Source organism: Ixodes scapularis, unplaced genomic scaffold (genome assembly GCF_016920785.2).
Source record: "Ixodes scapularis isolate PalLabHiFi unplaced genomic scaffold, ASM1692078v2 PGA_scaffold0__279_contigs__length_252992795, whole genome shotgun sequence".
NCBI lineage: Eukaryota > Metazoa > Arthropoda > Arachnida > Ixodida > Ixodidae > Ixodes > Ixodes scapularis.
The window spans coordinates 3219032-3360768 of NW_024609835.1; the positions used below are offsets into that span (position 1 = coordinate 3219032).

At 46.4% G+C, this 141737-nt stretch overlaps 1 protein-coding gene and 1 long non-coding RNA gene across 2 annotated transcripts; one reads left to right on the forward strand and one right to left on the reverse strand.

Annotated features, from left to right (window-relative positions):
* Positions 1 to 224: 224 nt before the first annotated feature.
* LOC120848726 lies at positions 225 to 106323 on the forward strand. The gene is made up of 5 exons (XM_040220739.1): positions 225 to 359; positions 7783 to 7934; positions 19218 to 19294; positions 27259 to 27342; positions 106193 to 106323. Exons 1-5 carry the CDS (start codon positions 225 to 227, stop codon positions 106321 to 106323), a joined length of 579 nt encoding a protein of 192 aa, XP_040076673.1.
* Positions 74367 to 75304, reverse strand: LOC121838280. Its single transcript, XR_006078451.1, has 2 exons — positions 75113 to 75304; positions 74367 to 74593 (listed from the first exon to the last, which is right to left on the reverse strand). It is a non-coding gene; the product is annotated as an uncharacterized LOC121838280 (long non-coding RNA).
* Positions 106324 to 141737: the final 35414 nt, after the last annotated feature.

Below are 141737 nucleotides of genomic sequence, written 5' to 3' on the forward strand. Positions count from 1 at the left end.
AGCTAAGAGCAAGTCGTTTATTCCGGAAAATGTGTCGCCATCTATGAGGAAAATGCTACAAATAAATCGCGGGTCAGTCCCCCTCACACTCAACTTGGATGAGGCATTTCACATATTTTGTTTTTATGCGTTATGACGCAGTCAATGAAAATGTACAAGAAATGCCATATACTTTAAAACAGGTGCACCTTCCAGATTGAATTTACTGTCATTACTCCCTCACGATGAATACACTTCTTATGCTCATGGCAGTAGCGCTGTGCTCTGCCGCGAAAAGTACTGTGCCCTGCCAATGCCCGAATATTCAAGATATTATATTGAACGATCCTGATTTTGAGAAATTTCGAGATCCGTTCCCTGTAAGTTTAATTTCTTAATTTTTCATTCTTTCTTAATTTCAGAAAGTGAATTTGTTCCTTTTGAGCACTGTGTTTACTTTGACAAATAAATTTTAAATGAACACATTTTTATAGCTGGATATGGACGTACTATATTTGAATTTGGTTGCACATCTTAGTTGTTCAAGCTCCTTATGTTATTATTTACTTAAAAGGAATATCCTTAAAGTTAAAATATTATTATTAGCCATGAACATATAACGTTCAACAATATATTATAACTTGCAGCCAATTGATCGCCCAATTAGTTTTGATACAATATAATAAACTTTATTTCGAAGAGATTAAAAAAGAAGGTGTGAGTCAGACGAGTTCTGTTTTCACCAAATAGTTAACAGCCTCAGTGGACACTAAATGAGATAATAAGGGTCAAGACATTTTGACTAATTAAATTAATTTTAAATAACTTTTTCAATATTTGTTTAAGGAGTTTTGTGGAAACTGCAGTATTGAAGTCAAGTCTATAGAGGCTAGACCAGCTTAAATAATCGGGGAAAACGTAATTGTTATATATATATTAGTCAATCAATTTACGCGTTTCTTCTTCGCTTTAAGGGGCACAGACCGGTCAAAATCATATATATTTTTTTTATTATCCGACTCGATTGAAAACCATGCCCGGACATTGCCCTCAAAATTTGAAAGTTGGGAATTCAGTATTTGTGAAGTAAAAAAACAATTTCCAAATGCTAATTTTGTTTTCTTTATTTGTTTTGGGGATTTGTTTCCACAGAGGGGTCAGAGTTAAAGGCACAATGCCTGGCATAGCCTCTGCCTCTCCCCCCCCCCTTTTATCGTACAGTTCAACATAGGAGTAACAAAAGTTTCAACCAAACCAACAAAATAACCGCTGTAACGAAATAAAATACGCCATGAACAGAGAAGATAAATGATGGTGTTAGAAATAAACACGAAATGAAACGTATACAAAACAGGTCAAACAATTAATTGCAGACAAAAACATCTGCAATCTGAAGTTCCCGCGCGATCTGCGCCAGTGCAGTGACGTCAAATATTGATATAGGGGAGCAGCGCACGCGGAAAAATTGAGCCTCCTGCGAGTCGAGTTTCTCTGGTCCCTTTCAACCGCCGTTAAGTGTCGTGTTCGGTGACGTCCCGCGAACAACCGGCTGCGAGCAGACGACGCTTGACTGTCGAGTTCTAAGTTCATTTAGGGCCCTTTCAGCGATTTCAAATTCTTTGAAATGGTGTGAGGTGTAAAAAACGCAGTGGATTTTGTGGGCGACGTGTGGGGCCACGTCGCGTCGGCTCTGCGTGAAAGGCTGCCCCGCGGATTCACAACCGAAACTACGATACACAGACACCAGACCCAGTTGTTTTTATCGTTCGAGATTTCCTTTTCAAAGTCTGAGAGGTTGTCCGGCACCTAAAAAAGACCGCTTCGTCCGATTCCCCGACTCAACGATCATTGTCTGCTACATGCATCGAGCGCCGCCATGATTTCCGAGCGAGGGTAAAAAGCCAAGAGGCGACATCACCTGGGACTCCCATTTTCGGAATTTCAAAAAGAAGGGTCGTAGTGCGTTCGCAATAGCGTCAAAAAACATGTTTTATGAATGTCGTTATTAAATGTTATATAAATGTCGCTTACAAAGCTTCTAAATTTTATAATATTTGACGTCACAAATTAAAAGAAGCGAAGAGGTGACGGGCGGGAGAGAAAAGCGCCAAAAATAAAAAGGCGCGCGCGCACGTGGAGAAAATTGTTTTCGCGTTGCGGTATTTGTTTGCGTGTCGCTTGTCGTTGTTGTCCGTCCCTTGTCCTTTCCTCATATTTAGTACCCCTAACAACACGCTCGTCTTTTATGTATTCCTACAACATGCATCGTCTTAGACATCGTCTTAGACAAAAAAAAAAAATACTCCCTTTGTGGTATTAGGGCCCCGTTAAAATCTCCCTCAAAATGAACTTCGCAGGCCCTACCCATAACAGCCCTTGGAAGTGTGACGTATTCTTTTTAATCATGCCATCAGTATTTCGGCAGCGTGCCCTTTGTGGGTGCGTTGACCACACAAGTGACGACGGGACATAAAAGACTACGTCACGCTTCCAAACATCATTATGGGCAGAGCTTTACGCGCTCTTTCAGTGCACATTTTTTTAATTGGGCGCAAAAACGCGAAAAATGATTCATTAAAAATCTAAAACCCAATACCTTTTCGCAAATTCTTTCAAATGATCTGCCCACTGTTGGTAATTGTCGTCGGTACTGCAATTCGAACATGGGCTCTGAAAACGATGAATGTAAAATTAAATAATAAATCTTAGGTAATTAGTCCAATTGGCATGACGATTATTCCCTCATCTAATGTCCGCCCAGCCCGATAAAAATATGGTGAAGAAGGCACTCGATTACTCTCTTCCCTTAAAAGCCGACGATCAGACTCAAGATTCTGCAAGGCAGAAGATCCTTTTCACCATGGGGGAGGAGGAAACAGGCAACGGTGGACAGTTTAGATGGGGGAAAGGAGGAAGCCAGGGAAAAGCGGAAAGCACGAACTGGTCGTCGGTCTTTAAAGAAAAAGCTGTGGGAGTTCCAATCGAAAATCCTTTATGGTTAGGAAGCTTTGCATTCCGATTACAGGTTGATACAGTATAGTATGACGATTATTGATTTGATGTCATGTATTACTTACTTCACTAGACCTTTTGTGCATTGAATATCTGCATCAATTCAAAAATGCATCCGTATAAGTATAATGTATGCATTCTAACGCTTGTTGTTCAGTTAGATGTAAATTCTAACAAGAAAATCGTTTCCTTATGTGGTGCGCTCCTATTAATTTATCTATGAAAAAAAAAAGTTACCAAGGTTTGAGCCACTGAGGCGTTATTACTACAAACCCATGAGAGTGTGTGAACACGAACCGCATTGATTTCTATTTACATACCCAATTTTGTCATGAAGGAAGGCGATGATACAATAAATATTAAACTGAAAGTAAAGGTGGTTTAATCGGCGAACTTGTGCGAGAAAAAAAAAAGGAAGAACAAACGTCGAGTAAAGCAGCACCGAGCGTCGACGGCGGCGGCAGTGAGCGACTGTGAATTGGCGTGACAGCTGCCTTGTGCGAGAGTGAATGACCGTTTTCGTGGGGAGGATCTCAGTGAATAGGCGAAGTCGCGCTCGGAACATTATCTACCACACTCGGTTCTCAAAGATTTGCCTTAGAATGTTGAGAGTGAACGACAGCGAGACTTATTCGGCAAGGTCATCCTGGCCTCTTTATCTTTTACACTCGCGGTGAGCGTAAATTCAAGTTATCAAGATGAACGGACAGGCAATGATTCTCGGTGATGCGCGCATGGTCCTGATGCAAGCCTAACTGAATGAACACAAAGCTAAACCAAATAGCAGCCAACAGTAAACTGCGGGGTCGTCTGAACGCTATATACTCCTCAGTCAAATCCAGCATAGTACGGCTTGAGTCGAACGACGTTAACTATATCAGCCCTACAAGGTTATTCGCCAAGGCGGCGAATAACCTTGTAGGGCTATCCCACTGCGTCATCACTTTCCGAAGGTGGCGAAAGAACTTCCCGCTTCAAAGGAAATAGTCCGCGCAGGTGTCGTTGAGTGCCGTCGCTTCGTGGCCGTCGATTGTAACGCCGATATTATTCTGCACCGTCATAGAAGCGTCATCCCGATGCGTCTCGTCACAAGTGTGGGAGCCCTCCGACGTTTGCGGAGGATATTCGCGTCGTCCGTCCTCGGCAATACCACCTTCTGGTATTGACGCACTTAATTTTCCCGGCGAGGCTTTGGAGACAGGCTCTCCCGGCGGAACCTACGAAGAGTCGATGCAGGGTGTCGCGGTGAAGGCGAGAGAGTTCCACGGGACGAAACGGACGCCGGAGACTGTGGACGGCGATGATACTCGTCGATTTCTTCTGTGCGCTCACCGCACCGTGAGCGCGGGTCGCTCGGATGGAACCCGCGCAGCCCAAATTACCGGTAGGGGCATTGGCGATAAATGTGGTCCACTTCACAGTAGTGATCGCAAACCGGGCATCGGTTAGCCGCTCTCCAGACGTCCGTCTCCCTTGGCGCCAAGTGGTCTTGCCGGACGTAGAGGGGTCGTACCTCCTGGAGTCAAACGTACAGGAGTAGAGGCGTCTCGCGTCGAGAAGGCGCCATGTATTTGTGGGCAACCGGTGGTGGCCGTCGGGTCATGGCGGTGAAGGTCAACGTCGGCTCCTACTGGGCGCTTTCGTTGATGGGAGCCTGCGATTGGAAGGCGCGAGGACCTTCTTCTCGAACGACCTTGGCAATCGAGAGCGAGGCCGTGCGCTCGGCAGTAGGATGCAGCTGCTTGAGCTCCTCCCGCACGACGTCGCGAATAATCTCACATATGCCCGCGACGCTGGTGCCGACGTTCCAAACGGACGACGTCGGGCCAGCGACGCCGGGAAGTCGCTTGTAGTGACTGGTTTTTGCAAGGAGGTTGCTTTTGATGTTCGACGAATGTGTCACGAGAGCCTCGACGGTCGCCGGTAGGTTGTGCACATAGAACTCAAATATGTTCTTTTTTACCCCTCGCATGCGGATCCTCAGTTTCTTCGCTTTAGGAGCTTCGAGATCCGATCGGCTGCTGTGTCGGAGCACGCCCTCAAGGAATCTAACGATTCTGTCGTTCGGTACTTGAACCCTTGCCTCAAGCAGCCCCTCCGAGCATTCTCGTCACTGCTGGGTCGCAAACGCTCGGCGGAGCTCCACCTTGCATGCTTCTCAGGTGGTTATCGTCGCCTCGTGGTTTTCATACCAGTTAGGCGCCGTTCCCTCTAGGGCGAAGTAGGCGTTCTGCAGGCATTGCTCAGGTGTCCACATGTAGCAAGGTTTTTTAAGGGCGAAGTATAGACAATATACAATGTTCTTCGTTTTTCTTAAAACGTATTTACATGTATTTCCAAAAGAAACATGTACTTACAAATGAAATCACGAGTTCGTACGCTTATACTAAAAGAAAAAAAAAGAAAACTTAGTTAAAAAAAAAGAAGAAAGTGGAACGCAACAGTCACTATGCTTTAACAACCATGCGCAGCAGCGGATCTCGTGTCTGGAGGTGTCGTTGTCGGCCCACGGTTGTGGCTGGCATTCAGGAGCGGGAGCGGCTGGCTTCCATCGATGACTTAAGAGTCACCTCACCATGTGTTCCCGCAGTAGGAAGCCGGGCAGCGTAGGTTTCTATGCGCTGCCCTCGCCGGGACAAGGCTTCTGGTCAGACTGCAGGAGCGAGCCGCCGATTGCCCTGGTCGATGGTGTCGTTCGGTTTTAGCCTGTTCTCCCGGCCAGTCCTTCGCACGCTCTTCGTGCACGCACTCCCCATCTCTTCTCTTCTTCGTCTTCTTCCCTTGTCCCTCCGAGCCGATCCATGGGTTAACACACCCTTCTTCTTTTGCACACTAAGTTATATCATCACACCACCTATTGTACCGGGCCACTCTATCGTACTCGTTCATCCAATCCTCAATGTCTTCGTAGGCGTCGCCGTGGAAGGAAGCAGATGTCTGTGGTGAGACGCGCGTAACGACGAAAGATGAGGCGGTCGAAACCGGCAGCGCCATCATCTTGTGCGTCTTGGGCTTGTCCGGCAGAATTTCAAATTCCGTGAGTTGGTCTTTGGTGCCGTGGCTTGCCCTTGCTTTGGCATCTTCTGCGAAGGGTAGTCATCCGGGACTGAGCATCTCACTTGGCCGGCGTGTCTTCTGAGGGGTATGCTTGTATTGTTGTATTCCGCACTTCTACTAGAAATGTCACGGAGGAAGGCGAAGAGACGGTAAATAATGAACTGAAAATAAAGTTTTAATCGGCGAACTTGTGCCACAAGCAAAAGGAAGAACAAACGTCGAGCAAAGCAGCAGCGAGCGTCGACGGTGGCAGCATGCACTCTAAAAAAAAGCCTTTGCGTCTACTTTCCCGCACAAAACTCGGAGAACGAATCAACGCAACTTGCGGAAGCAGATTAGCGAATGACGATGCCGAAACGTATCTTTAGTCGAAAGAACGCAGTCTGAGTTGTGACATTAAGCAATGCAAGCGCGACGTTTTGCATTGCTCAATGTCTCAACTCAGACTGCCTTTTTTGGTCTAAACATATGTTTCGGCATTGTCATTCTCTGCGCTGCCTCCGTGAGTAGCGATGATTGGCTCTGCGAGAGCTGTGCGGGAAAGAAAACGCTAGGGCCTTTTTTAGAGCTAGCAACGTTACGTCGACGTGACTGCTGGCTAGCTCGAGAGTAAATGAATCTCGTCGTCTGGAGGATCTCAATTAATCTGTAAAAGGGCGCTCGATTCCTTTTCTACTACACTCGGCTTCTCGAAGATTCGGCTTAAAATGTTCGGGAGTGAACTACGGCGAGACTTATTCGGCAACGTCACTCTGGCCCTGTAATCTTTAATCTCGCGGAAATCGTGAACCCGAATCATCTAAAAGAACATTGAAGCGTTGCTTCTCAGTCATGCACATGGCAATATAAACGCCTTGTCAGCCTCTTTGTTTCATAAACTTCGCTGGAAATGTGTTTTGCTTACCCTTAATTTCTCTTGAAGTTCATCTTAGGTTGGAAATTGAAACGGGTTTGTCACTCAAATATGCATTTCTGACCCCTTATCTCGTTCGCAGCAAAGTAGTGAAACTACTTTGCTCATACAATCTACAAAATTAAACAGTGTGAACTTTTTTATTGGCCAAATATAAACCGAAGCCACTAAGAGTAAAATAGAAGAGATAAACAGAATTCATCCCCCAGACACCGGTCTTCCATGCTATGACTGCTAGGGAGCCTTCATGTTCGCTTTGCTAGGGTGATGCCACCCTTTGAAATACCACTCGCCGACAAACCAGCAGCCATTTTGTTCCTCGGCGATAATCCGTGGGGCTTATAACCCTCCCGGAAACAAGCACCTTATCTCAGAAATTCGGAACAGCGTTGTGGAACCCACGGAGGGAGGATTAGCATTTTCCCCCTCGGATGGGATTACCGATGGACACAAAGGCCACTTTCCGGAGCACGGGGAAACAATGAGAGAAACAAAATGGCGGTGGAAGAGGGTGTGGGAAAGGGAAACAGGCAGTTGGCACCACTCTATGCGAAGCGCCCATGAAGGCACTCTAATGACTGCACTATCCCCGTGTGTGTCATTCACGGGAGCTGAATTAGTTGTTCAACATTGACTGTGAACATTTCGTGAATAAAAAACGGTTCGTAAAGTAAAAAAAAAAAAATTTATATTTATTAATTATGATTTTTCGCACCCACTAAATTATTGCAAAAAAATGAATGTAACACATATTTTGCGATGGCCAGTACCTACAAATAAAACAGCACGATAGCGTAGCACCGCGAATATTTATCTTGCAGTTTCTCACAAGCAGGAGCCGTTTATACCTGGTGCCACTTGAAGATCAATTTGACGGCATTGAATGCGTAACAAGTGAACTTAAGGAAAAGCACGATGGTAATAGAAGAGTCGATAGAACTGTGTTTTGGAAAGAGTCTGGAAGCTCGAAAAGGTGAGCAATACCTTATTCATTAAATTTGAAAGAACATTCAGCGCGAGCTTAATTTATACAGATAGCATTCAAGAGCTTTCGTGTAAGGCTACGGTCGGCAGACGGTAGTTCGCGGATCTCCAAATCAAGGGACTTTGAGAGCATTCAGGAAAGGAGTGGGGAGGGGGGGGGGGGGGGGGGGGGGCTCTCCGCTGCCGCGCCCCAGACGAACATCAAATATCGAAAAGGCAAGCGACAAGTTTGTTAAGTCTTCCGAAGAGGAACCTCCAGAAATGCTGAGGACATAAATACAATTGAACCTGAAGTTGCCATGAGCACGAATAAGACCACCAGTTTTACGACTTTCTGCGAACACGAACAGGACACTGAATCCATGATGAGAAAAGCTGAACACGCATCTCGTACCGGTAGAATAGGATGCGACGAATTAGCTTTTTTTTAAGATATATTTTCCACGCGTTTTTCGGAATGTGTTCTTGCCGATTTCTGAGTGCAAACCAGGGTGTAAGATAGACAGGTGGGGAAACGGCCCATAGAAGCCTACCGCAGCGCCGTGACCGGATTGTGTACTCGTCTGCTTGCGGGTACCCCCGATTTGCGACAGATGGCGCTGCGGCGAGAGGAAAAAAAAATCGGAATCGGATTTGCGTGGAACTCTATGAAAGAGTGCGCAAAATAAACCGAGAGTACGACAGTCTTTCATTAAAAATCCACGAGAAACCATCTCCGTCAGTTTAGTCGGTCGCCACCGGTCGCCCACCCTGAGTGAGAGTTCGCGGTGCTCCACATAGATGCCGGTACAGAAAAAGAGAAAACCGAGGGGGACACAATGCGGTCACTCATTTGGCTCTTGTTTCCCCACCTGTCTATCTTACACCCTGGTGCAAACGCGCTCTGAACCCTCCCCTATCCGAAAAGGCGATCAAGCTCTTGCCGCCATTTGTGACGACCTTCCTATTTAAAGCTGCGTACTTCGCGTTTGTCCACATCAAATCAGACACAAAACAAGATTAGTCTTGCACCGCAGTGACGACTTTGACTTTAATCAGTTGATCCTGATGCCATCAACCTGGCGTTCTGTATAAAGCACCAGTTTCTGCATTGATTGTGAAATGCGAGTGCCAGGTCATAATAAACACATGAAACATAAAATTATCCGCTGTAAATATTGTACTTTTTTTGGCTATTCCTTAGCTTTGCTTTTTTGTACTTTTTTGCGTAATATTCTGATCTTACATGAATATGAGCGTGACACATCAAATCAATCTTCGACCAATCAGAGGTACTCAGAATCTCTCGATCACCTTCCCAACAGACAGAACTCACTAAGCTTTCCGTGCGTGCGTGATGCCACCATACATTTATTCCAATGCAGGTGGGAACTGAGGAAGTATGCGGGAGCGCCCGGGGACGTCAAAACACCGAATTCTCAGTGGAAGAATTAGTGGGTAGACACAATGCTGGCTGCTTTTGTCTCTACTCACTTATCGAACGCGTTCGAAGGCTGAGTAGAAACCAAGCTTTTGTTTTTGCAAGAAGAAATCTCGTATGCGTATCTTTATAGCATGTTGCGATAGGCCTTGGCGAAGGTCACGTCCTTCCTTCGCCTCCCCTTCTTGTCCACCCGGTGGGGTTCGGCCTTCGCATTTAGGATCGGCGACCGGCCGTCTGAGCCGTTGTTGACAGAACACGTCGCCCGGCGCCGCGTGGACGCCGCCACACCTGGGAGCGGAGCTGAGCCGGACTCTTCTCTCTGGCTGCGGGGGTGAGTCCATCCAGGAACCAGCTGCCCTGCCGAGAGAGGATTCCGGGGGACGACGCCGGCGGCGGGACTTCCGGCCGAGTACGTTCGGCTCAAGTTTTCGTCCGGCGCCACTTGCGGATTATCCCGCTAAACCTTTCCCGAGCCAGGACGCCGCATAATGAGGGGATCATCTCCATCACGGTCAACGTCTCACGAGCTGACAGCGGACCCTTCGTCACCGACTCCTGGCGCGGCTTATTGAGGTCAAGAATGCCCCGGCGCCGGATTGGGAAGCCCGTCCGACGCTGCAGTGTGTGCGTGTATGTGTGTGCGCACTCGAGAGGAGTGGGGGCGGGGCCTGAACGTGACGTCCGTTGGCAGTTCGGCCACCATTGGCTGCCAACCGCTGGAACATAAACAGCGACGATATAAAAAGAGCAGACGAGAGGCCGCGAGTGTGCAGGGGAGGAAGTGGCCGAGTGGGCTAACGCGTCTCAGCTCGGAGCGTTGAGCGAAAGCTTGCGCTGGGAACCTCCTGGGTTCGAGTCCCCGCCGCCCCTGCCCGTTTCGATCTGGATGAGTTTCGTACCGGCACGCGTTCGTGTGATCACTACTGCGTGATGCACGTTAAAAACCCCAGGTTAGCGGTTGTACCGCACTGGCCAAATTTCTCATCTACAGCTAAGAGACCGATTACCCGTTGAGGCGCATCTCTATCAAGGCTGTATAAACATAAAGAGCAAGCCAATTTTTTTCCGCGAGTGTGCTCTCCGACGAACAAGAAACTTCTGTACATATGTATTATAAACAGAGTTTATCGCGAGACACCCTCCCGTCTCCTGATGTCCCTGCCTGGAGTCGGCCCGCGGTTCCTGTCCTCGCCTGGCCCTGCCTGAGGCTGCCTGGGGAACTCCTCGGTCGCAACAACTGGTTGGCAGCGGCGGGATGACGTGCCTGCTCATGGTTCCTGGTACGGGTGAGTGCTTTGCAATTTTCCCTTGATTTGCCAGACCTTTTGCTCAGTGTTAGGTACGCGAGTAGAAGGCTGCCCTTTCGGCTCAGAAAACGCGAAGTTCAAGCTGACTGAGTTAGATAGGGGAGGGAGATTGCGACACTCGGGATCATGGAAGTCAGTAAGCTACGCATTCCTGAGTTGGTGGCGGTATGCGAGGAGCTTGGTATAAGCGTGGGGCAGGCAAAGCGAAGGAAGCCGATCATGGAGCTACTTCGCGAAAAGGAAGTGTCGGACGTAGAGCTTCAGGAGGCTTGGGAGCTGATTCGGGAGCGGGACGAAAGAGCGAAGGCTGAACGGGAGCGGGACGAAAGAGCGAAGGCTGAAAAGCAGGAGCGGGACGAAAAACGCGAACGTGAACGCGAGAAGCGGGCTCGTGAATTGGCGGAGAAAAGGCTCGAGATTGAAACGTTGATGCAGGAAGTTCGGTCTCAAAGAAGAACGGTAGTAGTAGAGGTCACAGACTCGAAGTACCTAGCAGCGACATTTCCTCACTGGTTCACGTACGAGGGTGATCCGAAGCCACGAGAAAAAGACCTTGTGTCCAGGAGGGAAAGAGCGGTTGCACCAAGCGGAGCTAGAACGCGTCAAGTAGCGGCAGAGACGGTGGGTCAGAAAGAAAAGGTTGAAGAGGAAGAGTTCAATTTAACCGACGACCAGGGTCTTTGTGCCGACGGGACTACCGACGCCGTTCCGCACAACGCCGACTCCAGACCTGAAGCGCTGGAAGTTGGAGGGGATTCCGCCAAAAGAAGAGAAGAGGCCTCTCAAGCATCTGACGTCTGCTTCCTGGGGGACGAAGACAAGGCCAGCATGGTGATGCCGCCGCGGAAGTCTATCCAACTCGAGGAAAGCAACGTGGAGAAGTCAGCGGATGGGGAGGCGGAGCAGGAAGTGGGTCGTCCTGGCCGTCCCCCGTGGAACTCCGAGACCAAGCCGGGGCTGGACGAGCGAGACCAGAGTCAGGGGTGCTCAGAAAAAGCGTCCTGTTCGAGCCGTCCTTCTGGAAAGAAGGAACAGAAGAGGAAGCAGCGCAGGGTCAGTGTTTTCCGTCCTGCTCCGAACGATTCTGATCAGCAACGTCAACAGAGGCGCGACGCGTCGAGCCAGAAGCAGAAGTCGTCCAGGCCGGAAAGGGGGAAGCGCGGAGGCACCCATCCCAAGGATCCATCAGCCGGCGGCGGCTGCAAGAGAAAGGGATCCAAGGGGGGCGCGGAGAGAACCAGGCTGGATGAGAAAAATCCGGAGCAGGGTCCCTCGAAAACCTCGTCTCCATCGCAGAACGACATCGGGTGTCCGTCCAGACGGAAAAGACATAGGAGGAAGACGCAACCCGAGATCAGCGTTCTCCGTCCTGGTGCGGACATTTCTGATGAAGGGCATTTTTGGAAATCTGGCGAAGGCGAGTCTCGCAGAAGGGAGCGGTCGTCGAGACTGGGACACAGAAATCCCGCGGATATTCATCCCAAGGAAGTATTGACGGACAGCGGCTGCGAAAGCAAGGGGCTTGGCTGCGACAAGGAAGAGTCAAGTCTGGGCAAGCGAGAAGACCCGCTTGGTAGAAGAGCGTGTTGGTTAAAGTCATGGATGAAGAAAGAATAAACAATTAAAACAGGGACAACACAACCACATCTTTCATGAAAGATGTGGTTGTGTTGTCCCTGTTTTAATTGTTTATTCTTTCTTCATCCATGAGAAGACCCGAAGCGCAGGCGGTCCGAGAGGTCATCCCGATCATGGCACGGCAAGTCTGATGGCGACAATTCAGGCGCCGACATGAGCGGGCCGTTCACTCAAAAGAGACCCAAGAAGAGGAGGCTGCGCAGGGTCGGTGCCCTCCAATCCGGCCCGGCCCCATCCAATCAACAACGTCACCAGAAGCTGAAGAGGAGCAACTCCAGAAAGAGAAAGCCGTCGTCTGGGCTGGGAGACAGAAATCGTGAAGATATCCACCTCAAGAAAGCACCAACCGACAGCGGCTGGAGGAGCAAGGAGCATAGCGGTGACGCTAGGAAGCCAAAGCTGAAAAAGCAAAAAGGTTCGAAGCAGCGGCGTTTTAAGAGGCTCAGTGCGCGCAACTCCAGAAAGTTCTCTTCGATGCCGGGAGAAAGCAAACGCCAGGACACCTATCCCAAGGAGCCATCGATCCAGACCAGAAGTGCGAGCAAAGGGCCTGGAGGCGACACCAGCAAATCTACACTAGATGCGGAAATGACGAGACAGAGCCGCTCGGACGAGAAGAGCGAAGGCTGCGAGGAGTCACGCAGCGTAAAAAAGCCGAGAGTCAAGCCGTCACATTCGTCTCATGCTTCCACGACGAGAAGAGAAGATGATCGAAAGAATGCAGGAACCTTGCTGGACAAATCCTCAATCTCGTCCAAGTACCTCGGGTCCTATGAGTGCGTGCTCGCCTCGCAGCTTGTTCTTCAGCGGAAGATTAAGTCAGATGCGGAAATCAAGTCAGAACTTTCCGACTGTGGCTTTGAGGAAACTTTCGAGTCTGGGGACCAGGGCTTTTCTGGTGAGAGTGGCACCGAGAACAGACTGGGTGTAGGTTAGAGCGCAAGTTTTCGCCAGTGAAAGCGGACGAGGCAGAGGCCGCCAGAAAAGGGGAAAGCTTAATTTGAATGTCTTTTCCTGAAGTCGGCTTGGCAAGTGGTATGAATAGCTTTTCTTTTTCGGGAGTCTGAGTTTTGCGTGTTGTTCGGCTTCAGTTCGTCGTGTCGGCGGTAGAGTTCTTTTAAAGCGGTTTTATCCTCGGTATAGTTTGCCTTATGGAGGACGCGCTTGAATTTAATAGGGATATATCCTATGTAAGTTACGTAACGGTACGTAATGTGTTCTTTTCACGGGAGTCCGTTTTCGCGTTTTGTTGAGCCGCAGTGCGATGTGTTAGCAAGCTCTAAAGTTTATCTCGCTTCACGGTAGTAAGCCTTCGAGGCGAGGTAAAAAGGGGCACAGCTAAAAGAGGAACACTGATTATCTAGGCCGGGGCTTCTAAGACGTGAACGAGCTCCATGATCGGATTGTACAAATTTGTAAAGTTTTTTGTTTGTTTCAAATCCTTGGAAAGGGTCATCTTGCTTTTGTGATTGTGTTTTTACGTCAAAGCACGCTACCATAACTTTTGTTTCTGTCTGCCTGGTTTGGGGTATGGTTTACTTTAAAGGGCTTAGTGACAGCCTGAGCTCGAGTGTCGAGTGAGGGAGATTTTAGGTAGTAGGTGGAGGGGGTTGTCTTTATTTTTTTTTTGGTCTGGCGGATCGGGGGAGGAATGCGAAGCACTTGTCGCTACTGGGATCGTGACTTGCTATGTTTGTCTCGCCCACGCCTTCCTCTTGTGACCTGAGTTGAGGTCCCCCACTCCAGAGATTTGTACCCGACCCTCGCCTACGTCTCAAGGCAGGAGATGATCACCGGACCCTCTCCCAAGAAAGCGAGGCACTCATCGAGTCAGCGCAGCAGTGTGGGACTGCTGCCCTCCTGATGAGCTCAGTGGCGGCGGAGGTGTTGTTGCGATAGGCCTTGGCGAAGGTCACGTCCTTCCTTCGCCTCCCCTTCTTGTCCACCCGGCGGGGTTCGGCCTTCGCTTTTAGGATCGGCGACCGGCCGTCTGAGCCGTTGTTGACAGAACACGTCGCCCGGCGCCGCGTGGACGCCGCCACACCTGGGAGCGGAGCTGAGCCGGACTCTTCTCTCTGGCTGCGGGGGTGAGTCCATCCAGGAACCAGCTGCCCTGCCGAGAGAGGATTCCGGGGGACGACGCCGGCGGCGGGACTTCCGGCCGAGTACGTTCGGCTCAAGTTTTCGTCCGGCGCCACTTGCGGATTATCCCGCTAAACCTTTCCCGAGCCAGGACGCCGCATAATGAGGGGATCATCTCCATCACGGTCAACGTCTCACGAGCTGACAGCGGACCCTTCGTCACCGACTCCTGGCGCGGCTTATTGAGGTCAAGAATGCCCCGGCGCCGGATTGGGAAGCCCGTCCGACGCTGCAGTGTGTGCGTGTATGTGTGTGCGCACTCGAGAGGAGTGGGGGCGGGGCCTGAACGTGACGTCCGTTGGCAGTTCGGCCACCATTGGCTGCCAACCGCTGGAACATAAACAGCGACGGTATAAAAAGAGCAGACGAGAGGCCGCGAGTGTGCTCTCCGACGAACAAGAAACTTCTGTACATATGTATTATAAACAGAGTTTATCGCGAGACACCCTCCCGTCTCCTGATGTCCCTGCCTGGAGTCGGCCCGCGGTTCCTGTCCTCGCCTGGCCCTGCCTGAGGCTGCCTGGGGAACTCCTCGGTCGCAACAAGCACAAGTATAAAACCGACCTTTATCTAAAGTAAAATCGCTCTATAGCTAGTGGCAGAGGCTGAACTCTATCGAGCGAATTATGCGATGAATAGCTAACGATCGTCGCCCGACGGCACGCTTCCTTAGCGCGCAAAGTAGCAGCCACTGTGCTGATGCTGCGAGCGGTGCGAAAGCCCGCCGTGCCAAACTCTTCGCTTTTTCGCAGCACAATCGTCCCTTGGAGTCCAGCTTTTAAAAAAATGGCAAATCCAGTCCAGCGCGTGCTCGATGCTGGACATTCAGACGTCTGGACGCCTCGCGCTTTTTACGGCGACAGGTGTTAGTTGGAAACTCCACGGGAGAGTGAACCGTTGTCCTTGGCGAAGACCAATGTTACTCGATCAGGTCCGTTCCGAAACTGCCCATAGGCGCAGCTTGCACGAGCGCAGAAGCTATTAAGCATTATCACACTAACATTAAACAACCAAACAACAAACTAATGAATATAATGTCCAGATTCCGCATCAGTACCTGTCTTCAAGTTCCTACTTCATCAACCACTAAAAGGCCGCCATAAGCATGGACGGAAACCATACACTTACATGAACAGTGAGAGAAGCGGCCATTAATATTTTGTAGTAGGTTTCGAAACAGGCAAAATATTGGTTTGAAGCTGTCACTGACGCTGTTGGAGCGGATGCCAACATCTGTTTGTTCATCACCTAAAAATTAAAAACAAAAGTTATTGCATGGCTACATGAAACAGAAGCAGCCTTCTGTTTTTAAAAATAAAACCCATGTCAGAGTAGGATCCATTTACAATGTGTAATAATTTTTTTAATAAAATATAACGTGACATTTTGTTTGAAGTAAAGCCTCTCCGCCTTCCCCTTTTACACGAGGCAGTTTATTTTGCTTGTAAGTATAAAAAGCCAGCCAAAACCAAGACATCCGCTAAAATGTCTATCAATGAAAATATGGCCCCGAAGTTTTCTGAACCTACCGAACTCAAGGTTTTTATAATATAAGCTGCAAAAACAGCCACCCACAAATATTACGGAAAATTACGGCGTGGGAACCAGAATTTTGCAGAAGAATCTGGAGTTGGGCAAGTTGGCACATCTTGTATTCGAAAAGCGCCAGAAAACAAGGACAACAGAAGGAATAGACGAAATGATGCGAAAAGCTCATCGTTTCGTCTATTCCTTCTGTTGTCCTTGTTTTTTGGCGCTTTTCGAATCCAGAATTTTGCTACGCTAGATTGCCGTATTTATTTAAACACAGACTCTGGTTATTTTTTACTTTTTTTGCACAGTTTTTTTTAAAGTTTTAGGTCAACCTAAACTTAAGAACAAAAAACGTCGACCAGTAATAGTACAGATAATAGTTTGCGTACCAGTCACGCTAAACTAAATGTTCCCCCATATCAACTGCCGCCCGTAGCATTCCGGTGCAAAGCAGAGAAGCTGGACGCGAACCCGTTAGTGTACGTCGGCGAGGGTTGATGCAGGCGTCGGCAGTTCCACAGTTCACTGTAGTCTGTAACCATGGCACGGAGGTATGTGGCAGGCATGACAATCAAGCGATTTCATTTGGAGTAGAAGACCCTGGTTGTTCCTTATCACACTATCCGGCATCCCACTATTTTGTTAATTTAATATGCGATAGCATTACTAGGCAGGTGTTTGTCGATCTTTTTGAAAGTTTACAAAGGCACGTGACGCAGGCATACCGGTAGCTAACATTCGCCAAGCCCTCAGCGAACCCCAGCTGACATTCCTAATGAAACCCGTAGGGTCCGGCGTGCTGTGGGTCTCCGCCACCACAGAGCATGTGCCGAAATTCGAATGGCCCTGGGGGGGGGGGGGGGGGTTCGTCATACTGTAACGACCTCCGCCACCAAAAGAAAAACAGATATGAAAGACACGCGCGGCCGACGGGAAGTCGAGGGGAAGTCCCAAACTGCGCGTCTGAAGCACGTCAGGCGCCGCCATCTTGGGTCTGTGCCGTCTGGGCGATCATTTGCAGCGTACGCACAATCATCACCATCGTCTACATATCGCCAAATAAAACCAAAGAGAACGTAAAACGCTTCTTTTTTGTGCACTTCGTCAGTTATGCGCCACTTATAAAATAGTTTAAATGCATGGAAGACACCGACTGTGACAAGACTCAAATTATTGTTGCCGAATATTTTTACCCGGACGTCACGAGCAACGCAATCCGTGGTTTACTGACTTCATGCGCGAATCTTTCGGATTACACCTCGCGAGCAGCGCCACAATCCCCAACACCCACTACGGCACCAGTGACACCACCATCGATTGCGTCTTCGCGCGAGGCGTTCCCGGATTACGTTGCATGGAGTTTGTAGTTTACTTCTCGGTACATAAACCATTGCTCTGTATAAATTTCAAACTTGAATACAGCCGCAAAATCGCCAAGAACAAGAAAAACAGCGACAACAACCTTTACAGTCATTGCAGTGCCACCAAGGATCGCCACACTGTTTGCATGGGGTGAAATTGTTTATATCGCTTCAAAACACTTTTTACCAAGAATATCCCTATAAAGCTACAGCATTTTAACGCGTCTGGCAAAATGACCAAACATGTAGCCATTTTTTACGCTAAGTGAATGGCAGAGACTGCCCCATTATACTTCGTCTCACCCTATGATGGACTAAAGGCAGAAGCTACGAACCGCCAGATCTAATCACGAGCCACTTAGACATTGTGTGCTATTTCGTTCGAAGCACGTATCGGTGCCCACGCCTGGGATCACCGATGGGAATGGGCCGACAGTGGTTCAGATCGAGCAATGAGCAAATCGACGATTTGACATTGCAAAGAAAGCCACGGCTGACTGGCTCTTTGCAGTGTCGAAGCTATAAAAATGACGCAGCGTTTTTGGATTTGGAGCAATATTCGTCCAAACCTAACCAACGCTAAGCGTGTCATAGTTTAGCGTGGAACGTGATTGGACCTGGTAGCCCGTGGCTTTGGCCTTTAGTCCATCGTAGGATGAGACGAAGTATAGGGCCTCTCATTTTTCTGGGATGCTGATTGCCGCGAGTGTTATTTGTTTTACATGCGTGGTATGGGGGGGGGGGGGGGGGTGTCCTTAGACGCGACGGTTTGTCTGTTCGAATGTGTCGGTGCTTGTGATCAGTGCATGACTTAGAATTGAATAATGTTTCATGTGTGTGACTCGTGTTAAGTATTTCTTTAAATGACTGTTTTTGTGTCTCGATCATCCTTTTTGAAACAAAACTACTGGTCAGTCCTATAAAGTCCTGGCGTAGTTTTGCCGGGGAGGTGTAAGGATGTTTAAGCCTTAGCGGTTTGGGGAGACGATAGTCGTGGTTCCACCGGCTGTTTCGGTTTTGTTTTGTCTTTCGGGTGAAAGGTCTTCCCTCGTGGATGACTCTTTGGTTATTACGGCCAGTGGTGTTGTGCGGATCAATGGTCAGTGATGTCTTCTTCGGTGCCTAGTTTTGTGGAGTGTGACGAATGCTTCGTGAAAATACAATGCAAAACTCTTTAACAATATACACAATTTCTTATGTCCCAAGCAGGAGGTTCCTTGCTGATCCGTTACGAGGGATTAAAACCCTATCTAAAAATCGCTCTCTCTTGCCCGGGAACAAACTTTTGAGGGCCCCAAACGTTTTGCCCTCCTGCAGGAGTCGGCCAATCCCTTCATATCTTTAAGAACACACGGGACGCACGCAATCTAATAGTTGTCACTGACGTTCGTCAAGCCCTCAACCGACCCCGGCCGACAGCCCCGACGAGAACCCGTGGGGTCCGGCACGGCGTCTTTGCTCAAAAACCGACCGGCTCTGGAGGGAGGCTCGCCAAGGCGTGACGACCCCACCGCTAGAAAAACAAAACAAAAGCAAGCAAACAGACACGACAGACACACGCGGCCGACAGATAACCAAGGCGGTCGGTGCAACCCCCCTCTCTGACAAACTACAAAGGCTGGACCATCCTTACACTGAATTTGGAAAGCGGTCTGTTGTACTTAAAATACTTATTTCTTTTCATAATTTAATACCATTGACAAATGTGTTTCAAATATATACCTGAATGCAAAATAGTGAAAAAATATTAGAAGTCATTCAATCACATATTTTAAATATTTGTGTGAAATAATGCCCAACCCTGATGACAGATATATAAAATAAATGCTTAACATATGTATGTATATGTATATGTTTATGTATATTAGAAAAAGCAAGGAGGTACCGATGTTTATGATGGATGTTCCTATTGGGCGCTCTCCACGATCTAACTTCACAACGTTTGGTAAGTACCAGAACCACTTTCTAATAGAAAAAAAAGGTTAAGTCGAAGGTGCCAGAAATGCGGAAGCTTTCATAATTGCGGAAGCCAATTCGAGGATCCACATATATTACATTTTCTTGGCAAAATAGCAATACCTGTCCCAATGGTATCTTCAAAAGGCTTTATGTGCGTTTAAACGTGTCGGCGCGTACTCTTTTTCACTGTAAGAATGAGTGTAGCAGAAGCTACAAGTGCAAGCTCTGCGTTTTCAGTGACCGTGGCTAGCATGCGTCTCGTGTAGTAAAGCAATGTTGAGTGCAACATACCCTGCTTGTAGCTTCGGCTTCTGTCGCAAAAAAGCTAAAAATACTATACAAGCATTTTTAAATTGCTTAAACATGTCACTTATCATAAGTAATACCCAATGAACTGTAGCACTTCCCTAATATTTTGAAGTTTTTTCTACACACAACTACGAGTTTTGTTTCAGACGGTTAGCATTTGTAAATAAAAGCAGCACATTTATACTGTTATGAGAGTGAATTAAAAAAAAGAAAAAAAAGATTGGTGTACGATAGTCTCAGAACGCTAAATGTCTTAGCAGTGCCTTGAACTTAACATCTGGTTTCAGAAGGGGAATAATAGAAACTTGCAACATCGCCTAGTCTAACCAGGTCCTATAGGCGATCAGTGCGCTGCAAGCATCGTTGGCCAGCTTGCGAGAAGAACTGAGCCAACGCAGACAGGAATACAGGGGACCTCTTGCAGAGCTCTGTCGCGAGGTTGCCGCGCAGTTCCAGCACCATCCTGGGACTGGGTCATCACCTCTGTTTACGGAACCAGGTTGCCCACTACAAGCTCCAGCACAGTCCGGTGAAAGCAGGCGGGCAACGGGTAACGTGGGCACTGCGAACGAGGCGTCATTGACCATGCAAGTTCCAGGAGCTGCGGAAAATGGGACAGGACATCGAATGCCTTCTTCAGAAGGGAATAATGTACGGCACCAACAACAAGCTTTAGCATCTGAAAAAAAAAAAAAAAAAAAAAACATTTGTGAAGTTTGAGAACTATCATGGGCGAAGCTGTTGGAGTGCCTTTCTTGTGCACTTCAATCTAGTCGCTGACCTGAATGGATGAACCCCCTCGTCACGAGGAGCTTTCTTGATATCCAGGCTCCAAGGGCCAGATTTAGATTTGCCTCAAAATGTTCTTACGCACAGCGAGAATACAAGGTTGTCGTGGGATCACTGGAAGGGCGCTTAGGCTAAAAAAACCTAGGTCGACTTTGCCATGCCGCACTCCGATCTACCATTCAGAGAAAGGACGAGTCGTTGTCAGAACTCACCACTGACAGTGAAAGGCTTCCGCTTCTCGCCTACGATGGCTTCACAACATTGGCACTGGAAACTGCGGCTGTGGGACACTTTCTGGGAGCCATTGAAAACTCTGAGGTACAGCAGTTCGTCCACCTATCTTCACCAGCATGCATGCGTGACGCTGTGGCACGAGCCATGGAAGTGGAGGAAAGGAGGAAAGCCGTGAGAGTCACTCGGCGGGTCACAACGCCAGCTGAGTTCCAGCCACGCCTGCCGTCGGCGTCATCGCCGGTTCAACTCCGTAATATAGATCGGCGAGTCTCCCTAGATTCAACAGGGATAGTTCAGCCACGCCTGAGGCCACCTCCTACATGCTGGCACTGCGGCCGAAGAGGTCACCTCCAGAGGTGTTGCAGCCGGCGTGATACTAGAGGAAGTGAGAATTCCCCACATGAACACTAACTCAGCCGAGCTCGCCGGCCAAAACTCTGCTGAAAAGGAAGAAAAAGAGACGGTTTCTGCGTTACAGTTACAGAAGTTACGTGTCGACAAAGATGGGCTTTTTGTGAGGCGTCTCATGTAGAATGCTGGTTGACACTTGTGCCAATGGTACCGTCATTAGGCCGCATGTCTATAAAAGATTAAAGCCTCCCGTGCCGCGTACCGTCAAGGAGAAACGGCACCACTCATGGCATCCTGCGAGCATATTTTTTTTGGCACTCAACCCTTCACGCAAGTCACTTATGTTGCCGATATATTTGAAGAATGTATTCTTAGACTTGATATTCTAAAAGCTAATGGTTTTTCGTCAGACTTCAAAGACCACACGTGGAATCTAAGTGACGAACATATTATTTTGAGAAACCAGCGGGAACTTTTGGACAGCAGAGCTGGATTTCTGTTATGCTCTAAATCCACTCTGGCTTCCCCACGGAGTGAGACTATCATCTGGAAAACTGATGGAATAACTGCTCGGACGGTATTGCTGTTGCTGAAGAAGATGTCACGAGCAATATTGTTACTGCAGTTATGATTGCCAGAACATTTGTACATTTCAACAACGAATGTGTCCCCATCCGTGTCGCCAATGTAACGGATGAAGCAATCCACTTCAGGAAAGGCTGTCGAATCGCCAGGTCATATCGTGCTGTCAGTCTCACTCCTCCATAGAAATATCTATCGCGCCTTGCATAAGAAGAGTTTCCCATCTCCCTGTTGGAACTAACAGACCACTCTAAAGATTACCTTGATCAAGCAAAACAAGCATCTCGACTCAGCTTGCTTAATAAAATCAGAGATTTGTTTGCTTCTTCTTCTGAGACCGGACGCACCAGTGCTGCTCATCCCCGTATTGATACGGGTGATGCTACTTCGATCAAGCAAAAAATTCCGGAGAGTTCCGTTAGCAAAACGAAGTGAAGTCGGTCAGATGATCCTGGAGATCGAGCCTTCGCCTAGTCCTTAGGTTTCGCTGGTCGTATTAGTGAAAAAATGGCACTTTAAGATCTTGCGTTGACTACCAGCGATTCAACGGTGTCACCAAAAATGACTCTTATTCTCTCCCTAGGATTGATGGCACTTCGACGCAGTAACTGGCTCTTCCTGGTTTTCTATGCTAGATCTCAAGAGCAGATACTGGCAAGTCGAGATAGATCGCAGAGAGCGCAAGAAGACAGCATTCTCTGCTGGAGATGGTCTGTGGTCTCTGCATGGTCTCTGCGATGCGCCGGAAACGTTTGAGCGCCTGATGGACCAAGTTTTTAGAGACTTGTCTCTCGAAGTTTTTTGGCTATATCTCGATGACATACTTGTGCACAGCAAAACGTTTGGAAGAGCACTTTATCACTTGTCATTTGTGTTGTGACCGTCTCAGGAGTGCGAGTTTAAAACTGAACGCCCTTCCGCTCCCCCCCTCTCCCCCTCCCTGAAAGAAGCATTATGTTTAAAAAGCGAGTGCTGTATCTCGTCCACATTTCCTCCAAAAATGTAAAATAGCGACAGATTTAAAGAAGACTGAGTGCGTCAAAAATTGACCTGAACCACAAAAATAGCGCGAAATAAAGAGCTTTCTTGGCCTATGCACATACTACTGACGATCTGTGAAAGGCTTCGCCATGATTGCCAGACAGCTTTATGGATTGACAAAGCTGAACATGATATTTGAATGAAATATGTACACGTCCAAAATGCTTTCCCTAGACTCAAGAATGCCCTTAGTATCCCTCCAGTTCTTAGATTTCCTCGACCAGGATGCAAATTCGTCCTTGAAATCAATGCGAGCAACGACAGCTTGAGTGCTGTTTAATTCCAATGCAAGATGGCTCTGAGAAGGTAATTGGTTACTACAGCCAAATGTTAAAGGAAGCGGAACAAACTACGGCGTCAGGAGGAGGGAACTATTGACGGTCGGGAAAGCCATGACCCATTTCCGTCATTACGTGCATGGCGCACAGTTCCTCCTGAGAACTACTCACGCATTCGAGAATTTCTCGAATCCAGAAGGACAGGTAGCCAGGTGGTTGGAAAGACTGCAACAATAAAAGTTCAAGACTTAACGCACAGCTGGCAAAGGACACGAAAACGAAGATGCACACTTGCGCAGCCCTTGTCTGCCTGGGAACTGACGCCCATGCATGAAGAGCGAGCAACGCCTCAAATCTGACTGTACGTCATTCTCACATTCTCTAATGATCGCGTGTCTTGTTGTGGTGGAACTCAAACATGACTTCGACCCGACCAACTGGAGTGTTGACGCTCTCCGTGTTATTCCAATAAAGGACAACCACTTACAAGCTATTCTACTGTGGAAACAGGCTGGTCAACTACCAGATTGGAACATGATTGCTCCATACAGCAGCGCAGTAAAGCCTACTGTGCTCAGTGGGATTCCATTGTTCCCTAAGTTGGACTGATGTATCGCGTATGGGAGAGCAAAGACGAAGGAGCAGCACGCTTTAGCTGATTTTACCCGAAATTCATGTCGATACTGTGCTCCGTGAAATTTACACCAGCCCTGCTGGTGGATATCATGGAATTTACAAGACTTGACGAAGAGTTTGGAGGAGATTTTATTGATTCGGTTTCACCCGTGACGTGCGTGAATGGTGCAAAAAGTGTTACGATTTTACGTCGCACAAAGAACCACCATCACAAACCGAGGGAACATGATAACGCACAACGTCGATTCGGCCTCTGAAAGAGTAGCAGCTGATGTTATAGGCCCACTACCCACTACGAAAAAAGGGAATTTGTGTATCATAGTCATTGCGGACTATTTCACTAAGTGACTCACTAAGTGACGAGAAGCCTTTCCAGTACAAACGTATGACGCAGACACTGTCACCAGAACCTTGGTGAAAAATATTGTTCCAAGATACGGAGTACCACTTGAAATTCATTCCGACCAGGTTAGGGCATTTGAGTCGCACTTGTGGAAGAGCATGTGCACGACACTCGGATTAATGAAGACGAGGACAACGCCTTTACATCCCCAGCTAAATGGTATAGTCGACAGCTCAACCACTCCCTCAAGCAATATCTTTATTTGTTCATCGACGAACACCAAGACAACCGGGACACTTTAACTTCGCTCTTCCTACTTGCCTACCGGTCAGCTGTCCGTTCTGCGACAGAGTTCACGCCATCGATGTTGTTAATGTGCAGAGAGTTGAGGTTGGCCACGGAGATCACTTTTGGAATGCCACTGCTTCCATCGCATGTAATAACGCCTAAATATCTCTACTCCGACTACTCCCACCATCTGCGCTCAAAACCTGACTGTGCGTGCATGACTTCGAACGAATAAACCTTCACCTGAGTAGTGACTGTGCAAGAACTAGATACAAGAGCAGTGCTAAGGGTCGTTGACTTCAGCCGGGAGATAAAATGTGGGCCACGTCGCTCCATAGGTCTTAACTCGAAGCTGCAACCGAATTGGTAGGGCCCCAACGAAATCGTCAAGCGACATTAAGACGTGGTTTACCGGATTCAGCATGCGCGGAGTCGTAAAGTTCAAATGGTGCATTTTGACCGCCTAGCCCCATGTATATCTGGAGAAACTTGGGGCGAGGTCTATGTGTTGCGAGCGGGTAATCTTATGAGAGTGAATTTAAAGAGGAAAAATATCGGTGTACGAAGATCTCAGATGGCTAGATGTTTTAGCAGTGCCCTGAACCTAACCATACTTTAAAGGTCGAAATAAAAAACAACAACAACAACAACAATACTTTAAAGGTCCCGATAGCAAACTTATCGGTCTGTCCTTTGGATAATATATTCTACTAGCCTTTCTGCAGCATTTTTGTAAAACGAGAAAATAAAAAAAACAAGTCGTGGGTAGCTTCAAAATGAAAACAAAAGATTTTTATTTGCAAACTTTTTTTTCGAGTGTTTTTTCTGTACAACATACACGGAGTGTATTTAAAAAAAAGTCCGTAATATGTTTAAGTTTTATCATTACCGTATGAATTAAATGAATTCCCCGTGTAAAAATTCGAAATATCTGTGGAACTGGCACTTTGCAGTTACGGGTTTTTAACCTGCCGCCAAAAAAGATCGAGGCGCGTGATATTCCAATAACGTTTTAAAACAGTACAGATAAAGAGCGCTACGGAGATATCCCTTATGCCGCGGGTTCAAATTGCTCGTACGTCCGAGCCGATCTCGCAGAGGTCGGATATATCTCTGGCTCCCGTGATCTCAGTAATGGTTGATTCACAAGCACATTTTAAGACGATACCTCATGACTTCTGAGGTAGTGGTCGAAACCGCATGACACGACAGTCCAAATTCAAGACCAATTACCACGACAGAGATGTTTTCTTAAAATTAAACCGGTATTGCCTAGTTTGACGACAGGTCAAAATATCTTTCGCCTAAAACGAGTCTTACTTAGCACGAAGGTCTAACTACTCAGCATATTATTGTTAATATATGGAGGGCTTGGGTCAAAACATTTCACGAAAAGTCAAAATATTAATCTGTGTAGATCATAGACTCTATTCTTAATAATGTCAAATGAAGCAACGTTTCTTTCCGGACATTTAGGTATTTGAGTGGACAAAATATAAAAAAGATACGAAAACAGAATGTTATTTTTTTCCCTTGTCCCTTCTGAAGGAAACTTTCCAGTGACCCGCAACAATGTATCCACAGGGGGCTGTTTGCGTGTCCTTTTTAAATGTTGATCATAGTTTGTTTTTCTTGCAATATCTTCACAAAATAAACGAACTGTCTACTTGCAGCTTTATAGAAAATATATGACTTATAGTGCTTGAAGCTAATATTAAAGCAACATGAAGAAAAAAGTAATAAGAATTTTCTTTTTATTAGACTTTAAAAAATTATCGATTGATAATTGCTTCTTTTTTGTTCTTCAAGTTCACGATGGGGCCGATAAAAAGTATCTGATATTTTTGTTTTCTTATGTTTAGAACGCTTTCTGATATTTTGTTTAGCTTACCCAGATCGTAATAGTTAAAGCGTACGTTGAAAGTAATGAGCTTAAAAAAGCTAGTAATGTATTTTACTGATCCTTAGAAAATTCTCCCTTCTGAACCATCCACAATATATAGCCTAATCTAACTCTGAGGCAATATACCCAGAAGAATTATGAATAAAAATAAAAATAGAAATGTAGGCGTTAAGCAACCAGAATTCTAAACGTGAAGATAACAATTTTTGTCACAAAAATATCCTGCCATTAAACGTCCGGCTACCTAAAAGGTTGTGATTTATTTCAAATATAAATAATTACAATTTTTTCGTGCTGAGCCAATAAAATGGACTGAAATAAATAAGCTTGCTTTGTTCTTTTTCGAATAAGATCGTTTAAGTTTATGAGTCTTTAGAAATAAAATCATAAGGTTATTTTAATATGCTAAATTGCTTAGGTTCACCAAAATAATCCGTTGTCGACATATTGTATCAGTAAGATTATTTAGTCATTTTGAACCAAGAATCATCAAATGACAACAATGTCATAATAACAAGAAAGTGAATGCAAGCCTGTTATTAGCATAAAATATTTCATAATATGCAAAACGTTCAACTCAAAAATGTCCACCAAAAATTTAGTGCAGTAGTTTGTGCATCTTGTGAAAACATTCGTCTATAATAGTGTTTTAGATCGTACAGTTTACACGCGAGAGAATGTTCGCAAAACATGTAGGTGATGGCATTCATTCTAGCTGTTGCGGGCTCTTTAACACTCCTTGGTTTATGCTTCTCTAAACTGTCTCCAAGTGTGCCTTATTTTTTTTTTTTTTTGCTAAGTGAAAGGTTTTTGCGACATTTTAATGTATAAGCGAGCTGTTGATAGAGAAAGGTGCTATGCAGTTTTGCGTGCAATATTAAGTCGACTCTTTTTCTGTATATCAGCAAAACAAGTGTCTGATTTGATAACTTTGAACTACTGGTTGCACTTGTGTTGGATCTATTTTTCTTTTATCGATAGGTATTATCACATTTGACCAACAACAATTATAAAATGAACGGTAGTCATGATTCACACCTGCTAAAGTTGTGTAGACGAAGAAATCACTGACCACTTTTGTTAGAGCTCAGGTATCCATAATGTTAATTGTGGGTGCATACATGCTTTAATTTTTTTTTGTGGATAAAACGAAACTTCGACAAACACTGAAGTAAGGCCCACCTACTTTTTTCTAGCCTTCACAAATATTGGTATAGTATTTGAAACAGTCTATACCGACAGAAGGTGTCTGATCTTCAGAACTATAGACGAAAATGATGGTATGTATACGTCGCTTTAAGCCAGCTACCAACACATATAATTTGTCTTTTAATGTGTGCTTAAATCATTTGTAGGATGTGTGTTTTGAATAAACCGGAGACAAATAGAGAACTATGCATCTACTCCGCGCGAAATTATTGTAGGGCGTGACTTCAACCGTCAATTTTGAACATTTTGTTGCACTAAAACAAGTTTATATATTTTTTGCGCAAATTATGGGTAATTAGTTCATTAATTTTGCAGCTCACTGCACTTGTTTAAAATTGAAAGGAATGCCTTCACTAGTAGATGTTCATCTGAAGCAAAATAGTGCCTAATTTACTGTCCACGTCGGTCTATGGAAGAATGTTAAAGGTATAGATGTATTTCAAAAGTACTCATTTCAGCAATAACATTTTATCATATCAGTCCTATAAATTCACGAGAGCGAATGAGTGAAAACGTGAATTTACCTTTACTGGATGAACGTATGTCCAGTAAATTTATGAGTAAGGGTCTTTAATGAACAAAACATACTCACAATTACATAAGGTGATAGAAAGTACGTAATTCGTGCGGAAACAAGCTCAAGTAATCATGCGCAGATGAAACACCAACTACTGAGTCAACTCCGCGTATCAACTTTGTTTTGTACCATCTCTTGAATACAGTGCTACGAAAATAACACGCGAACAGGAAACAAATCAAATTATTTCTAAAGTAGCAATTAAGAGCAGCCATTTTTTAAACACAGATGATTATTGTCTTTCTGACATCGTTTTGAAAAAAAGCAATTAAATTCAGTGTCTTTTTCCTTAGCATTTCTGCTAATGAGCGTGAAAGTGCCATAAGAGAAAATGGAGCTCATATACCCGACAGTGGTACGGTAGCCTACTACAAGAGAGTTATTTCTGTTTCTGAATATCATTGTAAGAAAATGTTAATTTCAGACAACATTTCAAATGAATTTTTCAGGCGCTACTGTCCGAGAGTCAGCGAGATGTTAGCACTTATTTTTCTCGTATCATTAATCCAGCGATAGTTATCCTGGGGCCGGTTGATAACTATATGCCTATATAGTTTACATATACGGCTTGCAAACACTTAGAATTTAATATTTCTAATAAACTCACTGAGTATACATTGAACAAAAACCACATTTTAAGGCGATTAGTTTTTTGAGGACTTCCAGGACACTCTAAGATATGTTTCTGGCCGTTTATTTCCCCCCCCCTAAATTTAGGGAAAAAATTGACGTCACTTGACGTCAACATTAATCCAGTTTCCCCGCTAAATTTAACGGGGAAAATGGCGTCACATAACTTTGTCACGTGAACTATATACAAATTTATTTCCGCTAAACATCCAGGAGAAAATGACGTCACATGATGGCACGTGACCTATCCAGAGATTAAGTCCCCCCCCCCCCCTAGATTTAGGGAAAAAATTGATGTCACATGATTTCAACACAAATTCAGTTTCCCCGCTACATTTAGCGGGACAAATTACGTCACATGACTTGATGCCAGCTTACCTAAACACTGATTCAATTTCGCCGCTTAATTTTGCGGGGAAAACGACGTCACATGGTGTGATGTCACTTGACCTACACACAAATTCTGTTACCCTTAAATTTAGGTAACAATGGGCATATCACCGGCCGCGACTTTTTATTTAGTTATTTCTGCAGCTAATCACTTAATTAGAAAACAGAATTGGTTCTACCAAATATTTTTATAGAAAGCAGCATGGGTTTAGAATGAAGTTCTCAACGGTCACCCAGATGTTTGAACTAACTCATCCTCTCGCGTCTGCACAAAAAGAGCCTGGTGACGTGGATCAGTGATAAAATACTCAAACAGCAGGCGAGCTGGACATTTTGTCTTTGAAAAACCTGGTGAATAAGGAAAACAGAAAAAATAGACACAACACACAGTCTCAAGCACAGCTATGGTTTATTTGCCAGAGACTCCTTAACAGCTTTCCCTCCTCGCCGCTCGTGTACACCCCTTCCTCCCGACTGAGGGGCGCCCAACGATCAACCTCACAAAATATGCCACAGATGCCTCACTTCACACATATTTCTGATAATCCCACGCTCGTGAACGCAGAGGCAATGCTGCCGCCTCCCGACCGCTGGAGCCGCTGAAACCGCTGACCCCCCCCCCCCCCCCCTTGCCAAACCCTTCTCTTAAAAAAAAAAACAACTTGCTGAGGTAACGTTTACGAGTACCCATACCAAAAACAAACAAGACACCGTAAAGCCGCATACCCTTGGATGGTGATGACTTTTAGCTCAATGTTGGCTACTCCAACGCCGTAGCCTTTGACCGCGTTGTTGGTTGCGCCTCAATTTAACCGCTAGGGTAAGAAAGGTTCGTCCTCTAGCCGCGTTCCAAAGTTTGTCGGACCGTTTAAGAAAAATTTAGAAATAACTAGGTCGTAATATGTGATGTGCGGTCTTCCTACGTTTTACCGAAGAGGACAGTGTCGTATTTTTGAAAACAAAAATGAAGCGGCGTTTCCCTTTAATGTGAGATTTTGCCACTTACTAAGGCTATCTCTACGAAAACTCCGGATATTAGTTTTTTCCGAGGTCGCAGATTGTAGCTAGACGCCTGCTGTTCATCGCCGGTGTTTTCTCACATTTTGTGTACATACTGCCGTGAGGATTGCGTTCGTTCGTCCCTCTCTTTTCCCCTTTTATTGTAGGGTTTGAGATCGAGGACATGCACCGACCCGCCGACCTTTCTTGAGTGTTTCTCAGTCAGCTTGAACACGAGTGGTGTAAATAGTTCATACACTCGGTACAGGCCCAGCAACTTTGGTGCCACTGAGGTAGAAAATCTTTTTCTGGCATCTCTGAGAACATGGTTTCGCCTCAGCACGAGATCGCCAACTTTGTAGCCGAGATCTCGACGAGAGTAGTCGTATCGGGCTTTTTGTTTAGCTCGTGCTACCCCGAGTTTGCAACGGGCATCCGAGAAAGCTTCAGTCATCCGGGCTTGTAGCGTGCGCGCATGTTCAGTTTGTGTCGACTATGCGGCGCTCACCGCGGTGTTTGCCCTAAGGACGGGGTTCATTAAATTCGCCGATTTTCTTTGAAATGTGAGGAAGGCGGTGGTAAAGCCTGTCGAACAGTTGAGAGTGGAACGCAGAGCGAACCCACTTTCGGGATGTAGGCGTCCCAGTTGCGGTGCTCTTCGGCAAATGCTGCCAGCATGGATTTTATGTTTCTCTTACATCGCTCCGTGATGTTCGCGTGTCTGTGTTAGGATGTGGTTCTTTTGTGCGTGATGCCCAGGGCTTTGCAAGCATTTACAAATACCTTCCCGACGACCCCTCCATGAGCTCTTCAGTGATTAGTGGGGCCGTCAGCTTTCGTAGTGGGAAAAGCTCATCGCATTTGCTGATGTGGTCAATGACAACCAACATATACTGGTGCCGTTCGGGGCTCCTTGGTAAAAAGCTGGCCACGTCACAAGCCGCCAAATACGATGGTTCTCAACTGCGGATCGGCTGCATTTGGCCCGGAGGTTTGCCGCCTCTTGGTTTGAATAGTTGGCGAGTGTGGCACGTGCGGGCGTAGCGGAATACGTCCCTTTTTATGCCCGGCCAGATTGAGGTGCGACATAACTTAATGTAAGTCTTAGAGCCCCTCGCGTGTCCGGCCAAGTGCGAGTCGTGATAGTAACGCATTACTGCGTACCTCAGACGTTTTGGCACTACCAACTTGAACACATTATCTGTGTCCTTCTGAGATGGAATATACTCCAACGGGAGCCCGTCGGCGTTCAGCAGAAATTGATCTAGCGCCCAGTATCAGTGCCAGATACATTTCGAAACTCGGCGTTTACTGCAATACCAGCAGGCGTACGCCCGCAGACGCACCGCCCGCTTCCAGGGATTCCGGCTCTCTCAAGATTCTGTCGATCACCTTTCGACAAAACAGATCATTCTGCTGAGCGTTCAGTATCTCTTCTTTGCTGAACACGGTCCCCACCACGCTCACCGCCTCTACGTGGCTCACGTTTTCGTCCAAGGAGGTTAGTGGTGCTGCTTTCCCTTAGGACTGATTTTTAGCTGCAAATGGCATGAAGTTTGCCGTTGGCTCGGGATGGGTCCTCGCGGAAAGTTTTGTGCAGTCTGCAAAGGCTCACGATAATGCGTCTACCACCACGTTTGGACTGCTTTTCCTGTACTGCGTGACGTAGTAGTATTTCTGCAGTAGTAAAGCCCATCTCGCTAACCGCCCGACGGGTTCGCGAAGTCTGGGCAGCCATATTAGGCTCTGGTGATCCGTTTCGATCGCGAATGTGGTCCCATCGACATAATTGGGAAATAGCTTCAACGCAAAAACAAGAACCAAGCACTCTTGCTCTCAGGTGCTGTGCTTCACCTCAGCCGGTGTCACCGAACGCCTAGCAAAAGTTACCGCACCAAGCACAACCTGGTGCTCTTGGAGCAGTACCACTTCCAGGCCCAGTTTGCTCGGGGTCTGTTTAGATCACGAAAGGCTTGTTCATGTCGTGCAGCTTTAGTTCAGCTTTGTCCACGTGCACTTTAGAGGTGCAGCGGAATGCCGCCTCCTGCTCGGGACCACAACCCCAATTCACGGGCTTTCGCTGTAACCGCGTCAGTCGCGCTTGGAGTGATGCGCAGTTTGGGATGAATTGGTAAAAGTTTGCCGTTCCCAGATAGCAACTAAGCGAGCTTACGTCCGTGGGCTCAGGAAACTCCCAAATATCTCTTAGCTTCTCGGGGTTTGGCGCGATGCTGCCGCAATCGACTGTGAACTCGAGCAAGTTGATGTGGGTTTCTTTTTTTTGGTTCAATGTTATCCCCACGATATTTAAACTGTCGTACATATTCAGATCTCGTAGATGATCTTCGAAGGTGTTGGAGTGGACGACAATGTCGTCGAGATAGGCCATTGCATGTTTCCATTTTGGTTCTCCTAGCACTTAGTCAATGAAGCGCTGGAACGTCATGGCACTCCGCACAGGCCAAAGGACATTCTTGTGATTTCCCAAAGCCCGCGGTGACACACAAATGCTGTTTTTGCCTCCTCACACGTCTCTATTGGAACTTGGAGGGAGCCTCGGCTGGCGTCCAGGGTAGTAAAATATTATGCGCTGCCGAGGTTGGAAAGGATCGAGCCAATGCTCGGTAGCGGATGTGCGTCTTTCCGCGTTACGTCGTTCAGACGGCGGTAGTCGACGCGGAGACGTGAGCTGCCGTAATTCTTTGGAACCAACACAACGGGGAACCCCCAGGGACTATTTGACCGCCGGACAAGTCCGGAGTAGATCATTTCGTCCAAAGTGACGCCGCTGCCTTTTCGTTTAGCCAGACTGACGGGTCCTGCGTTTTGCCTCCGAGGAAGCGGATCGCCCGTGTCTATCCGGTGTCGCACTTCATTTGTGCACCCGGGTCGCTCCGTAAACATTGCGCCATAGTATCGGAACAATGTCGACAAAAGGGTTTTTTCTTGCCCTGAATCGCTGCATGACTCACTCGGCAGGGGGAGAGGGAGGTTTCCTCCAACACTACGGCGTGTGTTTGCAACCACGTCGGGTTACGTGTCGAGGGGTGTTTTGCCAAATACCTGTGTTTTGCCAAATACTCGAAAAAAGTATTTAAGTCAAAATAATAAATAACCATTTGAAAATGTGTTCAGAGTAGTATTCAACTTACTTATACTACTGACTACCTTGAGGAGGGTACAAATACTTTGAAGAGGTAATTGAATTACATTTGAAGATACTCGGGCAACTAGGTTGCAAGCTAATACTATAAGAATACAAGAGTCAGAACGAGGTGCACTAATTCTGATGACTTCGGTTAAAATCACTGTCTTCTGTGATTTTTATTACCTTCAAGAAGCTACTTAACTGCCTCAGTCGAGGTTTACTTTAATATAATTCGGAATATGCCACATAATGGGTACCCAATATTTTAGGAACAAAGGGGGCTCACGTATATTAAGCACGGCAACTGGCGTGCTTTAGTTTGGCGGCAGGATTGGCTCCGCAATCAGTCCATAATATACCTGGCCGCGATTCGGCGGACTTGACACATAGTCCGGCTTTGTAAATCCCTTAAAGCCGAAGTAGGAGTTCATCAGGCAGCAAGACTTGATGATGAGCATGCGAGTGAATGACAAACATGCACTCTCAGGAAAAACATGGGCTAGAAGACAGCAGCCTTTGTCGCTATTCAACAGTCAAGAGCAATTATTTTGTCTCCATAGTCAAACTGCAATATATATATATATATATATATATATATATATATATATATATATATATATATATATATATATATATATATATATATATATATATATATATATATATATATATATATATATATATATATATATATATTGGGAGGATCAAGAGGGAAACACAACTAATACAAGAGAGTATCCGCGAAATCGCGTTCCATCCCAGGCTCCCTCTGGCGGAAAACTGTGCTGAAGGATCCTGAGAATGAAACAATGTACGCATTTGGAAGGAGATAAAAGAAACGCTTTTGAACGAGCTTTGGAGCAAACGTTAAGCCACAATATGAAAACAAGGGGCTTTAGAGAAGCCCGACTAGGTCACTGCAGCTCAATGGGCCAGCGAAACCTAGGTTCCTTGGTCGAAGGAGTGTTTGCGCTCACTCGAAAACATGCTCGGTCATTTTCATACCAGAAACACCTGAGCCGGCAAATTCCGAAAATTGTCCATTGTGACCGTACCGAGCGTTGCAGTCGGAATCTTCCGCTGACGAAACCACTCTAGCTTCAGACAAAAAAATTAATATTTGGATGACGTCTGCAGCACTTTGCTAGCTCTAAGAGTTTCGTGCCATTCAAAGACTACATAAAAAAAAAGGACAAGAGGACACATAAAGGCGAGAGTACTTGGTGCTATCCATTTGGGTTTTTGTTGGCATTCGGATAGTGCGTTTTTCTTGTCCTTGTTCCCTTTCTTAAGTTTGCTCGCTTGTCTCCAATCCTGCAATCGGTCCAGCTTTGCCCTGGATTTGGATGATTCCTAGTTCCGTAGATTGTTCCGTAAACAAATATTTTCTAAGATTGCAAAATGTATTTGAGATACTGAGTACAAGATAGTGAGAAATGTAATTAAGATAGAGTAACTCATACTCTATATGAAATATATTTGCACGATACCGAAATATTATCAAGAGTATTTTAAATACAGTATCCGGAGTAGAGTATTTAAGATAGGCACATGTCTGGACTAAATACCCGGCTTTTGGAATTCTGTTGCCTCGCCTCGGCGGCTGCTGCCTGCCCCATTAACCAGTGCTTTTTCTCGCGTTAGGGGTTCGCAGAAGGGTTTCGGAGGTGCGAAAGTGCCCTCTCGATGGCCACATCTACTCCCGTTGATCCCTATCCCTCTTTTGGCGAGAAAATCTCTATCCAGGATAATCAAAACGGAAAGACTCGGGAGAGGAACAAAGCGTTGCCGTCTTACTCGATTCTTCCATCTCGCAACCAACCGCACAGTACCGCCTGAATGGACGTTACCGCATGCGACTAGGAAGGCCGTGTTACCCTCCCTCACACGCACTAAGTTTTGCCGGAGGTGGATCAACACTTCGCCGCCGAAAAGCGAGGTGCAGTCTCCTGTCTCCAGCACTGCCCTGAACGCCCGACCGATAATCGTCAGGTCTATGAATGGCGCTGGCGTGGCGGTCTGAAAGCCTATTTTGTAGAATGACGATAAAAGACTGTCTTGCTCCATGCCGTTTTGAGCCACCAAGTTGGTTATAGGCGGCTTTGCTCGTTCCCCGCTTGTCGGAAACTTGGGTTCTGCCCTTCGGGGCATCGTCGAACTAGATGGTTGGCGCTGTTACAGCGAGAGCAACGTTGCTGCGGGCCCCTTCTTGTGACCTATCTCGCATTTTGATGCGCGCCGCGCCTCTCGTCTGGTACATATGAACTCTTTGGCCGCGTTTCCTTTCGTGCCGTCCGGAACTTTGCGTTCCGATCTCGCCTGTTGAACTGCGCCTCTGTTTCTCCTGCCCCCCGTTAATAGGAGCACGGGACGAGCGTACGAAATAAAATGACGTACATGTTTCGACTTCGCTCGTCTGCGTAATGGGCGGCTTCGTGTCTCCTATTTCGGGACGTCTAGTCTCCGTTCCACGCGCAGCGCGGCTCTAGTGCTCCTGACGCTGGCGGAGGGGGACGATATGCTCGTGCGGCCAGAATGTCTCCATGAATCCGTCGAGCCTCCGAGGTCAGTTCGTTCAAGTCGCAAAAGCGACTGCGTGGGAGATACGCCGCAAAAGTCGGGTGCGATTGTCGAATGACTCGCTCCACCCGCTCTGCATTGGGCGCTGAGGGTTCTGCAAGGTGCAGGAGCTCTTCCATTGCTCGTCTGCACTGTTAGAAAATTCCATCATTCTACGTGGAAAAACCGAATAGAACATGTCCCGTTTTCTGGAAATGCATACAATGTGCTGTTTGCTTTAAAAAACGGGAACTGTACCATATGCATTGAAATGTGCTATTTAGGCAATATGTATGAGCTTATCCGTATAAATAAAAAAAGTCTTACAAGACTACAGTTTATAGTCGGTTCAACTGGTATAAGCGAATTGAACGCGCCCAAAAGTGTCGGATATCCAGCAATTTTTATGGAACTCTATCAGACCGCGGAAGTACAGTGCCCATGAGCCGTGTTACGCCGCGCGCAGGAAGACATCTCTCACCCGCGCATGCGCAAGCCGCTGCCGGCCGGCGTGGGCCCGCGAGCTGCGGAGTGCTGCTGCCCGTTCGGAAGGCGATTTCGACGTTGTTATCGCGTCGTCAGAGGCGTTCAGCGGTGCGTAGACGGCTTTGTTTTCCAAGGTACGTATACGTTAAGTTGTTCCTAACGCAGTGTTATTTTACTATCTCTAAGGGTGTCGTATATTCCAAGTTCGGGATGCCCAGCGTGTAGCGTCTCGTCTTCCCAGCTGCATAAAGCTAGGCCTTTTATAGTTCCTGATTCGGGGCGGCATACTGCCCGACCCTACTTAGTATTGATGGTATGCTGCGCTGCGTAGTTACGCGGAAAAAAACTGGAGAAATGAAGTTAATGCAGAAGGACAGACAAAACCATGCATGAATTGGCGCAGACTAACAACTGTTTAATTTCCTTCTCTTTTTCCTCCCCCGACCCGTATTTCCTAAATTGCGGCTAAGAAAACGAATGGTTGATGTCTTCAATTTGTTGGCTTCTGAACTTGGTGGTGTTTGCTATAGCTGCCTCTTTGATATATGGACTGGATGGTGTGTTTTTGTAGCGTTTACCTGGGGCCTGATGTTTGCTCCGACAAATTTGGTATCTTATTGAGTAGATCTATTTCTTCTTGTCGCAAAGCTAGTGATGGCTCACTGACGCACGCTCCGTGTCTACCCGAGGCCATGTGAAAAGCCTCGATTATTTCACGCTTTGTTCTGTCCTTTGATCTGGCCAAGATGGAAGTAGTGTCAAGGAGAGCTTTGCAGTTGCATTTTGAACAATGCGCTGCAAGGTTGCCAGGTGCTTGTAGTAGTCCGCATGTGTGGTTGTGCTCCCTTAGTCTCTCGTTAAGGCACCTCCCGGTCTGCCCGACGTAGGATCTTCCACACGACAGTGGTATTTTGTATACCACACCTTCGACACATTCAACAAATTTGCTCCTGTGTTTCATTTGACACAGTGCCTTGCCGTTAGTCTCGTCCACTTCATTGTTGACCTTCCTGCATAATCCTTTGAGCCTGAAAGGGGCAGATAGTGACACTCTGACTTCGTACCTTGCGGCGATGTTTTTTATCCTGTGTGAAAAATTGTGTATATATGGCAGTACCACCATTGGTCTTTTGTCCAAGATCTTCTCCTTGGTTTTGCACTTTCCTGTGAGTGTGGAAATACATCTCTCTGCGACAGCTACCAGTATGGGTTCAGGATAATCGCTTGCGTGTAGTCTGCTTGTCTGCCTCTGTAAACTTTCTGAGACTTTGTGGTGACACGATTTTTGAATTGCTCGCCACATGCATCCTGAGGCAATACTCCTCTTTACTAACTTTGTGTGTCCAGAGTCATACGGCAGAATTCGTTTTTTTCCTCTAGTTTTGTACATCCAGCATGTGTGTCTGTAATCAAAAGTCATGTGGATGTCCGAGAACTGAAGGCTGCTTTTCTCAGGTAACTCAAAAGTAAAATCCAGTCCTCTGTGCGCTTCTCGAAACTTCTCCATGATCTTTGAACGTACCTTGTCTGTTAGTTTATGTATTGGAAAACACACCAAAAAATCGTCTACATATCTAAAGCACTTGCTGACTCCATTTTTCTGGAAAAAACCCTGTAGTTCTTTATTTCCTTTTGCCATGTACAGGTGGTACTGCCATATATACACAATTTTTCACACAGGATAAAAAACATCGCCGCAAGGTACGAAGTCACAGTGTCACTATCTGCCCCTTTCAGGCTCAAAGGATTATGCAGGAAGGTTAACAATGAAGTGGACGAGACTGACAGCAAGGCACTGTGTCAAGTGAAACACAGGAGCAAATTTGTTGAATGTGTCGAAGGTGTGGTATACAAAATACCACTGTCGTGTGGAAGATCCTACGTCGGGCAGACTGGGAGATGCCTTAACGAGAGACTGAGGAAGCACAACCACGCATGCGGACTACTACAAGCACCTGGCAACCTTGCAGCGCATTGTTCAAAATGCAACTGCAAAGCTCTCCTTGACACTACTTCCATCTTGGCCAGATCAAAGGACAGAACAAAGCGTGAAATAATCGAGGCTTTTCACATGGCCTCGGGTAGACACGGAGCCTTACCTTGCTTGGGCCCCCAACATGCCATTAGGTATATGTTATGTGTAGAGGTGCGCACTGAGAATCGTACAATGACGCGTCCTTCCCTTCCTCTAAGCAAACGAAAAAAAAAAGCGATGAACATTTAATTTGGAAGCTTTGTTTGAACAGAAATAGCATATATATTAGCAGTGGTTCTCAACCATTGATGTTTCGCGGACCCCTTGTAGAAAGGCGGAGATGATGGAGGACCTCGCTCGGGGTGAGGGGAATAGAAAGGTATATACTGTAAGACCCTTATGTTCGCGAGCCCTCAATTTTCGCGAATTTCGCGAATTCAAGAATTCGCGAAATTTAAGGGCGCGCGAAAATTTCGGTCCTTAAGATTTTCAACGCAGGCGTCTGGAATTCGCGAAATTTAATGGTCGCGATTATGTCATCTGTGACCGATTCGCGAAAAATAGGGGCCGCGAAAATAAAGGGTTTTACTGTATGTTATCATGATAATGATTTAATAAATGGATATATCTAATTGCTAGTGTGAAGTAGACTTATCTCATTGACACACGCACGAGAGTACTCACCCAAAATTGGAACGTTTCTTAACGACGTGAAGAAAGACAACTAATATTGTCGTGCTTCACTGATAAGACATGGCTTCGCGGACCCCTATAGATGCCTTCGCGACCCCCATTTGAGAAACACTGCAATATAGAAGTGGTGGCATTGTCCCAGGTCGAGAGACCCCAAAAAATGTGACATTTCGGAATATGATCTGGCTGCGATAAATACTTGGTCTGTTTTATTGTCAGCTAGTAGCTTTTCACGAGGATCTCGACGCACTGCTAAAATCCTTGGCAGAGAGAGTATGCCTGTAGCGTGGCACACACACACACGCACGCACAAAATATATCAATGTACTTATTAATATAACCCCCCCCCCCCCCCAAAAAAAAAAAAAACGATTTTCGTATAGAACGAGTCAAGTGCAGCGGGTCAAAGCGAGATATTTTTGAGAATTGCTGTTTTGAAAAGGGCTACGTGAAAAGGGCGAAACGAGAACGGACTCAAATGAGGAGGGTTGAAATGCGAAGGACGAAACGGGAAAGGACCAAATGCGCCAGGTCCAAGCGAGAAGATCTTTTTGAGAATGGTTGTTTTGAGAAGGGCCAACTGAGAAGGGCGAAACGAGAACGGGCTCAAATGATAACCTCCCTCCAATAATAACCAGAATATTCTGCTTAAGCACTTCAGGCAAGTTTTTTTGTAATATTGCATTTACTGGTACTATGAATTCCTTTTTTTAACCGAAGTATCGTTGGGTACAACTTTACTAGACAGGCGAGCTGGTTAATATGACAATCTACAAACCGAGATGGAGGCTTCGAAGACATACGTTTCAATTGAGACGGATGTGTTCGTCCTTCTTTGTAGCCTCCGTCTCGGGTTGTAGAATTTTTTAGCGTTGTGTGCTGACACAAGATCCGGAATGTGTCCAGTTATTACTGAGAACTAATGCCAGGAAGCTAAATGTTTTTTTTTTTTTTGTGTGTGTACAATCACAATTCGTCTTGATGCAAGGATCAGACTTGGAGGCTCATGGTGTGTGCACAGACTGTCCAAATTAAGGGCGTGTCTCGGCTTGAAAGTATACTATAGACGAGGTTTAGAATGTGTCCAGATTGGATTACTAACCGATAGAGAAGTTAAAGAAGGAGCCAGGAACTCCTTAGCTTCTGTTATACATCCTCCTCTAAGAAATCCCACCCATTATTTATGTTATCTTTTTTTTCAGGCGCCTTGTGGCAATGAACCCGCAGGAGGGGTCCCGGCAGTCGTCAAGAAAAGTTGCTCTGGTGCATCTGAAGGCGCAGGGAGCCCTCCAAGAGTTCTCGAAGTTCCAAAAGAAGTGGAAAGAAACTTCGGTGCTTGTTTAGATTAATCTTTCTTTTCTATTGTTAATATTCCAATTTGTTGTATAGGCCAAGATGGTTCTTCTCGAGATGTAGCATGTCAGCACAATTTTTGGTCACATTTTTTTAGGAGACTGCTCACTTTGATATTTTTTTTTTATGGCTGAGCTGCCCCCCAAAATATTTGCGGCATGAACTGTTTTTTTTTTAATTGTTTATCTGCTCTAGTCATTTAAAAGAAAAATAAATGTAAATATTTTTGAAGCAGCAAACTGTTCAGTCTTCTTTGCAATGGGTCCGTTGCTATGGGTTGGAACCAAAAGGACCAAGCGTGAACTTAGTTTGATAACGATTTTTTTACAAATGTTTATCTGCCTTTATCCCCGTCACTACATGTACAATGCTCTCTAAACTTGACGTAGCATGTGAACACTTTCTCATGGCATTCCTGGCTGTTCTATTGAGTATATATGTCACAGATTCATTGTTCTGTTTTCAGGATAGTGCTCGCATTAGATACGACAGTTCAAATTTTCCATACATACAAGTTTGGGGAACATTTGCGCATTGCAGGTAATTTTATGTTGCAAAGACGTGCATCAAGTTGCGCCTGCAAACTGCCAGGACATCCCTGTTTTGCATGTCGCATATCAACTTTTTCAAAGAGGAGCTTGGCATGTGACATACAAAGCCCGGATGTACTCATGAATAGCGGCAGTGACATAAAATGGGGCGAGTACTATCACAAACAAGACTGAACTTTTTCCGTACGTACAAAAAATGTAACCTGTGTCGTTTTGGACGCATTGGAAGATGTGATGTACTTCGTAAAAATGGTACATGTTTTGGCATGGCTTGCAACAGAACATGTGCTGCTGTGTGCCAGGATGGTACATTTCCTGTAGCATACAGTACTTGTTCCGTGATGATGGTGTATGGAACTTGTTGTGGCTGCCCATACAGCAACAACATGTCCCGCACTAAAGAAGTATGGAACATGTTCTGTAGTCCGGTAATACAGTACATGTTGTGGCAACAAGGTTAGCATGTTTAATTCCCATATTTTGACAGGAGTTTTTCTAACAGTGTGGGTGTTCGGTCTTTTGTTTGAGCTCTCGCTTCATCCTGCGTTTTTAGTCCGCAGGGAAGAATTCTTGACGAAATGCCTTGCAAAGCTGCTCTATCAACGACAGGTGGTTTCAGACTAGTCGGAGCCACCGCTCCGCTTGGTCCATCAACGAGATTGTCAAGATATGTTCAAGTATCTCGTTGTTAGACATTCTCATGGCCTGTGTGTACTTTTTATGGTTCTCGAGGGAGTGTGTCGCACTCACTTGGTCTCCGTACCCTCGGTTATCGGGATAGGGATTCTGACCGCTTGCAGTGTCACCGGTGGGGGCCTAACTGCTGTTTGTAGTGCGCCCGTCAGGCTCTCGATCCCCAGAGCTGCGTTTTTTAGCATGGGGTGATATGCGCCGAGCGTGTTTTCTTTGTAGTAAAGATAGCTCTCCGCATGTATGGTTGGCGGGCTGTTCCCTCCGTGTGGGCCCGCCGAGTGGTGTGCTGCGCCTGTAGCAGGCTGTGCTGTGCTGCAGCTCGTAGACGGCGTTAGTGTTACCTCCGTGGGGAGAAGCTGATGGCCAGCCTGAGGTCAAGAGATCGACGCTGTAAGAAGCTACATACGCCTGCTGTTGCGTCATTTTCTCTTGTCCGATCGGATCTGTGTAGACTTCGAAAGTCACGGATGGTCATGGCTCAGGGATGAAGGCTAACCCGATCCGAGGAGTGCCCCAGTTGCATTCCGGGCGTTGCGAGTCAACCCCGTTGGGGAAGCTTGGCAGAACGGTCACTTGCTCATTGTGTCCGTGCGTAGCTAACGTGGCGACAAAGCCGTTGCGTGGCGTCGGGTTTTGAGCCTTCGGCTTTCCCTCCGTCCACTAAGTCCAGGGCCGGAATAGATATATTTTGATACACGGCAAAAACCGATAAAATACTCATACGGAAGCACAGTTATGAAAATGTTTCGCGATACGTATGAGAAATAAATTTTAAAAATAGAAAACCATTTTGAAATAAAAATAGAGCAATACATTTTGCCGGGGCATAATAAATGTTTTAAAAGCTCTTTGCGATGCCAACTCCCGTATTACCGGTAACAAGTTATTATTTATAAAACACAAATGAAGTGACCTTCTGCTAATAATTTTATACTTCTATATGGTAAAAATAAAATACAAAAATAATCACACCACTGTAATGAACAGAAGGATAGGGTGAAAACGAGCTGGCGCGAGGCTGAAGTACTATCTGGCATAGGATTGGCATTTTGCTTTTTAAGATGTGGGAACTACGCGGTTTCTTACTAGGTTGGACTTTCCGTCCACAATAGAGCTCAGTTTTTTTTAGACATCTTGCACACCTTTGAAGAAAAAGAACATGAATCTCTAATTGGTTTTATATCTAGCCGAATCACGCCAACAGGGAAGCATCCTCGCAACGCCGCCCTCTTTTTCCGTTGTAATTTAAGGACGTCGACTTGGAATGAATTGGTATTCTTTTATCTGATGACTTATAGCAAAATGTTCACCCTCATCAAAGTAAGTAGGACATTCTTGCGAAACTCGTGTCCACAGTGCCTTTAACGTTTTGAATATACGGAAGAGTCGACCGACTGTTTCACCCCGCAAATGACATGTTATCTTTGCACACTAGGGAAGGGGCTAACCAAACTCAAGGACATAATGCTCGAAACAAGCCTTGGTCTGCTTGACAGCAAAGCCTCAAGGTTCAATTCACTATACCTTCCATCTCCTTGACGCACAAAAAATATAAAGAAAATTCGCCTGATCCTTGCTGAAATTGTATGATTCCCTGAAACTGTAACAATATAAATGTGCTCGTGATTGAATCCCGATTCAAGCAATACCTGAAAAATGTATTCCGATACAGAAAGGCAGATACTGATTGATAGTCTGATCATAATCTGGGATGCACAAATATAAGTACAAAATTAATTTCTAAAATACTTTTGCAATATATTTGTACCCTGGTCCTGCCCAACCCTGGCCGGAAATTGACTTAGTTTGTTGTCATTGCGAAAGTGCTGCTTTCTTTGCAGTCGCAGAACACGCCTCACGTTGGGACGCCAGTTATGGGTTTCCCCTTTGTAGGGTACCACGTAGAAACACAGTAGGGACTTTGTGTCCGGATAATGAAGTGTTTATTGATGAATACGCCACTCGTTTTCCCGAGGGCCAACAAAGACTGAGATAACGGCGCTGTCTCTTTTGACAGTATCACCCTTCGGAAGCCGCCCTGCCGCAGTAGACAGTATCACGGAAATGGGAGGGTCAAACAGGAAAGGAAAACTACGTCCAACAGAATCTTCCCCTACAAAAGTCGGTCGTGGCTGTTGGTTCTGGCCGTTTTATATAGCCTGCGGAAATAAATGCGCCCGGGAAGGTGGGATGTAGGTCAGCTCGCAGGAGTGGCAGACACGTCCAAGTATAAATATCCCGAAGGGTGTGCCTTCGGCATATCACCTGAGAAGGGCAAGAGAGAGCCGTCCACAAGGGTGTACGGCGTCGCCTCGCATCCAGGACGACATGGCGACGTCCTACGGCCTGCCTGGGCTAGTCCTAGATAGGGATGCGGGGAACATGTGGCTAACACAAACTTCAGGCTCACCCCACTACGTGTTTGGCAATCTCTGAATTTTGCGCCCTCGAGCTCACAGCTCTTTTGTGGTCCATTCACCTGTCAATATTAGATCTTCCTGTTTTACCCACGTATATAAATACACACGCCAAAGAAATGCCGTCGACTACTTTTTCAGTGCACTGCACTTTATGGTTCCTATGATTTTCTCCGCAACCTCTCGACCCGCTCGTAAATTGAGTTAACCTGCTCAGTTTTAAATCAGGCTTTGTAGACAATCGTTACATTAAGTTTTGACCCAACATACTCTCAGAGTTTTGTATGAAGGGGCTATTAGTTGTACCTTCGGGTAACTATTTGTCGCTCCTCAATTCTGAGTAGTTGGCGTACCTATTGGGAGATTTTCACCATTGAAAGCGCAACGCGGCCTCTCTCGTTATCAAAGATATATACTATTCTTTGGACCGGAGTGAGTTGTTGACTCGAGTGGAGGTTCTGTTAGAGGACAATCTGGTTTTGTGGTTCCAAGTGTTGTCGGGGATAGACACAGAAAGTGACGTGAGGTTCTTTAAAAAGTATCCCACAGTGACCACTGTGTGGTTTGAAGGGAAATGAGTTTGTCCAAGAAAACGGGAGTGTGCATTGGTCGCAATTGGCGCAAATTCTGTCAGAGCATTCGAGCGTTCTAGATTTCAAAGTGCAGCGGTTTTTGAAAGGTCTTCCAAAAGGTTGTGCTCTAATCAGGCGATACGTGGATATGTTGGTATCTGTAAGAAATGGTTGTGGTTGTCCATTGGAACTGTGTTAAGATTTCATGAAGGGCAGCGCCAGAGCCTAAATTTGTGTATGAGCTCCCGAAAGATGAGTCAGACTAGTTTCGTGTATTAAATATTACTGGCATCACGGTACAAAAAAAAAAAAAAAAATTAACCCACGCCTGTTTGGCCGCACTTAACTTGCCATGCAAAAATGGTCAAGCAGGCTGGAGTTTTGCCGTTACGAATTAATGTGATGAAAAAGAGTTCCGCAAACAAGGTAGGCGTTGCTGTGCAGGTTAACTGGTGAGGTTGGCAAAGACCGGCTCTAATAAACGATATTAATCAGTGTAGCGTGGGGAGAGGAGGGGGGGGGGGGTTGAGCGTGTGGTGGGAATCGCCCGGAAAAGGACGAAGATCGAATAAATGTGGGATGCTTTACTACCACCTGATTTCACACATTTTGAGGACGATTGCGGAAAAATTTAATATAACTTTCATCTTCACAGCTGATTTCAAACTGAGCAAGATAACTCCGCTTACGGTTGGGTCGAGACGTTGAGCAAAAAAGTGGGAAGCGTGACGTGCGCTGCTCTAATGAGGTGGTCTACGGCATTCCTTTGGCGTGTGGATTTACTTACGTGGGTCAAACAGTAAGGTGTAATAATGCCAGGTTAATTGAGCACAACAGTGCACTCAAGGGCGCAAATTCCAAGCTTGCCAAACACGTAGATAAGGACACTAGAGCAATAGATGTGAGACTGTGTAGGGTGATACTGAAGGCTTGTGTAAAGAAAATGACCCCGGAAAAGGTTGCTGAGAGAGACTATTAGAATAGCTAATGCTGATAATTGTATTTGTAACCCGTCCAGTTTTTTTGTATGAACAGACCATGTCTTTGTTACTATTAGGGACGTACTTTTGTACCGCGGCAGGCAAATAATTTGTGATGTTTATTTTGATATCACTGGTATTTTGGTACAACTGTCACTGTTTAGTTGCTGCAATTAAACACGACACAGGGCGCGCACAATATCCGTACCGCGGAGCCCACGTCACACACAACAAGGAAAATGTCCGTGTTTGCCTCCTTCAAATACCTTCGGCCGCCTCGAAGCGGCGGGGCACGCACAGTCACCGCCATCGGTGGAGTTCGGGTTGCTAGTAATACTTTAATAAAAACAAAGAAGTAACAAACTATCACTTGTACTGTCGTGCCTAGCCTGTTTTTGCTTTATTGCAGGGAAAACTCCGACGGAATTAAGTGTAAAAAATAAACAATCAATTGCGGCAAAATGAATACGTCTAACATTGCCTGTTTCCTTCAGGTTTTCTGTCGTCCTTTTTCTCGCTTTTCCTCTCACGATCACAGAGGTCAGAACTTACGATTGGCGACGCTTCAGACCCGGCTCTGCAACCCTGATCTACGCGAGGTAGGAGCATTCGAGTCGTTACGAACCCGCGTAAACAACCGACACATGCGAACAGATCCAACCGGGCCTTTTGGAGCGCCACAAATCTGCGAGCGGAATTCACCATAAAAATATGGGGCTTCAAGGTGTCTTGTTTGTTGTACCGGGGATTTGCGAACGTTGCCTCAGGAAGGTTTTGTTTTTGTAAAAAAAAAAAGAAGGGTATTTGGGGGGGGAAGCGGGGTCCGCGGATCTATGGGCACTCTTGTGCCAAATACTTAACAAAAGTATTTAACATAAGATGTTAAATACTAATTTGGATATATATTTAGAGTAGTATGGTCACGAATGACGAGGTGATGAAACAAAGGGTAGTTGAGAAAACTAAAACGTTTAATGGGGCGAACTTGTGCGAAATAAAAAAAAGAAACAGAAGATAACAACACTGCGTCGCGAGGTCGAAGTAGCAGCAGGATTGAGCTCTGGGGCGAGACTGGGGCCGGCTTGCCACGCGGAGCACATTTTGTACCCGCGTGCGTCTCTGAAACATTCGGTCTAGAACGTACGGCGCGTAGAACATTCGTAACTCGACTAGACGAGAAGGTTCTCGAACATACGAGAACGCCAAGTAGAAATATTAAATAAAGAGTAATCAGCTTCCTGGAATCAAACCCGGATCCTCCGCGCGACAGTCAAGCACGCGAACCACTGAGCCACGGGCGCGCTCGCTCGGCGACGCGTGTGGCATTTTTCAATTTAATTTTAATACAAACTATCTTGAGTAGAATACAAATACTTTGACAAACATAATCGAATTACATTCGAAGATACTTTTCGAGTTTTGCAAGCTGGTGATATAAGAATAAAAAGTCATGAAAGGATGCTCTATTTTATTTTTATTACTTTCTGAAAATCACGCTTTGCTGTCATCTTTATGACCTTCAAGAAGCACCTTAGCTGCTTTAATCAAAATTTACTCTGAAATAATTTGGGATATCCAACATAATGCCAGTCCAAATATCTAAGAAACAAACGGAACTCATGTGTCCTAGACATGTCACCTGCAGTGCTTTTGTTTGATGGCAGGCTCGGCTCATGACGCATTCCGTAATAAGTTCATAGTATTGTCGCGAATGAAGGTAACGAGTGATTAACAATGAACTGAAAATAAAAAAAAAACGAGCGTCGAGACAACAATAAAGCATGCGGTGATTTGGCGGCGTAACAGCAAATGAGAGCGAGACTGACTCGACAAGGTGGCGGGCCGCTCCTTATCTGGTGTGCGTCAGCATCGCGAAAATTCGGCCGAGAAGGTTCGAGCATCGAGCGTTCGGGGTGAGAATGAACAGCCACTTTTGAGAACAGGAAACCATACTTCGTCTCACCCTACGATGGACTAAAGGCAAAAGCTACGGACCGTCAGATGCAATCACGAGTCACTTAGAAATTGTGCGGTATTTCGCTTCGATGCACGTAACGGTACCCGCGTCTTAGATCACTGATGAGCGGACGGGTGGACAGTGGTTCGAATCGAAGAACACTGAGTGACACAACAATTTTACATCGCAAAGAAAGCCACGACATATAGGCTCTGTGCAGCGTCGAAGCTATAGGAATGATGCGGCGCTTTTGGATTCCAGCATTATTCGTCCACCCCTTGTCAATGTTAAGCGTGTCATAGTATAGCGTAGAACGTGATTGGACCTGGTGGCCCGTGGCTTTGGCCTTTAGTCCATCGTAGGATGAGACGAAGTATAGGGCGAAATGATGGAAGTTACGCCTCGAGTAAGAATAAACGCGAATCTTCTAGAATAGTGTGACCGGGCGCTGCTTGCTCGGTCGTGAGCGCCGTAATATGCCCTTCGCGATTCGGGGGACCTGAGATATAGTCCCGCACTGCATGCTCATAACAGCCGAACTAAGGTTGGTCAGGCAGAAAGTCTTGTTGATGAGTAGGCGAGTGAAGGACGCACTTGCCGTCTCAGGAGAAACATCAACTCGAGGACAGCAGCCTCTGTCCCTGAATAACAACCAAGAGCGAGTATTTGTGTCCCCAGTCAATTGCGACAACGAGCACCAGTACCTTCAAACTGTCATACTAGAAAATAGGAAGGTCAAGAGAAAAACACAGGAAACACAGGAGAGTGTTTAAAAAACCGATTGTAAAACCCCTTCACCCGCCCCCTTCTGCACCAGTTCAAACTATTCTTGACACATTGAGGTCAAGATGGTAAATATTTTAAAATCAGGATTCAGGATCCACTAGCTCATAAATCACTCGACTGGTATCGAGGATTCTGAGGGTGAAACAATGCGCGCAGTCGGAAGGATAAGAAAGAAACGCTTTTAAATTTGGGGAAGCCCGATCTAGGCACCAGCTCAATAAACCCAGCGGGATCTATACCCGTTTTCACCTCAAGAAAAAATCATTTTTTGCGCATTGTTCATACGCGCCGCGAAGTAGTTCTTGCGATTTTTGGTCATGGAAGGAAAAAAACGTTGCTTTTGGCGTTTGGAATGTTTGCGTCTTCATAAGATAACATTCTTATGTTATCTTATCACCCGTATATATCTTAATTGTCCACATCAAGGGGGAACTTAGTAATGCTCCGCGAGGAGCCGGACTTGTTTTACTACGGTTTTTGAGGTGAAAACGGGTATAGCATGCTTCTTTGGCCGATGGAGTGCCTTTGCTCGCATGGAAACGTGTTTCCGCATATTAATACTAGAACCCCCTGAACCTGTGATTGTTCGAAAATGGTTCATTTTGATCGTACCGAGCGTTTGCGTTACTACCCTCCACTGACGGAACCACTGTAGCTCCTGACAAAAGATAGGGTCGAATTGTAAAGTTCGAATGACGTAACCAGCACTTTGCTAGCTCCAAGAGTGACGTGCCATTCGAATACAGCTTGAAAATAGAAAAAGTTAACTAGATGACAAGGGGACATGTAGAGGTTGCCGTACTTGGGTCTATCCATTTTGCATTTTGTTGGCGCTTTGAGACTGCGTTTTGCTCGTGTCTTGTTTCCTTTTCTGTGTACCATCGCTTGCCGAAAATTTTTTCCACAAGGTTGTAAAATGTATTTAATATGCGGTGTACAAGATAGTGAGAAATGTAATTAAGATGGAGAGGCAAATACTCTGGACTAAATGTATTTCCATGATACCAAAATACCACCAAAAGTATTTGAAATACAGTATCTAGAGTAGAGTATTTGAGATAGGCACAAATCTGTCTAGGGGTCTGCAGGCGGCTGCATTGCTGCTGCGAGTGGAAGCGCAGGATTATCACAACTATTTGGGAAGTGGTGGGATGTGTGTTGGGATGTGTGGCGGGATGCGTGGGGATTGATCCCTGGACTCCGCTCTGCTTCGAGGAAGTGGTGTTCATAACTGGCAAGAATGGAAATCTATTAAACGCGTGGCTGGCAAGTAAACCGTACTGTGTTTGAGACTTTGAATGGTGTCCCCTTTTTTGTGCTGCTCAGTGCTGAGGATTTTTAAAGGTGAAGTGGATGTTATACATATTAAACTATCTAGAGTATTTCAGAATATCGTACTTGAAACTACTAAGTAAATGATGGGATCTGAGGCTGGATAGATCTATTGTTCATTTTATTAAATTATACTTTTGAAACAGGTTTTGATTTGTTGAAGTTCCAGGATAAATTTTCACATTACTACCAGTCATTTCCTGTGTGCCTGAGGGTTCTGTTTTACAGCGTATTGCGTTTCTTTTTTTTTTTTAATGATGTAGGTAATGTAGTTCATCCCTTTGTTGAAGTCCACTTTTTTTACACATGTTTGTTTTCTAATTTACATAAACGTTCATTCACCAAGTTACCAAATGCTATCAAAACCAGTCACTAGTTCGTATGCTCGAGTAGCTTAAAAAAATGAGACAAAACGATAACGTTTAGTAAATCATCCTTTGTAATTCTCACAAAAAACGTCGCCTCCCTATTGAAAAAGGCCAATATGAACTCGGCTTATTGGAAATATTGTATTCCAATGAAGATGATGGAAACCAATAAAAACTTATTGTTATCCGATTAACCCAATACGCACGATGGGAATTCATATCGGAGCACAATATCCCGATATAGTATGCGGTTATTGGTATACAACAGGATATTGGAGCACAATATCCCGATATAACTTGCGGTTATTGGTATACAACACGATATCGGAGCACAATACCCCGATATACTACACGGTTATTGGAATAGAATACGACATCGCGTGCGTATTGGTGACCGACATGGACATACTGTACGGCCACACGATATACAAATATTGGTCGTCGATCATGGGACCAAAGGAGAATACAATATTACATCGCGTGCATATATCTCAGAACGCGGGTACCAAGTTACCAACATGCATTACGTTGGCATATCCACACGGCAATACGCGAAAAATATATTGGGTGTGGATACACACATAACATAAACGTTCTGCGTTGCGAACACATTAACATTGATCGACAGTGCAAGTATGTACAGCTGTTAGTACGGCACACAGTACACACAGCCTTGCGCGCTTGAAACTAGACAACCACCAAACCATTCAGAATAACTAGCCGGAACACCCGCCGCGACCTACCTTTTAATGAGAAAGCCCAATAACGACGTGCTCATTGGAGTGATCGTTTTCCAACAAATGTTTATTGCAGTTGTAATGCAACAAAAGTTGATCGCCAAACGATAAACCCAACGTACCGGGATACAATTCGATGTTGCAACACACCATCGCAATACAACAAGAAATTATCGGTGTTGGGACACGACCACCACATCGAATACGATATCAATACGAAGTTACCGACGGTGAGAAATACAACATCATGACACGATATACTAGTTACCGGTGTTGGGACCGAAATCGATGTCGGTTCGCACGATAAAATAATGAGGGTGAATAGGTTTGACAGGTCACGTGCATGTAGTTGCTTCTCACGCGCACATTTATCGATATTGACCCACCTTTCTGGATAATCCTACGTGGTACACAAAATCCACGACGACATGCGAGCACATTTCACCCACCACTTTTCGTCGCCTGTTTCGCGAGATTCACACACTGTCCAAAAAACGACGTGAAAAATACGTGCACTTGCGCCATCAAACGATACGTTACAGCCTCGTTTCTCGAGAAAACAGTTTCCATCGCCAACACGCGCGCGCGCGCGCGCGCAAGCAGTTTGGACCACAGTTTGGACTTCGAACTGTTCGAACTTCGAAGGGAGCGAGCCCGGCTGGCCCGGCGCGATGCCGGCGTGCTGGCGAGCCGCCAAGACGAGCATGCGCAGTGCGCAGCGCGCAGCGGGCGGGCGTCGGTTGCGCCCAACGAGGTAGAGGGGCTTAGAGTGATAAACCGGAAGTTCGGAAGTGGCACCCCCCCGGTTGCCGCCATATTTTACGCAAATGTGACCACTCGTCACGTGACCTCCCAAGAGCCGTGACGTCACAGGTAAGATGGCAGCGCCCAGAGCTGGCGAATGCGAGTTTGTTCGGTGCGCGGTAGCCGTGATGTGCAGCTGCTTTCCGACGACTTCGGGCTTCTTCGTGCTTGCTGACGCAGGTATAATGTGAAAATATGAAGGAATGAGACTTTATACCGTTTTTGCGCAAGATCGCTCTGGATCATCTGGATATTAACGCCTGTGAGACAGCATCAGCTCTGCATCGCCGTACCGGTGCTTGGATTCCGGGATGTGTCCGAGGATCGATAGAACTTTGAGTGCTTTTAACATGAAATTTTCGCATTCTCTTAGCTTTGTTTGAACGTTGAATTATCTAAGAATCTACGCGAAATGTATACGTCGCGTTAGGGCCTAAGGGAAGTTGTTTCAGCCCTCCGTCACCGAACAACCATAGCAACTTTTAGTGAGGAAGCTCCTGCGATTTTAACCTTTTGTGCTAATCCACGATTCTACATTCGATCGCTTTTCTTCCTTTTTTTTTTCTTTTTGTGTGTGTGTGAGTGCGAAGTGCACCCTTATTTTCAGCTACGAGGTTGGCGTTTTATTGAGTATGGGGAAGAATAAATCGTTGCAGGCACCTGCTTCAAAGCTATTCGACTTGCTATAAGAACAACTGTTTTGGTGCATGCACAGATTAACTGCGCATTTTTTCTGTTTTGTAGGATTTATTGCAGCTATACTCTTTTCCATCAAGAGTGCATTGTATTAGTCGGTCAATTATTTCATTGTTCTAGTTACCTGGATAACATGATTCATATTTGTGTTCATCCCTTGCCTGGAGAGCAGTCTTGTTGAAAAATGTTGACTACCAGTCCTTTCGGTCTCTTCAATAGACTCTTTTTAAAAGTGTGGGCTGTCTATACTTCGCATCACCGTAACTTGGAAAAGGCCAACCGCCACAGCCCCCTCGAGCCAATCAGAGAGACGGAGCGAAGGTGTGTGACAAATCTGTGCAGACGAGCACTCTGGTGATATGCTGTCATGTGCCTCTCTCCAATGTGTGTATTGACCCACCAAGACCGTAGCCTTTGCCGTCTGCCAAATTCTGATGAAACAAATTACAGTAGCTACTACTGTAATTACCCCAGGCTTTCATACTTTGGGTATTTGTTCGACAAGAATGTTATGTCCGCCATCCCTGTGAATTCGGCTCAGCACCTATTGGACCCGAATGCTGCATTGGCGTTCGACGTGAACTGGGGCCCATTCGTGTGCTTTGCGCCGAAAAAAATGGCGACGGTTGTGTTGCTTGATAAGGTTCTGCAAAGGGTCTGTTGTGTCATACATATAGGAAGTGTCATGCAATACAACAATGCATCAACACATACTATTAAACTATATGCTCAGAGGTCTGTTTGTTTTTCCAATTAACAAGTTACAGCAGTGTGCTTTAATGCTATTATCATGTGTGTAGTTTTAAGTATCCTCTCTGCAATGCCTACGAAGGCCCCTGGAAGGAATAAATTAATGAATAACATTTTCACATCACTGGAGTTGGTTTTCGGATGCACCACATGTTCAGGAAAGGTTGATTGAGTGCAGCCCCTTGCAAGAAGTCTGCCAGTCTGGCATGACCCCTTAATTAATATTGAAGCGTCAGAGAAGCGAGTGTCCTCGTAAGGTCCAGAGCGTGCAATGGACACAATTCTCGGTGTGTAGACTCTCAAGGCACGAAGGCAAGCGGAAATATGTTTATCTGGTTAGTGTATCAAACATGTTTATTTCCACTTGATTACAAAATTATTGATTCTTACTAAATGGTTCCATAACAAGTTCTTTCTGCGACAGTCTCGTGTCAGGCGTTCAGTCGTAGTACCTGTGGACTTTGTTGTCGGATGACGCTCCTGGCACGTCGGTGTTCAGTTTGGTCGAGTGGCAACTTTGACCGACTGATGCTGTCTTGTAATCATACGTCATGCGCACTGAAGCTACAGGGCTGGCTTCTAATCCGAAAATTTTCCTGGTAGTTTTCGGCATCAATGTAGCAAGTTCGGGCATGTATTGCTTACGTGGCTGTGCCTTTTGCTGTACCGTTGACTTGAAAACTGGCAACAATTATTGTTTGCTATCCAAGTCTGGTGATGCTTGCAGTTCATTTTTGAGAGCAACCAACCATTCTATTCCTTCAAGTCACTCAGGGGCATTCTCCCTCAAAGTTGGAAATTGTGTGCTTCGTGGAGTGGACACAGAAAATTGCTGTCAGCAAATTTTTAGGTATTGTCCTTGGACGACAACCGACACCAAATCCACTGTCACTGCATCGCCGCTCACCTGCTTTGTCGTGCTTACCTCTTGTTGAGGTAATGGACATGAGGAGCTTTGGGGGTAATCAGGGATTCAGAATCTTCGATTCAGCACCTTCGGCATCAGGGACAAAGGTCGCCGAAGGTAATCCTTAATCCCCCGTGGTCGCTCCTCGAGACGTAATCAAGGGTCGCTTGGCACGAACCCTCGCCGACCAATTCATTGGTACGGGCTGCTTTGGTAGACATGGTAGGCTTCATGCAGTGGTAGCAAAGTGGTTTTCGGTCGCACATTCGCATCACCTAAGTTTTCCTCGGTGTACATTGTTGAGCACAGACCTACACACGATGTCGGGAATGCTTCGGCGTTAGAGTGTCTCATTGAATTGGCATTGAATACTAAGGGGCAGCCGGTGCGGTCGTCGTGCCATTGTGGCGTAAGTTGCCCTTGGTTTGTCAGATGCCGCTTCGCTCGCAGACGTCTCGGTTGAAATACCTGTCAAACTTGTTCCGAAACAATCTCGGCAATCAAAATAAAAGCCGGGCAACTGATGGCAGGAAGTAGCTTCCTGATCTCCTCCCAGACAACGTCGTGGGTGATGTCGTGGATGCCTGGGAGGCTGGCGTCGAAGTAGTAGCTGGACAACTCGAGTGTCGAGACGCCGGGAAGTTGTTCATAGTGGCAGGCTCGGGCATGCTGTGCGCATTCCATGTTGGAAGCAGTGATATGAACACTTCGACAGGTTGCGGACAAGGCTGCCGAAGGTGTTGTCCCTCACGTGAGGCGCATGGGATTCTTAGGTTCTTCTGTAGCATCAAGGTCGGCGTGGGCGTGGGCGCTCGATCAAGCGCAAAACATCCTCCACGAGTGCGGTGGCGCTCTCATTGGGGCAGTGTCCTGGACAGAATCAAGAATGCGGCTCTCTTTCGTTGATGTTGGCTGACGGATGCGCGCTTCAGCTTGATCTTGCCAACTTCCCATGACGTTAAGGAGGATCCATGGTTCTCAGACCGGCGCCGGCATTTGCTTCCACGAGAAGTATAGGTTCTGCAGGAGCTGGTTGTCTGTCCACCCAATGTGGCGGGCGACACTGTCATATTGTTCAATCCAGTCCTTGACGTCTTCAAACAGCTTGCATGAAAAAGCGTCGGAGTGTGATTTGCGACGGGCATGCAAACAATGGTGGGAGGGGACACGGTTTGCTGCTACAGGTTTGTCATTGTTGGCTTAGTCAGCTTCGGATTTTCTGACAGGAGACCGAATTCCGGTGGTTTTTCCTGGTAGCAGCAACTGGCTCGGATTTCAGGTGCTTTGTGGTGTATTTCCGAGCTTACTCCTTGTGGTACTCGGTCGTCTTGCGGTTGTTCTGTCAGGCTCGGGTCAGGACTTTGCCTACGGCTCGACAGGGGTATAAGACGCAGAATAGTCCGCCAGCCGTGTCCCATTATCGGGTAACTCGGCTGAAGAGCCGCCGGGTTCACACAGAGTGAAGGGCTACGGGTAAAGTGCCCAGTACCTCCACCTGAACATACGATTACAGCTGAGCATGACCTGCAGTATCCCAGAATAGTGAATATTGATAGAAGATAGGACTGGAACAAGGATCCGTGACAGTATAACAAAACTAGCAGAAGAGAATCTATCCTGAGCACTGAAGAAGCTGCATTGCTTTGGTGGCATTCTGTCCGAATAAATCCTCTCCTTCGGGGTTTGGCGACTGCCGTGGACGAACTGAACTGAAATGGATGTGGGACCACTTTTCTGGTAATGAGCCACTGCAGACTGTTGCCACAAAGCGGCGTGAGCTGGGTACGTAACACGCTCGGTGAAATGTCCGGACAGCTTGCAATTCGCGTAACGAGTGTGGATGAAACGTTTGTGTTGACGAAACGTGCGACAGACCAGCGGGATCAATACCAACTGCAACACCTGTGCTCCGTGAAAGTGCACGTCTACGCCGGAACAATTTCGGAAGCAGCACAGCATCACCTAAAGCATGGCACAGGAACTACCAGCTTGAAGGCAGCTCTTCGGTGCGCCGCACACCTGTGCTCCGTGAAAGTGCACTTCTACGCCGGAACAATTTGTAAGCAGCACAGCATCATTCAGCATGGCACGAAAACTACCAGCTTCAAGGCAGTGTTCCGGTGCGCCGCACAACCGAAGTGAGCCCTCGGTCATTTGATCGAAGCTGCACCGCGATTGCACACCGCCAAGCACGACTCAGGCAATTTCCGTCGCTAAACTGTGTATCCAAATATATTGCACACGCTTCACTACAAACCTCGAAGATTCCGATGGTCAACGAGAGCACAGAAACGTCGCCTTAAATTTTATCCTAGCGGTATCCGAATCAATCCGAGGTCCGAGCAACGTAGGTCAGATTGTCTCTTCCTTGGCAATATCCCGGTCGGTCACCAGCGAAATGCACACCGTTTCTCCGTATTTTCACGTTATACCTAGGTCAAACACCACGCTGAACTCTGAACTCGCTTTCGACCGGCCTCATATGACGGCTTCCGCGTCTGAAATCAACTCGCCGAGGCGAACGACAACCAACAAAGCATCCGACAAGCTCCGGCCCAGCTGGGGCCAGCCGCTGCATGGGCGCTGCCATCTTTCCTGTGACGTCACGTATTTGGTTTGGTCATGTGACGTGTGGTCAAATTTGCGTACAATGGCAGCCTCTTTATGGGGGTCACTTTCGAGTGCAGACCGGAACCCCGGTTTATCGCTCTAAGCCCCTCTACCTCGTTGGTTGCGCCACTGTCACCACTGTGTCTGTGTCAACGACTGTGTGTTGCGCGACCCGGCCAGCCTGGCCAGCCGGCGTGATTGGCGTTCGTCGCACTCTGTACTCGTGGGCATCGAGCGAAACCTCCACACTTTCAATTGCTTCGAAAGGTACGTATACACGACTCTATTACTTGCAGCATTGAGTGCTTTGGCGTGCGCGGATCAAAGTAAACACCGAAGGACAGAAAGGAGACGAAGTTTTTAAATCGAGGCCTTTTTGAACGCCTGTGTCCCCTGTTGAAAGCACCTAGCTGTGCTCTGTTGCAGGCGTCATTTCGACTGCGTGTGCTCCAATGTAACGTCGGTCACTGTTCACACTCGGCTAGCTTTGCCAGTTTGTTATCTCATGTGCGAAATAGACGTAGAAACCAGCGCCGCGTCTCTTTCGGATACTCAGCCTCCAGCCCCCTTCCTTCCGGCGTGCTTTCTGCCGCGCCCGTTCGGCGCATTGGATTCGCGGGCGCGTCAGGCCAATACCAGGCTCGTTCGAAGAGGCGTCTGAAGCTGACGAGTCGCCGAAGTGTACCGGAGCTTCTCTTTAGGAAAGTCGCAATCGACGCTCGGCGGCTCGGCTCTGAGCTCGTACTTTTCTCCTCCCGGGTGCGTATACCATGAGTGCCGATGAACGAATTTGAAAAAGCGCTAGCGAGTGACTTTGTGACGCCGCCCAACTGTCCTTCTATCAACGGCGCAGAGCAAATGATGTACAGAAAAAAAAAAAGAAAACGCGTTTTTTTATATTTTGTTGGCCATGTTTCACCTCAACACAAAGTGAATCGCGGCTGTACGTCGGTTGACTCATTATTGTGCCTAGATTGTAACGGAACCTTTTTGGTGTGATCTTATTCTGATATCGTTATATCTCGCCTTTTCATCTTGGCTGCACACCTCTAGACGACATTCTACACATTGCACTCCTTGTCGACATGTCGCTGGTGCTTGAGACTAATTGGAAGTCACTGTTTGCTCACTCCTTGGTGCACACATTTTATGTTCAACATCAGTTATCTGAAGGAGGCTCCATGAAACCCTGGAATTTGTTTAGAGGTACCTCTACATACTGTGTTAGAGTGCTGTTTTGTGCGTTGTAGGTTCGCACAAAACCAAATTGCACCTTGTAATATACCCTTTGACTGCTTACTACAATTAAAGTTGCAATGTTGTCGGCCAACGTGGCCAACAAATTCCTCACATAGTTTTCTCCATGGGTCATTTTGGATGTTGACAAATTTTCTTGTGAATAATGAGTGTTATGCACATATGTTTCTTCTACTTTTCAGACAGGTACTTCAGTGAGATAAACCCCAGCAAAAGCAGCAAGAGAGTCTCGTAGGGTCACACCAAGGATAACGGCATTCCTGCTCGAGTCCCGGGTCTTCTCACCGAACTTCACTGAGCATAATGGTACATTCCCTTTCCTTAACTTTGTGGGAGCCAAGGGTGAAAGACGACGCAGAGGGCACGTGACAGGCGGTCGGCGGAGAAAGAAGTCACGAGCTGACGCGAGACAGTGCGTGCTGAGCGAGGCTGGAGCTGGGCAGGAACATCGGAGCCGGGCTGCCAGGCTTGGAGCGGTCCACCAGCGAGGTTCAAACCGGACCGGTAGAAGCGGCGAGTCCTGGCCATCTAGCCTAGGCCACGACGATCCCGGGGTGGTTCCGCAGCGAGACTCGGGCAGTGATAGCCCGGGGCAGCCAGCCTACGCAGCGCTGGCATGGGAAGGACGATCCGCAGGCCTGGACACTGACTCTGACTGTGAGCTCTGATCGACGGACGACAACAAGGGTCGGCGTGCCTGGACTGCTGGCTCTGAACGACGGGCAACCTTGAGGTAGTAAACTTATTCGCTGTCTTCTCGGTGCTTATGTCACTCCCTAGGTGACGGGCAGAGCGCATACCGATTGGGCGGTGATTATTAGTAGCTAAGCGAACTCCATAAAGAAACCAGTATTAAAATGGCACATCCAACGTGAGGCTCGTTCGGTATGCCTCTGCTTCTAGTCGTCCCCAGGGAGTCTCACGAATTCGTTGAGCGGGTTGTTCACTAACGCTAACGATGCCCGTTGAGACAAATATGTTGGAATTTTGGCGACTTGTCTCACGGCAGACCTCAGCAGGTGTCTCCTCGAATCAAGTACCTAAAGGGCTCGAAGAACGAGGTTGAATACATGCTTTCTCGGGTACTCTAGAATAGTGATTGGCAGGAGACGGGGAGCGCGGTTAAGATGTAAGAAAGTCGTCTCCAGAGGCAGAGGAGAGTCACGGCATGTTCGCTGGAAGGCAGGATAACGAGTGGCAGGAGGGGAAACAGCCAGGACTCATTGCAGATTTAGGATTTAGGCTTGGGGTGATGCGGTAGGCAAGTAAGCGCTTGTCGAGGCCTGGAGTGCAGATGGGTTTTTGACAGTGGGTGTTGGAAAGATTGCGGAAATGGCAGTTGACACCGGGAACACTGGCAGACGAGATTGTCAGCGGGTGTCGGGTAAACTGGTGGAAATTGCGGTTGGCACCTGGAACGCTGGCAGGCGAGTTAATGAGCACTATGATTTGTAACTGCTGGGCCAAGACGGCTAGTTTCTTCGCGTCAGTCCAACAGTCGACAAAAGGCGGAGGGATGACTCTCCCTTGAGGGGGGTCGTTCCAAGGAAGCTACGAATTGATTTAGATGATTCTTTTTCGACTTCACTCTGGCCGGTCGTGGCACTGACAGCAAGACTTTTAATAAGTTATGTCGCGTCACGGCCTGGCCGGGGATGCGGTGGTAGACATTTAGGTGGCTTGTAGCTGTCCAGCTTGCCTTGAGGTGTGAACGGTTGAAGCGGGCTTGCTCGCTGAGCGTGAACGGTGGAAGCAAGCCTAAGGCCCACTTCAGACGGGGCAATTTCCCCCAGCAACTTAACGTCGCAACACCAGCAACACAGGCCGCCTGCGTTCAGACGCTGCAACCAAATTGCTACGACTTGCCATCATCATCATGAAATTTGATTTTTCTTGCACTATATAGACGCACAACTACGTGCTAAAAACGTGTTTTTATATCTTTGACTGGCATTAATACTCACTCATGTTTCTGAAAAAGTTTATTTCCCAAAACGATCCATTTGAAACCAGGACCAAGTCTTCAGCTGTCATCCTCACCACCACAGGGGTGTCACGTGAAAATATTGCGTCCCTGATTGGCTGCTGCCGCTTCAAACTTTTCCAGTTTGTTTGAGTTGCGTGTCTGTTTTAAGCCGAACCTGATCTCAGAAATTCGTGCTGATCTGGGAAAACCTAGGGAACTACCCGCCAGCAACCTCAAAATTGCTAGAAAAGTTGCCCCATCTGAAGCGGGTTTTAGGGAACTGAAATCAAGGGCAGTGGAGCTCTGGGTTCAAACCCACCTGGAGACGTTTCTTTTCTTTTTGCCTTTTTTTTAGTATACAGTATATATATATTTATATTTATAAATAATACTTTTTTTTAAGTTTTAACGTATAGACGCATAATTTACACGCTAATTCACATTCAGAAGTGCTTTTATTCACACACTGTGGCTCCCTAGTGCTTGCAATAGCTTCTTGCTAAGCTATTGCAAGCTCTGCAAAGGGAGGGGCATCTTCCTACCCTTTGCAGGCTGTAAAGCTGTGGCTTGCACAGCTCTAGCAGGTCGCACCTCGCACACTGGCTCCATCATCAAGCATAGGGGCTGCATGAGTCGCGCCACACCGTAAGGCTATATACGGTCGGGTCACAGCACCTGGGACCATTCGTCGCTGCATTCAGCTGTGGTATGGTGGCATGGTCAGGGCATGAAGCAGGGGTACAACTTGGAAATGCTCATCTTCATCACATTTGAAGCACATTTTTTTATTACTTTTGTGTCGAGTTGTCAGCATTTTAAGGGTGAGGAAGCAAGCAGCAGCGAGAGCAAGAAAAAAAATTGAAAGCCGCTCTTATTGAGAATTTATTACAAGCACTAGGAAGCCGTGGAGTATTCTTAAAACGCTTCTAAAGCTGAATCAGCGTATAAATTATGTGCTAGTGCCTCAAAAATAAAAAACAAACAATTTAAGTATAATTAATAAGGATAAACTTATACACCAGGAGGACTTCAACCAGAACAACACAGTCTGTAAATTTGAAATTTGACACCATAAACCGCTTGGCCACCACCCAATTTTTTTTTTTAGGTCGTTTATCGAGGTATATGAATTTCGTTTGCAGCTGTGGGCTGCAAGAGAGATAGCCTTATTTTCATTTACTTTACTGTTCCCACCAAATATGGCAAGTGACCAAGAATAGAACCTCATTTGTCGGCCGAGGCACTGTGCTGGCATCAAGGCAAACTAGCCTGGCTTGGTAGGCTTATATTTTGTTTCATCACCCGTTTAGGATTCTGTTGTCGCTCATCAAAAGCAAAAAAAAAACTAAGTCTGACTTATTCTGGTGTGCAGGTACCCTTGGCAGTAAACTCTGCTAAATGGGGCAAAATATATATTATACATTTTTTAGCAAATATGCATTGTTTTAGCAAAATGAGCTACACTATTTGACTAAGGTGAAACAGAACGAGCCTTTCCACCTGGGTCTGTTTCCATCTTTCGCAGACACTATTTCCTGGTTTTTGTGGTTTGTATCAGACTTTTGTGTCTCTGACCGGCCAAAGCATCTGTGTTAGACTCAGACTGGTTTCTTTAGGATATGTGCAGGCATTCTTCGCAGCAAATGGCTGCCAATCATGAACACGAGTTTGTTCTCGGCCACCAAAAGCAAGTATTTTCAAGGGGAGCTATTGCCTGCCTATATTTTATTTATTTATTTATTTGGTGATACTGCCAGCATTTTGTGCAACGCCCAGGCAGGAGGTGTACAAAAACAATATTCAAAGACAAGCGGAAGTAGTACAAACAAGCAGACAGCGCCACTACTCAACAAAGTGCGAGAGTAGTGCTTCAATAAAAGCATCTAATGATCTCAAATCAAAACACTTTCAAGAAGCTTATTCCACTCACACGTGGTTCTAGGAAAAAAGGATGCTTTGAACAAAGTGGTTCCACACAATGGTTCGACAAGTGTTAATTTGTGTTTGCCTCTCATGGGCCTTGTTTCGTTAAATGAAGTGTAATCACAGAGACGCAGTCGCAAATTACCCTGTATCATATTATAAAGAAACTTCAGCCGTCCTGTTTTTCTCTGGGTTGCCAAATCACTCAATCCCGATCTTGGGTACAAATCTGAAACTGATGACATAAAACCATAATGGTTGTACACAAACTGCAATGTTTTTTTTTTTTTGCACAGTCTGTAACGTATCGATTGACAGCTTTGTATGAGGGTCCCATACAATAGATGCATATTCTAGCATTGGTCTTATGATGGTTTTATAAGCAGTCAGTTTAGTTTCAGGTGAACACAGGTTAATATTTCGTCTTAAAAACCAGAGCTTCCACATTGCTTTACGAGCTATAAACTCAATATGTGCACTCCATGACAAATCAGAGGTAATTAAAGCTCCGAGGTATTGATATTGGTTAACAGTATCGAGTGGTACTCATTTGATAGAATATGTAAAAAAACAAAGGGTTGTTCTTCCGCGTCAAGGCCATTTGAACACTTTTTACAGTTTAGAACCATATTCCATTTTATGCACAATGCATGAACCAAATATAGACATTAATTTAATTCTTCTTGATCAGACGGGTTGTTTACCTTAGCAAATCAAACACAATCGTCAGCAAAAAATCGGCTTTGTACATTGGGGTGGTGTATCTTTTTTTATATTAATTTTTTAAAAATTAAAAACAAAAGTGGCCCAAGGACCGAGCCCAGGGGCTCGCCCGAGAAAACGGGTGACTCGGGGGGGGAAAAACAGTCAACACTAACACACTGCGTTTAGTGTTTCATTCCCCTTGGATGCCATTTCCTATGTGTAGTGGTCTTGCATTAGTATTTTTTGTCTCCCTTCTGCAAAAACACCCAAGTTTAATTAAGACCGGGTTCTTTCTTATACATGCAGGTCTTGGTGGCAAGCACCAGCCAATCAAGGCGAGAAGTTTGCTCTTTGCCGCTCATCGCAAGTGTTTTCAAGGTGAGTGATTGATGCCTATCTGAGTTGTGTGTTTTATTCCTCACAGACACTCTATTTCCGGTCTTTATAGTGGTCTTGTGTCAGGCTTTTGTGTCTCTGTCTGGCCAAAGCATCTGTATTAGACTAAGACTGGGTTCTTTAGGATATGTGCAGGTATTCTTCGCAGCAAATGGCTGCCAATCAGGAACACGAGTTTGTTCTCGGCCACCAAGAGCAAGTATTTTCAAGGCGAGCTATTGCCCGCCTATATCAGTGATGTGATGGCTGCGCCAATTGCGCCAAACTGCACCAAGGGGCTAACCCTGCTACATTTTGTCAAAATATAGGTAATCTGCGCCGAGCCTGCGCCAAAGGGCCAATTTTGGTCGCCTTTCAAAACCGAAACTAAACTAAGTACCGTAACTGAGCATGCATGAGCTAGGCGGCACAAACTGCCGCGCGACGCAAAATATCCTCCATCAATCGTCCATGGTTTTTTTTAATAGTGTTTTCCCGCCATGCCGTCTCTTCTTTCACGCTCTCGTCGTCTCGTAAGCAATAGTCTCGTCTCGCGATATTTTTTTTTTAACGATAGATGTTGGCGTGTGTGTGTGCTGCAACGCTAGCATGCTGGGTACCAGCCATGACGTGGCGCTGTGAAACGAAACTATGTTTTGGCGCGGCGGGAGTTGCTTTTTGAGCTGAAGCTCTCGCTCCTGAAATAAACGGCCACACGACATTGCAGATATGGACCTTCCTAAACTGAAACATGAGGACCGCCGCATGTTCATCAACATTCATGTTCTTGTTTAAAACATACGCTGCTACAAAAATCCCTCTCTAACTCAAAGACTGCTGTGTCAAAGTATTGATTACCTAGGTTTCTCTTGGTGGGCTTTCTTTCGAGAGGGAACCCGGTACGTGCAAAGTGTGTTCTGAAGAAAAGTTGAAGTAAGCTAAAGCAAAGAAGGGAATGTCTGCACGCTGAACCCGCAGAAAACGCTTGTTTGTCTCGAGTTCAGTCGTTGCACAAAGCGACCCTGGCTCGCGATGTCTTGCATCAATGCGCTGAGGTTCTTTTTTTCTGTGTTTAGCTCGTACCTCGCCTGCCGGCCTTGCAAGCACGCGGCGCTGGACTCTTTTTTGTCGCATGCTGGGCAGTTACATTTTGCATAGATTTTTGGCAACCAGTTGGGACGGAGCGGAGAGGCATGCTTTCGGTTTCGATTAAACAGCCGTTTCGCTCGCGCGACAAAGCACATGCACCTGCAAGCCTGCCGGAGTTGCCCTCGCGTGCATGCGAACCAACGATGCGAACATAATTGCACGACAGAGGCACCAGCCGGGACGCTAGCAATTCAGTGTTTTACATTTAATTACTTTTGACGAAAATCTGGCACGTCGGCAATCAGTAAAACGGTGGCAAGCGGTTTTTCGGAATTGCTTGGCAATGCCTACAGCACTGTACACTTGTGGGATGTCGCAATGTCTCTTTGAAGACATTAAAATTGGACATTCAATACTACCCTAAGCTAAAGCAAAGCTTGCTCCAGCTTTGCAGAATGTTTCGAAAACCAAAAAGAAATGTGTCATGTCATTGGCATTTCAGTTACATCTTCAAGGACTCCCAGGTGGCCAAACTTAACCATAATTGGTTTATTTCGGCGAGCAAGATTCCCTTCGCGTGTCCAGCATTTAAAACAAATATTTTTATTTTTATTAGAATATCTGCTTTAAAAGCTACTTTTGCTGCTCCAAAACAATGTTTTGGCTGCTCCGAAAGGTGCTCCAAAACGGCTTAGGCCAATCACATCACTGCTTATGAGTTTCAGCATTTGTCAAGGAGCGCAAAAATCAAAGCCCGGGGGTTGGCCATTGCAAAAATGTTGACTCGGAAGCGCATAGGGAGGAAGCTTTACAAAAGTATCCACCTGCCCCTTCAAGTGAAACCGAAACTAAGAATGTGGGTTCCATTTGAAAAAAAAATTGTCAGCCCGAATTAACTCAAGGCGGCACGGAGCAAACAAGCCACGGTACGAGTAGGCTTGGTTCAGGCTTTTGTAGGGGTGGTCGATGACTCGGTGTTTTCTAAAAAGTTATCTTTTTCTAAAAGTGTGGTGGTCAAATATTCGGGGATGGGCATTGAGTCAGGATCTTAAGGTAAAAATTTCATCCACATGCCGAGATTCATGTGCCTTGTACCCCTAGCGAGGGGGACAAGGCCTTCAAAATTTTAGGTTCGCAAAATTGGTGCGTCAGTATTGACGTCTCATTTTACATCAGGCCTCTCATTTTAAAACTCACTATAAATGACATGTTTAAAATTCGTTTGGGTGTACTTCCTTCCAGCAAGTATATGGTTCTGTCTCAAAAGGTCTAATGTGATGTTGACTGCACCTCAGGTCTCCACCGACAATTCATCAGGACGAGACCCAACCGGGACATTAGGGATGAGTGGCTTAAGCAAGGAAGGCTACATATACGACAGCTTTTTGCGGACAAGAACCGAAAATAGATAGACGGTGGATGTTTCATTTGCTATGCCTTTTGGCATGCACATTCAGTTTGTTATGATTGAAAATTCCTGCAGAGTTCAATTTCAACTATTGTAAAAAACCGAGCATGCGCTCAGATCGCAAAAGCGCCTACCCTCTGATTCGAAACGATCCGCAAATAAGCAAAGGGCATACCAGACACCCATACACCTGTTTTGAGCCATGCTCAAAATATTAAAAGAGTACATAAGCGCCAGGTGCTTTGGCGTCTTTGCCACAATGGCGCCGGTTGCAGAGCTGACAGACCCGTGACTGGCACAAGCCATGGCATGGCCTTTGGGAACCAGGGAATCGAGATTTAAAAAGTAGCACAGAAATTGGAGGCGGGTGGTGAAGGTGGGCAGAGTTAACAGAAAACAAGGATGAAGGAAGTTCTTCGCATGAGGCATCTATGTCCCGTGCATATAATTTTGAGTGTGCTGTAGTTGGCTACTCAAAAAAATTGTTACTTAAACGTAACTAATCGCAAATCTCTTGCAGTTTCCACGGCCCACAAGCCAGCAGGCGCCAGTTCATTCTTGTTCAAAGGTGAGGATTCTAGATTTTCTAGATTGCTCTGAAGCAGCAATACTGAAGCCAGACAAGCGGTACGGCATATTTAATTGACGGAGCCCAGAACGACTGGGGACGCTTTCACTGAAGCTTGTTTTGCTGCAATATTGCAGCAAAACAAGCTTCAGTGAAAGCGTCCCCAGTCGTTCTGAGCTCAGTCAATTAAATATGCCGTATCGCTTGTCTGTCTGGCTTCAGTGTTGCTGTAGGCGACAAAACATGTGCCAAGTTTTGTCACGAGAGGCATATTATGTCACACACATGTAATTTTGATTTTATCCGGCTTAGTGTGCTGTAGGTGGCTGGTCAAAGAAATTGGTACTTGGACGCAACTAATCGCAAATCTTTCTGGCAGTTTCCAAGGCCTAAGAGCCAGCAGGTCCCAGTTTGCTTTTCCTCAGAGGTGAGAATCCCAGATTCCCGAAGCAGGAATACTGAAGCCAGACGACCGGTACAGCATTTTTAATTGACGAAGCTCAGAACGACTGGGGGCTCCTTCATTGAAGCTTATTTTTCTGTAATACACGCGAGCGCAATTGACGTATGCCTAGTTACGTCGCAAGAGGTTATCTATGTCCCGCGCATGTAATTTTTTTAATCTTTCCGACTTGGTGTACTTGAAGGTGACAGCGCAGGAAAAATCGAACTCACACCAGACACTCAGGAAGACAAGCACACGTGCTGAACTTACAACTCTTGTGTATTCGACTGCTTCATTTTTCTCTTCAGCGTCTGGGTTGACTTTTCAGAACGTGATAAGTAGAAGAAGTAGCACGAAATACAAAGGAAAATTCTAAAGAGAAGGCAAAAGAACAGTAAAAGAGAAGACAAATGAAGAAACGGAAAAAATATCTATACGAAACACATTTACAAATCGTCCCTCTCCCTCATCTCCATCATTTAGATGGAAATTGGAGCTCTTTGGTCGACAGCGCTATAGAAGGACTACTTACACACTTGTCCTTCAGCTGTGCTATCCTTTCCGCTTCCATTATTTCTCTAGTCAATGCGTCTCTACTCCTACCTATTACAGAACAATTTTCAAAATGGGCTATACAGCCACAATCGCGACAATGGATTCCCAAGTGTCCAGCTACGACTCGGTGGGTGTTATAAAAATGCTCTCTTAAACGATCATTCAAACACCTTCCAGGCTGGCCTACATAATCTCTATAGTCAGTTACAGGTTAAGAAGGTAGCGGCAAATGCCCCTCAAAGGGAATCGGATATCCCTCCGCCACCTCCGCATCCAATAGCGTCCCACCGTTTCCGTGACGTTGCGGCCAACGCGCGAGGAGGGTCTTGCCTTTCTGTACATATTTGCTTTATCTTTTGACTTTGACTTAGCATTGTGGAAGCCACGAGAGGGAGATTAGAGTTCCCCCCACCGACGGAAACAAATACGACTTTCGGGGATTAGCTTCCCCCCCGATGGATACAAAGGCTGCTTTCAGGGGCTCGGTTCCAACTCCGATGAATACAAAGGTCGCTTTCTTAAAAAGTGGGATCGGAGACAAGTTGGAATCCATTGAAGCGGAACAAGGAGCGTTTCCAGTTAACTCTTCTTTCGACTGCGGAGAGATTTGAAACGGGCGCATCACACTTGTGGGAGGAGCTTCTCCTACCTTCTTGACTTGTAACCGACTATAACACATGGGAGTGGGACAGAATATACAACTCCTTCAGTACAATTTACAAAGCTCTTTTGGTGCTTTTTCGAACAACCAACTTCCCGGTGTGCCGATCCGTTTACCTTCCGGCACAGGCTTAGAAGCTTATTTGGTGCTGAAAAAGCAACATTAACGTTAATGCAGTTACCTATCTTTTTTAGACCGTGCGAAACTTTATGTATATATGGAACAACGGCCGTCCTTTTCTTTTCTGTATTGCGTTAGGTCGTTCACCCCATCTTATTCTCTTTAATAAATCCTCTGCCACGGCTGTAAGTAATGCACTAGGATATCCTGTTGACTTTAACCTGGCGATTTGAGCATCAAAGCTAACCTTAATTGAATGAATACATGACTTATTGCTTTTCAGACCACGTCAGGATTTTTGCAAGGTGGTTTCCTTGAACTGCTCACCCTATATTTTGTTATGTTGGGAGGGTAACACCTTTCTCCAAAAAGCAGGGGTATGCATTGGTTCATGCATAGTACCAGTTTTGAGAAACCTTTACCTCGCGCATCGGGGCCGGATCCTTTCACGTAGCTTTGATGCTTCTTCTGTTGTGAAGGTGTTTCGCTTTGTAGATGATTTTTTGATTGTGCTAGATTGTGCAGCTAAGGACTTTCAAATATTAGTCTCTAATGTTCTTTCCTGTTGTAAATCCTGTATAGATCCACCAGAAATCACTCATGAGCTCTCCACAGAAGGTTCCTTACGGTTCTTGGACCTCAGATTAATTTTTTCGGAGCATCATGTATGTTGGTCATACAAACCGAGAGGGAAGAAACCTCTTAATTTTCAGTCAGCACAGTCCAAGCTTGTTAAGCGAGGCATTGTTAAACCCTGTGTGCTTAATAAGTCTTGTATTCATTCACTTAAGGTTAGCCTTGATGCTCAAATCGGCAGGTTAAAGTCAACAGGATATCCTAGTGCATTACTTACAGCCGTGGCAGAGGATTTATTAAAGAGAATAAAATGGGGTGAACGACCTAAACGCAATACAGAAAAGAAAAGGACGGCCATTGTTCCATATATACATAAAGTTTAGAACGGTCTAAAAAAGATAGGTAACTGCATTAACATTAATGTTGCTTTTTCAGCACCAAATAAGCTTCTAAGCCTGTGCAGGAAGGTAAATGACGGCACACCGGGAAGTTGGTTGTTTGAAAAAGCACCAAAAGAGCTTTGTAAATTGTACTGAAGGAGTCGTGTATTCTGTCCCACTCTCATGTGGTAGAGAGTATGTACGCTAGACTGGAAGGTGTTTGAATGATCGTTTAAGAGAGCATTTTTATAACACCCACCGAGTCGTAGCTGGACACTTGGGAATCCATTGTCGCAATTGTGGCTGTATAGCACATTTTGAAAATTGTTCTGTAATAGGTAGGAGTAGAGACTCATTGACTAGAGAAATAATGGAAGCGGAAAGGATAGCACAGCTGAAGGACAAGTGTGTAAGTAGTCCTTCTATAGCGCTGTCGACCAAAGAGCTCCAATTTCTATCTAAATGATAGCGATGAGGGAGAGGGACAATTTGAAAAAGTGTTTCGTTTAGATTTTTTTTCCGTTTCTTCATTTATCTTCTCTTTTACTGTTCTTTTGCCTTCTCTTTAGAATTTTCCTTTGTATTTCGTGCTACTTCTTCTACTTATCACGTTCTGAAAAGTCAACCCAGACGCTGAAGAGAAAAATGAAGCAGTCGAATACACAAGAGTTGTAAGTTCAGCGAGTGTGCTTGTCTTCCTGAGTGTCTGGTGTGAGATTAATTTTGCTGCGCTGTCACCGCCAAGTATGGTTCACCAACTCGCCCAAGCTTCCATCCTATCGACTTAGTGTACTTTACGGGGCTACTCAATGTAATTGCTACTTGAACGCAACTAATCGCAAATCTCTCTCCCAGTTTGTCCCAGTTTCCACGGCCTAGAAGCAAGCAAGCACCAGTTTGTTTTTCCTCAAAGGTGAGCATTCCAGATACTTTAATTAGGCGCACGGTGTAAGATAATACTCTTCAGGTGAGGACAGCGCGCTCTTGGCCACGGCCCGATGAAGTTCGCTCTTCACACTCTCTCACTTTGGTTTCAAGCAACGCCAGCAGGTGACTCGTCGACCCGTGGGCATGTTCAAGACGGCTCGTGCCGCCTAATGTACCACACGCGCAGAGCTCCAGCGAGGTTGTCACACGTGCAGAAAGACCATGGTGTACCGGGGTGTCATGACGACGAGATAATGTTTTTTTGCTGTCACACAGTTCCGCCGTTTGGCCGCCGGTGACACTGTCAGTCGCGGGCACGGTGGCAGCCGAATGATGCAGTCTTTCGGATGCCCGTCGAACGAACACTATTTGATTCCTCGCGCCGCGCGTTCAGCCCCGGCGTGTCCTCACCTAAAGAGTGTATCTTTCACCGTGGTTAGGTGCAAAGCAGGAACTGTAAAGCCAGACGAGCCGATAGGTTTATTTAATTGACAGAGCTCAGAATGATCCGTGGCAGTGGAATGGAAGCTTATTTTTCCACAATCAAACGCAGACATAATTTTGAATCTATCCGGCTTAGTGAAGGATTGCTACTTGTTGCGAACTAATCACAAATTTTTATTTTGCAGTTTTATATGGCTACAGCTAGCAGGTGCTGCTTTCATTAAAAGGTGAGGATTTCACATTCTGTTTTCAAACAACAAGTTTTTGAATGGGGTCCTAAACAATTAACTTTCTTTTGCAGTAAATGCCAGATCCTCCAGTTCAGGAATATGTTAAATATATTTGGTATGGATAAGCCCAGTGTTTTGCTTCTTTATTCATAATTTGACAACAACACTTTTTATTTTATCACTCAGAATACACACAAGAAGAGACTGTGTTGCAAAGAAATGTCGTGCTGAACGTGATATTCCAACTCTCATATAATTTTATTGGTAGCCGATACAATATATTGGATTCCAATATCCATAATACGCTGAGTATATTGGAATCGTAAACCCTTATTGGATCCCCATACGACACATGGGGATCCAATAAGGGTTTATACGGTATTGGATTCCAATATTTTCAGCGTATTATGGATATTGGAATCCCATAACAAATCCTTATTGTAATACAATACAATAAATGTAATGTTTTCCAATACACTATCTATATTGTATTGCAATACAATAAAAAGATATTGTTTACCAATATCCATAATACGCTGTTTATATTGGGGTTTTCCAATAGGGCTCTTGGATTTCTCTTATTCCCTCAACGGTGTGTAAATGGATGTTACAAAACTTGAAAGTATAAAACAGAGAGGACGAGGACGGGAACAGGACATCTTTCACATCTTTTTGAAAGATGTCCTGTGAGGACGGGAACAGGACATCTTTTTGAAAGATGTCCTGTTCCCCTCCTCGTCCTCTCTGTTTTATACTTTCAAGTTTTGTATCTATTAACCAACACGCTCGTTTTCAACTGAAATGGATGTTCAAACACGATACTTCAGTGCGCGTGAAACACACTTTCCCGCCATATAAAGTGAAAGTTGAAGTCCTGCAGACCGTCTTCTGTTTCGACATCCACCAGGCAAACGTCACGGCTTTCCTCCTTGCCTTCTCTGCTTTTTTTCCACGTCGGTTCTTGTCACACTTGACGTCACACACGATCAGTCAATGATATGCCTGTCCATCTGTTCTGCCAAGCCCTCGTATCCGTCCCGTTTTGTGGACTTCAACAGCAGAGGAGTCTTTGGCTGAGAGTGAACAGAGGGTGTGAGTGGATGTCCAGACCCTGCAATTTTAGCGGACGTTGGCGGAGGCAAGCTTCCCCCGGCTAAACACACGGACGGAAGAGGACCGCCTCAAGCCATATGACGGAATTGTCTCGGAGTTGTGTGGCTTCAAGCGTTATGAAATTGTTTCGACAGCTCACTCTACAACAATTCGAAACTTTTAAATACTTAAGGGTGATACACTCTTAGAAAAAAGGGTCAGTATAGTCCTCCCTAAAGGGAGGAACGCTCTTGACACATATGTTCCTTCAGAAAGGGAGAAACTTTCGTCCCTTAAGCAGGGGAGGAAAAGTTCCTCCGTCGACTGCATCTCATTATGGCGGCCACGAATCGAGCAAATCGAGCTTGGTAAGGCTTAACGAGAACACTAAGTCTATTGCACGAAGCGAGAGGAGCAGGAAATAAAAACGTAACACGAGCTTTCCGCGAACTGTATTTATTTCCGAAGTTCCTTTACCCCTGCAGGTAAAGAAACTTACGTTTCGAAAGCATGCAGTCACTCGGTCTTCTCATCGTCAGCACTGCGATGTTCAACGGAGACGACCGGCACTCAGTTCGCGCACTTTATGTCCTACCTTTGCTATTCCTCGAGCCACAATTCCTTCGTCAACCGTTGCGTCAACCGCACATCACGGAGGAGTGAAAATCATTCGCCCGCAAAACCAAAAGCCGCTCTAAAAAGAAAAGCAAATCCGAAGCAACCTCTTCGCTTATCTCAGCACGGTAACACGAACCTATGGCGTAGCCGCGTAGCGTAAAAGGATGTTAAATCGCTTGCCACCAGATGGCAGGGTCAAGCAGAGTAATCGCACGTAGCTAGGCTGGGTGGCGCTAGGTACCGCCCAATTCATGTTTTACAAAAAATATTTTTATTTCCTTACGCCACAATTGCGTTTCCTTTTCTTCGGAATCTCTAACACATGTAGACACGTTGCGCACACTACAAACATCAGGTCAACATATATTGAACGCATACACAGGCATCGCACATACAAACATCAATACAACAGCACACTACCCCGATCACTACTACCGAGCCCTGCGTTTCCGTCTTTTATAGTGGTCATTTTGAACGTACGGAATTTTTCGGCGACTCCCTAAGCAAAAAAAAATATTCCGAACATGTTCATTTTTTTCCAGCAATGTCATACATCTGAGGCTATTTTTAATGGCTCAGGGGATGAATCTCCTATTAAAAAGAACACGCTCGATCATGCCATAATTATTTGAAAGCCAATAAATCGAGCCGCTCCAATGTGGTTCCAAGCCATGAGTTTGTTTTCCCGCATGGCCCTTCGTAGCCAGTATTTATATTGTAGTGTTCGTTTTTCTATTTGTGCTGTTCGCGCAAAGCTGCAATTGCCGTCTTGAATTAATCTCTGTAGAGCGGATATCCACTCAGCTGGAAGTGATGCTTCACGGGAACAGAAATCGTTTTCGATCAACTTGAATGCAGTCAAAGCCGCGACTTGCGACAACTGTTAAGTGTACGGAGCTGCGCCGTTGCGAGCTCGAATACTTCTAGCGCTCATCCCAGCGCGCCACTAACCCCCGAATTCATAGATGTGACTTGCTCTGAAGTCGAGCTTCAACTTGCTCAAGTCCGTCTTGCGACGAGCAAGCGCGCTTCATAAACGCACCTTAACTTGAACCGATCTTGAACGGAGCTTGAAGCGAACTTGAAGTGCCCAAATTTCAAGACTGGGTTGGACCTATCTTGAACGCGACTTCGTAGTCATTTCAACATGGCGGCTTGCTGATGTGATGTCGCATATGGGATCGCCGCGTTCAATATTTGTGTCCTGTAATTGCGGTGTTGCCCTCGTTGACGGGTATTTTTCGCCGAGAGAAGCGGCCATTCCTCCGTGATTGAATGCATCCCACCGGGATATGCGACGACGAACGGCAACGGCGCGGGAGCTGCTCGGCCGCGACTTGACGGCCTGATCCGAACGGCGACGACAGGCGGCTGCCGCTGATACCCAAGCTACAGTTGCTCGTCACGCTGCGACTTTTGCTGGCAAGATGTTTCTAGCTGTCAACATTTCACAACAGACGGCGTGCGGCGCAATCGGGAGAGTGACGCGTCTCACCGTAAGGCATCTGTTGCTCGGACTGCTCGGACTCGTCCACTTCCCCGGCGCTCCCGAAATCATCCGCCTCCTTCGAGTAACCGGGTTCACGCACGCGTGTATCAACAGCCCGGGCCCCGGTGGCGATTATGCGGACATTTATGAGAACTTCAAAGCAGTTGCCTGCATAAACTATCAGGTGGGTTCCCCCGCTTACCGAAAATAAACAAGTTTCCAGAGCTTCTGGCGCGAAGGACCTGAGCAAGCATGTGTGGTGCGCACGCACGTTTGCTGATGCAAGCTCTTGACCCCTAATATGTAACGTTCCCTGTATGCATGCTAGCAGTTGTTAAAAACAAAAAGCGCCGAAAAAATACAAGGACACAGAAAAAGAGAAACAGGACAAGGCGCCTTGTCCTGTTTCCCTTCGTCTGTGTCCCTGCATTTATTCGGCGCTTTTTGTTTGCAATGAACCAACTGCCCCAAATATCCACTTTATTGCAGCAGTTATTCCCACTTCTGTTGTTTGTGCTGGATTACTTGTTTTAAAAAAAATGACATGTAGTATGTACTTGCCCCCTGCGTCAGTAAAATAAATATGAAAAATCAGGAATGCTTTCTAGTTTGGTGTTGCCATGCATTTCAACTTCTCAAGTGATCTCTGAAGGGTCAAATGGCTGCTTAGAACAAAATTGGTCATAAAGCTGCTGAAAACTCACTCGAATCCATTTACAGATGCGAAACATTTCAACAAATTTTTTTTAACAAGTTTTGATGTGTTGTTTCACTACTGTATTTGTTCAGTAGCTGTTCACCACAAAACATTATACTTCTCGAATTTCATCTCGATTAAAGTTAGTCGAAAGGCTTTGCTGAAAGCAGGCATATCTTCTTTTCTTAAGATTTCTGCAGCATTTGACAAGTGGATGTGTCGAAAGCATTGTTTAGTACTATGCTGAGGAGTGTTTACCAACTTTCCCCGAAACAATATCTAATGAAACAATAGCCACCGGTTTAATTTTTTTTTTGCTCTAAAAGATTTATTACTATGCACAGGTTTGCACCAAGCTCGATTCGCGGGCACAACACTTTTGTGCCCACTCCACAATCAAAATATTATTGCCTCGTGAAGAAAAAAATACATCACAATTCTTCCACTGCAATAAAGGCGAGACAAAGTGAGTTGACCTTTTTTACGATTGTTCACTCGCACTAAATAAACTTCACACCCATGCACATATTATCTGCATGCAACCTCCATAATGAAGATGTTGGGATGATAATTTGTCAAATTCTTGAAAACATCATATAATGTCTCTCTGACTCGTAACATTTATTAACTCATTCAGGTACAACACCGCCCAAATAAAGACTCGCAACACTGCTGAAAGAAAAAGACAATCCCTATGCCTCGTTGGGTAGTTGAAATCATCACTATGTGCGCAGCATCACGTAATCTAGGGAAAACGAGCCATCCTTGCTGCTCTGCCAGTCATACCAGCCAGGGGACAATGTTGAGAAGATCAGTGCGACTGCCAGCTGAAAGGGGTAGAAAAACAAGCAGTCTGAAGCCAGAGTGGTACTGTATAGGTATGGTGCCTGGAACGCATCTCCAACTGGTGTGTCTAGAGTGTCCAAAGAAGTGGTCCCTCAATTTCTGCCCGGTGCGTCATACAAGTGTCATACTGTCGCCGGTTGCAATCCTCCCAGCGGCGGTGGTTGATGTGGCAGACGCCTGTTCTGCTGCAGGTCACTCTCCAGTTCGACAGTCCACTGAAGCTCCAGCAGCCGGTGGTTGGGACGCCGTGACAACAGCGACACTCGTGTTCGCCTCGTGGTACTCCCGGCTGCTCTTTAACTTTTCAATGGCCAACCGCCAGGATCGCAACATGCAATAGCGTGACACTTCGACTTCTGTGACGTCATTCGTTGCCTCTTCGTGACCACTTTTGATGTATGGGCAGTAAAGGAGGCTAAACACACCAGTCGAAGACTCGCTCCAGGCACCATACTCGTCGGGTACTTGAAATGGTCACTCCGTGCACAGCATCACGTAACCTAGGGAGAATGAGCCATCCTTGCTGCTCTGCCAGTCATGCCAGCCAGGGGGCAATGTTGGGAAGATCAGTGCAACTGCCACCTGAAAGGGGTGGAAAAACAAGCAGGCTAAATTCAGAGTGGTACTGTATAGGACCCCCCTTCCTCGTGGCACCAATGAAATGGGGATAATACGTATGTTGCACAGTGTGCACATTTTCAAACTTTTGAGCACATAGTGAGCCACAGTTCATTAATCACAATCATTCATATAATCCCTAACTGAAATGCTTTGTTTAACTGATGTTTATGTATATGATGTTTATCACAAATATGATGTGATTTACGCTTTGCTTGGGCATAATGACCTAAACCTAGAACAGTCGAAATAAGATAAAGATGAAGGAAGGTATGCAAAGCGACCATCCATTTCATATGCGCACCTCCCTCCATCCTTGTCTTGTTTGCATTTTTGTGATCTTCTCATTTATTATGGGATCATGCTTTTTTCATTATTTTACAAGTTATTTTCTCTTTGATTCTTGCATTTCTAAGTGGCATGCCTTGTGAATGCTGTGTCTTGCATGTTTCTTTCCCCAGTGAAAATACCCATTTTCTTTTCTTGATTGTGTTTAGAACTAATGTGAACCCTGTGCTAAAAATATGGTGGAACGTATTGCTTCCTTTGTTTACGTTTCATTGCTCGCTGCACACTTAGAAATGTATGAGCCTCAATATTGCTGTCCCACTTCCGAAATAAAAGAATTTTAATGGCTGCAACCTGTGCATTAGCCTCCTTGTTTGTCTTGTAATCATGAAACACTACCGACATAAAACCTGCAAAAAGGGAATGGCTCAAGCTGTTGACAAACAAACATACAGACCAGAGCTGCTTATTTAGATACATATCCCAACATGCGGCTCTGACGGGCAAGCACAAAATAATTTTCTGGAGGTGGCCCTGCACATCTAGAGGCCCTGAAAGACTCCAAGTTTTGTTTACAGATAGCTGAGATGCTAATTTATAGAAAAAAAATCATTCTGACCAACCTCGTATAGCCTACACCAAATGCTGTACATACATTTGGCAGTTGAGGAAAATAGAAGGAGTGCAAGCTTGTGCTTATATCTAGGAAACAACTGTGCTGGTGAACAATTTATCTCCCGGTGGTCCACAATGAGTGCATTTCAGTCATCAGTTTAAAATTGTGCACAAATAGAAAGGAACAGAGGAGAGAGAAGAGACAAGCACAAACTCGCAATTCAATGTATTGAAGGAAGAAAAAAGAACAGCCTGTAGCAACAGCTCGAGCCGAGGCCGGTGTGGCCTCGGCTCGAGCTGTTGCTACAGGCTGTTCTTTTTTCTTCCTTCAATACATTGAATTGTGAGTTCGTGCTTGTCTCTTCTCTCTCCTCTGTTCCTTTCTATTTGTGCACAATTTTAACCATGTTCTATCATTACCAACTCGCCCAACTAACCACCTTAATTCAGTCATCAGGTTTTCTAGTTTATGCAAATTTTCATAGTCACTAAACAGCCTTCTCAGGTTGCTTATATATTTCCAAGCTTAGACGTTGTGCGAGTCGTAAGCTTGTGAATGCAAACTAGTGTGTCACAAGCTTCATGGTTGTGTGGCGCAGAAGAAAAACAATGTGACGAGGACACGAGAGGAGGGCCATGGTCGTAACAAAAACGGCTCGGGCCCTAAATGACTTTCTATTAAACAATTACAGTGGTGCGAGCATTTACTGCCGTAGCCAAAGATGTTCAAGCAGCCAAATAAACACGGCACTGAAGAGTACAGCGACGAACATACCTCGGCATTCTCACTCATGAGTGCGATCACTCACGATCACTCACGCTCACCATCAGATTTGAGGTGATCGTGAGTGAGGCCGCGAGTCTCTAAAAATTGTGAGTGTGAGTGTGAGTGTGATCGTGAGTTACGTGAACTTATCAGTGTGAGTGTGAGTGTGAGTCCTGAGAACTGATGAGCGTGAGTCTGATCGCGAGTGTGATCGCGAGTTCTGAGAACTAATAAGTGTGAGTGCGAGTGTGAGCCCTGCGAACTCATGATCGTGAGTGTGATTGTGAGTTCTTAAAACTCTTTGAGTGTGAGTGCGAGTGTGAGCCCTACGAACTCATGAACGCGAGTTTAACCGTGAGTGTGATTGTTAGTTCTTAAAACTCTTGAGTGTGAGTGTGAGCTTGAGCGCTAAGTGAAGTACTCATGAGTGTGATTGTGAGTTTCGAGGCTCATGAGCATGAGCCTGAATCAAGACGAGAGTCTTTGGGTGGATATGAGTCCGGTGATCGTATTAGTCTGCGTGATGGCGTGAGCCTGAGGACCATGGCCATGATGAGTCGCGGTGAGCGCTGGTATATTCATAGCTGGGTTGGTCACGTGAGCTCCCGGGCCGTCTTAGAGGGCGAGGAGACTCTCGCTTCGCAACTACTGCGTGGGGTTCGGGCCTTCAGGGTTGGTTTGGGTGTCGCTCGCCTGCTCCTTCGCCATGTGAACGCGCCGGTTCCTGTGGAGGGCAGAGGAGGGTGGGGGGGGGGGGGGGGGTGCTTGTTCTTGCAGGCTCCTCCTTGCCAGCGCCCTCCGCAATGTCTCAACCAGCTGTAGAGGGCAAAGGGGGTAAGAGGAAATGGGGGGGGGGGGGGGGGGGGGGGGTCGCTTTCGTTTCTCCTCGGCGTTCGCTCTTCGCTTCACGGTAGACTGCGAGACGCCAACGGACTGACGGCGCCTCGAGGCGGCGCGGTAACGTCGGAGTTGGGGAAGCGCTCCAAACGGCTTGCGCTCCTCTCTCTGTGGCATAGAAAGGTTCGTGTGTATTTCGGTTCCTGTTGTCAAGTTGGTGTCAGTGGGCACAGAATTTTATGATTGCGTCAACTATAACGTTCGCACAGCTGCAATAAAATTAAATGACTCGCATGATCCTCATCAGCACCCGGAATTTTATTTCTCCGCGCACCTCAACGTACCTTTCGCAATGAGTCATCACTCAGGAAGTGCGACAAAGGCGGTGTCATGATCGATCGAAGCTTCGAGTGAGGTCTTTCACATTGTGCGATATCATGCTTTTAAGTGTTGTTTGGGGCAAGATGGCGCAAGTGCATGACAGCCAGCCGGCAATGGCCAGGCGGCGCCACGAGAGTGCTGCATTCGGCGCCACAAGCGGAGGGGTCTCTCTTAATGGGTCGGCCAGTGGCTAGTCTGCCCGTCGGGCCGTGGCGAGCGGCGACGAACCCGATTTCAGCAGTCCCCGTGTGCACGTGCGCGCCATGTCCCTTTTTATTTTATGCGGTTTTTTAAGACCATCGGGAGCCTTGATAGGTCCAAGTGTTGAGAGCATAATCTGGAGCTGTCATTTGGACACCTGTTTAAACTGTCTTCGTGCGCTTGCGGCGTCGCTCTATAATAATCGCCGCCCGATCGGTCTGTGCTTCGCTCGTCTCCCAGTAAGTGACACAACGCAACGAGAAGGCAGCGAATGGGTTTACTGTACTTCCCGGTTGCCCGTCTTCGAGAGCCGGCAGTCCGGACCCGCCGACCCTAGTTGTCGCCCGTCGTTCATAGCTGGCAGTCGGAGTCCGTGTCCACGCCTGCGGATCGTCCTTCCCACGCATGCGTACGCTATAGCTGTTCCGGGCTATCACAGCCAGAGTTTCGCTGCAGAACCACTCCTGGATCGCAATGGACTAGGCCGATAAGGCCAGGCTCGCCGTTTCCGCCGGTCTTGATCCGAAGCTCGCTGGTGGAACGCTCCGGGGACCGACATGGGCGGACCAGCCAGAACGGCTCTATCGTTCCTGCCCGGCCCCAGCCTCGTGCAGCACGCTCTTCCTCTTTCCTCGCCGGCTGGCCCCCGCTCGCGCTTTGCTCGACCGTCTTCTTCTTCTCCCGGCGCCCCCACGACACTAGAATAAAATGTGGGTAATTAGAACCAAACTCTCCGTGCTAGAGAACAGTGCACAAGTCTGGCGACAGGCAAAAAAGTGTGCGTGTGAGAAGGATATTTACGCTTCGCATGAGCTTTTTCTAGAAAAAAAAATTGCATACTGTTCTCTGCACGCCGTCACATTATTTACCAGACTCAGCATTAAATTTGGTAGCCGAAACAAACAAAAATTTGTTCTACGAAAATCCACTATTTAAAAACTTGCATGCTTAAAAGATTTTGGTTGCGACCGCGCGTGCCGAACGGCGCGCGCGGTCGCAACCAAATGCATGCCTACAACTACGCGGTCGCAACCAAATGCATGCGACAACTACGAGTGCCGGAACAGGCCGAAGGACATCTCGCTTGAAGACCTGATCGCCTGATTCTCGACGTCAAAGCGAAGCAACAATCGGCCCAATTTTTCCTACTGTATTTCTCTAAATGGTTTGTGTCAGAGACTCGTAAAAAAACTAGTATAAATACGTTATTTTGCAAAAGGAGTCTTTCAGACCACTTTTCAAGCCTGCACATCTATTTTCGTTCACTTCAACAATTAATGTAAAATTCACTTACTTGATGCATCGCACTCCAGTAATCCACTTTGTCGCCGTGTCGCTTCCCAAGGTCTTAAAGGGAAGCGGTAAAGTCTGACGCTTGGGTCACCTGCACGACCGTGGCAGTCTTTCACGCAGCAATAGCGGCGTTTATTTTTGGGGAAACTCAAGGCTTAGGAGAGACGTCACAGGAACCCGGAAAGGTCATAGAGACGTGAAGTTGAGACTTAATTTTATGAAAAAACAGTTCTAAAAAGGCTCACGCCGATCCAAAGTGCCACGTTCACACGTGGTTTCTAAATGCGCCTGCCCACAGTCCTCGCGACCCAGGCCGTCCTGGACTATCCAATTTGTTTTATTTTTCAGTCGCTAGATGGCGCAACGTGTCGTGCCAACTTCCAAGCTACATTGCTGGTTGGGCTGGTTGCCTAAGGGCACACTTAGCAAACTGTGGAAGCTACGACTCAGTGGGCCAATTAGAGCGTCGCATAGAGACAAGTGGCATCTAGAATGGACGCCTGTGAGCAGGGGGGGGAAGGAGGGAAAGGGAACGCGGCGCAAAGCGGAGGCTGCCATATTAAAACCGCTTACGTTGCCAGCATAGTTTTGCAGTCCGCCATATACGGCGGACTAAGTTTTACTTTCTTTTTCGTTTTGGAAAGAAAATGTATTGTTGTGTTATATAAGTCCTCCTGCACACAGACCACGAAGTTTAATTATATTTGTCTTGTTTGCTCGGCTTGAAACCCTAAAAACAGGTTTTGGCAACTTATTGCTTCCATCATTCTGGAGTACGCAAGGCAGTTATCTCGCTGTTCTGGTTTCGGTTACGAAAGCAAGGCAAAACGCTCGTAGTTCCCGCCCTCAGTACACTTTGGACACCTTCCACACTTTGACACCGGATAACTGGATGAACAGGGATTTAGATTTGCTTCAGAGGCCACTTTCGCCGCTTCCTCACCGTCGAGCAGCCGGATCAGCTGACGGCAAGCCGCGGATGAAAGGCTTGAGCATCAACAGCCTAGAGCCACTACAACAGCCCAAGTACACTCACGATGCGGGCGACGCGGGCTTCTGTCAATCCAGGGGCAGACCCAAGGGGGAGGCGGGAGGCGACGGGGGCGGCCGCCTACCCTCCAAACAGTCGACCCCCCCCCCCCCCCCCCCCCCCTGCCCCCTTCTTGGAGGGCGATTTGACATGGGTGGATCCCCCGAAATAAAACCAACTCCCGTCCTGCCAGGTGGTAGGAAGCTCGGTACTCAAGGACGAGGGTTCGGAATAGGGTAGGCCGCACCCTAGCAGGCGCACACACCTGGAGAACCACTCCGTCGCTTAGACTGAAGTCCGCGGCGGCGGTTTCAAAGCGCGGCTTAGAAGTTAGAACCAAAAGTCGGCGCAGCGGCGCACATCTAGGGGCCGTCGGCGCAGTGTGGTTCTGCCCTGCGGCGGTTAAAACAAAAGGCGCAACCGGAGTCCTGTTTATCTTGCTTTAGAGTTTAGATTTTCCCTCCCCCCCTCGCCCCCCCCCCCCCAAAAAAAAAAACAAGAAAAAAGAAAAAAAACGGAGTTCTGGATCCGCCCCTGGGTCAACCGGTAGCCCAGCACAAACCGTGAACGTTCCAGCTCTTCGTCATGACACGCGGTTGCAGAAAGCAGGGTAAAATACAACTACACGTACCACGGAATCAAATGCACTGTTATTGTAAATATTGGCTTGTGATTGCGCCTTTGTAGATCATCTTATTCGTTTTGCTGGAGAGACGCAACCGACGGGCATAACAAAATCGTTTGCGTATTCCGCATACCTCGCAAAAGCACTTACCCAGTAACCTTGCGAAAAGCGCGAAACACGGAGTCCGCACCGCCCTGACTTACCAGTCTTTTATCTGCTTTAGAGCAGTTTGTACCTGCTAGTAGGTATATCTAGTGAAACTGCAACTTGAAACTAGGGGCCATGCCAGAGAGAAAAGTGACAAAGTTAGGAAAGCATGCTCGCTCTCTCCAATTTCCGAACTCTCAAGTGATTGTATCATAATAAATTCACCAACACCTCTTTCCAAAATAAAGAAAAAACGCTATGTTCACTACGTAAGAAATGGTCTCAGTTCATGCATCCGTAGGCAGGTAGGAAACGTTGCCCTAATTTATTCACACCGCATGATGAGCGCAACAAATTCACACGAGATTTACAAGAAAATATCAGTGGTGACTTATGTTTCTCTGAAATTCTGTATGACCGGTCGTTTGCAGGACCGAATCATCTACTCGGGCGGTGTGCGTCTCTGTGCAAACGCCAACAACACGAAGCATAAAAACGGCAGGTCTAGGTCAAGAATCCGTAGTCCATTGTTCAATTAAAACGACGTAATTTTGTTGAAAACGCCCGCAGCTTTTTACTCACGGTATGCGTCGAGAATATTCCACATTTTGAAACAGAACGAAGGAAGATTTACTTTTAAAAGTGCTCGCTGCGTCCTCCCGGACCAGTTGGACCGGATCAGCTGACGACGACGGAACTGAACCCGTTGAATTTCAACGCCACAATAATCAATTTGCGCTTCGTGTTAGTATGGGATTCTACCTCCAAGCACCGCACGACACACCACGAACGTTTCAACTCTTTGTCGCATCGCCGTGTTGCACCAAACCTATCTCTATGCACCAAACAGAACAAGATCGCCGAAGTCAACGGAGCGCTGTCGTGAACCTTGGCTTGTGGTTGCGCACTCGTGGACCCTGTGACTCCCCTCGCTTTCAAAGCACGCACGACGTTTACGAATGATACTTTCCGTCTTCCGGGACCATCACAGGGGCACTTCTCCGGTCACGTCTTCGCTACATGTGCTGGCAAACCGCGTCAAACGTGGTCAAACCGAAGCGCCGAAGCAATACCGGCGCCATGTTGAAACTTGAACGTGCGTTGTTGCTAGATTTTCTCCGACCAAACAAAAACAACGAAAGCAAACCGGCTCTAGCTTCCAGCGTACATCGGCGTTGCGCCGTGGCCAGATTTTCTCCGTCAGCTCTAACTTAAAGACGACCTACAGATACAGCAACACTGGTCTCAAGTTTTAACATGGCGGCCCCCACGGAGCGCCGTAAATTCTGAGGAGGGTGCATTGGAAGCGGCGGCACCTTCCCCCCCCTGCCTGTGAGACGCTGCCACGCTGCCATGTGTCTTACTCCAATATATCTACTGGCTCATCGGGATTCGCAGAATTCGCCGTGTGCCGTGTGCCTTCGGTGACGGAGGCGCGCAGTGGCCGCAACGTCGCGACGCCTGCCCAACGGCCACGGCCGGGTTGCCGGCGCGCCGGCTGGACGCGACTCCGAGGCGCCAATTGCCCGGGCTTCTCGGGCTTCGTGCGTGAAGCTGTGCTCCCCTTGGCCGTTGTTTATTCATGTTTCTTTTTTACGTTGTTATGGTCGAATGCATAGGTGCTCAGAGTGAGGAAAGAATTTCTTGTAAAACAAAAATAATATATCTGATAACCAACTTTTTACAATTCAATTCTGAAACACTTCTTGTCGTTGGAAGGCATATGACACATATCGCGATGATTCAATCCCGTAATGAATTTTTACAATGGTGTAGCGGACGGCAAGATTGATCAGGGGGTCGTTGAAGTGCGCTACTGCGTTGAATGAACACTTGTTAACCGAGCGACAGAGAATCTGTCTCGAACCGATGATTACAGAAAGGCCGCGGGTTTGATAATTATGCAACATAAATTATAATATATCTTGTGAATGTGCAACTAAATGTCCGGAGAAACCGTTTGTCATCATTTCCGCGAGTTATGGAAAAAAACAAAAAACACTCAACTTCAACTTTCCGAATGTGCTGCTAATTTCCGGGAACTTAATGCGGGAAATAATGCTAAATATTGTATTAAAAAAAACCGCCAAGTTCGATTTTGATATAGGCGGACATTGTGCCCGGGAAGACACCTTCGATATTTTATTTTACAATTAGAATAGGATTCAGGCGGGTTCATATCACAAGAGCGAATGACATTTTAGCGAACGGCGACATTTGAGCGAATGGTCGTTTTAGCGAATAACGGGGGCGCGCGTTAACCAATCCGTCGCGATGCGCTTTACGCCGCTTCGCGGCGACAGTCTGCGGCAACTCATTACAAAAATATGAACTCACTTGGCCCACCCGAAAACGCCGCTTCGCGGCGTCCGACTATTCGCTAAAGTGTCGTTCGATGAAACGTGGGCGTTCGCTAAAACGTCATTCGATCAAGTGAGTGCCTCCCGATTCAGGCAATGTTGACAGAGTCATAACCTGTAGTGACGCTTGTGTGCCGAACAAATCACTTAATACCCCGCCAGTATTTCTACCCGTGGCGACACCTCGAAAAGGCGAGGAGACCGATTTTCGGTGACGTTCAAGCGTACCATCAGAGTAGGCTCGTAAAGGCCGGTTCACACATCTGCGTTCCGAGGTACAGGAACGACAGAAACGACACGAACGACATGACACCGGGACAACCGTGACACATGATTGCTTGACAAAGCTGCTCATTGCATTATCTGTCACGCTCTACAATACGAACATAATTGTCCCCTTTGTCATGTCGTTCGTGTTGTTTCTGTCGTTTCTGTCGCTCGAAACGCAGATTTGTGAACCGGGCTTGGGATAATCGACCGACCTCATCGCCAGTTTCGCAATGCCTCCTCTGTCGCAATGAATTGCGGGAACTGTGGTCTTTCCGCACGAGGGTAAACGCCACGGTAGTGCACGAGACGAGCCGTCTCGTGCACTACCGCTGCCTCCTGTGAAGTACAACTATGGCTGCGTCACGCACGCTCTAGACGATTGGTGAGATCGGTCTATTAGTCAAAGCCAACGTTGGTCAAAGCGAACGGCGAGCTCTCGTTTTCTTTCTTTGTCGGGGGGTGTTTACAGATATTGCGTTTTCCTGGTTGATAACAATAAACTATTGATATGTTGGGCCTGAAATATTCGCTACAGTACACACGGATGAGCACTATATAAATAGGATTACGCTTCCAGCGAGAGCTCGCGCACGTAGAATCGGTCAGCTGCCCTATGGCAAAGAAGACGACGTAGACGATTGAGGAGTTTCAGCGACGATGTCAGCGCCCTGGCGGCCGGTCGCCGAAAGAGGAAGAGGGGGATATGTTAGCTGGGCGTTGGCTTTGTGTAAATGCGTTGGCCACGAACGTAGGCTTATAAACTTCGGCAGCAAGAATATCACGCGGCTCTAGTGTTCCGGTACGAGCAACAGAGCTGACACGATCTGCTACGATAGCTACGACCACCCGCCGCAGCGATGCAGACGTCGAAGGAGCGCAACCGCAGTCAGTCGCCGTCGCCCGACGCAGATCGTTTGGCATTCACGGCTTTCCGCCCCGGATTCTTCGCTTGTACTTGGAACCGAGTTTTATTTCCTGTGCTTGTGTATGTGCTCAGCGGTTGAATATGGACCTCATAGAGCAGTTCTTCAGGCTCAACAGCGACTCAAAGTTGACGGCGGAGGGGCTTGCAGCAACGCTTTCGTTTGGTGCACGGGTGTGACGACTACACGGGTAAAATTTAAGATAGCTGCTAGCATGGCGGGCCATAGTCGCTTTATGTTGACACGATTTTAAGTTTAAGTACTCCGTGCGAAAGCGAATGTATCGCGTTTCTAATCCACCTTTGTTTTTGCTGTTGTTTTTATCACGCACGACCGACTACTCAGCAAATGCTTCTGTACCGATCACGGAGTGACTGTCTTCGGCCTTACATTGCGGAACGCCCAATAAAAAGTAATGTTCGTTCGGCGAGAAAGCTTCCCTTTCGAGGGTCCTTCTTTGATTGATTGATAATTTCTCCCGTATCTAGGTGCTTTAATCAACACGATCGATTAAGTTTGCTTCCCTAGTTAGGACATTTTGCTGCCACACGCGGCACTAATGCTTGGCACGATGTATGCCACTGGTGGTATTGTGAACTGGTTTACTTCCAAAGCTAAAAGTGTAACAGGTGGGACCATTCAGTTTGCTAAAAATGTGATGATACGAGAATTTTGTCTACAGCATAAGCTTTCCAGATCTAGAATGGGTGTGCTGGTGGCTACAGCCTCAAGGTTTTTAATGGACCAAATGGGTGATTACACGGCAATAATGCGGTGGAAAACTGCCCATTGACTCGGTGAGTTTTGATTGTGACCATTGGTGTGCTGTTGGCAAATTCGGTAATGGCACACCTTTTCCCTGACCATCTGGCTTTAAGGAGCATCGTGTCTAGATGTGCTTAAATATGTTATTTCAAGGTTCAGTTGACCCCTCTGCATCATTACAGGAAGGCATTCTCAAGCCGCAACAAACAGTGGTGAATATACAATGCATGATAACAGGCAGTGTCCAGGCGTTTAGTCCGCAGAAGCCAATTTGAGCCTAAAAATGATTTTTTTTAGATAGTTTGCATTTGGTGTATACTCCGCAGGGCCTGGTTTCCGCGACCAGTGCATAGTCCACCAAGCTGGTGCGTTGTGTCTTCGTACTTTTTTTCCTGGGTGGCATTGTCTTCGCAAGTTCTTCGGCGAATGCTATTGAGCCTGAAGAACTGCTCTTGAGGCCCATATTCAGCCACTGAGCACAGACACAAGCACAGATAATAACACTTGGTTCCAAGTACAAACGAAGCACCTGGGCGGAAAGCCGTGAATGTCAAACGAGCAGCGTCGGGTGACGGCGACTGACTGCGGTGCACCCCTTCGACGCCTGCATCGCTGCGGTGTGTGGTCGTAGCTAGTCGTAGCGAGATGATCTTCACTTCAAGCAAGAAATCTTGCCATACCCTAGTCATGATATGGGTGCAAGTGTTCGACGACGTGGGCTCTCTCACGTAGGTGCAGTTGTCATCAAGAAAGGTACATATCAACAATGTTTGGCGTTTGAGGCTGAAACTATGACGCATACTTTATCTAAACCTAAATTTATCGGTCTGCGGCTACAAACATTTTCGTTGACGTTGCTTAGATGATGTAACCATTCAGGCCTCGCATTAAATGGTGTTGCGAACTCTTCGGTTGTGTATGAAAACCTATTTTTGCCCTAATAAAATACATTTTCAAAAGGACAGTGCCTTCTGCTGATACATATCTTTCAATTTACAATGCAGAGGCAAAATAAAATTAACTGTGTACGTCTACCACTTAGCATAAGCACCTTTTGCCATTCATTCTTGAGCACACTCAAATATCAGCTTAGGTTGCTCTTGTTTCAGAAGCTTTGCCCTCCTTTGTAAAAAGAAAAAAAAAAGTAAAAAAAAAACTTTACCTTTGTTTTCCTTCTGGCATTTAATACAGACTAGTTTATTTTGCAGATCACTCACAGCAGATATCACCGTGGTACATACAACTCGAACGGCCGATGAGACTATTGCTATTACAATAAAGCTTTCCACAAGAGCCAAAAGGAGGCTTGTAGGGGTGCACAAGCACATCGAAATGAGATTGGCGCTTCCGGGGCTTGTTTACATTATGCATAAAAACAGGACGATCGGCAACCAGCTGATCGCAATATAACACCAAGGATACCGATGTTTCCATACATAGAACGCAGGATAAAGACCTCAGTCGTCCCTTGTATGCTGTAGCTGTCATACTTTCGATCCAACCGCTTTTTAGCACAATTAACTAGAACAACCGAAGAGTTCGCAACACCGTTTAATGCGAGGCCTGAATGGTTACTTCATCTAAGCAACGTCAACGAAAATGTTTGTAGCCGCAGACCGATATAAGTTTAGTTTTAGATAAAGTACGCGTCAAAGTTTCAACGCGCCAACATTGTTGATGTGCACCTTTCTTTCAACCCAAGTACATTCGGTTCAACTTGAGAACAGCTGCACCAGCGTGAGAACTCACGTCGAACACTTGCACACATATCTTGACTATGGCAAGATTGCTTGCCTTCGACTGGCTTGAACACTTCATTTGTAGCATCACGGTAGGTCTTGGTTGAAGCGATGATCGTCTCGCACACGTAAACAAACAGAAAACAGCACGCTTTGTTTAATTTATACGCTACCGATCTACGGGCATCGCAAATCTATCCCCCTCTTTTCCGCCATGTTGGATCGATCGGAGCGCCCCTTATATTCGCTCAAACTCCTTATGCTCCGACTCTATAACAATGCAAATACCTCGTTCATTGGACTTTTAAAGACTACCGAAACCGACAGATTAACGTCTACGTCACTACCTATTTCGGAACACTTGCAAAACGTCAGTTTTGGAATTCCGCGTGCATTACTGGGCACAAAATAAGCCTCACATGTCGCTACAAAAAATGAGCGGTATACTAAGCCACCACTGCGTCGAGAAAAACTCCTTTTAGAAAAAGTTTGGAATGATTCAGCATCTCGCGAGCGTCAAGTGTGCACGCGGCCAAAAGCACGACAGAAAGCAACAATTACGTCCGATCGTCTGGCTGCCGAGCGCCGAGCCTCAGCTTCCCCCCCCCCCCTCCCTCCCCCCCCCCCCCCCCCCCCCCCCCCCCCCCCCCCCCTATAGGGCACGCTCCTTTCGTAAACAAATATCCGCTAGACAGGCCGAGCACGCGGCCAAACGGCCATACGTGAGCAAAAGGCCGCCGCGCCGCACGCACCACTCCAGCAACGTAAGCGACGAAAGCGCACAGCCAACACCACGCACAGCACACTGCACTGCGTGCGTACAAAGAGTGAGGAGCATTTGCGCTTGCACCACTTGTGCCCTGTCCGAAGCGGACACCGTAGTGCGCTGCGAACACGCGAAGAACGCATGACGTCAAGGAGCCAACGCCGCGTCGATGAAAGAGAGAGAAAGAGAAATGTCGTTAGACGTACGAGTAAAACAAAACGAACAAAAAAAGTGTCGACGAAATGTAGTAATATGGTGGCTGAGTAATAAGCTCTGTCGAGCAGTGAATGTCGAAGAAACGATCTTCGGATGACACATCGATGAAACAAATGTCGAAGAAATGATCTGCCGATGAAACATCGCAGTGTCGATGAAACAATCTGTCTATGAAACCTTGTTCGACGAACTGATTGCCCATTATCAAACTGCGCGTCAAGAATGACGCGGTTTGCCGCATGAAAAGTGGCGCACCCTACATGATCGAGAGCGCGACAAAGAACCGCATGGGGACGGCCGCAAAACCCCAAACCACTCCAAACCAAACCGAGCAAAGTCATGCCAAAGTCAAACCAATCCAAACGAAATCAATTCAAGGACGGCTGCATGTATCAAGATAATGAATGCTGACAGTATTTTATAAAGGCCGAGATGACTGAAAAACAATGCCAGCCGATGATTCTCCTTCAATCGCAGCCTACTCCGGCAAGCACGGTCGATCAACAAAATCAGAAGCAACTCAAGTGAGAAGAAAACTCGGCCACCGCGGCCTCTGTTCATAGAATAGCATACGACTGACAGACACCACTGTCAACAGGGATTATGGTGAGATTTCAAACCGTCGTCACGTGCAACCACCCTACCTAATATAACCGTTCCCTCCCCCCCCCCCTCCCCACACACAAACAAAAAAAGAATGGGTCGATGCCCATATGTTTACTATATATAAATTCTGCATAAACTTCCGTAGAAGTACCTGTGGGTGGCACAAGAAAAGAAACGGAGGTGATATATGTAGTATTTGTTTATCTGTGTACAAATGAGCGAGGTATGCACAGCGAGGCGATGTTCTAATCACTGCGACATTGTCTGTGTAACCTGTTGGAAGGCGCGTTTCTGTTTTCCCCGCCGCCCTTGTCAGCAGGCGAAAGTTAAACGCACCCACTTTAGTCAGCTTGCATTTAGTTTCTTTCGTAATTCATCCAGGTTTACGAAATTTGGTAGAAATGTGCGGAGCATAAACATTAACATAGTACATTTCTTTCAAATTAGATTAGTGGCTCAGAAGTTTCCCCGCCGCACGACTCACGCGAAGACAAACCAAAGGCTTGAGAGAAACAAAAGAAAAGCACAAAGAAAGCAACCGGCAAGCGTGATGACCTGTGAGTGTGAGGACCTGTGAGTGTGATGAGCGTGAAGACCTGTGTGAGGACCGTGAGGACCTGTGTGAGTGTGAGGACCGCGAGGACCTGCGAGTGTGAGGACCGTGAGGAGCTGTGAGTGTGAGGACCTGTGAGTGTGATGAGCATGATGACCTGTAACAGTGAGGACCGTGAGGAGCTGAGAGTGTGAGTGCCGTGAGGACCGTGATGACCTGTGAGTATGAGGACCGTGAGGATCTGTGAGTGTGATGACCTGCGAGTGTGAGGACCATGAGGAACTGTGAGTGTGATGACCTGTGAGTCTGATGATTCGTGATGACCTGTGAGCGTGATGACCGTGATGATCTGTGAGCGTGACGACCGTGATGATGACGGCGGGTGAGTTTTGGTTTTGCGTTGAGCCGTGAGGGTGAGTCCGGGTGATGATCCTATTTTGAATAAATCGTGATCGTGAGTGGGCGTGAGTTCTGATTGAGGAAAAAATAGTGATCGTGAGTTTGAGTGAGGACAGCTTAAAATGCCGACCTATGGCGACGAACTGATGGTTGTCACTGAACTCGACAAACGATCAGGGTGTCACAGTTGTCTTCCCTATTGAAAAAGGCCAATATGAACTCGGCTTATTGGAAATATTGTATTCCAATGAAGTTGATGGAAACCAATAAAAACTTATTGTTATCCGATTAACCCAATACGCACGATGGGAATTCATATCGGAGCACAATATCCCGATATTGTATGCGGTTATTGGTATACAACAGGATATTGGAGCACAATATCCCGATATAACTTGCGGTTATTGGTATACAACACGATATCGAAGCACAATATCCCGACAGAACTTACGGTTATTGGAATAGAATACGACACCGCGTGCATATTGGTGACCGACATGGACATACTGTGCGGCCACACGATATATAAATATCGGTCGTCGATCACGGACCCAAAGGAGAATACAATATCGCGTGGATAAATCTCGGAACGAATTCCAAGTTACCAACATGAATTACGTCGGCATATACCGCGGACTAAGAGGATACGTAACACAGTATTGATCGCCCGTGAAGCAACATGTGGATATCGGTACGCCCACAATACGACATCGCGTGAATGATATTGTAGAACAGCAGGAGTTACCATACGACAATACGAGAGAGAACGATATTGGAGGGGGATACACACAGAACACAAACGTTCCGCGTTGCAAACACATTCACATTGATCGAAAGCGCAAGTGTACGTACGGCACACAGTACACACAGCCTCGAGCGCTTGAAATGCTAGACAACCACCAAACCATTCAGAATAACTAGCTGGGACACCCGCGACCTACCTTTCAATGAGAAAGCCCAATAACGACGTGCTCGTTGGAGTGATCGTTTTCAAACAAATGTTTATTGCAGTTTTAATGCAACAAAAGTTAGGTTACCGATGTTGGAACCCAAATCGAACGCGATACGTGACAATGTCAGTTCGCACGATAAAATAATGAGGATTAATGGGCTTGACAGGTCACGTGCTTCTTACCCGCACGTTTATCGATATTGACCCACCTTTCTGGGTAATCCTACGTCGTACACAAAATCCACAACCACACGCGAGCACATTTCACCCACCACTCTTCGTCGCCCGTTTCGCAAGATTCACACACTGTAAAAAACGACGGGAAAAATACGTGCATTTGCGCCATCAAACGATACGTTACAGACTCGTTTTACGAGAAAAGTTTCTATCGTCAACCCGCGCGCGCGAAAGCTCGAGCGCTCGAGCTTCGGAGGCAGTTCGAACTCCGAAGAGAGGCGAGCCGGCGCGCCTGCGCACATGCGCTGCCAGACAAGCGGCTGAGCGAGCCGCCGAGATTGCGCCGCCATTGCGCAACGACCGCGACCGCGCCAACCCGGCGGAACCGACGGATAACAGCTCGTCAAGTTCGTCGCACACTTTGCTTGTGGGTTCCAAGTGAAACCAACGCACTTTCAATCGCTTCGAAAGGTACGTATAGACGACTTTATTACTTGCAGCATTGAGTGCAGATCAAAGTGAACACTGAAGGACAGAAGGGAGACATGATGTTTTGAAATCGCAGCTTATTTGAACGCATGCGTCCCCTGCTGAAAGCGTCTGGCTGTGCTCTGTTGCAGACGTCATTTCGACTGCGTGTACTCTGATGTAACGTCAGTCAGTGTTTACACTCGGCTAGCTATCACTCGGCTTGTTATCTCATGTGCGAAATAGACGTAGAAACCAGCGCCTCGTCTCTTTCGGATATTCAACCTCCAGCCCCCTGGCTCCCAGCGTGCTTACCGGCGCAAACCGTTCGACGTGTTGGATTCCTGGGCTCGTTCGAAGAGGCGTTGTTTAACGCTCACGAGTCGCCGAAGTGGTACCGGAGCTTCTCTTTACGAAAGTCGCGATCGACGCTGGGCTCTGAGCTCGTACTTTTTTCTTCCCTGGTAGACTAAGAGTGCCGACCATTCATCTGTGGTGCCGACTGGCGCCCTGGCGCCGTACGAAGTTGAGAAAAGCTAGCGAGTCTGTCAGATTTTCGTGACGCCGCCCTACTGCTCTGCTACCGGCTGCGCTCAACAAATAAAGTAAAAACAAAAAAAAACGCGTTTTTTTATTTTCAAAATTTTTTTTTGCCATGTTTCATTTTAGTCGTTGCAAAGTAAATCGCGGCCGTACGTCGGTTGACTCCCGATTACTGTCTCTACATCGTAGATTGTCTCACCACACTGGTGCCTCGTTGGTGTGATCTTATTCTGATATCGTTACATCTTGCTTTTTCATCTTGGCACACTTCTAGACGACCTTCTACACGTTACACTCCTTGTCGACATGTCGCTGGTGTTAGAGACATCTGAAGTCGCTGTTTGCTCACTCCTTGGTGCACATATTTCATGTTCAACATCAGGTATCTGAAGGAGGCGCCATGAAACCCTGGAGTTTGTTTAGAGGCACCTCAACATACTGTATACAAGTGTCGTTTTGTGTGTTATAGTTTCCTACAAAACCAAATTGCACTTTGTTCGTAATATACGCTATAACTGTTCACAACAATTAAAGTTGCTATGAAACATTGGCCACGAGAGGTGACTCGGCCAACGCAGCCTGAAAATTCCTCGCATAATTTTCTTCATGGGTCATTTTGGACATTGACAAATTTTCTTGTGAATAATGAGTGTTATGCACATGTGTTCTACTTTTCGTACAGGTACCTCAGTTAGATAAACCCCAGTAAAGGCAGCAAGACCGTCTCATGGGGTCACACCAAGGATGACTGCATTCCTGCTCGAGTCCCGAGTCTTGTCACCAAACTTCACTGAACATAATGGTACATTCCGTTTCCTTAACTTTTTCTTCTGAAATATGTTTTTTTTTTTTATTGTTGCTTTTTTCTATTGAAAAAAGGGTAGTACAACGTTTAAACACCCAATTTTTTTTTTTTTCTTTTTGTAAAATGTAGTACATTGTTTAAACACCCAAGCGTTCATAAATGGTCTCTGTACCAGACAATAGGGTGTCTTATACTCTGTTTCATACTCAGCGTGCAACGCTGTCAAAGGTACTAAAGTGGTGCGCATGAAAAAATAGAAAAAGTGTTACTCCGCGCGTTTCGTGGACGAGTGGTAGGAGGCGCTGCTCTGGCGATATTGACGTCTCGGTGGCCGTGGTTCAAACCCATTTTACGCGCAAAGATTTTTTTTTTTCTTTTTCTTTTTTAGACATTCTTTTTCTGCAAGATTGTGCGCATTGACGAAGTGCATATTTCAGTTCCTCCTTCTTGATTTTTATTTATAAGTCGCCGAGAGGCCAGATTTCTACCATCTGGTCTGCCGCTTTGCAAGTGTTATTTGCCTCCAGCACAGAGTTATATTTTTCTTTCGTGCAGCGTGGAATGAGGAATCGCCCTGATAGCGGCCTTGTCCCAAAATTTATAATAAAACATTAACGACAATAGTTGTGGCCTGTACAGTTTATTTTGAAATAGCTGTCAAGGGTATTAATCTCCCTCTCGGAGCACTTGCAATGCACCTTCAGGCGAATGGCGTTCTGTGAGAACTCGTCATGCTTGACGGTCCCCGTGCTCGAAACTTTCTTGCTGCGAGGTCTTTGCTTCGGGGACGCCACCTTGCCAGCTAGGCACTGTGCCTTGCACTTTGCGACAGTACAGGGCACACTCCAGTGTTGTTACTGGCCGTCTCCAGGACTTCACGACCGAATTCTCCGGGGAATGTGTTCTTACACTCCCGTACACATTGGCGATCATCTGCTTGCACTCTTTCAAGATTTTCGCACAACGAATCTTCGAAAACATCCGAGCAGGAAAGGTACTTGAGCTTGCTGCGTAAGACGCCATCTTCTCAAAACCAGCGGCTGCCACACGGATGAACACGAAAACAATTTAAGGTGGTTTACATTATCTTTTCCTTTTTCTTGAAAAACATTTGTGCTCCGTTGAAATCATAACGCCAATATCAGTTACTAGCCCCGAGGAGGCACATTTTCCGACTTTTTAAAATTTTTCTGCAGGGGACGCACTATCTTATGGGGCGAACGTAGGCACGGTCAGCAATGCAAACCGGTGCGCTAGCTTTGACTGTGTTGCACTCTATGTATGAAACAGAGTATAGGATCGCTTCAGACGGGGCAACCTTTCCAGCAATTTTGGGGCTGCTGGCGGGTTGTTCCCTAGTTTTCCCTACATCGACACAAATTGCTGAGATTGGGTCCGGCTCGCAGCGGACGAGCAACTCTGACTACTCGGAGATGTTTGAAGCGGCAGCAGCCAATCAGGAATGCAATATTTTCACGTGACACCCCTGTGGTCGTGATGATGAGAACTGAGGACTTAGTTCTGGTTTGAAATGGATCATTTTTGAAAATAAACTGTTTCAAAAAGACGAGTAAGTATTCTCAGCCAAATTTAAAGATATAAAAACATGTTTTTAGGATATAACTGTGTGTCTAAATACTGTAAGAAAAATAAAATTTCATGATGATGATGGCAAGTCGTAGCAATTCGTTTGCTGCATGTGAACACGGGCGGCCCGTGTTGCTGGTGTTGCGACATGAAGTTGCTGGGCGAAATTGTTCCGTCTGAAGCGGGCTTTAGGGAACTGAATTCAAGAACCGTGGAGCTCTGGGGGCAAGCCCACCTGGAAACATTTTTTTTCTTTTTTGCCTTTTTTAGTATTTAAATAGATATATATATATATATACATATATACTTTTTTTAAGTTTTAACATATAGATGCATAATTTACACACTAATTCATTTTCAGAAGCGCTTTTATTCACACTCTGTGGCTTTCTAGTGCTTGCAATAGCTTCTCGGTGAGCTAATGCCAGCTCTGCAAAGGGAGAGGGATCTTCCCACGCTTTCCAGGCAGTAAAGCTGTGGCTTGCACAGCTCTAGTGTGTCACACCTCGCTCACTGGCTCCATCGCGAAGCATAGGTGCTTCATGAGTCACGCCACACCGTAAGCCCAAAAAACGGTTGGGTGACAAACCTGGGACCATTTGTCACTGCACTCAGCTATGGTATGGTGGCATGGTCGGGGCATGAAGCAGGGGTACAGCTTGGAAATGCTGATCTTCATGACATTTTAAACACATTTTTCATTACTTTTGTGTCGAGTTGTCAGCATTCTAAAGGTGAGAAAGCAAGCAGTAGCGACAGCAAGAAAAGAAAAATTTAAGACCGCTTTCACCAAGAATCAATTACGAGCACTAGAAAGGCATGGAGTGTAATTAAAACGCTTCTAAAGGTGAATTAGCGTATAAATTAAGTAGTTGTGCCTCAAAAATACAAAAAAAACAATGTAAATATAGTTATAAGGATAAAAATATACACCAGGAGGACTTAAACCAAAACTACAGTCTGTAAGTTTGAAATTCGACACCTTAAACCACTTGGCCACCACCCAATTTTATTTCCAGGTCGTTCATTGAGGTATATGAATTTTGTTTGCAGCTGTCGGCTGCAAGAGAGATTGCCTTATTTTCATTTACTTTACTATTCCCACCAAATATGACAAGTGATAAAGTATAGAACCTCATTTGGTTGGCCGAGGCACTGTGCTTGCATGAAGGCAAACTAGCCTGTCTTGCTGTGTTCATATTTTGTTTCATCATCTGTTTAGGATTCTGTTGTCGCTCATCAAAAGAAAAAAAAAAAAAAAAAACTGACTAATTCTGATTTATTCTGGTGTGCAGGTACCCTTGGCAGTAAACTCTGCTAAATGGGGCAAAATATAGATACTTTTTTTTAGCAAATGTGCATCGTTTTAGCAAAATGAGCTACACTATTTGACTAACATGAAACAGAACGAGCCTCTCCACTTGGGTCTTTTTTCATCTCGCAGACACTATTTCCTGCTTTTTGTGGTTTGTATCAGACTTTTGTATTCTGTCCGGCCAAAGCATCTGTGTTACACTAAGACTGGGTTCTTTAGGATATCTACAGGTATTCTTCGCAGCAAATGGCTTCCAATCAGGAACACGAGTTTGTCCTCGGCCACCGAGAGCAAGTATTTTCAAGGTGAGCTATTGCCCGCCTATGAGTTTTGTATTTCATTCCTCTTGAATGCCATAACTTATGTGTAGTGGTCTTGCATTAGTATTTTGTTGTCTCTCTTCTGCAAAAACACCCAAGTTTGACTAAGACCAGGTTCTTTCTTATACATGCAGGTCTTGGTGGCAAGCACCAGCCAATCAAGGCCAGAAGTTTGCTCTTTGCCGCGCATGGCAAGTGTTTTCAAGGTGAGTGATTCACGCCTATCTGAGTTGTGCGTTTCATTCCTCGCAGACACTCTATTTCCTGTCTGTATAGTGGCCTTGTTTCAGGCTTTTGTGTCTCTGTCCGGCCAAAGCATCTGTGTTAGACTAATCTTTAGGATATGTGCAGCAATTCTTGGCAGCAAGTGGCTGCCAATCAGGAACACGAGTTTGTTCTCGGCCACCAAAAGCAAGTATTTTCAAGGCGAGCTATAGCCCGCCTATATGAGTTTCAGCATTCATCAAGGAGCGCAAAATCAAAGCCCGGGGGTTGGCCATTGCAAAAATGTTGACTCGGAAGCGCATAGGAAGGAAGCTTTACAAAAGTATCCACCTGCCTCTACAAGTAAAACCGAAACTAAGAATGTGGGTTCCATTTGAAAAAAAACAAAACAACATTGTCAGCCCGAATTAACTCGGGGGCGGCACTGAGCAAACAAGCCACGGTACGAGTATGCTTGGTTCAGGCGTTTGTAGGGGTGGTAGATGATTCGGTGTTTTCTAAAAAAAATATTTTTTTTTCTAAAAGTGTGGTGGTCGAATATTCAGGGATGGGCATTGAGTCGGGATGTTAAGGTAAAAATTTCATCCACATGCCGGGATTCATGTGCCTTGTCCCCCTAGCGAGGGGGACAAGGCCTTCAAAATTTTGGGTTCGCAAAAGGGGTGCGTCAGTATTGACGTCTCATTTTACATCATTCGTCTCAATTTAAAACGCACTATAAATGACATGCCTGAGATTCGTTTGGGTGCACTTCCTCTCAGCAAGTATATGGTTCTGTCTCAAAAAGGTCTAATCTGATGTTGACCGCTCCTCAGGTCCCCACCGACGATTCATCAGGACGAGACCCGACCGGGACACTAGGGAGGAACGGCTTAAGCAAGGGAGGCTACATATACGACAGCTTCTTGCGGACAAGAAACGAAAATAGATAGATGGTGTGTGTTTCATTTGCTATGCCTTTTGGCGTGCACATTATGTTTGTTATGTTTCAAGATTCCTGCAGAGTTTGGTTTCAACTATTGTAAAATACCGAGCATGCGCCCAGGTCGCAGAAGCGCCTACCCTCTGATTCGGAACGATCCGCAAATAAGCAAAGGTCATACCAGACACCCATCCACCTGTTTTGAGCCATGCTCAAAATATTGAAAGAGCACATCAAGCGTCAGGTGCTGTGGCGCCTTTGCCACAATAGCGCCAGTCGCAGGGCTGACAGATCCGTGACTGGCGCAAGCCATGGCATGGCCTTTGGGAACCAGGGAATTGAGATTAAAGAAGTAGCGCAGAAATTGGAGGCGAGTGGTGAAGGTGAGCAGAGTTAACAGAAAACAAGGATGAAGGGAGTTCCGTCGCATGAGGCATCTGTGTCCCGTGCATGTAATTTTGAGTGTGCTGTAGGTGGCTACCCAAAAAAATTGTTACTTGGACGTAACTAATCGCAAACCTGTCTTGCAGTTTCCATGGCCCACAAGCCAGCCGGCGCCAGTTCGTTCTCGTTCAAAGGTGAGGATTCTAGATTTTCTAGATTGCTCTGAAGCAGCAATACTGAAGCCGGAGAAGCGGTACGGCATATTTAATTGACAGAATGACTGGGGACGCTTTCACTGAAGCTTGTTTTGCTGCAATACACATGTGTATTGCAGCAAAACAAGCTTCAGTGAAAGCGTCCCTACTCGTTCTGAGCTCCGTCAATTAAAGGTGCCGTACCTGTTGTCTGTCTGGCTTCAGTGTTGCTGTAGGCGACAAAACGTGTGCCCAGTTTTGTCACAAGAGGCATATTATGTCATGCACATGTAATTTTGAATTTATCGGGCTTAGTGTGCTGTAGGTGGCTGGTCAAAGAAATTGATACTTGGACGCAGCTAATCGCAAATCTTTCTGGCAGTTTCCACAGCCTAAGAGCCAGCAGGTCCCAGTTAGCTTTTCTTCAAAGGTGAGAATTCCAGATTCCCGAAGGAGGAATACTGAAGCCATATGACCGGTACAGCATTTTTAATTGACGGAGCTCAGAACGACTGGGAGCTCCTGCAGTGAAGCTTATTTTTCTGTAATACAAGCGGGCGACATTGACACGTGCCCAGTTACGTCGCAAGAGGATATCTATGTCCCGCGCATGTAATTTTGAATCTTTCAGACTTAGTGTACTTTACGTGGCTACTCAAAGTAACTGCTACTTGGACGCAACTAACCGCAAATCTCTCTTCCAGTTTCCACGGCCTACAAGCAAGCAAGCACCAGTTCGTTTTTCCTCAACGGTGAGCATTCCAGATACTCTAGTTAGGTGCGAAGCAGGAATAGAGAAGCCAGAAGAGAGGATACGTATATGTAATTGACTGAGCTCAGAATGACCTGTGGCAGTGGCATTGAAGCTTATTTTTCCACAATCAAACGCAGACATAATTTTGAATCTACCCGCTTGGTGAAGGATTGCTACTTGTCGCGAACTAATCACAAATTTTTATTTTGCAGTTTCTATATGGCTACAGCTAGCAGGTGCTGTTTTCATTAAGGTGAGGATTTCACATTCTGTTTTCAAACATCAAGTTTTTGAATGAGAGTCCTAAACAATTAACTTTCTTTTGCAGTAAATGCCAGATCCTCCAGTTCAGGAATATGTTAAATATATTTGGTATGGATAAGTCCAGTGTTTTGCTTCTTTATTCTCAATTTCACAACAGCAACATTTTTTTAATTTATCACTCAGAAATACACACAAGAAGAGACTGCGTTACAGAGAAATGTTGCGCTGAACGTGATATTCCAACTCGTATATAGTTTTATTGGTAGCCGATATAATATATTGGATTCCAATATCCATAATACGCTGAGTATATTGGAATTGTAAACCCTTATTGGATCCCCATACGGCACATGGGGATCCAATAAGGGTTTATACGGTATTGGATTCCAATATTTTCAGCGTATTATGGATATTGGAATCCCATAACAAATCCTTATTGTAATACAATACAATAAATGTAATGTTTTCCAATACACTGTCTATATTGTATTGCAATACAATAAAAAGATATTGTTTACCAATATCCATAATACGCTGTTTATATTGGGGTTTTCCAATAGGGTTGAAACAGTCCGGCATATGTTTTTATGAACAAGTAGAATGTCTGGCCGTACTGAAACATGTCATACCAATCTCTGGAACAGTGTGTCGCATGCAGAATTGGGCAGCCACAACTTTTCGATCAGTGAAGCAACTGCAGCTCTGAGACATGGTCGCACAGGCGGAAGAGCGATGAGCGGCCTTTCACATCCAGACGACGGTAGGCCATAAAAGCAAATTTCTGCAGTCACGTCAGCGGGAAGAGATGCTTTCTGCTGTTAGTCTACTCGTTTGCAGCATTGCTGACATTGATGTGGTGCTCCCAGGCATTATAGTCACTCATTTATGAGAAGACAATGGGTACCGACCTGTAATGCTTGATAGACATCTAACAGGAAGTCGCCTAAGCCCTAAAGTGCCCTTTTACGAAACCACAGCATGCAGCTGCATTCAACAGCTTGAGCGCTTTACTCATGTCCTCGTTACTTCATCTTTCTCCTGCTCAACAGACGGTTCCCCTTCCTACCAGTGCACCATTGGCTGCAGCAGCACACTGACTCGTTGTGGACAGGGGGCACTCACTGTGCACAGGGGGCACAACATGACCATGCTCATTTACTTGCCTGGAAATTAGGTCCAGCCCAGACCGCATTCACTGGCTGAAAAAGCAGTTCCCTTCCTAAAAAAAAAGAAAAGTTTATGTAAGGCACTTACATGAAATATACAAGATGTAACCACAAAGCTAATATTTCCTAAGGTGCTACTCCTGCTCCTGGACTTCATCTTTAGGGAAGAGACTTCTGCAAACCGTATAAAATGGTTTGACTTCAATCCACGGCTGTCACAAATGAGAGAGTGGCAGCGTCGAGACTATTAACAGCCGAAATAATCAAATAGAAATTAGAAAAAAACTAAAATTTTAAAGAGAGCTTTTTGATTACAGAAGGTTAACAACCCTGCCTCTGCGCACCAAACATCAGTGACAGTTCCACTGCCTCATGCACAACATGTTCTGGGCCACAGTTTTTGCCCGCGAAAGCCCGACGAGGTAAACATAGCTGCGAAAACTATGATGCCCGGTAGCTACTTCCTGGTTTCGATCACCGAAAGCACAGGCACCGCGCCCAACGCTTTATGTAGTGGCGCCCATTAACACAAGCCTTCGTAGAAACATGTAAGCAACACAAAATAACGTTTAAAACAGCCGAAAGAGCGCTTGAGCCAGGCCGCGTAGTTTACAGTTTACATATCCGAGAGTACTACGCCGCATAGTTTGCAGTAAGGAAATGTTGTAGAACACTTACCTACTTTGAGCACCGCTTCAATTCACAGTCCTTTACCTTCCGCATCGGGAGTTCCAAGCGCTTTTTCGTTACTAGAGTCCCGTAGGAAGATCCTATGAGGATTTTAAACTTTCTCGTTGAGGCGTGTGGACGCGGCACCGGAGTCAGGCACTCACTCGAATACCTTTTCATGCTTGTTGAACCCAGATAAGCATTTGTTTCTCGTCTTCAGTGAATCCTAGTTCAAGCTTCTCCCGAGTTTTCATAATGAAGGAGACGTCGAAACTCACTTGACGCCAAATATGTCCACAAGCGAGGGACGCCAACGAGCAAAACGAAATGAAACAGGCCAGGAGCCATCGCTCAAATGAGCCAACGTTGCTAGACGGAAAAGCACATTTGTCTAGAAAACGCGTACAACGTTAGTTTCGAAACCTGCTAAACAGCATCTTTCACGATTTGCGTTTCGTAAAGACATGCTATGAAGAAAATTTTAAGAAGCAACTTCTTTTTGACGTTTGAAACCCTTTTTAAGAGAAAAATTGCAACCTAATCTCGCTCCCAGGCGGGAAGCAGCGCGAGCGCTCGCGACTTGAACGGGACTTGACGAAGGAAGTTCGCGGGAGCGTCTATGAAACGTAAAAGCCAGCTTGAGCGTTTTCAAGTCGAACTTGGTGTTGAGGCGGACTTGAGCAAGTCGAAGTTCGGCTTCAGTTGAAGTCACATCTATGAATTCGGGGGTTAGAGGGCAGTTTCTACAGGAACCGTAATATATTTAAACAGTAAAATAAAGGATAGCGTTTTTTGTTTGTTTTTTTCGATTTTGCCTGTCTTTTTTTTTATGCTAAAGTTCCATTATAAATATACGTACTTTCCGTCATACTTTTGTAGTGTTGTCTTTTCCCCAGAGCGCAATCGCTCTCGGGGACCGACAGTCACATTGGCCACTGTACGATAGGAGCTTACCGTTCAGACCAGCGTTCCAACATGACTATCCACACGTTGATCGACTGCACCTAATCCCTCAAGTGGTTTTAAACTCTTTAATGTAAAGCGGAATGCCATCCTGCGACACCCCGGCCCCTCCGATAACGGCCCGACCAGCGGCATCAATGCTCGACAGTTTACGTCATCTCATCTTGTTGTTACACCACTGATACGCGAACACACGGTCACATCGGCGATAATTCCAGTCTTTTGTTCACAACCCACAACACTGCCGACACTGCCATCACGATGTCGCTGACACGAAGAAATACCGAACCACGTTGACGATGTTGCTGACACGCAGAAGAATCACGTTGAACGCCGGTTGGCACTCGGCACGGGACAACGGAACCGAACTCAGCACGGAAGGCATCCAGGCAGCCGGCAGGAAAACCTGCCTTCCTTGGACGCAGTTCCCGCGATTTCCATAACGTCGAAAACGTCGACACAGTTCCTCGTGGTTTCGCTGCTGTAGTTCCGCGTGTGTCCCGCAAATTGGAGACGGCCGTCTTACCCAGTGTATGTAGCGCTGCTGGCACTGCTCCGGAACTTCGCTGTTTCTAGCGGCTTCGTTAGCTCGTTTGATAAAATTAGTGGTAAAAACGTAAATACAACCGAAATGTTCTGCACGTTTGGACTAGAAGACGGAATTACAGGCGGCCTTCGCTGCCGCTGAAGCTCAATCAACTCAACATTAATTTATTAAACAACGTGCGCGATGTGCTCGAAAAACGAAACCGAAAGAAGATGGGTCGGGAGGGCGAAAGCTTTCTCCGGTCTGCCTGGAGGAGGAAAACGTCTCGGAGAATAATAAGGACTTTAATTTTCCTCTCATCGGTCTGAGTTTGTGTATGTGTGTTTTGTTAAACAAAAAAAAAAAACAAAAAAAAAACACTTTTCTGGGGATCGAATCGTTGACCACTTGGTCAGTAGGCCGATGTTCTACCCCTGCGCCAACTGAACAAGGGGGAACTCGCCCTCCTCCTTTCATCTGAACTGCCGTTCCTCCCTTCTCTGGGCAACTTGTCCGCAACAAGGAGGAACAGTCGCTTTTGCTACCTTTCTCCTCCCTTTTTTCTTAGAGTGTAGTTTCTAACGACATGAATTGGAAGGTATTAGTGGGTACAAGTAAAATACAAATAGTGGAGCTAAGGCCTTTGATACATGCTGCGCACCCCAGAGGCGACTGGGAACTAATAAAATTAAGGTGTGTAGAGATGGGCTGCGGGGGCGTGCACATCGAAGTAGGCGCGCACCCTCGCAGCCCTTTTCCACCACGTAGTTGTATTAGTTTATAGTTGCCTCTTGGTAGCGCAGGATCTATTCAAGGCAGTGTTGATGGTAACGCGTTGCACGTAACGTACCCGTAACGCGTTAGTTTTTCGGTAACATGGTAACGTACTCGTTACATTTTAGAACAGTGACATATAACGGACTTGCGTTACTTACTTTATTTCCTTGGGGACGTAGTTACCTTTCTCGTTATATTTTCCAAGCAATACATACACTTAAATTCCAACTATTTTTTAGTGCTTTTAGGCGCCAAGTCATGTATTCTTGCACTCATCCTAGATAGCTTCAAAAGTTTGCCTCTCTTTTCCCCACTCAAAGAGTCTCCCTTCAGAAGACCCCCGACGCCCACGCTCTTTGTCCGTGTATCGAAAAACGCACTTTACACAAATACCGTTGCCGTCAATTTTTAAATAGAAAAGTAACAGAAACGTTACGTGCGTTACATTTTTTGGCAAATTTGGGGGTTTTACGTGCCAAACCAACGGCGGGCATCTGGCACGTCCCAGTGGAGGACTGAGGATTAATTTCGACCACCTGGGGATCTTTTGACGTGCAACCGAAAGCTCGGTTACACGGCTTCTTCTCCGGAATAAGCCTCCGTCAGATTGCGGGCACCTCGGCCGGGATTCGAACCCGCCACATGGGGATCCGTAGGCCGACGTTCTCGCCTCTGAGCCACCGAGGTGGCTGTTACTTTTTTGGGTAACGGTAACAGTAAAGCGGTCCTCTTATATTGAAGTAACATAGTTCGAATAAGTGTTCTTTTTTTATTTGCAAGTAACGACTAACGTATTCCGTTATCTTTTCGGTAACTTGTACAACACTACTTCAGGGAGACCCGCTCCGCTGTTCGCATTTCATTCGTACTCCATAGTACATGTTTGAAATGTGTGTATGTCTGCCTTTTGAGAACACTTTTCTTTTTTTTTCTTTTAAAGGGGGCAGTAAATAATTTAGCAGACACAGTTAAATTAGGTGCTTATAAGACCCTAAAAGCTAGACTCCATGGGGCGGTTGTGATGCGAAAATGTGACGAATTTTGACCGGCAGCTTTTGCTCTGCGCGGGAAATCAGCACTGGATGCTACGCTGGGCGCATAGCGAGCTTGCCGTAAGGCGAAGTTTGTCAGTTATTCGTCGTATAATTCGCTCTTTGCAGATCAGCTTTAATACGTTCGTCTCCGGAATATGCTCAAGTAATTTAAGATTTACACGTGCAGTGCCAAATAGATCAAGCTGTGCGTATTCGGTGGCTTGCAATAGACTTTGTTTATTCTGGATATCTTTGCACGGAATCTATAACTGAATCAGTGGGGTGTGTCCGTGGGTGTGTGTGTGTGTGTGTGTGGGGGGGGGGGGGGGGGGGCAAGCTATCAGCCTTGGCTTTAAGAAGAAAAATTGGAGGGCTAGGAGTAAGAAGTAAAATTGGATGGAAAATAGCACTTTAAGTACTATTTTTTGGTAAAACAAATTTAGTAAAATAGCTTGAAGGGCGACTTTTTTGTTGGAATTGATAATGCAGAGGACATACAAAACATTTTATTTGATCTCTGTTCAAAGAGGTGCTAGTTCTCTTGGGGGATGGGTAACTGATTTTGTTAGCGCACTTCAGCTGGGAACATGTATAGCGGACGCTCGAGCAGCAGAATCCAGGGATCCTGGGTTCAATCCCCACCCCTGCCCGTTTTGTTTTGGATGGCCATGGTACCGGCGTGCGGTCGTGTATCACTACTGCGTGGTGAACGTTGAAAAACACAGGCTAGTAGTCTTACTCTACTGGCTAAATTTTCCGCCTACAGCTGAGACATCGGTCGCTCATCAAGGCACACTAAATTACGGCTGTATAAGCATACATAAACCATTATGTGTTCCTTTAAAATGCTGCTGGGGAATGATTTTGTGGACGTTCATGTTTGACCGGAAATCACCTAAATGATGAACCTGTCCGTGGTGATTAGCCGCTGTTTTTCTTTCTTTTTTGTTGTTTCTTTGTTAAAAAAACACGCCTCCGTAACAGCTCATAAGAGCTATCAGTATTCTATATAAATAAATAAAGAAATAAACGCGCTTTGTCTCAAAAAAAAAAAAATATATATATATATATATATATATATATATATATATATATATATATATATAAGTGTATGGGAACGCGACAGAACAGCACAGCGACAAAAGAGCACGTCAGGGTATGTGCCAAAACAACACGGCGTCAAAACAGCACTCATGTAGCAACTTCGCGCGCGCTCGTCACCTCTCTCTGCTCGATAAGTATCTTGATCCGTCAGTGCTGCAGCACTGACGGATCAAAATAATTATCGAGCTATATATTACAGCCTATTTAACGCTCATGAGCGTTAAAAAGGCTGTAATAGATAGCGTTTCTATTACATTTTGACGCTGTGGTGCTTTGACGCGTGCTGTTTTGACCGCGCTGTTTTGTCGCGTGCTGTTTTGTCGTGTGCTGTTCTGTCATGGTGCCATATATCAATGTCTTATGAAAGCCCTATTTATTTTATTATGCTTAGATTAAACGACGCTGTGAAGGATTACAAATAACGTGAAACTGAAACTAAAATAACGACACGACAAACCCTAACGAGCGCAGTGAACAGCGCCTCGAAGATTTACAAATAATGATTCTGAGACTAGAAGGACGCCCGACAGAGTCAAATAGGCACCTCGCGCTTATTCGTATTTCTTGAGATAAAAAATTTAGCTCGTTACACTTAATTTTCAATGTCGTGTTGTCTTTCTCGTCTCAATATCGTTATTTTAAATGATAAGCGGTACAGTTTATTTAGAGCACGAAATAAAAACATCAGGTAATTTCGACCCTGCTGTTTTCATTGCGTGATTAATGTGCATATAATATTGCATTTAATTATAATAATATTGGCTATACTAAACAGCACAGCAGCGATTAAAACAGATACCTTGGCAGACATGCAATCTATTATGAGAATAAACAAAGCGCTCAACATTTAAGATACGCGAACTTACACAAAACGATGTACAACTCTCTTAATTCCAGCGTAACATATCCGCCGTTACAGCCAAATGAGTAACCCGAAAATAAGAAACAAAAATTCAATAAATTGTTCATTTGTTGATAAAAAAAAAATAACCCAGTTACAAATATTCATCACAACTTTTTTTCTTTTTTCCAGGCAAAAGAACAGAATGTTTTTTTTGGGTGAAGGAATGGTTTCTTGGGAGCCCGCTGAGAGACTGCCGTTTTATAGTCAACCTATTTTGTGAAAAAGGCTATGGTGTGAAATCCCCCGAAAAATGCGAGTGACAAGCTTCTCAAGCAGCAATAATAGAACTTTAGGAACTGGCACAGCTATCCCAAGAGCTGCTACCAGTTAAGATAGTACGTTTTCAATAAAGTCATTTAACAGTGAATAATGTAATAAGTTTAACCATAACATCTAGGCCACTTAATGTAAAGTTTTTCTCCAGTTTCTGTGCAAACCCGCACGGATTTTCTCTGTTGGTACTTGCACATCGGCTTAGTACGGTTCAAATGTTTATTTTAATAAAGAAAAAGCAAATGTAAAAAAAAAAATGCTGTTAAAAAACTTGTTTTATTGGATAAATACTTGTCCTACGTAATTTTTTCCTCTGGATAGAAGGTCACTCTTTTCACGTGATACTAAACAGCCTACATCAGGTATTCTCCTAATAAGTAATTAAATTGTGGCGCACAATTGGAAAACAAAATTATAGAGTTAAAACATCCAATCACAACAGTCGTGAAAACCTATAGACTTCTTAAGCAACGGTTCCTAAAATGTAATAATAAATATTACGTTTATACCAGACGCAAAGAAAAAAACAATTGAAATTGAATTGAAGGCCATCACTTAGTCTCAAAAACGGCAGCAACTGGTATGAGAAATAGTGGCAGCCAACGCTCTAGATTCTAGAATTTGAAGTTCTCTGTAGACCTTTAGTATTACTGCTAGCCAGGGATGCTAAAATATTTAGTCATCGTGGCATATGCCTCACAAGTATGCTGTCAATTAAAGCATAAATGTAATGGCATTTTAATAGAACAGAAGTGAAAAGCCTTTTAATATACGAAAAAATACCTGTGATATTTTTAGTTATACTTACTCACTGACCCATCAGCGAATGAACATTTTATAATTATGAGCATATATCTAATTCAAAGTCCTGCACTGGCAATACAAGCCCTGAGCGAGGGGGCGACACAAGGAACTTCCGCTGTTCCGTCGTCCAGTTATTCACAGTGATGTTGGCATCGGCTGCTAGAGGCACTACTATGTGCACATAATCTCGCTTATTCTCTCATTTGTATAAGACATCGGGCAGTTTATTCGTGTTTGCACAAAAAACAAATTAGGTAGTCAGTTGTTTCATGGGGTGGATAGTCCAATGCCCATTTGGAGCCCGGAAAGCAACCACTGATTTTTAAAGCTGCTTCCAAACAGAATACTTGCACTCATCATCAACATCTTATTTGGGCATTGACCTCGCGACAGCAGTCTTCGTTCTACACTGCAATACAAAACTCTGTTAAAAATAGATTAATAAAAAGCAGAGAAAGATCGAGATATCAGTCTAGAAGAAGTTAAAAAAGAGAGCTCTGGTCCTCTGGCAAGCACGCGCGCTTGTGCTGTGCATGTATCATACAGGGCGGCATGATTGCGCTTTGTTTTTATGTGCCCACATTATCTATACTCCGTTTCATGGTTAGTATACAGCGCTGTCGAAACTGAGCGAGTGAGTGAGTGAGAAAACGTTTTATTTAAACTTTGTAAGGTGGCAAAGAAGTTGAGAATCAATGACGATTGCCTGGGCCCGTTCCCTTATAAAGAAGAGGACAATAGATTCGTACACTGACGATTTTTACTACGGTATAGTCATGCCTAGGGCGTGGTGGTGGGGGAGGAGTGGAAGGAAATGCAAGTGTAGATAAAGGGCGACTCTATCTGTGCATGCCCAGGCCAGACTATCTTAGGAAGACGATTAGGCTAGCGAAGACCGTCTGTCGTCTTTGTTTTTTTCCCCCCAGCCGAAAGCAGGCATGAAGGAGGCCTGTCCTGCGGTTCGAGAGCGGCACCGAGGGCTGCAGCTAGATTGTTCTTCTGAGAAGGTCGCACATACCCACAGGAGATGTCCTTCGCCGGCTGCCACGTCTGCCTTGCAGTAAGGACAAGAGTCGGGTTCTCGCTGAAAATTCTCGGGGTGTCTCCTGGGACGTTTGGCGTTGTCCCCTTTTTTAGACAGGCGGGTGTCATTAGCGCTCCTGCTAGTAGTCCTCACAGTATTACAATTCGAAACTTCTTATAGCTCCCATTGGTGATGTGCATTCCTAAGGAGGACCTTCGTTTCGTCTAGCTTTCAGCGCGCTTCCTTCCTCACCATGGCTTTGCCTCTTTCAATGGATTTACCGGGTCGTAGCTTGCGCCATCATGTCCAGCGGTGCCGTGGATGCCACTGAGGGATGGAGCGCGATACCCCCTCGGCGGGGGCTCGGTCTCGTTTCCTGCAGTGGCTATGTGGCTCAAGATTGATCCTATTAAAGCCTTTACGTATGTCTGGCGGCCAGTCGGAAGATCTTTCTGATTGCCTGTTTATTTTTGTGCTGGGTACTGCACGTTTTTTGCACGTTGTACGAGTCTCAACTTTCTCAAGCTTGAGTCGTTCTCTGCGCCTCGGTCCTCGTCTCATGGCCTCCAGCACTGCCACCGCTTCCGCCTCCTGCGTGAATGATATTTCCTTGTCGTCAAGAAGTTTGGCTTTCGAAGATCATGTGCGGGGAGAGTTCCAGGCTGTCGCCGCTCGGATTTTGTCGTCACCTTTCGCGCAAGCCGCGTTCGTGTCGCATAACTCGTCGTTCTCCCGGCCGGGGGTTCCATTATTTTGTCGTGTCTGTTCGCATAGTTCACTCTTTTCTTGGGGTTTCGGGCTGCGTTTATCCTGCGCGGAATAGGGCGATTTGGCGCCGCCAAGATACGGTCCCACGTAGGTATCTGGGGTTATATCTGCTGCCTTGCCGTCCACCTTCCTTCTGAAGAGTTCTGCGATCGCCGTGCCTTGGGGTGTGTGCATGAGTATGAGTCGAAAGTTATATACTCGCTGTTTCGCGATGTCGTTGACAGAGGGCATCGGAACCGCAGCTCTGATTTTGGCGTACTGGGAAAGTCCCGATATACATATTCTCGCCTCGTTGAATAGGGTTCCCAGCTTGGTTTTGTGGTGGCTACCAAGGTTTTATTAAGTGAACTCCATACAACACCTTAGATACCAGGGCGGCCTGAGCCATGGTCTTGGCCACCCGGTTCTCCGAAACCGCCGGCATACGTGGCCATTCTTCTCGCTATGGACACTCCCTGTTTCTAGGTGTCGCGCATTCTTCCTATCTACGTGGTGGGGCCGACTTTGGAGTTTAGGATTACGCCAGGAGAGCGTGTTCCTCCGTCCTCTCGATGTCCGTGCCGTGGAACGTGAGTTTTACCTGGGCTCGCCTCCAGCCCTGGCAAAACACCATGTATTTCGTCTTTTCGGGCGACGGTTTTAGGCTTGCTCAAGCCAAGAAAGCGATCGGACGAGTCGAGCCGGCCTGACAGAGGCTGACCACGCCTGGTCGAACTATGAGAGGCGCCGTCGAGTTGAGAGCCAGAGACGCAGTAGAAACGGACCGTAAAACATCTGTCCCGTAAGACGCAGAACGAGCCAGCGACGCCAAAACCGCTACGTCGCCATCTCCGCGACGACCGGAAGCGTGGAAGCCGGGAAGTTAGAAAAGGCGCGGCAGCGGAAGCCACTGGACGGAAGTTTTACGTTTCGGTTTCGCTTTTCTCCGACGCCGGCTACGGCTGCGGGCTGGTGGGTTTGCGGCTGGGTGCGACGACCCGAGGGGCCACGAAAAGACGCCGAGTTGGCCGAGTACGAGTCACGGCCCACGATACGAGCAACGGGCCGTTTGCCGCTGTCGACGGGCGATGCGGTATCCGCGGCTTGGTGTCACTATCGGTTTGTTGCCGTGCACGTTGACTCAAAGCTCGAAGTTATGCAGTTCCGTTCCGGCACCAGCCGCACCACGTTTTGCGGTGCATCGCACGTGGAGGCCTTTCGACGTATTCGGTTAACCTAAAGATCGTGCCCGCTGTCTTCGGTGCTGTGGAAGAAGTTGGGAGGCGGAAGAAGCATCAAAACCAAGGCGTTTAGGACTCCCGGCCGAACCGCCGGTTCACTCTGAACGAGAGGCGACGTGTGTGTGCAGGCTTTGAGGAAGCCTCCGCGTTTCGCCGCGCCAGACCTCGCCGATCGCGACTGGACCAACCGGACCCCGAGTCCGAGAGGCTCTTGCGCAGCCACGAACGGCACCGAGTATAGGATCTGCTCGTTCTGCGCTACCATGCAGTGCTCTACAGTGCTCGGAGCTCTCGGTGTCATTCGTGCTTTCACCGAAGCCTCTCTGGCCCCTTCAGACGCGCAAGTCGTACTTCGCAAAGGTTTGGACGGGGCCGCCCTCACCGCAAAGGTTTGGACGGGGCCGCCCTCGGGAAAAAATTGCGGGACCGCTCTCCGCGCCGCCGACGACGTTGGCCACCGCCATGTTCTCAGCTGTTCACTCGCTCCAACAGCGAGCGCCTTTAGATAATCCTCCCCGTTCCAAAATGCGATGCGATCCCCGTTTACATGGGCTGAATGAATGCGCACTCGCCATCTCGATCCACCTCTGTCTAGCGACTTTAATGCGATGCGCTTTGCGCATTATGCCGTTTACATGACCGCATAATGAATGTGGCAACTGGATTCAATGCGACTAAGTCGCATTCATGTAAACGCGGCTTACGTTCTTTTTCGACATGTATGGTGTATGTAACGATACCAGTGGTAAACGATGGACGTTTTTTTTGGAAGATAGCGGTCGTCTTTCTGCAAGTATGATGTGGTTATACCGGTGGTCCTGTGATATAAGCGTTTGTTGGATAGATGGCGGTCGCCTACGTCATCGGACGCAAAATCATACCAGCCACATCGAATCATATCGGCAAGCAAACTGACTGCCAGTATAGACAAACCCGGAGCCAGAGCGGTGCCGGTATCTCCAGTTATGAAGAACGCCAAACCAAACTAGTTGCATTCATAATAACACAAAAATTATTGTGGTGTCATACCAGAACTGTACAAGCAGCAGGTTTGTTTCTCGTACGTTTTTCCATTGGGGCCAGGGACAAGAATTATATAAGTGACACGCCCCTATCCTTATCTACAAATGAGTTTGAATTTTTGAAACGCGGGCTGAATAGATAGGGTAAACAGGGTTTTTTGAGGCTACATAAGGTGTGCATTTTCAAATAACTTTAGTTGAGAGTGCGCCTTGTCCTGTTTCCTTTCGTCTGTGTCCCTGTATTTTTTCGGCGCTTTTTTGTTTGCATTGAACCAACTGGCCCATATCTCCACTTTACTGCAGTTTATTTCTTTTGAAACGGGCTCTGTTCTATGTTCTCCTAATAGCCATCAGTCCGTTTATCCATTAATTAACCTTGTCGCCCTCTCGCGCTGTCGAGCCAGGCGCCTTTTATATGCCATCCGCCGTGGATGCTATCCATGTGAAGTGACCGCCCTCTTCAACGGAGTCCAACCTTCTACTGGTCATGCCAGGAGAGTTTGCAGAATTCTCCGGTCTGAGACCTGGAAACAAGTTGAGAGGTACAAGGATTGCTTGAAGATCACGTGCTATTCTTCTGGTGCCGGGACACACGCTGCAGAACAAGCCTTCAAAAACCACCTTCGAACAGCGGCACAATGCACACATGTCCTTTGGGAGCAAGTCCGGACTTCGCTGGTGAAGAAGGGTGCCGCCAGCGTCAGGAAGCAAGAGGATGTCACCATTCTTGGAGGTGCCACTTTACCGCCAAACATCAAGTCTGCCTTAGACCACCTACCAAAGTTTAGCCAGGAACCGAGATTGTGCCCTGTCACAAAGCTGTCCTTGGTGAGATGGATGGGCGGCTTGGCTGCGCCTGAGCACCAAGAACGATGCGTGACCGACGGCGTGGACGTTCTCCAACGCACCGCTGGCCAATCAACGAGAAGCTTCAAGACCAGCAACATCGTCACCTACTTTTCGGAACACAACCTCAAGCTGGTTGCTGCTGACAAGGAAGGAGGATTCGTCGCTGCTCCGTCCGCCCTGTATGGTGCGAAGGCAAGACAGGCCATCGACAAGAATTTCAAGCGAGTCTCTCCGGGACCCTCGTCAAAGGTGAAATGTCGGGCCCAGGACTTATGCAGCAAAATGGAACTATCGGGGTTGCTAAAGAGCGTCAAGTCGAGCAAGAAATTGAACCTCGACATATTCTTTACTGCTAAAACACATAAGCTTGAAGTTCCCTTTAGGGCCATTGTTACAGACAGAGGCGCTTGGCAGTTTCACATGGGTGATTTCCTGCGCAAATATTTGCGCGCGCTTGAGCTGCATGACCCATTCATAGTGCGAAATTCAGAATGTGTCATTGAATTTTCGAGGCAAGGGGCCGTGTATGCGCAGTGGATTTTCCATCGACGTCGAGGATTTATTTTACTCGATTCCTCATGAACCCCTATTTTCGGCGGTGAGACAATGCATAGACCAGAACGGAGTTGTCGCCTCCCAGAATTCTTCAGGCATCAATGTTGATAGCTTTCTTGAGCACCTGGTTTTTTACTTAAAACATACGTTTGTGTCATTCGAGGGTAGTCTTCATGTGCCAAGAAAAGGCGTTTGCATCGGGTCCAGTGTTGCACCTGTTTTGTGTGACATTTTTCTAGGCAGCTGTGGAAAAAACATCGCTTTGAACATTTCGAACGATGACAATGTGAAGATCTTCAGACACGTTGACGATTTCCTCGTCCTCAGCCGCTCGGCGGAGCCCCCTTGCAGTGAAGTCTCTCAGTTGCTAGACTTGTTTAAATTGTGTTGCTCCGGGTTGACATTCACGCATGAGTTACAAAAAGAAAGCAAACTGCAATTCTTGGACCTCGAGCTATCGTTTTTGGGGGACCATGTTTGTTGGAAGTACGCGCCTCGAACTAGGAAGGGCATCCTTCCTTTTGATTCCGCCCACTCGAAGGTTGTGAAACGGGGCATAGCTAGTTCGTGCCTGAAGGCTTCCCTCAGAAAGCCAAGTTTGCACAGTGCGCAAGGCAGCTTCGAGGGTCAGATAGAACGCCTGCAGAGGGCTGGCTTTCCGTTGAGAGCTTTGGTTGAAGTGGCAAATAGCTTAATCAAAAAGATTAAAGGTAATCAGAAATCAAGCAGCGATAGACCGACCACGAGGCCTGTTGTCATTCCATATATGCACAATGTCACGCACAATGTAAAAAAGGTAGCCCAGCGCTACAATGTACCGGTAGTTTTTTCAGCGCCCAATAAGATGGCGCGACTTTGTCGCCAGATTAATTCCCCACAGTCATCTTCAGATTCGTGCACTACTAACCATCGATATAAGTATGTCGAATGCGCCACTGGCGTCGTCTATGAAATCCCCATGACGTGTGGGTTGACATACGTGGGCCAGACGGGCAGGTGCGTCAATGATCGCACCCGTGAGCACGCTGCCTCTACAAGAACGACGCCTTCGGGGCACCTTGCAATTCATTGCAATAGATGCTCGTGCACCCCAGCCTTCAATGACACCAAGATTTTGGCTAGGTACAAAGATAAAGTGTAGCGGGAATTACACGAGGCGTTTGAAATTAGGACCAGGGACAAGAATTCTATAAGTGACACGTCCCTATCCTTATCTACAAATGAGTTTGAATTTTTGAAACGCGGGCTGAATAGATAGGGTAAACAGGTTTTTTGTGGCTATATAAGGTGTGAATTTTCAATAAACTTCAGATGAGAGTGCGCCTTGTCCTGTTTCCCTTCGTCTGTGTCCCTGTATTTTTTCGGCACTTTTTTGCTTGTAATGAACCAACTGGCAATTATCTCCACTTTGCCCACATATCTCCTGGCTCCCCCTTTCTCTTCACCCCAATATAAACAAACAAACAACAAACACTGTAGTTACCAAAGCAGCCGTCCAGCGGCGCGTCGAGCGACGCCAGGTGAGTCGTGGTGAGTGAGGGGGGTACTGTTCGTGCATGCAGCGTGTATGAGCAGTGCCGTAACTGAGCTAATCTAATAACGTCGACTAAAGCGCACACCCAGCTCGACGCGCGTGGAGCGAAAGCTCGCGCTGCAGAACCGAGGGATCCTGGGTTCAATCCCCACCCCTGCCCGTTTCGATCTGGATGAGCATCGTACCGGCGTGCAGTCGTGTATCACTACTGCGTGAGCACGTTAAAGACCCTAGGTTAGCAGTCGTACTGCACTGGCGAAATTGCTCATCTACAGTGTAAACCAGTGTCGCCCCTCTGGCAGACCGACCTTACGCTGTATAAATAACTAAAACGTCCACATTTTTGACAGTGGAGCTGTTAAGGGCTAGTTTCCACAGTTTCATGTCCTTGGACAAATGAATCTCGACACAAACCTCTGGAAATTTACCGCCATCTCTCAGCGATGGCGGCAGCAAGACAACCGGCTTGCCAGTTGTCTGGTTGCCGCCGTGACTCATAGATGGTGGCACATAGTACAGCTAATCCGCTGCTCTTCCTTCTATACCAAAGTGGAAAGGTTGAAAGTTTTTTTTTTTTTTTTTTTTCTGTAACGCTTTAGGGAAGAATGCCCCTCCCTGACTGTCAGGTTGTTTTTCCCGGTCCTTACTAGAAGTTGTAGGTCAGGGCCGCGTGATCGTGGACTGCCGCGCTGGATTGTGACTTCGCTGCTCGTTGGTGGTGACGGAGCCTCGAGGAAAGACGCTCAAAGTTGAGAGCAATGATTGATAAAAACAAATATATTAAAACGACGACAGCAAACTGGGTTACAAGACTCTACTGGTCGCTCACTGCAGTAGTACAGTGCTTTAGAGGATGTAGTGGCAAAAGCGGCGCCCGCTTACAATGGGCCGTGTGAAGACGGTCAACGTAGATGGCCGCGAGTGGCGCCGGAGTTCCGAGCCCTAGGAGAATTTGTGGCAGATGACAGATGTGGCGATGAGCGAAGAAAAAGACGAAGCCGAGGCGGTACGCTTCGCCCGAACGTAGCACCGTAGAACCTTTCTTTGTGATGTAGTGGTGGGGAGTCTTCACCGTTCCGTTGCCCGCCTCGGTCATAAATGCAACGAAAAAGACGGAGACACATTGCTTCGCGCCGGGATGTAAGTCGGGCTACCCGGTCAACAAGGACAGCCGGAGCACCAGCGATTATAAGCCGTCGCTCTTTCGTGCGCCAAACGAGGAGTCGCGTAGACTACTGTGGGAACAAAATTTTAATCGAGAAGATAAACGCCTCGCCGAGACATCAGCGGTGTGCGAGAGACATTTTGAACCGCGCCTTATCCTTCGGGACTATGCGCACATCGTCAATGGCGACGAGGTTAGGATTCAATGCCGCAATATATTATGAGAATTTTTTAGTCTTTTTACGTAGTATGTTGCTGGATATTTGTGACGTGCTTGCTGTGCATGTCGATGAAGTGTATTACCACTTCTGAGAAGTCAAAAAGCCGTGAGCTGAGAATATTTTTTTTTTTCACATTAGGGGTTGTTGAAGTTTGTGTTCATACTGTATTTTAATGCTTCATTTACTTCCAATCGAGGTATTTTTTCTTCATAAACTAACATCCACAAAAGACAATTTCCTATATGTTCGCCAGTTGCAATGGCACCTTGGCCGCTCCCAAACGCGCTGGGCCTTCCACCTTACTCAACGCTGTTCCCCGCATCACGATGACAAAAAACAATAGACCAGTTTATTGTTTTTTCTCATCATTAAAAAAGTGAGAGGTTTATTAGGATTTATTAGTCTATTTTTCCTTGTTATATGAGTATCGTGTGGGTTCTTTCGCAGCTATTAAGCGTGCAGCACAAGTGATAGCGTTGCTGAACGACCTGCCAGTACTAGGAAAGGGGGGGGGGGGGGGGGAGTCGATATTAATCTATTGATCTTCACCCCAAGAAGATTAGGCCGTACTCTTGCCGCACCACCTTTGCTTTTTCTTTCTTTCCGAAAACCTTAGAAGAGTGGAATAGGTTGCCGAAAGATGTGCTTGCGGCAAATTTGTTTTTTTGAATTTTCAATTGTGTAGTGTTTTTATAGACAGTATGTTTTTATTTAATTTCATTATTGATACATAGAAAGTGTTTTGTTTTTTGTTTGTTTTTTGTGTATTACTTGTGTTCCAAAACAAAAGTGTTTGTATGAAACCCACCCCCTGCAATAATGCCTCACAGCGAAGCAGGTTTTTTTCTGTAAATAAAACAAAAATAAAAAAACACGCGAATATTTCGAGTAGAGGATATCACACAGTCTAGAGGCATTAGTCCAAAGGCAGAGCTACAATATTTCAACTTATCAATTGTTCTGCGTAGCGAAAAGCTCCAGTCAAACCGCAATAGTACACGACGAGCAGCGCCGACGACGAGGCTGACGGGGGCACGTTCCTAGGGCTCAGAACAGCAGCGCTACGGTGTCGTCTACGCGCAAAATTTTCACGCGGCGGCCGCCACTCTTGCCACTACAACTCTCTAGAGCACTGTGGCAGTAGTAAGACTAAAAAATTGCGGTTTCTTAGCTCGGCTATGCCAGGATATACGTAGCGTGAGCTTATGCGCACAAAATGAGAGGCGCTATCAAGCAGCTCCGGTGCAGCGTCAGACTTGGCTACTGCGCAACGGAGGCGCACAGCTGGGCACAAGGCGGCGCTAGTGCGTCTGCCGCGGCTATGACGTCACTCCTCTGGAATGCGCAGACCGGCGAGGCGCGCGCGGCGGTGGCGGCTCCGGCGCGCCAGCTGTGCGCCGTGTGACGTCACTGCTCCTCGGACTCTGCTCCGCCTTTGGGACGTCACTGCTCCGCTCTTTGGGAGCCACGCGAAACTGCTGAAACCCGGCCAGTGTAGCTCACGCTACAAAACGCGCCTCGGCGCAAAGTGCCCGCCGTGCACGGTGAGACTCAAAGTGACTGCTTGTCGCTCGCGAGAAAGCTGCACGGACCGGCGGACCGCGGGAGATAACTTGCTTTGCGCGGGCCTGTTCAAACTCGACGCTTTCCCGCCAGCGCGGCCGAGAAAACTACCCTCTGACACAGGGCCCGTCCAATCAGGACAATTATACAATTATATTAGCCCCAGTGCCAGCGGGTCCTTCCACAATCACAGGGAAGCCACGGAAGTCGTTCTTTCTCTTTTCAATGAAGCAAAACAACGCTAAACCAAATACTATCGATATAGCTTCGCCACTACTGGAAACTCCTCCAGAAACGTATAGGACCGGCGGCGAACGTGACAGTGGCGCCTCTAGCGGACTCGGAGTCTACGGAAACAGACGACGCAATGGAAAAGTATAAACTCTGCGACGTCCTCGAGCTTTGCGACGTCCTCGAGCTTTGCGAGCCCCGTTTCGTCCCCCCAACAGCTGAAACAATTTATTACGGTCAGTCCGCTTGCGAAGCGGAATCCGCTGATCGCCACTGAAACGACAAACAAATAACAACTCGCGCATAAACAAAGATAGAGCAGTTTATTTAGATATCTCAAACGCCAGTCAGGGAGATTACACGCGGTTGGAGCGCATCTGGGAAGCGGAAAGAAGGCGTTTAGCTACTCAAACTACGTCGTAAGAAGTTACTGTTCATCCATTACAAACTGCGTTGTCACAACTTCTTACCTGAATAGGTGATTATTAAAACGTGCGCAGACAATATGTTAAAATTGCCAGAGCAAGCGCACCAGCCTCTGCAGCATTACAAAAACAAAAAGTAACTAGAAAAATGACCCTGCAAACACTTCCGAACTTTGCAGAAAAGATGAGGTCCCCATTCCAGACAAAAATAAAAAGAAACGGGGAACAGGCGCGAACAACAGCGAATGAAACGAAGAAGGTAGCAGGCGATACAAAGATACAAATCACCCAGCAAACACCTCCTTCAACGACGACGATCGCACGGGGCGTCGGTTACAGCATTGAAAACGAGCAGGTGGTGCTCGCCGTTGGTGTTGAGTCTACAAGAAACAAAGCGGAAACAACACAGCGATGCTATTAAAAAAAGAAAAGAGCTTCACTTTTTTTTTTAGCTGCACGTTACACATTTGTTTATTTTGCTTTCGCGCCGTTGGTAGGAAATAAGAACAAAAAAGAGGAAAGGAATAACGTAGTCCAGCTCACACTGCCCTGTAAATAAGAGTCGAACGCTGCAATCTGCTTCGTGCTAGCAGTGACTCGTTGTACTGGCGAGGATTTTCAATCGCCTTTCCGGAAATCGTGTTTATAAAGAGCTTTGACAGATTCCTCTGAAAGGTCTTCGTAGCCTGCTTGCGCAGATCGTGATTGAAGTCGATAAATGCTTATTGAAAGGCTCGCCGGAAAAACTGCAGGACTCGATGAATCTTCTTCAGTTTTAAAGTTTTAGGTTACGGAAACTTTAGGCTACAACTTTAGGTTACGGAAACGAATAACCTAATTACGTTTGGAAAATAGGACTAAAAAGCTTACGTTCAGACTCGTTCTTGACTAAGTCAAATATGTTTACTAGAGCCTTCTGAAAAGACGAAAGCCATTCGAGAAACCCCTTCTTTTTTTCTGGAGTCAAAGGAAAGTCTGTTTGCGAGTCGTGTAGTTCCAGCAGATAGTCTAGGTCTGCCTCCAAAACGTAACCAGTGGTCGAGTTGCCTGAAAGCTGATCGGGCTGAAGGGCATCAATTTCCTCGTAGTCGAGCCATGGGAAATCGCCGCACGGAAGAGATTGCCTGATCGTTGACCCGTAAAGACCGCTCACATCAATGTCGAAAATTCCAGAAGCTTCTTTGTTAGGATCGAACGAGGTGCTGTTGGAACATTAGCTCTCACATGTCGAACTGCATATTGCATGATTTCACCTCGCCAATCCGATTGAATAAAAACATGGGCGTCGACGTCATCAAGCAATTCGAATTTGATCTTTGTTTGCTTAGGCGCACAGGCGAATCAGAGGGCAGGGAGCGACGCAAAATGCAGGGGATCGATCTGGTAGGTTTCCAGGGCTCATTTTCTAAAATTCTGCATTTTGTCAGATAGAGATAAGCGGACTTCTATTTTACGTAATCCGTAGATTACAGCAACTGCTATCTCAGCTTCAGATAGCAGCCGCAGTAGTTTTCCACGTTTCGAGCTTGAACGTTTCAAAAACAATCTGTGCGTGGCGACGAGTACTCGGACTCGTCTCAAACGCTAAAGTCGGTTATGAAGTCGTAGGGAATCACATCCTTCCGTGTCAGCAACTCACTATGTTGAGGAAACGCTTCGCGAAGGGAGTGACTATGTTCCAAGCCTTTGGAACGGAGGTCCTGCACATTTGCGTCCAAGGTCGCAGGGAGAAAGGCTAAACTGTCAAGAAACAATGGGTTATCAACGTCGAGTCGCCTGAACTGTTGACAGCTACTGGCGAGAACCTTGCTTTCTTTTCACTCGAATAAATGCACTTTCGGTAAAATAAAGGCCAGGTTGTACGATTGGTAGTGTGCAACCAGGGAAATTATTTTTGTTACCACTGTCATTTAAGTTACAGCCTTGACACAACCTGTAAGGTGCGGTAAAATGATCGCGGTCCTTTTTTTTACTTTTCTCGAACGACTCCTTAGCAAAAAGAGGCCGTACTCGAAACGAACTTGAAATATATTGAATACGAATATTCATTTTGTATTCATTCTGTATTATTTTGTCCCCATTCGAAATACGTGCGAAAGGTATTCAAAATATATCCTAAATATTAATCAAAAAAAATTTTAGATATACCAAAAATATATTTCCTTGCCCCTCCAAATGCCATTTGTGCACTAAAAAGTGCACAAATGGCATCTTGAGGGGCAAGGAATTATATTTTTGGTATATCATAATTTTTTTTCTGATTAATATTTATGATATATTTTGAATACCTTTCGCACGTATTTCGAATGGGGACAAAACAAGACAGAATGAATACAAAATTAATATTTATAGCTCAGAGCTACACCAGCTACACATTTGGAGGAGATTTTGTTAGTAAATGTGTCCTTGCGGTTATTCCGAAGGCAGTACTAAATACATCCCACAAATAACCATTAGAAACGAACACAAACACAAACACCATGACGCACTGAACACCTGAATGACAAACCCGTTAATTGCTCGAGAGCCTTATATAGCCTACATATTGAAGGCAATCATTTGGCCGGTGACCAGCCCTGCACTTATTAAGGTTCCAAGTATTCGATATTCTCCTCGGGAGTCTGTCAAAGGGGAAACAGTGTTTTGAATTTCATGGACGATATCTCTTACTACAAGCATTAATACAGCTAATAATAATTCGGCGCAGTCGCTGAAAAAATATTCATAAAAACGGCTCCTAGAAACAATTTTATTGCTTCTCTGCGTAGCACCACCCAGGATAAAGCGAGTGAAGCTAGTTTCTTCACTTTAAAATAGTTATTTTGCTTTTCTTTACTAGTTGACTATTTAATATGGTTATTAACGTCACTATATTAAAGTCACTGCTCACATCACATACAATGGTGAGTATACGCATTCAGTGGACTAGCATTTGCTAACACAATTACACGCCAAACATATCTCCTCACAGCACTTGCTGAAGCTTTACAGTATCAGCAAGTGTTGTAATTGTAGTTCCCGAACCCCGTTTGTGATTGGTGCGCAAGAAACTTGTCAGGTCTGTTCTTGATAGAAAAAAAGGAAACAATAACATAAACTGGGCTGATTTATCAGTGCAATGCTGCACAACTCAATTGACAAACTAATCAAATGTTGTGTTTAGGCGCTTCAGTGTACTCCAAATCTGCTTGAAGTATTACAACGGTTGAACCAGCTGAACTACGAAATTAGGGAGAAAGGAGTAAAGCCAGGTGATCGCTGGACTACCAACTATTTAATAAAGATTCTTCGTTTTCCTCTCTTTGTCTACTGGCGTTGTGGCTACCTTCTCTTCTTCCTACTTGATTTTTCTGTTCCATCTCGGATACTGGTTTCCCGGAGGAATCTTTTTTTTCGCTTTCCTGTAGCGCAATGGATGGTGTACTAACGCAATTTTCTTCTTTATCTTCTATGGCCAAGGCCTCAAGTATTTCACGGGCGAGCTGGTCTTTGTGGTGAGCTAATATGGTACCCAGGTCGAGCTTGGCCTCGCACGTGCATGCTCGACAGTGAGCGGCTAAATGCCCCGGCCCTGTTAGGGCTCTTATGTTTGCTGCATGCTCACGTGCTCGATCGTTCACGCACCTTCCCGTTTGTCCAATATACACACGCCCACATGACAGTGGTATGTTATGCACTACTCCCTTTTCGCATTGGACGTACTTATTCTTATGTTTGGTGTTGCAAGTGCCTGTGTTGTTGGCCTCCCCTAGATTAACCTTCCGGCACATGGCATATCCCTTGTTTGGTGCCGGGCACACTACTTTGGCGCCCTGCCTTGTGGCGATCTTTTTCAATCTATGTGTGACTCCATGAATATACGGAACCACCGCGAAATTGTGATTTAGGAACCTTTTTTCGTGTGTTAGAGTCATTCTTTTGGCTGGATTTCTTGATGTTGTGGCAGAGTTTTTCACATATGGAGGCTAAGAAGGGTCTCGGATACCCGGCCTCATGGAGTCTGGAGATTTGGGTCTTGAAGCTTCGTCCCATCTGATGTGAGCATGTTTTTCTGAGGCTAGCTGTGAGAGCTGTGGTGGCGACCCCTTGCTTTACAATTTTCGAATGTTCTGAGTCAAAGGGAAAGAACCCTTTCCCCGATCGCGTTTCGTATCTCCAACAAACGTGTTCCTTTTGGAAGTCTAAGGCCAAATCCAGAAACCTGATAGACTTATCAGCGGGAAGCTCGTATGTAAAGGTGAGGCCCATGCAATTTGTTTGAAAATCCCTAAGAGTGGTGTTAAGGCATCCGTCTGATGTTTCATCAACTGGGGTGGTACATAAAATAAGAAAGTCATCAACATACCGAAAAATAACTGCCACTCGTGGATCTTTCAAAGCTTGTTGTATAGCAACCCCACAGGCGCCTAAAAAGACGTCGCACAGATATGGTGCCACTTTTGACCCGATGCACACTCCACCCTTCTGGATAAAGTGCTGATCTTGGTAAGTCACTACTGTTGCGGAGAGGTAAACCCTTAAAACCTCCAAGAAGGTGTCAACGCTAACACCTGCTCCATTTTGAAATTTCGCAAGGCCTTGATTTTCAATGGTATTCCTGAGGACGTGCAACAGCCTTCCTTGAGGGATGGAGTAGTACATGTCCTGTACGTCCAAGGAAAACCCCGAGACTATGCTATTTCCTTTTTCTTCAAGATAAGTTATTACTTGCTCTGAGTTGGGGATCCGGAGCGGATCCTCTATGTGTATTTTTGAGAGATGTTGTGCCAAAAACCTTGAAACGCATGCTTGCCACGTTGTCCTCTCGGAGACTATGGCCCGAAAAGGAATGCCTTCTTTGTGAGTTTGGGCGGAGAAAAACACCGAAAGCTGGCCATTTGCGCTCCTTTGATCTTGGTGCAAAGGCTGGTTTGATTTTGGTCGAACAGGTCAATGATGGTTTTTTTTTTGCTGCTTTTGCCCGTTTATTTTCTACTTTTATGAAATTCTTATTGATCGCTTGTTGGGCCTTTTCTTCGTAGATGTTTGAATCCAGAACCACAAAACCTCCTTCTTTATCCGAGACGCACTATTTTAGGTCTTTTTTGTGGTTCTGGATTCACACATCTACAAAGAAAAGGCCCAACAAGTGATCAATAAGAATTTCATAAAAGTGGAAAATAAACGGGCAAAAGCAGCAAAAAGAACCATCATTGACCTGTTCGACCAAAATCAAGCCTGCCTTTGCACCAAGATCAAAGGAGCGGCAATGGCCAGCTTTCGGTGTTTTTCTCCGCCAAAACTCACAAAGAAGGCATTCCTTTTCGGGCCATAGTCTCTGAGAGGACAACGTGGCAAGCATGCGTTTCAAGGTTTTTGGCACAACATCTCTCAAAAATACACATAGAGGATCCATTCCGGATCCCCAACTCAGAGCAAGTAATAACTTATCTTGAAGAAAAAGAAAATAGTATAGTCTCGGGGTTTTCCTTGCACGTACAGGACATGTACTACTCCATCCCTCAAGCAAGGCTGTAGCACGTCCTCAGAAATACCATTGAAAATTAAGGCCTTGCGAAATTCCAAAATGGAGGAGGTGTTAGCGTTGACACCTTCTTGGAGGTTTTAAGGGTTTACCTCTCCGCAACGGTAGTGACTTACCAAGATCAGCACTTTGTCCAGAAGGCTGGAGTGTGCATCGGGTCAAAAGTGGCACCATATTTGTGCGACGTCTTTTTAGGCGCCTGTGGGGTTGCTATACAACAAGCTTTGAAAGATCCACGAGTGGCAGTTATTTTTCGGTATGTTGATGACTTTCTTATTTTACGTACCACCCCAGTTGATGAAACATCAGACGGATGCCTTAACACCACTCTTAGGGATTTTCAAACAAATTGCATGGGCCTCACCTTTACATACGAGCTTCCCGCTGATAAGTCTATCAGGTTTCTGGATTTGGCCTCAGACTTCCAAAAGGAACACGTTTGTTGGAGATACGAAACCCGATCGGGGAAAGGGTTCCTTCCCTTTGACTCAGAACATTCGAAAAATGTAAAGCAAGGGGTCGCCACCACAGCTCTCACAGCTAGCCTCAGAAAAACATGTTCACATCAGATGGGACGAAGCTTCAAGACCCAAATCTCCAGACTCCATGAGGCCGGGTATCCGAGACCCTTCTTAGCCTCCATCTGTGAAAAACTCTGCCAAAACATCAAGAAATCCAGCCAAAAAAATGACTCTAACACACGAAAAAAGGTTCCTAAACCACCTTTCGCGGTGGTTCCGTAATTCATGGAGTCACACATAGATTGAAAAAGATCGCCACAAGGCAGGGCGTCAAAGTAGTGTGCTCGGCTCCAAACAAGGGATATGCCATGTGCCGGAAGGTTAATCAAGGGGAGGCCAACAATACCGGCACTTGCAACACCAAACATAAGAATAAGTACGTCCAATGCGAAAAGGGAGTAGTGTATAACATACCACTGTCATGTGGGCGCGTGTATATTGGACAAACGGGAAGGTGCGTGAACGATCGAGCACGTGAGCATGCAGCAAACATAAGAGCCCTAACAGGGCCGGGGCATTTAGCCGCTCATTGTCGAGCATGCACGTGCGAGGCCACGCTCGACCTGGGTACCATATTAGCTCACCACAGAGACCAGCTCGCCCGTGAAATACTTGAGGCCTTGGCCATAGAAGATAAAGAAGAAAATTGCGTTAGTACACCATCCATTGCGCTACAGGAAAGCGAAAAAAAGATTCCTCCGGAAAACCAGTATCCGAGATGGAACAGAAAAATCAAGTAGGAAGAAGAGAAGGTAGCCACAACGCCAGTAGACAAAGATAGGAAAACGAAGAATCTTTATTAAATAGTTGGTAGTCCAGCGATCAGCTGTCTTTACTCCTTTTTCCCTAATTTCGTAGTTCAGCTGGTTTAACCGTTGTAATATGTACCACCAACTAGCTCAGCTTCTACCTCCTGCTTGAAGTGAACTTCTGATAGGCGAGCTTTTCAATACTTTGGTAGTTTAAATCAGACTACCAAAGTATTGCACTCAAAAGATACTTAGTGCATAACACAACAGTATTTACAATTTCCAGGTATTTTAAGAGTATTCTGCAAATATTTTTCATCGCTGCATTGTTATTAGTGTTGAAGTATATTTCGCATGAAATAAATACATATTTTAGAAAATCTATGTGAAAGGTATTTTGGGCCTACTAATTTAGTATTTACATATTTCAGAACGCATGAAGGGAACTTCAAATTTAGTTTAAATAAAGGTATTTTTAAAAGATTTTCAGAAATATATTTTAGTACTAAGTAAAAAAAAATAAGTGTATATTTTCGGTCTATTTATTGTGTACTTACAATTATGAACTAAACTTCAAATACACTCAAATTAGAATGTGCTACATTTCAAACGTCTTAGGTTTCGCTAAGGGTCGCCACTTACATTACAGTGGCTGTCGGAGTTCTGTGTCTTTTTGCTCGTCGTGGGGATCGCTCCTAATCCACTCGGAAATGAGTTTGGACATTTGATTTAGGATGGAAATGAACTGTTCGACACAATCCTCGCCTCGATACAAAAAATGTTCCACGACTCGTGAGCTCATAGAAAGAATCACTAGAATACTAAGAGAGCTGGGTACAAGGCTCTCGTAAACGTGACCCGTCTTTTCCGTTTTCAGGGTGGCCTCGAAGTCGTAGACGAAGTGCGAAAAAAATGAAAGCCGTTTACAACTCCCTGTAACGCCGAATTGGAGCGCAGCTCTTGAGGAGGGGGAGGGAAGGGTATCTGAGGGTAATGTGACCTGGGGGAGGGGTCACGTGACCTCGGGGGGGGGGGGGGGGGGGTGTCACGTGACCTCGGGAGGGGGGCGTCACGTGGCCCCCCTCCCCGAGGTCACCGAAGGTGTCCGAGCTCCTCCCGAGGTCCTCCCGAAGGAACCCGAGGTCCTCCCGACGTCCTCCCGAAGGAACCCGATGTTCTTCCGAGGTCCTCCCGAAGGAACTCGATGTACTCCCGAAGGAACCCGAGGTCCTCCCGAGGTTCTCCCGAAGGAACCCGATGTTCTCCCGAGGTCCTTCCGACGGAACCCGAGGTCGTCCTGAGGTCCTCCCGAAGGAGCCCGAGGTCCTCCGAAGTCCTCCCGAAGGTACCCGAGGTCCTCCCGAAGGAACCCGAGGTTCTCCCGAGGTCCTCCCGAAGGAACCCGAGGTCCTTCAGGAGGACCTTGGGTTCCTTTGGGAAAATTTACCCATAATGCACCACGCGGTTACACCGACGGCGACGGCGACGGCGACAGCGACGGCGACGCCGACGCCGCTCAAGCCCGAACCGGGCGCCTAAGAGTTGCGCTCTAAAACGCTCCTTGGGGTGTGTGCTACGAAAATAAAGCGCGTCCCCTTTTTTTTGGTAAAATTGTTCGGACAGTTTTTTTTTTGTGTTTTTTTTTTTTTTTTACACAACGCGAAATGGTTGGTTAGCGAAGACTGGAAACGAAAACCCATCATGGATCTTTTACAACGGAATCTTTGACTAGCCCTGTTTTCGAAAACGCCGGCGAAGTTGGTAATGAGGACACAATAATCGTGAATCAAAAACAAACCTAGATGCTTTTCCAACTTGAGATAGTCATTTTGAGGGGATAGACAAACATTTTTTTCTGGTTTGTAACCGAACGCCTTGATGGGCACATGATTTTATCTTTCGAAAAACTCTATGTGTTCTGGAAACATCAACGAATAGTTTATATGTAGGGTTCCGTGTTTTCGAATAGATCCTAAAAACTCAGAAAAACACCCGCCGGTAAAATTCTGGTCAATTCGGATTCAATTCAATTCAGTGCCACCGTATTAAAGAAATGAAAGCCGTTTACAACTCCCTGTAACACCGGATTAGAGCGCAGTTCTTGAGGAGGAGGAGGGAAGGGTACTGAGGGGAGGGTATATCCTTCCTTCCTCCTCCTCACCTCCTCATCCTGTCTGCTACTCGTCCCTCCGAGCGGCGTCGCCGTCATCTCACGGGGGTCACGTGACGTCCCTGGGGTCACGTGAACTCACGGGGGTCACGTGACGTCACTGGGGTCACGTGAACTCACGGGGGTCACGTGACCCCTATGAGGTAACGTGACGATGACGATGGCGTCATCAGTGACGTCACTGACGACGTCATCAGTGACGATGACGATACGATGCGGATGTTGATGACGTCATCAGGGACGATGACGATGACGATTTTCAAATCACGGATCATTGACAAAACGGTTCTTACCGCTTATCTCGTCAAGGTTCAGGACGAGATGTCTTTGTAGTTTGGGTCACGGGAAAAACCTCTGTATTGGTTTCCAGTTTGGCTCACACTATTTGTGTTTTGAGAGGAAGGAGAGGTCGTGTTTTTGTAACAGTGAAAGCTATGGACCATGGAGATTGCATAAAATTGGGAAGAGTGGCAGTTGAAAATTCCCTATTACATCCTTTAACACTCCACCTCGCGCGTCCGCGGGGTAGCATGAAATAGGATGGAATGAATACGTGCTTCCCATCGACTACCTCCAGAAGTTTATTTTTAAGGTATCGACGTTTATCAAAGCCACACATGTGTGCAACCTTTGCCGTGGGACAAATTAGTACTGCCAATGTCAATGACACCGACACCAAATCCAGCTGAAGAAATATTAACTGACATAAGCGCGTTTTATTTTCCTTTATCTAGCATACGTTTACACCCGCGTATTATATATTTATTTTTCATAGGAAATACTGCGAAATTAAGCTCTGACTTTGAAGATTTTGGAATCAAACAGAAATAAACTCCTATAAACTCAGAATGTTCGAAAAAAAAAAAAAAACTCCGAAAAAGATCCTCCGTATTTGATGACTTATAAAGTCCGAAAACAAGGAATCCTAATAATATAAAACGAGTATTTCCTCAGATGGTCCCTGTATGAGGAAACTTTTTATATGTTGCGCTGGATGCAGGCTTGCAAGCACGGAAAAAGTGAAGCTCATTTTTCACTCGGAGTCTCTCATGCACTCGTTTAGTTTCAAGAGACAGTGTTTGTTGTGTCTTAGAAGGGGGACGCCAGCCGAGTGGTCACAACAACCTGGTTTATTGTCAGCCAGCCGTCAGACCGCGCGTATCGCTGGTCAAGCACTCCCGTATAGAAAGCCATGAAGAGCTTATATCAAGATAGAAGCCGGATGAAGAGGGTGGCGCCTTGGCATAGACACGTACCGATGCCCCAGCTATTTGTTTATCGGAATTCAAACACTACAGTGTTTGTTTGGCAGTTCCTTCGGCAAAGTGAAACTTTAACATCCAACCGTCTGTGGAACGAAACGTCCAACTGTGATGATACTTTGTTGAATAGCGACGAGCGCGAAACTCAATCCACGTTCTCGACATTGCCCTTGCCGGGTGTTTTTTGCACACAGGGAAGCTGCAGGGCGGTGGCAATGCTTCCCTCGGCCCAGATTGTGTGAATGAAAAAGTGAAAGTAATGCACGCTAAAGTCAAATTCACCCTCGAAGCTGAGTCGTGTCAGTTCTGCGGTTAACGTAGAATAAAGGACGTTTACAATTGTCTGTAATGCCGAATTAGAGCGCAGCTCTTGAGGAGGAGGAGGGAACAGTACTCAGGGGAATTTACCGTGGAAATGTGGGAGAATTTCCCAGTAAATTCCCCCACTAAATTTAGCGTGAAATGTTTCCGCCTAATATAGCGGATAAATTCTCCGCCAAATGTTAGTGGGGAAATTTAACCGCAAAGTTTAGCGGAAAATTTCCCCGCTAAATTTAAAGGGAAATTTTTCCGCCAAATTTAGCGGGGAAACTTCCCCGCTAATTAGCGGAAAATTGTTCCTTCAAATTTAATGGAAAATGTTCCCGCTAAATATAGCGGAAAATTTTCCGCATAATTAAAATAATTGGGGGGGGGGGTTGTGTGGATATTTATACAGCTTGTAGCTGGTCAGCCATTTCAAAGTTGCGACGAGTCACTCGTTGTAGATGAGCGATTTAGCCAGTGCAGTAGAACCGCTAGCCTGGGGTCTTTAACGTGCACCACGCAGTAGTGATACACGACCGCACACCAGTACGATGCTCGTCCAGATTGAAACGGGCAGGGGTGGGGATTGAAACGAGGATCCCTGGGTTCTGCAGCGCGAGCTTTCGCTCCACGTGCTCTGAGGTGGCATGTGCTAGCCCACTCGGCCACCGATCCCCCTCCGCCAAATTTAGGCGCCGTGTTGTGTCACTCGTGACCCTTCACACGGCGCCCAAAATGACGTGTGGCGTTATTATGGGAAACGTCCCATAATGCAACGCGCGGTTACGCCGACGGCGACGGCTACGCGGCTCAAGCCGGAAACGGGCGTTTAAGAGGTGCGCCCGTAATGTTAAAACGCGTTGGACGTTGCATCGGAGTGATCACGGAACAGAGTAGAGACGTTGTGAGCCTCGTCATCGCGCTCGTGCAAATGCATAACATTGTGCACCGTAAAGTTTAGAAAATCGCAGAGGCACTCATCAAATAAAATGTAGTTTTGCTAGGGAAGTTCCCAAGGATGAACTTGCAATGCCTCTGTGTTGAGATATTGTTGCCTCTCGCGTATGTCACAGAGATGTCAGGTTATTATTTCAGAAAAAAAAAACATTAATATCCGACTTCGAGCAGACAGTGGTGGGTGACTACCCGTCGAGCTTGCCTTTCTGCAGAACTAATCCCGTCATTTGACGCCTACTTTCAACCTCTTCGTCACTGAGCTCTGAAAAGCGCTTAGGTTAAAAATAGAAGGCGTAATACCGAATTAGAGCGCAGCTCTTGAAGAGGAAGAGGGGAGGGTACGGAAAGGAGGGTATGCCCCTCCTCCTCCTCCGCACCCTCTCCTCCTTCCTTCCTCCTCCTCTCCCTCCTCCTCCCTCTCCGGGGCTCTACCCCTCGTCCATCCTCCTCCTCCCTTTGTCCTCATCCCTCCTCCCCCTCCCTTTCTCCTCCCTCGCGACGTCACTCGTGACCCTCGTGACGACACTCGTGACCTTCGTGACGACACTCGTGACCCTAGCGACATAACTCGTGAAGGCCTCGTGAAGGTCGTGACCTTCGTCGTGACCTTCCCGAGTGAGCTTCGTGACGTCACTCGCGACTCTAGTGACGCTTGTGACCCTCGTGACCCTCGCGACGTCATTTTGGGAAACGTCCCATAATGCTACAAACGCGCGCTTACGGCGACGGCGGCAGCGACGCCGCTAAAGCCGGAAGCGGGCGCCTAAAAGCTGCGCTCTAAAATACATTGAAAATATCGTTTGCCAGCTGGAGAAGACGGCCCAGGCGGCACACCAATGTCGGTCCGACATTGGCCTAACATTGGCAAAGACCGGCCTCAATATTGGACAATATTGGAAGCGCTACCCTTTCCAATGTTGGCCCAGTGATCGGTGCCACTGTTGGGCCAATGTTCAGCCGTCGTTCCAGCCGATGTTGGCCCCATCATTGGTGCCAATGTTGGGCCATCGCTAAACCATGGTTCCAGCCAAGGTGCTCCCACATTGGCGAAGACCGGCGTAATATTGGACAACACTGGAAGCGCGACCCGATCCAATGGTGGCCGTCATGCTGATTTTTGGCCATCGTTGCACTCGCCCAGCTCTTTGCAAGTGCCCTAGCCAAGTTCTTTGCAAAAAGGAAGGTAAACAGACACAAGGGATTGTTTTGAAATCCCCTAACAGTTTATTACACACAGCTTATTCTGTAGACAAGCACAATCTCAGCAATTCGTAATATGTGAAGAGGTACTACTCAGCTGTGATACAATTAAAAAGACTGCAAAGCAAGCAACAACCGGGGTAATTCTTGGGTAGTATCCAGTCTCCCGGCAGCTGACAGAATTGTTTCGCCAAAATTCTACCACTAGTCGCCCCTCATTGGCGGTGCAATCAGTTTATCGAACTACATTTTATAAACAGATCGTTTCATCAACACGCGATGTTTCATAAAAAAACTCAAAATATGTTTTCTTTTCTTTTTTTTTTTGTTGCAAGGAACCGCTTCAGATTAGCATGAAGCGGCGTGAAAAAGTGGGCTGGTTCGGTGAGCACGCGCCTCAGGAATACACGCGCGACGAAATGCCCCTACAGCGCGCAATTCGCGTAACGAATGTCGATGAAACGTAAATGTCGACCAGAAAGGTGGCAACGAAACGTGTTTTTGCGAAACGCAGGTAGAATAAAAAAGTCAGTATTCTACCTGCGGTAGTGACATTATTTCTGACAGATAATGGCAGGCGACTGTCGGTAAGATTGCGGGAAAATTATTCTCCCAGCTGCCAGGAGATAGACAATGCCCAATTCTAGAGGTCATCCGGAAGATTGCCCATACAAGAACGGACAATGATCATCAAGTAGGTTGCAGTACACTTACGTTGAAAATACTGGACTTGAAATATATAATCCGACTTATATGTCAACACGGGCACTGCAGAACAACCACTCAAACACAAAAACTACAAGGAAGTGATCCGTGAAGATTCAACACAATGTAGCACACGCTGCCATTTGCCGAACCGGACACTAAACTGTTCACAAGAATGTTTTGGGCCTCTTTGAAGAAATCGACACGGGTAGGACTTTTCGAACGAGATACCATTTACCACAGAAGCGAAATCCACAGCGGGCCTGCACCCCGCAGGCCGCATCACGCGCGAAACTAGGTCCGGTCCTTGCGACGCAGGCATTCCGAGTTTGTCAACGGGTAATGTGTCATCCGTCAAACCACATGATCACACTTCTGCCGTTACCCGCGCACAGAGAGCGGATTCAAGTCCGGCGAGTACGCACAGCAACCGCGCCTTCAGCTTAGGGAGAGAGAGAAAAAAGAGGGAAGGAGTACAAAGCAAGCAGGCCAGAACGGGGGTGGGGTGCGCTTACAAAGGCTTATCTTCAGGGGCATCTCAACAATGAACGGAGCGAGAGAATTTGTCACTTCTACCCAAGGTTGATAGTGCAGTAGAAGTTATGCGTGACCTTGTGCTTTAGGCAGGTTCCGTGCTCTGCCTTATCGCCAGCTTTGAGTCAGTAGTCACGTGACCCTAACCGGAGACAGGATTGGCCTCAAACACGCATAGCGTCTACCTTGCTGTCATTACCGATTTAACAGGACAGCTTTTTGAAGGTTAGCTTTCGAACTTCTAAAGAAACTGTCCAGTCCAAAAAGTGGTTCTAAACGGGGCAAGTGTGACGACAGTATGTTTTGCGTCGTATAACTTACATTATAATTTAGAATGAAGAACTAAGCGCGACTATTTTTTGCGCACGATGTACACAAATATATCTATAAATATATAAATATATTTTTTATCAATAAATTTAAAACTGTTTGTACACTGTTAGGTTCGCGTTTTTAAACTTCAAATTTTTTTACGAAAGAGTTGCACATAAAAGACACCTCGAACAGCACATCGTCCGACTTTCAACACACGATGAATCACCGACGCTCGCAGTAAGAAGGTTGCGATGCTGCGCGAACGGTTTCTGAAATATGCTGCGTAGGGTACGCCGGGCGCAACGGCTTCGCGACCGTTCGAAGGGCAAATGATTCGCGACAACAAAGTAGCGTCCTGCAGCATCAGTAAGCTAACGGGGCTCGACAGTCCCACGCTCACATTTCCGCAGAGCGAGCGCGGCCGGCCAGATCGAGGCGCAGTATGCTCTCGCGTCGCGATTGCTACGTTGTTGCTCTGCCTACACTGATGACGTGTGCACTGGCAGTCAAAGCAGCCTTCTGGAGACTTCACTCGAGTTTAATATATGACTTTATAGCGCGATAGACTCTTGCAAAACTAAAAGTAGCTCATGAAAATAGTTTTTTTCTGCTCCCAAAATTTCTCCAAAGCTGCTTTGCCCAGTTTCATCCCTGTATTTCCAATACTGGAAATTGTGGCTTTAACACTCCAATATTGAACAGCATATGACAGCATACATTCAATATTAGAAAGCCCTTGGCCTTGGCTGTGCAATATGACCTGCACAAGTCAGCATACTTCCAAAATTGGAAATCCAAATTGGCTTTTACAGTCCACTATTGGACCAGCTTATGCCAGCATGAGTTGATCTTGGAAAGCTGTTGGCTTTGACAGTTGAATATTGACCAGCTTACGCCAGCATGCATTCGATATTGGAAAGCCATTGGCTCTAACAGTCCAATATTGTACAGTTTATGCCAGCATATATCCAATATCGGAAACCTATCGGCTTTGACAGTCCAATATTGGATAACTTATGCCGGCATATATCCAATATTGGAAAACTATTGACTTTGATAGTCCAATATTGGACAGGTTATGCCAGTATATATCCAATATTGGAAAGCCATTGGCTTTGGCAGTCCAATATTGGATAACTTATGCCAGCATATATCCAATATTGGAAAACCATTGGCTTTGACAGTCCAATATCGGACAGGTTATGCCAGCATTTATCCAATATTGGCAAGCCATTGGCTTTCACAGTCCAATATTGGACAGCTTATTCTAGTGCATCACAAATATTGGAAAAACATTGGCTATGATAGTCCATTATTGGCCCAGGTAATTCCAATATTGGTAAACACATGGCTCAGTTGGGCCATTGTTGGGCCATTCTTTGTCCCATCAATTCCAATGTTGGCCCAATATCGTGTGCTGCCTGGGGGACGGCCCGGAACGTGTATCTGAATGTCTAATGTCCAACACAAGCAGCTTGACATCTGTCGGAATTAGATACTTCTTAACAAAGTTTTACGAGGATCGCAGGGAGTTAAGCTTGTCCAGGCAGTTCTCCATCATTGGGTCGGCGGTGGCAGTGGGCTCTGCTAATGAAACGGTATGTTAAAAAAGAATAATATGAACGCGTTTCAAATACTGTTTTTCTTCCGTCACGTGTAGTGGCACGCTCTGAACAGACTGTGGACGGCCTTCAGTATTATAGCAACCTGTTTACGAAACGATGAAAGCGAGACATCTCAAGACGTCACAACCTCCACAATCGAGAATTCGACATCATGCATTGCATTAGGTTTATGTTTCTTCCGCTCTTCGTTTTAAGGCAATCTGTTTACGAGCTGACAAACGGTTGCGCGTGTTAAGCGGGAATTTTATAGCAACGGGTCGGTTGTTGGCGAGTTCATCGCGATGATAAGCCGGCGCAAGGAAGCTGGCAAGTCGTCTCATTGTGTCTTTTTGTAAGAAAAGTGGTAAATCTACCTGGCGTATATAAAACGGGTAGATACACTGCCTTTTACATTTGGAAACGGGACGTCATGACGGTCGCTCTCGACAAATTTTAGTTTGACACGCCCTTGTCTGTCACAATGAATGGTTCTTCGAAATCGGGCAAAAGCACGTATATTCGTAAATTACTGTACTCTAGACAGGAAACGTTTGATAAGAAGCTGGGCGTGTTTTTTGCGTGTACGTTTACGAGCAACCGTTTTTTAAAGATCACCTGGACGTTGTTTTCACTTGGGATATTCCGCAAAATTTGGATCCCGAAACAAACCCGCTAATTATTTTAGACGACTTTCTCTCGAATACGACGCGAGCCGCCCTTCTCGAGCGTCCCTGGGAAGCAAATGGCGGCGCAGCTCTAACATGAGGGGCCCTTGCAAGCGAATGGGGCGGAGCTCCCGTTCGTGGCACGTGCCTTGCATGTTTCCACAAGAGTGGTTGGCGGCACTTGTAAAAAACGCCTTTATTAAGGGGCTTCCGGCCACACAGATTGGTGTCGCCATGTAGGGGTCAAATTTTAAGCTTCGTTAAGATGGCCGCCGGGGTGCTTCAGCCTCAATAACCTAAATGGTCTGGGTTCGATTTTCGCCTGGCGCAAACGCTTTTTTACTCGAAGACCTGTCCCCCCTCCCACTCCAAACCCATCAGTGTCGAGCCTCGCGACCACGCTTTTATCCGTGCTTCAAGAAATGACGAACATCTAGCCAACGATCTTTCACGTTAAAAAAGCCGAGTAGGAGTTTGCCGTATGCTCAATGAGATTGTTTTAGCAGAATTGTTTTGATGCACGGCGGTACTGAAACTGCATATTTTCCGCACCACTTAAATAAACATGCATATATTAGGGAGTTGTAGTAGATCGTTTTTCTCCTCCGCTACGCTATTCCCGAAGAAAACGCCGCAGCTGCGCATGCGCGCCCTCAGCCCTGACTGCATAGTTCAAGGTTTTGTGGCGGATTACGGAGCGCTATTCGGGTGCTTAGCGGGCTGCGGGAACGGTCTACCACAATTCCCTATTGTCCCAATGTTGCGGCTTCCAATTAGACTAATCAAATCACTTTGATATGTGTATCAACTTGACAATCATCATGGGCCCCACATCAAATAGCAAATCATAAAATATATGAATAACACTTACTGAAAACTTCACAAAGAACATTATCACGCGAACAGCATATGCGAGTCAGAACGCTATCTCGGTAACTTCAATGAATTAAGGACAAAAATGCGCCTATTTTACTCACTTATTTGGCAAACCGCTCGCAGAACGTCGCGGCGTGCGGCTGTTATCTCGATCAACCACAGCTATTGATTCGTTTTTACGAAGCGCTGCGACAAACACCTCAATCATCAACGCATGGCATTTTATGTTGAGGATGAAAGGACCGTCAGATATCATAAAAGAGGTATAATAGGCCCTCATCATATGGAAAAGTGAGGATCTCGCGCTTGTGGCCTTCGTTGTTTTACACGTCAGATCGAGGCACGCTATAGTTGTAATCGCAGATTTAAAAAAAAATTAAACAAAAATTGCATTCGTTTGTTTCTTCTTTGGTGTGCGGCATGTAATACAAAGTTGACAACCTCGTCAATGGCGCAAATTACGGAAATACTTTCATCGTTTCGGTTGCTGCGCACCAGATGGCGCAACATGTCAAGGCACACTTTATTGTATGATTCATATTTTGTGTATTGCGTACGTTGTGGGCAACCCGGCGATTCCAAGCGGTTGGCCCAAGCTGCCCCTCCGACAATCATAAATGGGCATCTTGACCTCGAGGGGGTCAAGGCCAACTGGCCACGCGAGCGGCGCTTCGCCGCTGATAACAGGCCGTCGCGCAGCGGATGCGCGGGACCTGTTGGGATCGTGGCGCAGGCGATAGCGGTCATTAAATGCTTACGTGTTGCTAACCGGTTTGCTGTGTCATTCTCCGAGACGGGTAGCAGCAAGGGAAATCCCACACTGGCGCCCAACGTGGGGCCCGAACCCACGACCCCGAGATTAAGAGTCTCGTGCTCTAACCACGTAAACTGCGTAAGTCATTTATAAGATATATGCATGATCCCGCCTTGGCAGGCCACAGCAGTGGGAGCAAAACTTACGAAAAGTTGTCCCAAGTTGCAACGTGGCCAGGTATGAGGCAGGATGTGATGAGGTACACACGTAGCTGCCCGGTTTGTCAGAAGGCAAAACCCCGAGGTGGCCAACCACCAGGTTTAATGCAGTCGGTCGAAAGCAAGTACCCCTGGGAGTGTGTTGCCTGCGACGTTGTCGGTCCCTTTCCCCGTAGTCCACGCGGCAATCAGTATTTGCTAGTAGTGACCGACCATTTCACAAAATGGGTCGAAATGTTTCCTTTGCGCAAACTAGACTCTAGGAAAATCTGGGACTGTCTTCTCGAGACGTTCACGCGCTTTGGCTTTGCCGCAACTCTTATTACAGACAACGCTTCCTATCTTGTTAGCAAGGTGTTCGTGGATGCGTGTAAGGCTCTAGGCATACGGCACAAACGGACTTCGCCATACCATCCACAAGCGAATATCGCGGAAAGAGTGAACCGTAACCTGAAGCAGATGCTTGTATCGCATACAGAGCGACACAAAGACTGGGACGCGAAATTGACAGAAATGGCATTCGCTACCCGCACAGAAATCAACCGGTCCACGGGTTTCACTCCGGCCCAACTTAACTTTGGGAAAGAGCGCGTGTTTCCCCTGGGAAACGGCCTCCTTTGCACGGATCCTGCAAGCATGCAGCTCACTATCACGCAGTTCGCAGAAGATCTCCGGAAGCGTTTCACGGAGAACCTGCATGAAACTAGAGAGAGCCTCGACGTCTCGAGACTGCAGCAGGCAAATCAGGACAACAAGGGGAGGCGAAATCTGCAGTTCAAGGTAGGAGATCTGGTACTGAGGCGAACTCATCCGCTGAGTGATGCTGCGAGAGGCTTCACGGCCTCTTTAGCTTAGAGGTAGGATGGCCCCTACCGTGTTAGTAGGAAGCTCTCCAACCTGTCTTATGAGCTGGTGCATTGTGAATCTGGTGAAGTGTGCGGGTCTATTCATGTCGCCGACCTAAAAGCTTTCTATGAACCCGAGGAGGTAGATGTGTCGCAGGTTCCAAATGGCGAATATCCGGACCACCTCTCGGAAGATTCCACACCGTCTCTACCGCGGTACAACTTGAGACGGCGGTAAAGACGACCGGGAGTAGCAGGAGCTCTAAGTGCATTATGTTAATGCCCTCTTCGGTGTTTTTTTTTTTTTTTTTGAGGGGGGGGGGAGAAGGAAAAGTGGCCGCGCTCCCGCATGCACAGTAGGGCAGGCATCTTTTGTGTGCGCGGCCACTTATTCCTACCGCGCCATGGCCTCATGTTGTTTTTAATGTCTAGTTCCTCGTGCCAGACAGCGGCGACGCAGCTCCCATCACCAGACCACCCCCACACAGCTGCATCGGTACTGTCCGGAAGTACTGACGTCGGACCCGTGCTCGCCCATCTGACAAGATCCTTGCTGACCCAGAAGGAAGCACCCCCCCCCACTCCCCCCCCCCCCCCCCCCCTTAAGACCATCTAAGACGTCCTCCGTTTTCGTTCTTGGAAGGGGGGAGATGTGTGGGCAACCTGGCGATTCCAAGCGGTTGGCCCAGGCTGCCCCTCCAACAATCATAAGTGGTCATCTTGACCACGAGGGGGCCAAGGGCAACTGGCCACGCGAGCGGCGCTCCGCCGCTGATAAAAAGCCGTCGCAGCGGATGCGCGGGGGCTGTTGGGATCGCGGCGCAGGCGATAGCGGCCATTAAATGTTTACGTGTTGTTAACCGGTGTGCTGTGTCATTCTCCGAGACGGGTAGCAGCAAGGGAAATCCCACAACGTTAAGGAAGTTTCTGAGCGACGGAGCCACGTCTTGAAGCCCATTGGAATTCGCTGTTTTCAAGCCGTGCCAAACAATAGCTAATGCCAGTTTAGAGCAGAAGGATCACACCCTTCCTGACGTTCAAAAATGCGTTGTCTACAAAATCTCGTGCAAGAACTGCAGCACTTCTTAGGCCCGCGAAAGCCTCAAAATGCAAAAGTGTGTTGTCCGTGTGCAACGCGTGCAGCCCGGCCCAAGACAGAGCTTGTCTACTGCGATTTTGACAATGGAACGCGCCTTCGACTTCACTGCCGCAACGGCCTTGATCAGGGAGAAGTGGGGACAACCGCAGGGGTACGTCGCGCCGAGCCTCAGAACGCTGATACGGGGAATTCAGAAAAATAGATACTATGTTTAGATGAACCCTTAAATTTTAGGTTATATACTGGCGCGTGGGATTCGAAACGTCTGATAAATATTTTTCCTATGTTTTGTAATATTTTCGAACATATTTCAGTCAGAAACTTTGTTAATGCACGAAGTCTTTCAGGCTACCATTGTTTCCCATTTCCCATGGAGTGTTATCGTCTGTCGGGTCGGTGTTTCCGTTGTTCAATTCGTTTATGACACAAGAAAAACAAGCTTTTCCAGCGCAGTTTGTTTTTGGAGAAAACATCTGTTTGGAACGAAGCGGAGGACGCGACGCAGCCGTGCTTTTGCCGGGCTGCGTCGCGGCCAGTTTCAGAACGCATCTGCTGCTGCTCTTCTCACTTTCACAAAGTGCCTAGGGCGGGAATTGTACTTGTGTTTCATTCATGCCCACAAGAGTACGTGTAGAGCTTTAATCGACCACCGCAAGGACAAACGTTTGCTACGTCATCAATGACGTGATTCCACCTTGAAAACGACCGCTCGATGGTGTGCCGAGACATGCTCCCGTTTCCGTCGACGGGCTGCTTACAACGTCCCTTGCACACTTCGGGGTGAGATCCTGTTATGACGATGCTAACGCGCTTCGTAACTCAAGTTTCTTATTTCAAATTGGCTAAATGCAATGGTTACAATGCTCTAATGATATTAGGTGTTGTGCCTCACTCCCACCAACTGAAAGCGTATGTTAACCCTTCGTTCCTGAGCTGATACCGCTGGACTTAATTGCTTGCCTTCGCGACATCATGATAGCTGTCTTTTACATCACGCACTGTTGTTGCTGTTTTGGAGATGTTTAACTAATATTATACCTGCTCTTACTGAAATAAGAAACAAAAACGGCAGAGCAATTTACATTTGAATTTTTATAATGTATCGAATGCAGTATCGAAGGAGTGATCGTTTAAATGTGTTTAGGAGACGTTAAGTAATATTTTCGGGGAGTAGAAATAATCTATACATTTTTTATTTCCTCGCTAAATTTAACTGGGAAAGTGGACACGTAACATCAATTTCCCAGCTAAATTTAGCGGAAAAACTATAATAATTTATAACACTCGGGACGTTTTTAACGGGATGCCAATTTTCTCGCTAAATATAGTGGGAAAACTAGATTGGTGTATAGTTCATGTGACGTAACTAGAACCTTTTTAAAAGCCGAGCAAGCAACACTGCCGGTCGCCATTTCTTCGGCGCGAAGCGTGTGATCGGGTCCGAATCCTCGCCAAACGCTGACGCAGCCCTCATGTCCAACGCATGCTCACAGTACGAGCCCAAAAAATGGCGGACTCATATAATTGGTGCAGGAGCTATACCAGACAACGCCGGCTTCGCTTCATAGGACAGTTGATGCTTTCGCATTGAAAGAAACAGATACTGAATATTGGAGCAATGGCGAGGGTGCGTGCTAGCTGGTGAATATTGAGCATTTTGGTAAACCCGAGTCTGGGGAAAAAAGGACAACGACGGAAACACAATTGACACAGACAAGTGCCCGTTTTAGTTGCCTCTATATCTGCTTCTGTGTATGTATACTTAATATCTACAGGCCTCTGGGATGCGACATCCCACAGGTTTGTAGATCACTGAGCTAACAGTAACAAAAATGGTGCAATGTTTTTTTTTATTCACTGTTGCATCTTAATTTGAAGAGGGCTCGAGGTCCAGATAATATCAATAGAGTTTTTTTTTCTTTCTGAAATTACGCCTAATGAGTGTTGCCCTTTTTTTCGGAGGCGTTCCAAAAGCCCGGTCAAAGCCTTTTGGAACGCCTCCATGACAAAAGCCTCCGTGAACCATGACAAAAATGTGAACATGCATTCACTATTCACAGGGTTTGATCAAGGGACTTTGGAAATCGCTCAAAATCACACAAATAACCCACATCTCGTTGACAACGAGAGCTATTGAGATTGTTACAGTCTGGTCAAACCGGTCAAAGAGGTGGAACTTTTTAATCCTCTGAATCCGACTCTCTACCTGTATCCGAAGCGATGCTATTGCTTCCGTTTCCCTCACTTCCTCGCTTGTAAAATGTCCTCTCCGGAGGAAGGGAGGTCTGTTTAGTTGAACGCTGATGTTTGTTAGTAGGTCCTCAATCTTAAAGCCTTTGTCAGTCATGATTGAGCCACCATCAATAAAAGCCCGCTTGAAAGAAACACTTTTCTCCACACACTCTTTGTCAGACAGCCCCATTGAATAAATCAAACAAAAATGTCACTGTGCCATCAGGGGATATTCCGACCAGCCCTTTCAATGTGTTTGTAGACTTCTAACTTGAAAAAGTTGATGAGTGCAGAGAAAGTGAGCTTGAGGCTTCGCACTTAACTTCAGTAGCGTCAAGAATCACCCGTGTTGACGGATAACGCTCTTTGGATGCTGGCGGCATGGCATCATCCAATGCTTCCCTAGGCAGCCACAGTGGTAGCTGTGTAATGTGAATGTAGATATAACTAATCCATGTTATACATATTTTCGAAGCTGTCGCTGTGGAGATTTTGAACCTGTATGCGAGGTCCTTTTTGAAGAGACCAGGCTGAACGCGAACCAGAACCAAAAATCGCTGCTCCGCAAGGGACAAAAAAGGAGGCCTGCCAGCATTTGTGGCATTGTTGCTGTAGGTTGTAGACCACACTTTGACATTCTCCCCATTTTCCCGTGGTGCCAAAAAGATCCAAAGACTCTGGAACTGCACATAGCTTGAAAGCCCGGTATAAAACTGGACATTGTGGTAACTCGGAGAAAAAGGCAGAAGACGAGATCTCGCGGAATAGCCGCGCGGAGAGCTTGAGACAGAACACTGAGCGCGATTGATTGGACTGAGCCGCGATGAAGCAAGCCCAAGGTTAGCCAGTGCATACGTTTCTCATCATGTAAATAAGCACACAGTTACTAAAGCCATCTTTCGGGCTATCCTTAAAACACTCAATGGAAAATTTCCTACTTGCTTTTTCCTTAAGCGTGCGGCATTCTTCCAGTGCAAGATCAAGCTTCCGTTCAGCGTTGTATAGAGCCTGTTTAGTTTGACTTAATTCTATTTCCGAAACATCTAGCGCCTTGCATTTTGTAAGAGCTAGCTCAAGCTCTGAACGCATCTTTTTCAGGGTGTCTTCAGCCCCTTTCAGCTGGTCTTGACAGCTTGCCAGGTAAAAGTGCAGATTCTTGATGAGTTTGGCTTGGATGGCAGTTTATTTCTCGAGATCTTGTTGCTGCAAAATGCGCGTCATGTTATCTCTGCACTGTATAACAACCTGCTCCTTGTGAAATGTTCTTACTAACCTGTAGACGGTCATCAGTGTCTGCATCAGCGATCGAGTTGCCAGTGTCTTCTTCGTTCGCAAAGCTGCTTTCATCTGCAATCGAGGAGCTTGTCGTGTTTTCATTGGTGACGATATCTGCGTCGGCAATTGAGTTGCCGGTGCCCTCTTCGTTCGTGACGCTATTACATCGGCGATTGACGAGCTCCTCGTGTTCTCGTTGGTGACGATGTC

Bases quoted from the DNA above. Each gene is read 5' to 3' on its own strand.
- LOC120848726 (XM_040220739.1), top strand. From the start codon at position 225: ATGAATACACTTCTTATGCTCATGGCAGTAGCGCTGTGCTCTGCCGCG. The intron at 19,295-27,258 runs GTAAGTACCAGA...ACTTTTTTCTAG, and splicing joins ATCTAACTTCACAACGTTTG to CCTTCACAAATATTGGTATA. The intron at 27,343-106,192 runs GTATGTATACGT...TCTTTTTTCCAG, and splicing joins AACTATAGACGAAAATGATG to GCAAAAGAACAGAATGTTTT.